The 133,980-nt window shown below is 59.5% G+C and overlaps 6 protein-coding genes and 1 long non-coding RNA gene across 14 annotated transcripts in view; 3 read left to right on the top strand and 4 right to left on the bottom strand.

Annotated features, from left to right (window-relative positions):
- TUBGCP2 (tubulin gamma complex associated protein 2) overlaps nt 1-14,638 on the top strand; it is a 19,226-nt gene extending 4,588 nt beyond the window's left edge. The window contains exons 3-18 of one of the 3 annotated variants that reach the window (XM_023241161.2): nt 181-309; nt 1,111-1,287; nt 2,419-2,578; nt 4,559-4,766; nt 5,030-5,229; nt 5,539-5,728; nt 6,939-7,084; nt 8,469-8,649; nt 9,262-9,442; nt 10,174-10,346; nt 10,636-10,764; nt 11,174-11,294; nt 11,645-11,788; nt 12,304-12,432; nt 13,098-13,261; nt 14,228-14,638. In XM_023241161.2, coding sequence (XP_023096929.1) covers nt 181-309; nt 1,111-1,287; nt 2,419-2,578; nt 4,559-4,766; nt 5,030-5,229; nt 5,539-5,728; nt 6,939-7,084; nt 8,469-8,649; nt 9,262-9,442; nt 10,174-10,346; nt 10,636-10,764; nt 11,174-11,294; nt 11,645-11,788; nt 12,304-12,432; nt 13,098-13,261; nt 14,228-14,363 — 2,568 coding nt within the window. In that variant the 3' untranslated portion in view covers nt 14,364-14,638. The remainder of the gene's footprint in view (nt 1-180; nt 310-1,110; nt 1,288-2,418; nt 2,579-4,558; nt 4,767-5,029; nt 5,230-5,538; nt 5,729-6,938; nt 7,085-8,468; nt 8,650-9,261; nt 9,443-10,173; nt 10,347-10,635; nt 10,765-11,173; nt 11,295-11,644; nt 11,789-12,303; nt 12,433-13,097; nt 13,262-14,227) is intronic. The other 2 variants (XM_019814039.2, XM_023241160.2) reach the window with 2 other exon arrangements.
- Nucleotides 14,639-14,917: 279 nt separating this feature from the next.
- On the bottom strand, nt 14,918-16,525 carry LOC109492806. The gene is made up of 2 exons (XR_002146793.2): nt 16,351-16,525; nt 14,918-15,398 (listed from the first exon to the last, which is right to left on the bottom strand). It is a non-coding gene; the product is annotated as an uncharacterized LOC109492806 (long non-coding RNA).
- A 106-nt stretch (nt 16,526-16,631) lies between these two features.
- On the top strand, nt 16,632-27,996 carry ADAM8 (ADAM metallopeptidase domain 8). 3 transcript variants are annotated; one of them, XM_011287632.4, is made up of 25 exons: nt 16,632-16,869; nt 18,012-18,115; nt 19,000-19,076; nt 19,161-19,239; nt 19,329-19,405; nt 19,752-19,935; nt 20,285-20,347; nt 20,440-20,508; nt 20,670-20,839; nt 20,966-21,047; nt 21,447-21,595; nt 21,678-21,855; nt 22,057-22,146; nt 22,292-22,481; nt 22,558-22,639; nt 22,900-23,062; nt 23,512-23,589; nt 24,155-24,239; nt 24,545-24,679; nt 24,806-24,917; nt 25,322-25,481; nt 25,920-25,985; nt 26,156-26,206; nt 26,954-27,034; nt 27,239-27,432. In XM_011287632.4, the coding sequence occupies exons 1-25, from the start codon at nt 16,827-16,829 to the stop codon at nt 27,245-27,247; spliced, it is 2,577 nt and encodes an 858-aa protein (XP_011285934.2). In that variant the 5' UTR covers nt 16,632-16,826; the 3' UTR covers nt 27,248-27,432. The 3 variants fall into 3 exon arrangements, with proteins under 3 accessions (XP_011285934.2, XP_011285933.2, XP_011285935.2); XM_011287631.4 differs by lacking the exon at nt 27,239-27,432 and adding an exon at nt 27,439-27,996 and having other exon boundaries at nt 16,633-16,869; XM_011287633.4 differs by lacking the exons at nt 24,545-24,679; nt 27,239-27,432 and adding an exon at nt 27,439-27,996 and having other exon boundaries at nt 16,637-16,869.
- A 167-nt stretch (nt 27,997-28,163) lies between these two features.
- Nucleotides 28,164-33,442, top strand: LOC102901922 (sperm flagellar protein 1-like). The gene is made up of 7 exons (XM_019814040.2): nt 28,164-28,306; nt 28,772-28,963; nt 29,954-30,069; nt 30,418-30,484; nt 30,831-30,921; nt 31,009-31,111; nt 33,070-33,442. Exons 1-7 carry the CDS (start codon nt 28,165-28,167, stop codon nt 33,163-33,165), a joined length of 807 nt encoding a protein of 268 aa, XP_019669599.2. The 5' UTR covers nt 28,164; the 3' UTR covers nt 33,166-33,442.
- A 16,043-nt stretch (nt 33,443-49,485) lies between these two features.
- VENTX (VENT homeobox) lies at nt 49,486-54,803 on the bottom strand. The gene is made up of 4 exons (XM_023241158.2): nt 54,538-54,803; nt 52,373-52,581; nt 50,442-50,602; nt 49,486-50,343 (listed from the first exon to the last, which is right to left on the bottom strand). The coding sequence occupies exons 1-4, from the start codon at nt 54,801-54,803 to the stop codon at nt 49,963-49,965; spliced, it is 1,017 nt and encodes a 338-aa protein (XP_023096926.2). The 3' UTR covers nt 49,486-49,962.
- A 5,945-nt stretch (nt 54,804-60,748) lies between these two features.
- Nucleotides 60,749-62,225, bottom strand: UTF1 (undifferentiated embryonic cell transcription factor 1). The gene is made up of 2 exons (XM_023240314.2): nt 61,486-62,225; nt 60,749-61,352 (listed from the first exon to the last, which is right to left on the bottom strand). The coding sequence occupies exons 1-2, from the start codon at nt 62,057-62,059 to the stop codon at nt 60,868-60,870; spliced, it is 1,059 nt and encodes a 352-aa protein (XP_023096082.2). The 5' UTR covers nt 62,060-62,225; the 3' UTR covers nt 60,749-60,867.
- Nucleotides 62,226-65,869: 3,644 nt separating this feature from the next.
- Nucleotides 65,870-131,976, bottom strand: KNDC1 (kinase non-catalytic C-lobe domain containing 1). Of its 4 annotated transcripts, XM_019814037.3 has the most exons (31): nt 131,657-131,961; nt 124,533-124,731; nt 123,918-123,976; nt 110,731-110,883; nt 110,230-110,347; nt 108,107-108,756; nt 104,794-104,908; nt 103,993-104,064; nt 103,839-103,900; nt 96,712-96,870; nt 94,738-94,815; nt 94,059-94,152; nt 93,400-93,562; nt 92,634-93,322; nt 92,154-92,298; nt 91,048-91,145; nt 89,810-90,198; nt 85,536-85,565; nt 81,110-81,203; nt 80,909-81,006; nt 80,216-80,436; nt 78,035-78,148; nt 76,783-76,930; nt 76,487-76,666; nt 75,756-75,962; nt 75,236-75,318; nt 74,803-74,953; nt 70,592-70,714; nt 70,448-70,507; nt 69,512-69,669; nt 65,870-68,226 (listed from the first exon to the last, which is right to left on the bottom strand). In XM_019814037.3, the coding sequence occupies exons 1-31, from the start codon at nt 131,756-131,758 to the stop codon at nt 67,995-67,997; spliced, it is 5,244 nt and encodes a 1,747-aa protein (XP_019669596.3). In that variant the 5' UTR covers nt 131,759-131,961; the 3' UTR covers nt 65,870-67,994. The 4 variants fall into 4 exon arrangements, with proteins under 4 accessions (XP_019669596.3, XP_023096925.2, XP_044896848.1 ...); XM_023241157.2 differs by lacking the exon at nt 85,536-85,565; XM_045040913.1 differs by lacking the exons at nt 65,870-68,226; nt 69,512-69,669; nt 70,448-70,507; ... (8 more) ...; nt 80,909-81,006; nt 81,110-81,203 and adding an exon at nt 81,215-83,926 and having other exon boundaries at nt 131,657-131,976.
- Between the last annotated feature and the right edge of the window lie 2,004 nt (nt 131,977-133,980).

Below are 133,980 nucleotides of genomic sequence, written 5' to 3'. Positions count from 1 at the left end.
AGGCTCCAGGCTCCGAGCTGTCAGCACAGAGCCCGACGCGGGGCTCGAACTCACGGACTGCGAGATCATGACCTGAGCCGAAGTCGGACGCTTAACCGGCTGAGCCACCCGGGCGCCCCTGGAAGATTTTTAACAGTTGTTTATTATTGTCACTAAATCTTTCATGTTTATGCTTTTGAGGTTAAAATAGCAGAATTTTCTCGTACTCCAGAAGACTTTCTAAAGAAATATGATGAACTGAAATCTAAAAACACAAGGAACCTTGACCCACTGGTGTACCTGTTATCGAAACTCACGGAAGACAGAGAGGTAATGGCTGTGGACTCATTGAGAGTGTGATGCGTGCTCCTGACGGAGCTTGTGTGTGGAGCTGCTCTGATTAACTTGTTCTACGCACGTGGGTTGGCTCAGTTGCGATAACACATCGTGAGTCTGCTGTCGGACGGCACGTTTCTGCTCGCCTGCAGCACGCAACACGGGGCTCCTTCCCTGCCTTGTGCTAGCAGCACTCTGATGTACCGCAGGGGTGTGTCGGTGGTGCATCAGGAGGAACAGTAGCTCATGTTGGCGGTGCCCCTGGGAAGTTTGACCGTGGTTATCCCTGTGGTTGGAGGGTTTTGTATTTCATAGTCTCACGCAGGGGTTTTGTCTGTTTTGAATGGGCATGTTACTTGTGACCCTAAGAGAAACACCTAGCGTCACGTCAAGGCCGGAGATGCTGTTGCACCCAAGGGCGTCTGGGGATGTGCTTGGGCCTCTCACTCGCAGGCCCAGGGTCTGGAGAAGGTTGTGGTGCCACACCAGGCATGTTTGACCGTCACACAGAGGGAAGAGCTCTTGCCACGTGCGGGACGGGAGACTGGCCGAGCGTAGAGAAAAGGCTGAGTTGGGAACAGGGTTTGGGAGTTGGCTGTCAATCATCCGTGGGATTATCTTCCTCTCTGTCTGAGGATGTGACACCTCACGGCAGAAAACACGGAGAGACTGCGGCCCACAGACTCGGGAGTTGCCACTGCCCTCCGTGGGTGGCTGGGGTCAGGAGGGAAGGAGGGGGCCTGGCCGTGCCCAGCAGAGCACAGGCGTGTAATGTAGGGTCTCGTGTGTTTTCAGACCCTGCAGTACTTACAACAGAACGCCAAAGAGAGAGCCGAGCTCGCGGCCAGCGCTGCAGGCAGCAGCACCAGCGGCTTCAGCGGCCCCGCCACGGCCTCCAAAATCTCCATGCAGGAGCTGGAAGAGCTGAGGAAGCAGCTCGGCAGCGTGGCCACAGGCTCCACTCTCCAGCAGGTACTGCACCCGCCGTCCATGGGCCACGCCTGCTGGAGCAGGTGCGGCGGTGGGTGTGTGCGAGCTAGAGAGGAATGTGGACGTGGAGGGGTTGCGGCTCGCTCCCGATGGGGACCTAGCTGCGTAGGGACGGCAGTTCTGACGCACGCTGCAGGTCAGAAACACGAGGCGCTGCGTCACCCGCACCGGCTCGCCTGTTCTGGGCTCGCGTGTCCGAGGCACTCGTGTGGGTCTTGCCCTGTATACTGTGAGTCTCCGTTTCCATCCATTAGGTTTTCACAGTTTGTTTCTTAAGGTTGTATTTTGTAGATAATTTCATCTACGTCGTGTTCTATCTTCTCTGCTTACTGTTTTTCCTTGCTTTTGATTTCGTGTCCTGCCCTGGTCACTTGAGGGACAGCTGTCTTCTTAGGCTGTAACTTCTGTGGCTCTCAAGCTCCCTCAGAGCTGCGTCCCCACGAGGGTCTGAGCAGAGCACGTGCCTGTTGAGCACCATGGCTCTGACACATGACAGCCAGTGCCGGTGGGCGTGTCCTATCAGCACCTCCCGTGTCCCCGCACTGCCACCCTGTGTGATCGACGAGAAAATGGTCTGCACCTGCTTCTCTCCCTGGCCACCTTTGAGCTGGCCCTGCTGACAGCCGGGCCACCTCGGCCTGCCCTGGTCAGCTTCTGGTGGCTGGTTCCGCAGGAGGACTGCTGCTCCGGGCGTGTCGGGGGTCGGCCTTTCCCTGGGTGGATCTCTCCTCTACGCCCGCCCTTCTCCAGCTGGCTGTTTTGGGGGGGGGGGGGTGGCCTGGTTTCCTTGACCCATCCGTGACCCATCAGGTCGTGACTAGACCTTGTGTCTCCGGGAAAAGTGACGGGGTCCGTGTGAGTTGTCCCCAGAAAGGTGCAGCCTGTTGCTGGTGTTGCCGGTTTACCTGTGGGTTCTGCACAGACTGGGACCCTGACAAGAGGCTGGGTTCCCGTCTCGTCCCCAGCTCCTCACACTGTGACGGGCGTGGAGACAGTCATCCCGCTTCCTCATTTGCGTTGAGCAGGCGATCTCTCCAGTGCCGTATGTGTTAGCGTTAAGCGTTTGTACTAAAAGTATATATTTTTTTTGTTTTTTGAAAACACCCTCGGCAGTCTCTGGAACTGACAAGAAAGTTGCTTCGAGATAAGCAGAACAAAAAAAACTCAGGCCAGCGCCTCCCCGTCTTTCCACCTTGGGTATACGACAGACCCACCCTCCTTGGGGACTTCCTGCCTGGCTCAGGCATCAACACGGACATGGCTGTGCCTATAGGTATGCGGTACGTCTGTTTCTGACATCTGGCGTGTGTGAGCGGCGAGGGGCACCGTTCTTCCTGTGCTTTTGTGCTCAGGAGGGCCGAGCTCTTGTGTCCTCCCTGTGTCTGTCCTCCCCCGCCCCCCCCCTCCTCTTCCAAGCGGTCCCATGGTTTGCTCCTGGGTCTTTTCTGATTGTTTCCCTCTCCACAGTGACCTTTTAGTTTGAAGGAATCATGCCCCTGTTGTGATCTCAGGTCTCTATCCCTAGGACGTCTCCCTGAATTTTGGCTCATGGGGCCAATTGTCTGCCGTTTGTGTCTACCGCGGGGCTCCTGACCTTCCCTCTGGTGTCCCCACTCCTCTCGTGGCGACCGGTGTCACTGTTTGTCAGGTCCTGGGGCTGGGGGTGGCTCCTGTGTTCATTTCCTTCCCGCTGCCCCAGCCTGGTCCCGGGCCCAGCCTTCACCAACCCTTCTTGCTCACACACTGTCCTGCCCTCACTGGCTTGGGCCTCTACCTCCCCAGAGTTTTCTGTGCTGAAGGAATGTTCTGGATATGCTGTATCCAGAATGTATGGTGCCATCAGCTGAATGGAGCTCATGGGCATTGGAATGCAGCTAGTGTGGCTGAGGAACAGGTGTTTTGCTTTCTTTACTTGGCCCAGGTGGCTGGTGGCACGGAGCCTCGTGTCCTGTCCCTCCTCCCTGGGGTGTTCTCCACAGTCCCAGAGCTAGCGGCTTTGAGCGGCAGGGCTGTGCCCCACGTCGCCTCTGCAGCGACTCCCCAAACCCTGGCGAGCCACAGAGACCCTGCTGGATCATTCTCCTGGCCGCGGTTCGCGGTGCAGTGTCCCCTTCGGAGCAGTCCCTTCCTATCTCGCCTGCCTCTCAGCAGCACGGCTTGCGGTGCTGTCTCCCACACGTAGAGCAGGGTGCTGGAGGGGCAGGGTGGCATCTGCCCCCTGAGGCCAAGGTCCCCTCCCTCAGGACCAGCTGACCTGGCGCTGCGCCCCTTAACCCCACTGAGAGCGTGCGCCGGGGCTCTAAGTGGGGTGACGCTCAGGTTTCAAGTGAGCGGCAGCCGAGGCTGGTGGCCGTTCCCGGAAGCCAGCCCTGCTCACGAGGAACGGGAGCTGTGGGTGATCTTGTCGTGACGGGGTCATGGAGAGGAGCCAGAGCTCAGAGTGCGCCTCCGTGTGCCGGGTAACCCGGGCCACAGACGGCGGCTGCCTGCTCGGAGCCCGTGTCCTGCGTGTGTGGTGCAGCACCACCCTGAGCCGCCAGGCCCCGGCTTGGGGCACTGTGGGGCCGACACAGGCACGCGTGGGGCCGGCTTGCGAGGCTGGGGTGGGGGGCGGCTTCGTGGAGACACCTTTCTGCCGCTGCTGCCTCTGGCTGCCCGCGCACGGCGGTCTCTCCCGGCAGGTGTTGCTGGGGGGAGCAGTGGGGGTCGTGTCAGGGCCCGTGAGCCGAGACAGGCAGGGGGCCGCCTGGGTCAGGAGGTGTTTGGCGGGCGGCCCTGGGGATGGCTCGCGACTGTCCTTCGGTCCGCGGCGTGGTTGTGAGGGGACCGCCTCATACTGCGCGTACCCGCTTTTAAAGTCTTTGAGGAAAATCTTTTTGTCGCGCCGCAGCCCAGACTTGCTGGCCGTGACCAGTGCTGTGAGAACAGGTTACGGCAGAAGTGCTCCTTAATTCCTAACCACGTCCTTTTAAGGGCAGAAGTGCTCCTTAATTCCTAACCACGTCCTTTTAAGGCCGGGCGTTTATCTCAGTGGGAGTTTTTCTCCGCGGGGGCTTTAAGGCTGTGGCGCACCGCTCCGGGGCCAGTCGGTCCCCGTCAGCCTGGTTCTCGCCTGTGAGCGCTGGAGGGCGTAGCACCGGGGAGCCGGTGGGAGAGGGGGGTGTGTGCCGAGGAGATTCCGTCGGGAGTGAGGTCTGCGGGAGCGGGGACCCTGGACGCGAGGCCATGGCCCAGCGGTGTCCGCGGCCCGCAGGCACGCTGCCCCTGACGGCCCAGGAGTCGGCTGTGGTGGAGGACCTGCTCTACGTGCTGGTGGGTGTGGACGGCAGGTACATCACCGCCCAGCCTCTCACCGGGAGGCAGAGCCGCACCTTCCTCGTGGACCCCAACCTCGACCTGTCCATCCGGGAGCTGGTGAACAGGGTCCTCCCGGTGGCTGCCAGTTACTCCACGGTGACCAGGTGGGCGCCCGCCTTCCCAGGTGCTCCCGATCCCTGCAGCTCAGTCCTCGCGCCCCAAAAACAAAACCCCAAGAGCGCGCTTGTCTTGTCGTGACCGGGTTTCACTCCTGGCACGGTCCCGAAGGGCCTGGGGACAAGTGCAGGGGGCTGGTGTCTACGGGTTCCCTTCAAAGGTAAGAGCTTGAGTGGGGAGGGGACCCAGAGCTTGTGACATCTGATCTGAAAACTCAGCCTCGCCTGCTCAGGTGCCCTCTCCCTCCTAGGTTCATTGAAGAGAAGTCTTCCTTCGAATACGGGCAGGTGAACCACGCCCTGGCGGCCGCCATGAGGGCCCTGGTGAAGGAGTACTTGATCCTGGTCACACAGCTGGAGCAGCTGCAGAGGCAGGGCCTCCTGTCCCTGCAGAAGCTCTGGTTCTACATCCAGCCAGCCATGCGCACCCTGGACATCCTGGCCTCCCTGGGTACGTGCCTGCCCTCCCGCCCCCGGGGACGTGCCGGCCCTCCCGCGGGAGCATCGGCAGGACCGGCGTGTTGTGCGGCCAGAGCCCACGGGGCGTCAGGTGTTAGTCCGTGGCAGGAAAACTCTGGAAGCTCTTCCTGATAGGCTTTAGTTAGCGATCAGAGCGTTACGGTTTGAGTGTGTCCCACGAGAGCGGCACCTGTCCCCGGGAGACCGGAGATGAATTGAGGCCCTGGCCTCTCGTGACATGGCCTCAAGCGCCAAGGGCACCCCCTTCGCCGCACTGAGCGCCACCTCCACGTCCTTGCAGCCACCTCGGTGGATAAAGGCGAGTGTGTTGGGGGGTCAACCCTGAGCCTTCTCCACGACCGGAGCTTCAACTACACGGGGGACAGCCAGGCCCAGGAGCTGTGTCTGTACCTCACCAAGGCTGCCAGCGTGCCCTACTTCGAGATCCTGGAGAAGTGGATCTATAGAGGGATAATCAACGACCCGTACAGGTAGGACTCGCGGGGCCTGAGGAGAACACCGGTGAGGTGTGCAAGTGGCAGACGCCCACACGAGCCCCGGGAGGCTTTATCTTGTCGAGCGGAGGGCGTCGGAGTCGTCCGGAGCGGCGGCTCCTGGCCTGAGCTTCCTTCCTTCCCAGGGGTGAGACTTGAGCGTTCCTTCTCCACATCACGCGTTTAAATACATAAACGGAGCTTGGGTAGCTCACGAAGGAGTCTATTGTGTTGAGGTAGATTTCTTAAAATACTTTAAAAATAAGTTTGTGGCTGGGGTAGTGTTTCTCTGCTAATGGTGCAAATAACAGTCTGAGGGGAGGGCCTTACAAGGAACACGATTTTATTTTATTTTATATTTTATTTTATTTTATTTTATTTTATTTTATTTTATTTTATTTTATTTTATTTTATTTTATTTTATTATTTTATTTTATTTTTGTTATGTTTTTTAACGTTTATTTATGTTTGAGACAGAGAGAGACCGAGCATGAACAGGGGAGGGGCAGAGAGAGAGGGAGACACAGAATCTGAAACGGGCTCCAGGCTGTGAGCTGTCAGCACAGAGCCTGATGCGGGGCTCGAACTCACAGACCGTGAGATCATGACCTGAGCCGAAGTCGGACGCTTAACCGACTGAGCTACCCAGGCGCCCCAGGAACACGATTTTAAAATTGTGCCTCATGCAGGGCGCCTGAGGGACTCGTCGGTTGGGCGTTCGACTCTTGGTTTCGGCTCAGGTCATGATCCCAGCGTTTGTGAGTTCGAGCCCCGCGTCAGGCTGACAGCACAGAGCCTGCTTGAGATTCTCTCTCACCCTCTCTCTTTATTCCTCCCCTGCTCGCACTCTCCCTGTCTCTCTGTCTCTCGAATAAAATAAAGTTTTAAGTAAACTTGAAAAAACAAGTTTTAAAATCCTGCCTTGCGAGAGTGGTATCTGAAGCAGGTGTGCTGGGGTCGCGCCCCTGCTGTTGGGGTCGTGCGTTGTCCGTGTCTGTGATGGAGGGAAGTGCCGAGTTCCCCTGGGAGGGGTGGAGGTAGAGGTCCCCCTGTGGCCCCGTGGCCCCGGGTCTTCTCCGAGCCCCCGGTCGAAACAGCTGCCCCCGGGGGTGTGGGTGGGTTCACTGTTGCTCACAGCTGGGGACCGACCTGGGGGGGGGGGGGCCTCTGGTCGGCCAGACCCCGAGAGTGTCCGCTGTGCCTGCAGCGAGTTCATGGTGGAAGAGCACGAGCTGCGCAAGGAGAAGATCCAGGAGGATTACAACGACAAGTACTGGGACCAGAGGTACACTGTCGTGCAGCACCAGATCCCCTCCTTCCTACAGAAGATGGCAGGCAAGGTCCTCAGCACAGGTGAGCCTTGCGGCCCCGGTGTGCCTCTGCCTGTGGCCTTGCCGTCACGGCCCTGTACCCGGTGGTGCCTTCCCTGCCTGTCCGACTCCTGTGGCTCTGGGTGTCGTTGCTTTGTGCCCTGACCCTGGGGGTTTGTCTCAGAGACGCCTTTTCTTTGCCACTTCGCTTTTAGAATTCTGTTATCACTGACAGGAAAGTTGCTTCCCTGCTCCCAGCTGACCCCAGACACGGGGCTTTTCCACACCGGCATCCCGCTCTCCTGTTCTCTGTGGACACAAGCTGGGCGTCCTGTAAATTAGCCCTCATCCCATCCACCGGGGTTTGTGGCAGGCTCCTTGGTTTGAGGCTCAGTCCTTTGGGGCGGCACACACATCAGCAAGTACTGGGTCCTGTCTGAGTGGCTGCAAATGGGAGGCTCCCATGGCCCCCTCCTCTGGTGTGACCATTTTCGAGGACAGCTCACAGAACTCAGGGAAACGCTTTACTCTCTAAATTACCAGTGTGTTATAACGGATACAAGCGAACAGCCAGGCGAAGGGTCCCGTGGGGTGAGGTCTGGGCAGGTCCCGAGCACAGGGGCTGCTGTGCCTGTGGATTTGGGGTGCACCATCCCCGTGTGGATGTGTACCCCTCCCTGGAAACTCTTCAGACACCTTGGTTTAGGAATTTTATGGAGGTCCCATTATGCAGGCATGATTGATGAAATGATTGACCGTTGGTGATTTATTCAGCCTTTCCCAATCCTGACCTCAGTGGGCGGTGATGACGGGGTTGGGTCCCTGGCCACCAGCCCTCACCCTGAAGCTGTCTAGGGAAGCTGCCGAGAGTCCCTCGCTGGCCTGAACTCAGGTGTGGTCAGAAGGGGCTTCATGAGTAACAAAATCCCAAGAGTTTTAGGAGTTCAGCACCAGCAACCAGGGACAGAGACCGAAGATCTGTTTCTCAGTGGGTTGGTCTCATACCATGACAGGAAAACAGCCAAGGATGCAGGCCTCACTGGGCCAGTGATGCTCCTGTCACCATCACATGGACCGACGTACCTGACACGCTGCTGGCCAGGAACTCGGCACTTTGGTTCTGGGAGCTGTGCTGTCTAGGACGGGGTCGGAAGAGGGTTTAGAATCTCCTTCTCTGAAATATTTTTGAAATTATTTCTGTGTTCTTAGAAGATCTGGAGTCCAGCCTGTTCTAGCACTTAGCGCTCTGTGCTCCGTGGGTGTCAGTTGGTTGTGTTTCTCTGCCACGTGTAGAGGGTTGTAGGCTGTTCTCAACCTCTCTTTCCAGTTCTCTAGCTACTGTTTGGGTTACAGCATCCGAGGTTCAGGTCTGTGGTTTATTGTACTTATGGTGAAAATTTTAATTTGCTTTCTCCTTGTCTTTTCAGGAAAATATCTGAATGTAGTCCGAGAGTGTGGCCACGATGTCACCTGCCCAGTGGCCAAGGAGATCATCTACACTCTGAAGGAGCGGGCATATGTTGAGCAAATCGAGAAGGCTTTCAACTATGCCAGCAAGGTCCTGCTGGCCTTCCTGATGGAAGAGAAGGAGCTTGTGGCGCACCTGAGGTGTGCCGTCTGTCCTTGGCCTCCTAGCTCAGCATGTGTAACCATCGGGGGTGTCTGACCAAGGCCATGAATTAACTTTTAGTGGCTCTGTCCTATTTATGTAAAAACCAGCACACTGCCAGGTTGTCCTGCCTGAGAAGACAGCCTGAGAACCTTGCACATTTGTGACCCTGCCACCGTGGTCCTAACTCCCCGAGGCCCAGCAGGGCAGTGTCTGCCTGTGTCACCTTGTCTGCAGTGACACAGCCTCCCAGTCTCGCCCCCGGCCCCACCAGCCCCTTCCAGGCAGCGTAGCCGGGCACTGAGTTCTTTGCCCCTGCCTAAGAGCTGTTTGTTTCCGTTTGTTTGAAGCTGACCGCTGGTCTCCCCTTTCTAACATGTTTCCTGGTGTGGGGCGCTGGCAGGCCATGTGCTTGACACGTCCTTCCTGGGCCGTGTGGCCCCTCCTGGCTTCCCCCTGTCCCCCCACCACCCCCATCATCAAAACCGCTGGTTCTGGTGGGAGCCCTTCGCAAGCACGCAGCTCTTCCTCGTCAGACGCCTGCCTGTCTCTGAGTCCGGGCCACTGTGCGCGTTGGTCAGCCTTCCCGATGACCTTGCGTCCGCCCGCAGGTCCATCAAGCGCTACTTCCTGATGGACCAGGGGGACTTCTTCGTGCACTTCATGGACCTCACCGAGGAGGAGCTAAAGAAGCCGGTGGACGACATCACTCCCACCCGCCTGGAAGCGCTGCTGGAGCTGGCCCTGCGCATGAGCACTGCCAACACGGACCCTTTCAAGGACGATCTCAAGGTGGGTTGGGGGTGAGGGGGCGGGGGGGAGCACCTTTCAGGCCGCTCCCCGTGTCCCGAGAGCTGGAGCAGCTGCCTGAGAAAGACATTTGAGGTAAAGACACGGGAGGAACCAACTCTTGACAGTGATACCCGCAGCCCGGGTGTGCGCGCGTGGGTGTTTTATGGTACATGCAGCACAGTGACATTTCCTTGTCTGTAGCTTTCTTTGTTACGAGGACGCACTGTGTATGGCATACGGCACGCAAAGCGTGCGTCCATCAGCTGTCCTGGTAAGGCTTCCGGTCGGCAGTAGGCTATCGGTAGTCGGGGGTAGGGGAAGTCAGAAGTTGCACGTGGATTTTCAGCTGAACGGCGGGTTGGCGCCCTGACCCCTGACGCTGTTTAAGGGTCAGCTGTACTGTGTTTTCAGACCCACGTACGTTCTCTTTCAGCCTGAGCCTGGCACCTGCGGTAAAGTTGTAAATCTGGAGGGATTTAGGCCTTTCTGACTTCATAGCTTTTCATTTATATCGTCAGGTATATTTTAAATGATCTCTCTGTACGTTTGTTTTCCTACTTTGGTGGAGGAAAGACGCCTCCTTTTTGAGTGGGGGTCTCTTGGCAGGCGTTTGTTTTGCAAGCTGGGCTCGGAGACGGAGTCCACCGCAGGGACTTGCTTCTCCGGCCTGTGCTGCAGCTGGATTGGTGCCGCGGTCAGGACTCGACGCCATTCTCTCTGTCTTTCCCAAGATTGATCTGATGCCTCATGACCTCATCACCCAGCTCCTGCGGGTTCTGGCCATCGAGACCAAGCAGGAGAAGGCGATGGTCCATGCCGACCCCACCGAGCTCACGCTGAGTGGCCTCGAGGCCTTCTCTTTCGACTACGTCGTCAAGTGGCCCCTGTCGCTGATTATCAATAGGTGAGCGTTGGTCCTTCCTGACCCTTCCAGCACTAGCTTCTCTAGACCTTACAGCAGGTCTGCCAGGAGGAAGGGACTGGATCCGCCTGGCACCTGCCTTGTTCTGCAGAACGTCCAAGGCGCCTCCACACCCATTTGTGTCCAGGGTAGGCTGCCTGGCCCCTGGTGGCCGGAACGCAGAACCGCTTCGGTGCCGCCGAAGCCCAGGCCGCCATCTGCTGCGAGCCTCATGAGCTGTGGTGCCGCCCAGAAGCCTACCTACGCGCCTGTCACCTCCCGCTCCCTGCAGGAAAGCCCTGACCCGCTACCAGATGCTCTTCAGGCACATGTTCTACTGCAAGCACGTAGAGCGGCAACTCTGCAGCGTCTGGATCAGCAACAAGGCCGCCAAGCAGTGCTCCCTGCACTCCGCTAAGTGGTGCGTCTCGTCTGCGCACACGCGCTCCCTCTTGCAAAAAGGCAATTTGTCGCACACCTTTGTAGCTTATAGATCTGTGACATGTTTCACGTTGCGGAGCAGCGCCACTGCCGACCGCAGTGGCCACTGGCTCTGTCCCTCAGCCGTGTGTGCAGACGTGGGGGGTCGGGCCCGTTAGCGTGAGCCCTTCGAGCTTTGGGGGCGTGTGCTTCCTCCTGCTGGCTCACATGCAGCTGCTCACTGTCGGCCAGGGGTGCCCCACACGCTGGTGGTGTTCGTGCCCGCGTGTGGGCCCCCGTGGAGGGGCATGAGCCCAGAGCAGACGCCCTGACGACAAGGCGGGTGGCCCCCACATGCTGTAGATGCCCCGACTCCCTGTCATCTGCGCTGAAACCGTCTGCTCGCTCAGGTTTGCCGGCGCCTTCACTCTGCGGCAGCGGATGCTCAACTTTGTTCAGAACATTCAGTACTACATGATGTTTGAAGTCATGGAGCCGACCTGGCACGTCCTCGAGAAGAACCTGAAGTCTGTGAGTCGTAGCTTGGCGTGTCGGAACGTTGAGGAGGCTCCAGCGGGTTCTTGAGGAGGGAGCGTAGCAGGTCAGGGGTCGGGGGGTGAGAGCAGCGCCGGCCGCAGGCTGATGGGGAGGAAGCGAAGCCCTCCGCACACACGAGAGGCTTCCCTACGAGCACGGTGAGGGTGTGCGTGTGCGAGAGCAGGCGTGTTGGGGGTGATGTTGTCCCTCAGAGGGCACAGGGTCATCTGAAAAATGGCGACAGACCAGAAACGTGCAAAGCTGCAGCCAAAGCCAGGCCCGCGGAGTCCGTCTGCTTGCGAAGTCGTTCCCAGAGTGAAGGCCGGGTCCTTCTCTCCGCATAGGCGTCCAACATCGATGACGTGCTGGGCCACCACACGAGCTTCCTGGACAACTGTCTGAAGGACTGCATGCTGACCAACCCGGAGCTACTCAAGGTGTTCTCCAGGCTCATGTCCGTGTGCGTCATGTTCACCAACTGCATGCAGGTGCGGCCACCCCACAGCCCACTCGCCTCCTGCCATCTGTCTGCAGGGGTGCTGCTCTGAGTCCCCTTCCGCCGGTGTGGGCCTCTGTTCTGGGCCTTTTCCTGGACACATGCTGTTCTCTTTGTCCGACTTGAGTTACTTGATTCAGTTACAAGCAGCTGCCCCGAAGTATTGGCACAGAATATAAGTGTTGGAAGGCAGAGGGGGTGAGGTGGGGGTTCACTGGGGCTTCAGGGCCTAGGGGGTCTGAGTCGGTGGGGCCAGTGGAGAGCGTGCGAGGTGTTGGCCAACCTCCAGAGGACAGGAGCCTGGGAACTGGTTCCTTAGACCTCTCGTGGTCACGTGGGGCTCCATCGGGGGAGAAACGTTCTTCAGTCAGTCAGTGGACCAGCCCTCGGGCAGGCGCCCGTAAGGTCACATGGGCACAGCAGACACCGCCTGGCTGTGCGGAGGCACACCCTTCACTTGGGCCAGGTGGGTTGACGCTAACAGGAGTGTTTCTTTCTGACCCCAAGAGATTTACGCAGAGCATGAAGTTGGACGGTGAGCTGGGCCGCCTGATGTTGGAGCATGGCACAATGCTGGGGCCGCCCACGGAGGCCGAGCGGGCAGAGGAGCGCACCCGCAAGGAGCTCGCCAGGAAGGTGTGCTTCGTCCGGCACCGCTGGGCCTGCAGCTTAGCAGGCGCGCCTGCTGCCGCCCTTCACTCTTCTTTTGGTTAAAAAAGTTTGCTTTGAATTAGATATTAAATATGAGTCCCAGAGAATCTTCTCGCTCGACTTGTCCAAACCTCAGCCCCACTGTGCTTGAGGGCAAGGCCACGGTTCCCCCAAGGGGAGGAACGCCCAGGTGTGGGCGCCCCTTGGAGGGCCTGGCACACAGCAGGCGTGGGGCTGTGGGCCCTGCCGTCCTTATGGTCAGAGCCCAGCCTTAACTAGAGGGGCCTCCTTGGAGAGGATGTCGGGGCATAGGCCCTGCAGCACCAGCCCAGGCCCCTGCTCCCGGGCCCCTGGGTCCGTTCCCTCCACTGAGAGGGAGCCAGGAGAGAATGCTGCGTTCGCTCGAAAACCTGAGTTGCAGAAAAAACACCCCAGGCGGGTGGGAGCAAAGCAGGGTGCCAGCTGCCCAGACTGTGTCTCTGTCCTGTGGTCTCAGGAAGCTTTATGTTGTTCTCTTTCACCTTTTATCACACAAAAACTTGCCCAGATCCTTTCTTCTATTAGAGATAAAGGGACGGGGAAGCTGAGCTGGTGAGAGCAGTGCCGAGGCCGGGCTGGGGGTGCTCACGGTGCCCAAACTTGTCTTCTAGTACCTGGCTGAGCACGTGGACGCCCCGCAGCTGGCCTCCAGCTTCGAGGCCACCATCAACAAGTTTGATAAGAATTTCTCAGCACATCTGCTTGATCTTCTGGCCCGACTGAGCCTCTACAGCACCAGTGACTGTGAGCACAGCATGGCCAGCGTCATCTCCAGGTGGGTGCGTCATCTCCAGGCGGCTTCCCGCGCGGCCACGGGCGCCCTCCTGTCTCTGCCTGATGGGACTCCTGGGTTTCCCTCGCCGGCTCCCCCTTCACCACTGCCACGCAGCCTTGGGCCACCTCAGGAAGGTGTCACTGAGGCAGGGTCTGCTCGGGTGTGAGGGCGTCTGTCCTTAGTCTCCTGTGCGTCACCCCCTGAAGTCACAGATGGGTGTGCATAGCGGTTTGTGTTCACTCGTGTGTGTGCGCCAGCGTGTGTCGGGCTGCCCCGTCAGTGCCCCCATAGCCCTAGGCTATGCACGGCAGCCGCGTCACCCCCCACCCCCTGCCCCCATTTTCAGATGAGCAGCCAGGGGGTGGCCACGGGAGAGAGGATGGGACTAGGGATGCCATTTCTGCCGTGGGCTGTGAACACACAGTGAGGGTCGTGGCGGCACGTACTAAACCCGCCCCGTTTGGGCTCCTGGGGCTGTCTGTGCCTTGTCACTCTCGGGTGGGGGGGGGGTGTGGTGGTACATTCCTGGTGACTCTGGGAGGGGCCCCATGGGGGGGGGGACCAGCAGGCCGCTCAGCCAGTTTGTGGTTCTGGGGCTGTCAGGTTCCCACTGCCCGTGAATCCTGGACACACAGCTCTTCCGAGGGGAGGCAGTGGCTCAGCTTCTTTCCAGGAGATTGAGGGGGTGTCCCTGCCTGGGAAGGTGTCCTGTGTTGGGCATCGGATGTCCTAAGGACAGGGCCTGGGATGCTTGTTGTTGTTTAATTTTCATGTGTGTTTGAGTTCTGGTGTCAGTATTGCTTGAAAAAGCGGAGGCCGGATGGAGCCTGAGGCCCTCATGTGGGTGCGTGTCCCTCGCACCTGGTGCAGAGACCACCCTTCCCCCTTTGTGGGGCGGACGGGCTGCCCCGGGGAGGGCGCCTCTGCACCTGGGGGTGCAGGAGCCCAGCCCCTCTCCTCCCGCAGACTTGACTTCAATGGCTTCTACACGGAGCGCCTGGAGCGTCTGTCTGCAGAGAGGAGCCAGAAGGCAGCGCCCCAAGTGCCCGTCCCACGGGGCCCCCCGGCATCTGCGCCCAGGGTTGCCGTCACCGCCCAGTGAGGCCAGCAGGTGTTGCAGAAGAATGAGTTCAGAAGCCATTACGTGAATGAATATTGCTGAACCACACGTGTTTGTGTGTGTCGTTACCGTTTAAATATAAAGTCCGAGGGGCGTCTTGCAAGCTGCTGTCATTGCTCAGGGCGCTAGGTTCCCTTCACAGCAGCCACCCGCACCGGGCCGGGTGCCTCCATAGGTGTGTTTGTGTGAGTTCTTCTATTGAATAGGGTGAGTTTTTAAAAATGTTTTTGTTCTCAAATAAAGGCAAAGTGAAGGACGCTTGGGTGGCTCGGTCCGTTAAGTCCCTGACTTTGGCTCAGGTCGTGATCTCACCATTGGTGAGTTTGAGTCCCACATCAGGTGGGGACGTGTCCCAGCTCTGGGTGAGCTCGTGTCCCACTCCGGGTGAGGATGCGCCCTCTTCTCTCTCCCTCCCTCCCTCTCTCTGCCCCTCCTGGGATTCTCTCTTTTTCTCTCTTTCTCTGTCTCTGCCCCTCGCTCACTTGGGCACCTTCTTTGTCTCAAAAAAAGAAAAAAAAAGATGAAAACACGCAGCATTTGAGCAACTTCAGGATGATTATCAAGGTCTCACAGGGGACGAAATCCAAGCCTGGTGTCCAGCTGTGCACACCTGCTGTCCCAGCAATCAGCAAGGCTGGGCTCCGGGCACCAGGGGGCAGCACGGTCCTTGTCCTGCCGCCAGACTGGGCAGGAGGGTGGGGGGGTCCTGAGGAGCACCCGCTGAAGTGCAGAGTGGAACCCACAGGGTGGGTTCAGCCCTGGGTGGCACAGCTGTGACCCCCCACCCCACTGCTCCCCACTCCAGCCATGCTGCCCACCCGCCAAACGTCCCGTGTTGCTGTCCAGACTCGGCTCTGCCTGCCCGCTGCAGGGGGTCTTGGGGGGCAGGTGGAAGGGGCCGGAAGCAGGCTCCTGGAGGCAGGGTGGTGGGCACTCAGTCCAGCTGCTGCCTTGGAGAACAGGCACCATGGAGGGGATCCAACTCACAAGCCACAGACGGCTTTTTTGTCCAGGTCGCTGTGTGTGCAGAATTCGCTTATTTGCCGCCAGCGTTACCAGAGCCCTGGTGTCGTGCTAACCTCTTCCCGAGCTGAGGAGCCCGCTGGCCCTGGGCTTGCCGCCCTCGTGCCCTGCCCTGAGACCCGGAAACTTTGTGTCCCTGTCCTGGGCTCTGGGCAACAGGCTTGCCCGCTACACCCTAGGGTTGCCAGTGGTGAGGGTGGGACAAGAGGAGCCTTGGCGGCAGGGGGGAGGGGGGGTCCTGTGTCGGAGGAGGAGCAGACCCCTGTTGGTCTGGCTGCACATGGGTGGTCTGGTCTGCTGGCTGCGGAACGGGAGCGAGTGCGTCTGCGGCAGCTCTGGGTTTTGCCTTTACGGGGACTGTTGCCTTTTAATTTTTGTTCCCAAATAATTGCACAGCTAAGGAAGAGAAGTGAGCTCACTGGGAAGGGGGGCTCACGAGCCTCCCTGATCCAGCTGTGTGTGAGCACAGGGACGGAACCCACACGTCCAGACCGTCTCTGTGTCTTGCTCTGCTCGCAGGGGCACGGGCCCCGCCGCCACCTCTGCCCAAGATGCCTCAAAGCCCGCCAACCCCTGCTGCTTTTCCTTTCCTTTCCATTTGCTTTGGGGTAACTACTGGGCTGTGAAATTTTGACCTCTGGTCTGGGACTGCCTGGGGCACCACACCCTCGCCCGAGGTTTGGACTTGCATTGATGTGCATCATTTCAGGAAGCCTGTCCAGAACGTGGCTCCAGGGCCACTGAGCTGAGGGCAAACCCTCTTGGATTAGCGGCAGATGACAGGGACAGCCCTCCCCCCGCCCGCCTGCCCGCCCTGGGGGCCAGGTCAGCGTGGGGGCCGGCAGGGCAGGAAGTGGTACTGGGTCCCCTGTGGGCTTCTGTTCCCCAGGAAGTCCGAGGGTACATCCGCACCTGAGCACCCCCCCAACCCCAGAGAGAGCCTTACTCAAGCCGCTGCCCCGCCAGGCTGCAGGACGAGCCTGGGCTCCTCACCTGCACCGGGGAGGGTGCAGACTTGCAAGGAGGGGCCCGGCTTGGCCCGTTCGCGGCCCCCTTCGTTAGTGCCATCCACGTTTATGACGTTCCTCCTTGTGGACACCAGAGGCTGTTCGGGAGCCCCCCTCCTCGTGGACACCAGGGGCCCAGGAATAGACGCCGTCCCGGCGGGGGACGGGGGCCTCCCCCCGCGGAGGCCCAAGCCCCGCCCCTCCGGCCGTCAGAGGGGCCGATAGGCTGCGGGCCGGGGGCTGGGCTCCGGGGCGGGGGAGGTCCCTTCCAGCGCAGAGCGCGGCGGCCAGACCGAGTTTCGAGCGCGGGGCCTCCCCCAGTTCGCGCTGTGTCCTGGACCTGGACCCTGGACCCCGGACCCCCAACCCCCTGTACGCTCCCTGTTCCCGCCCCGGACGCCTGTGTGCGTCCCCCATGCGCCGCCTCGGACTCCCGCTGTTCGCTCTGTGGCTGCAAGGTGAGTGCCAGGGCGAGGGGCTGTCCCCAGGGCGAGGGGCTGTCCCCTGGCCGTCTGCACCCCGCCGAGCTCTGGAACAGACCCAGCGGTTGGGCGCTTGGAAGGGAGCCCTCAGCTCAGAGCCCTCAGGTTACAGGCGGAAACTTCAAAAGGGAACCTGGGAGAAGTAGCTTAGGGCGTGTCGCCAGCGCTGGTCCCGCCAGCGCTGGTCCCGCCAGCGCTGGTCCCGCCAGCGCTGGTCCCGCCAGCGCTGGTCCCGCCAGCGCTGGTCCCGCCAGCGCTGGTCCCGCCAGCGCTGGTCCCGCCAGCGCTGGTCCCGCCAGCGCTGGTCCCGCCAGCGCTGGTCCCGCCAAGGATTCAGGGCAAGGTGGAGAACCCCATGGCTCCCTACCCACCCCGGGGCCTTGGGGTGAGTGCCCACTCCCACCTGGACTCCCCAGCGTGGCAAGGAAGGGAGGACCGAGAAGCAATGGCCTGGGGCGGGTATAGGTGGTAGTCTACCCCGCCCCCCCACAGGGGACCCACCTCTGGTGTGGGGAGAAGCCAAGTGTGCTACTGGCCCCAGCCCTCACCGCTGCTCCTGGGAGCTTTCTGGGCTGGGGTGCGGTGCTGTCCCAGCCCCAGGCTGGAGGGGGTCACTTCTCTGGCAGACAGGGCCCCTTTCTTCAGGAGGTTTGCGAGATAACGGTTATGGAAACACTTGGCCTAACACTTTGAGAGAGACCCAGAAAAGGGTGTGCTGGTGCTCCAATTCTGGGCCTCACCCCCACTCCCTGGGCTGTTTGTTGTCGGATACCTGGGAGCTTCTAGATCTGGGCTGGGTGAATGGCCTGCCAGGCAGGCCGGTGGGCTCCCCAGTTAGGCGCAATTATGGGAGACATTGAGATGGCAAGGAGGGCCCTTGTGCGCCCTTGGACCCAAGGGAGGGGAGGGGACGTCTAGGTCAGCCCTGGGCTCTGAGGGAGGAGCTGTCTCGGCAGCCAGGGCAGGGTCCTGTGGCCTCTGAACCCAGAACCTGACACCTGGGCCTTGGGCAGCAGAACTGGGTCTCCAAATCTCTGGTCCCTGTGCTGTTAGAGGACTCCCCCAGAGACAGAGATACAGACCCACCACAGGCCTGCTGACCCCCTTCTCTCCCACAGTGGCCGCCCCCAGTGTCCCCCTGCCCCATGTGGAACAGTACGAGGTGGTGTGGCCCCAACGTCTGCCACGACCCCGTGCTCGCCGAGCCCTGCCCTCCCACTCGGTAAGTCTCAGCCAGGGAAGCTGGCCTGGGGTCCCTCCTGTAGTTCCCAGTGGGCCCAGCCAGTTATGAAGAGGCAGCCTGTGGGGCTGAGGGCCAGGTGGGCTTCTGAGAGGGCTCACAGCCCTCCTAGGCCACCTGGACTGCCTCCACCCCCAGGCCTCACCTTCCTACTTCCTGCCTCGCCCTGCCCTCTAGTGGGTGGGGGTGCCTTTCAGGAACCCTGCTGGCCCTGGCCACGCCCCAGTTTCACTCAAGGGCTGGATCCTCAAATCCCTCCTAGGCTAGAGAGGATGGCTCACCAGAGGCGTGTTTATGGTGACGCACCTTTGTGAGGCATCTGGGGCTGGCCTGGGGTTCCCCAAGGCTGCCTGGGGGCATTCTTAAAATCCACGTGGGTGTGCCTGTGAGTGTGGAGACCGCCCTCTCCTGACCTCAGTATCCGGGAAAAGCCTTCCCCCACCCTGGGCCCTCATCCCACCCTGGGGGCGGTACACCCTGGGGGCGGTTCCAAGGTCAGCGAGGTCAGCGGGCCGGGGCTCTCCCCTGGGGTGCCCCCTCATGGGCCCTGCCCCCACCTCCTCTGCTGCAGTGGTTCTAAGGGCAGTCTGGTGGGGCTGTGTCTCTGTCTCCCCTCCCCCTGCTTCCTGGGGAAGGGGATCCCAGTCATTACCCTTGTGTGGACCGATGGGGAAAATGAGATCTAGAGCCCCAACCTCGTAATACCGGCTTGACTCTGAATGACCCCGAGGCCTCCTCTGAGGGTCTTTCAGGTTTCAGAGTACTCCGGACTTGGGCAGCATCCCCACCCAGCCGAGCTCCACTGCCCCCAGGTTTGAGGTGGGGTGCTCCCCTCACCCTGGACCCCTCCCTCTCCCCTGCCTCAGGACCGGTACCCGGAGAGTGTGAGCTATGTCCTTGGGGCCCAAGGGCACAACTTCACCCTGCACTTGCGGAAGAACAGGTAAGTGGAGGCCGGGCCTGCAGGGTCTCAGCACGACCACGCCCGTCCCACCCATGCCCCCAGCACCTGGTGGCTCTTTTCCAGGGAGCTGGTGGGCTCCGGCTACACGGAGACCTACAGCATGGCCAACGGCTCCCAAGTGGCGGAGCAGCCACAGAGGCAGGTACAGGCCCCTGGGCGGCGCCCCCCAAGGACGGTGGTGGGCAGAGGGAGCACAGGGCTGTGCACCACTTACCCTCCCATCTCCTGCAGGATCACTGCTTCTACCAGGGCCACGTGGAGGGGCACGAGCATTCTGCCGCCAGCCTCAGCACCTGTGCCGGCCTCAGGTGGGTGGGCATTGCACACCCGGGGGGGGGGGGTGTCAGCACATCAGTGCCTCAGCCCTCCCCCACATGCTCCAGGGAGGTAAACCGAGGCCAAGGAAAGCGGGGCTTCACATGGCAGCCTTTCTGCACACGGGTGTCTGTCCTGTTAGAAGTCACAGGTCCCCTAAGCTACGCAGCTCTCCTAGGGCTGTGGGTGCTGTCCCCAGTGTACCACTTCCCTGGGGGGCCTGTGTCCTCGGGCACCAGAAGGAGGCCTTCTGTCCTGCAAGGGTTTGTCCTCCCCAGATGGGCATGGGGTGGGGGAAATGTGCTAATTTGGAACCTGCTGGCTTCCTTCCGCCCTCAGGGGCTTTTTCCGGGCTGGCTCGACTGTCCACCTGATTGAGCCCCTGGATGGGGCCAGTGAAGAGGGGCGACATGCGCTGTACCAGGCAGAGCACCTGCAGCAGAAGGCCGGGACCTGCGGGGTCAGCGATTCCAGCTTGGAGAAGGCCTTGGGGCCTCGGATCTCAGCAGCCTTCAGGCCCCGGGTGAGCGGGCGCCACCCCCCCCCCCAGCTTCATCATCTCCTGTCTGCTGGGGCTGTGTGTCCCCTAGACTGCAGTGTAGTCAGCTGAAGCTGAGTGAGGGTTCTGTCCACCATCCCCGTAGTCAGGGTGTCTCCGAGCAGTCCCCATGGCCAGTGGGCCTGGACCTGGCTCCACCAGCAGCTGCAGAGATAGCTCTGGTCTGCACTGGAGCCTCCTGGACGGTTCCCCCAGGAGTGAGCAGGGGGCTGGTGCCAGCTCCAGGTCCCTGGGACAGGGTCGGTATGTGAAGACTGGGCCTAGGTCAGCAGGGCGGTGGCTGGGGCGGCTGACCAGCTTCTTGTGCCCGCAGAACTGGCTGCTGCCCCGGGAAACCCGCTACGTGGAGCTGTACGTGGTCACGGACAGTACAGAGGTAGTGCGGGGTGGGGCGCGGGGGCGGGGGCCGGGGCAGGGGCTGGGGCAGGCCAGGGGGCTGCGTGCACCTGACGGTCTGCCGTCCTTCAGTTCCAGCTGTTGGGGAGCAGAGAGGCTGTACGCAGGCGGGTGCTGGAGGTGGTGAACCATGTGGACAAGGTGGGGGCCGCTCCCTCCCAGCTCGGTAGAAACCCTGGTTGTAGAGATGGGGGGGCACGGCCAGCAGGTGGTGGGCTGCTGGGCTAGGTGAGCAGGGAGTGGCCTCTGTGTCTTTGGCCCTTGCCGTCCCTGAGCTTGACCAAGGGGTTCTCTGCCCGAAGCTTTATCAGGAGCTCAATGTCCGTGTGGTCCTGGTGGGCCTGGAGATCTGGAACCACGGGGACGGGATTCACGTGAGCTCCCACGCCAACACCACACTGGAGAACTTCCTCACCTGGCGGGCGCAGAAACTGGCGGGGCGTTACCAGCACGACAACGCGCAGCTGATCACGTATGTGGGCAGTGGACGCAGAGAGCTGGGCCCTTGCAGCCAGAGAGGGCTGTGTGAGAACGAGGGGCACGCGGGAGGGAGGCAGCTTTCAGGGCATCCATGTCCACGCACGCCTCTTGTTTCCAGCGGGGTCGACTTCACCGGGACCACCGTGGGACTGGCCAAGGTGTCGTCCATGTGCTCCCGGGGCTCAGGGGCTGTGAACCAGGTGTGCAGGGGATCTGGCCTAGGCTTGCTGGCTTCTGGGTGGGGAGCCCGGTTCAGAGCTGGAGCAGAGTGCATGAAGGGGAGCCCCGAGGACCTAGGTGTGCAGGGGATCTGGCCTAGGCTTGCTGGCTTCTGGGTGGGGAGCCCGGTTCAGAGCTGGAGCAGAGTGCATGAAGGGGAGCCCCGAGGACCTAGGTCCACATGCTCGTCCCCGAGCCATCCACATGGGCTGGAACACCTGGATGGCCACCTCCCCTGGAGGATGGGTTGAAGCTTTAAGAAGCCTGGTTGGCAGGAGGCCGCGCCCAGCACCCAGCCTTACCTGGGGCAGTGGGGGTGGGGCGCGGGCAGGGGTCAAGGTGGTGCAGGCAGCACCAGCCAGCACAGCCTCTCCCCGTAGGACCACCACCAGAACCCCATCGGTGTGGCGTCCACCATGGCCCACGAGATGGGCCACAACCTGGGCATGGCCCATGATGAGAACATTCAAGGCTGCTACTGTCCCGTGCCGCGGGAAGGTGGCGGCTGCGTCATGGCGGCCAGCATCGGGTGAGGCCCAGGTCTGCCTGCGGAGCGGGGTGTCCCGGTGCCCCCCCCCGCACCCCCTGACAGAGTCACCCCCCTCCCCCAGCGTCAAGTTCCCCAGAATGTTCAGCCAGTGCAGCCGTGCCGACCTGGAGCTGTTCGTGGAGAAGCCCCGGACGGGCTGCCTGGACAACGCCCCAGACCCTGGCCGGCTGGTGGGCGACCCCGTGTGTGGGAACTGGTTCGTGGAACGTGGGGAGCAGTGTGACTGCGGCCCACCCCAGGTACACAGGCCCCCGTCTCCGTCCTGCAAGCGGGGGCGTCCACGCCTGACCCACCAGGTGCCCCGCGCGCCACAGCCACACGGCAGAAAACGCTCTTGTTCGCCGACGCTCGTCACCACCCTCAGGGGCTGCTGGGGAGGGGGTCCTGGGGTCCACCTGGAGCCCACTCTGACCTTTGCTGTGTCCGGCCCTGCCCTCCAGGACTGTCGGAACCCCTGCTGTAACGCCACCACCTGCCGGCTGGCCCACGGGGCCGAGTGCGCACAGGGCGCCTGCTGCCGGGAGTGCAGGGTGAGTGCGACACCTCCCGCCCCAGCCCGGCTGTGCCCGCAGGTCAGAGGGTGGGAAGGGCCCCGGGTACGTGCCTGCCAGCGCGGGAGGCACGGGTCTGTTTGCGGGCCTGTGTTCCCCAGGTGAGCTCTGCTCTTCCGGGCAGGTGACACCCGCCGGTGAGCTGTGCCGTCACCCAAAGGACGCATGTGACCTTGAGGAGCACTGTGACGGCCAGCAGCCGGGGTGCCCAGAGGACGCCTTCCAGGAGAACGGCACACCCTGCCCGGGGGGCTACTGCTACAACGGAGCCTGCCCCACGCTGGCCCAGAGGTGCCAGGACCTGTGGGGGCCAGGTGAGGCAGGGGCCCCCAGGCCCACGGGCGGCCGCGGGTCCTGAGCGGGAGGACTGACCTCCTCCTGCCCCCACAGGCTCACGGGCTGCCGTGGAAACATGCTACACCTACAGCATCTCGCCCGACTGTAGGGGTAGGATCCCCCTTGGCTCCAGCAGGTGAGCGGTTGTAGCCTGACTGCCCTGGGTCCGGGACCACGGGATGTCCCTGTAAGCAGGGCTGCCCGGGGACCGAGTCAGGGCGTTCTCCAGGGGGCCCAGCCTGCCTTTTGGTGGAGTACCCATCAGTGGACCCCACAGCCTGTCCAAGGGTTCTGGACCTCGTTTCCCGCAGCTCCCCCGGTCCTCCTAAGGGGGGGTGGGGTCAGCACGCACCAGACAGGAGACCCAGCAGAGCATGGCATGTTCCTCTTGCACAGGGTCAACAGGTGTGGCGTCCTGTACTGTGAGGGGGGACAGAAACCCCCAGAGCAGAGCTCCTGCACCCTCACCTCCTCCTCGGCTGCTTGCCAGGCCCTCGTCCTGGAGGAAGGTGTTGGCTACGAGCCAGTGCCCGAAGGCACCAAGTGTGGCGAGGAGAGGGTGAGCGCCCAGAGCCCCCCGACCCCGTTTGCTGGAGGGCACATCAGCTGGCTGCAGCTTTTAGGGGTTTTGAGGGCTGTGAGCCCGGACGTGTCCCACATGGCAGTCAGGCTGCTGGACCCACAGGTCCTAAACTTGTGATCCAAGGACTGTGCACAGGGACTCTGTCTTTTGTTCATGTGGTTTGTTCACCTTTCTCTTGGGCAAGTCCCCCCAAGGCACCCACCGCACCCCTAGAAGTGTGGGGCCAGTCCTCCGGCCCTGGTGGGCTGGCCGGCCAGCTGGCAGAGGGCACATACACCAAGCCTGGATGCCGGGACCACAGCCAATCTCCCCCAAAGCTCACCGGGCAGGCTGTGGGGCAGCTTCAGCCGACGTTAGAAGTTGGGGTACAGGGGCTTGAAGCAGCCCTAGAATGGCTGCCCGAGGAGACACTCCCTGCCCTCCAGATTTGCTGGAAAGGACGCTGCGAGCACCTGCAAGTTTACAGATCCAGAAACTGCTCCGCCCAGTGCAACAACCATGGGGTACGTGAGTCCACGGGACATCCCGCCACCTGCCTTTTGGGGCTGAAGGAGACTGGTAGGCGGTGCTCAAGATGAGCCCAGGTGAACAGGGGGACGGGGCCAGCACCCGGGTGGCGGTGCCCGCAGCTGAGGGACTGAGCTGGTGGGGATCTGGGCGTCCCACGTGAGCACTGAGGCCCAGAGCAGTCGTGCTGGGGAAGCTGTGGGCTGCTTGTGGTTGAAATGACCCGCTGTGAAATGTGGCTACTGTGGTCAGTTCTCAGTAACCTGTGTGGTGATGCTGGGACCCAGAGCTTGAAACAGGGGGCTGGAGCGCCCCCCTTGGGGGCTCCCGTCTCAGGGAGGCCTGGGGGTGGGCCCCGAGAACGGCCCACAAGAAGCTGCCCGGCCTGCGCCTCCCGCGCATGCGGTGCTGGGAAGCAGGGCCCTCCTCTGTTGTCAGCATGTTCCCTCGGCCTTGGTGGTGGCAGCTTGTGGGTGAGCTCGGCCTGTCCTCCATCAGTGGGAGCCGCAGCAGAGCCCCTCCTGGGCCTGAGGCCTGGCCCTGACCCCCACTCACCCCCAGGTGTGCAACCACAAGGAGGAGTGCCAGTGCCACCCGGGCTGGGCACCACCCCACTGCACAGAGCTGCTGCCCTCCGTGCACACAGGTACGCCCGGCCGCCTTGGGGCCCGCATGCCTGTACAGCCTGACGGGGTCCAGGCCACATGGGCAGGGCTGACAAGGACACCATGTGCCCACAGGTCCCTCCAGGCATTGTTAGATTCAACCCCGCGCTTTCTGGCCCCACAGGTCTGGGCCTGTGTGGCCACCTGGGCCCCAATGAGACAGACGAGAGGCCCATCCTAGAGGGAGGGCACAGGAGCAGTGACAGGAAGCGCTCGCCCCTTTGCTGGGTCCTCAGCCCCCTTCTGAGTCTGTGGGCCCCCACTGCCACCGTGTCTTCCTCTGCAGCAACCACTGTGCGTGTAGCCGGCCACAGCACCACCCCCTCCAGGGCCTGGCCAGACCTGGCTCATGTCACTGTGGGCCCGGGGCCAGCCACCACTAAGCCCTCCAACTCATCATCTGAGAGCCTGGAGTGCTGTTGTAATGTACTGGGTCTCTGGGCTGAGGGTCCTCAGACAGGCCCTGGGCTCTAGGGAGGGTCCCAGGGTTCTGGGTTCACTGGCCCTCCCAGCCCTCACTACCCTCTGGCCTTGTGCACCCCTCCAGGGTCCAGGAGCCTCCTGATGGTCGTGCTGGTGCCTGCGGTGCTCCTGGTGGCTCTGGCCCTCCTGGCAGGTGCAGTCATCTACCGAAAGGCCTCGGGCCGCAACCCTTGGGGGTGAGCCTGCTCTGGGGTTGCAACACACACGTTGTCATGTGCAGGGAGACCTTCTGCTCACAGTTGGGAAATGCCCGCTGCTGTTTGAGGAAGAAGAAACATAGCCCTTCCCGGAGAGGGCTTTGGGGCCTCTGCCTCTCACTAGGTGGGGGGAACAGGTGATGACCTTTGGTGACAGGTGGATGGTCTGCCCCTCTGTCCCCCCACACAACCCCTCAACCCCTGCTGGCACCAGAACACGTGGGATGACGTGGGCTTGCAGAAGCCGGCCCGTACCAGCCAGGGTCCGAGCTGCCGTGGGACCTCACCCCATTTTGCTGGGTGCAGGACACGCTAGGAGCCCCTGGGTCCCTGGGTCAGACCCTGAGGCCAGGACACAGTGACCAGTCTTGCTTTCTCCCCAGGACTGCAGCACCCAAGACCGCCATTGGGCTCTCCAACCCCCTGTTCCACGAGGGGCGTGGTGTGCCAGCCAAGGGTGGGGCTCCGGGCCCCCCCCACCACCCCAGCCAGCCCGCCAGACCCGCGGTCCCCAGGGCGACCCCCAAGCAGCCGCCCCCTGCTGTAAGCACTGCATCCCGCTGTCCCCGATGGGCTTTGGAGGCCGCCCCATCCCTCACAACGGGGCTTAGAGCTGGCCCGCAGAGCAGAGGCAGGCTTTAGGGCCTGCAGTCTGAGAACCTATGTGAGCCAGTGACAGAACTGGAGCTTGAACTTGAACCTGAGACTCTTGGCCTCTGCACGGTCAGTCAGAAGGTGTTAAGGCCCAGATCCCCTCTGTTGCTGTCCACCCCCTCCGAGCCCCCTACAAGGCTGAGGAAAGGGAGCATGGGAGGCACAGCCGGGCTCAGGCCTTGCTGGGCAGCGGGGTGAGGGAGAGCCCTCCACGCACACTTTACTCTTGCTCTGGGAGGGGTGGGAACCTTGGGTCCTGCGCTGGGAGCGCAGCTGGAGGCAGGCAGCCCTCCTGTGAGACCCAGGCTACCTGTCCGTTCCCTACAGCCTCCAGCCGCCACGTCCAAACCCCCCCCCACAGTTCCTGTGTATACCTGGCCGCCCCCAGACCAGGTGAGCAGCGGTGGGCCCCAGCAGCCAGGCCATCTGGGGACTGGATCTGGTGGGCGGGGATCTCAGGAGGGCTGATGGCCCAGCCCGGAGGGACAGCACGAGTGCTAGACCTGGGGCCTAGGTGGGCCGAGCTCAGGCCTAGTCTGATCGCTGCCCCTCCTTCCCACCAGCTCAGACCTGCTCCGCCTGCCAAGCCCCTCCCTGAACTGAAGCCCAAGCAGGTGAGAGCCTCCCCCAGCTACACCTGTGCCCCTCGCTGGTGGCAGGGGCTCCATGGCCAGTGTCTGCGGTTTCTCTGCGTAAAGCCCTTGGCGTCCCTTTGGAGCTGACGTCTGGAGATGCTCTGAGATACATAGTCGATTACTCCTTCCACTGTGACCCCCGTGTCTGTGTCTGTCCGTGGGCCTGCCAGCAGCAACCATTACTGTGGCGTTTGCTTAATGGAGATTCTTTCTCTTTGTAACTTTTTAAACTAACTTTAGACTTAGAGTAAAGCTGCAAAAATAGCCTCAGGAGGGACTTTGACAGGAAAACGGGGGCAGTTGGGACAGAAAGGTTTCTGGCCAAGGAGTGGTGATTGGGAACGGCACACCCAGGGTCTCCCCTGGGGATGGGTGACCAGTGCCCACCCCTACCTCCCCAGGCCTCCTCCTGAACCTGACCAGCACACAGATGCAAGTTTTAGTGAATTCCTGGCTTTTGAACTTCCCAAGACCCACTTTCTGGCAATTTAAGAGCTTTTCTTGGGAAACACTGGGCTGGGAGGGGTGGGGGCAGGGATGTCGAGGGAGAGGGGGAGGTGGTGATGGGCCCAGGAATGGGGTTCTGCCACGTTTGGGCTTCATGCTGCCCACGGTGGCAGCCACGGGTTGGGGGCACTCTGCAAGGTGCACAGGAGCAGGGCAGACCTGGGGAGCTTTGCACCAAGGGGCTGTCAGATGGTGTCCACCGTCTGCTGTGCCCTCCAGGTTGTCAAGCCGATCTTCCCACCCCCGATGCCACCGGTCAAGCCTGGGGCTGGAGGAGCCCATCCTGGACCGCCGCCACAGGTGAGCCTCTCACACCCAGGGCTCTGGGTAGCAGGGTGAGCATCTCCCCCACCGCACTGCCCTGACACTGTCCCGACACTGTCCCTGTCCGAGGAAAGGAAAAGTTAGGGGCCGTAGATACGACATCCACTTTATACTCGGTCAGAGGGCTTTTCCCTGACCACCACTCCTACTGGCTGCGAGTCTGCCTTTTCTTCCTGTTAGTACAAGTGAGAAAGTCTAACGGCTACAAGACGTCAGCTGTCGGTCTTATGGCTTGCGGCCCTCACTGCTGTCACTGCACGGGAGCCACTGCATGTTGCATGAGCCGAGACCTGCATCTTAAATGTGAAAGGAAGTGAGATTAATTTGTGCTCCTGGCGAAGCTGGTGGATTTCGGCATCGGTTCTTTTTCCTCCTCCCAGAGCGTAGTCGGTCCCAAGGCTGCTCTGAAGCCACCGGTGCAGAGAAGGTGACTCGGGTGCCAGGCCCCGGCCGCAGCGGGGCAGATGTCCTTCATGTTGAAGGGACCGGGCCTGCCCCGCTCTCTGTCCCAGGGGCCGGGTCGCTGTGAGAACTGCTAACTGGGCCGGACTCGCTCTCCACCCCCACCCCCACCCCACCCGCCGTGCCCCCTGCCCGGATCCTCGCGCTCCCCCCACCCCCACCTCCGGGCTCCCTGCCCTCCGCCCTCGCCCTCGGAGGGGCCGGGTCCGCTGTGAGAAGTGCTAACGGAGTTGGCAGGGCCGGGACCCCGAGAGGCACCTGCGGCCCCCGCCGCTGCTCTGGAGGCCCCTGGCGCGCTTGCAACCGAAACCGCAATGAAAAGTGTGTATTTTATGACAGTTATTGATCAAGTTCTCAATGACGTGAGATTCTTATTAAATCGATGAAAGAGTGTGTGCTCAATAACGTGGAATTCAACTGATAACACGTAAGGGCCCTGTGCTTGTTAAAATAAAATGAACACTGGAAACGGAAAACGCCAAAATTCTACCTTTTCTCCCACCCAGACTTCAGCCGGAAGTCCGCCGCCCCCAGGGTACCGGCCGGGGGGCGTGGCTGGCGACCCCACGGCCCTCCCCTTCCGGCCCCAGACCCCTCCTGGGCGCCGTCTCCCGGCAACCGCCCCAACAGCCGGTCCCGCAGCCATGCTGGGCGCAGCCGGGCAGACCCCGCGGGCCTCGCCACCGCCGCTGCCGCCCGGCGCCCTCCGCGGCCTCTGCGCCTGGCTGGACGGGCTCCCGCTCAGCCGTCCCAAGCGCCACCTGGCCCGGGACTTCAGCGACGGCGGTGAGAGCCGGGGAGAAGCCGGGGACAGCCGGGGGTGCGGGCAGGGGGCTTGGGGGTGCCTGGCCGGCCGTCAGCAGGCTCCCCGAAAGGAAGGAAGACACCAGAGCGGGGGGCGTGACGGGCGCCGTGGAAGGGAGGGGCAGGACGGCTGCACTGCCGGCCCCTGGAGGAGGATGAATGTGGCCGAGACGGGCCGCCTTTTGGGGGGAGGTCCCCTCGCCTTTCAGCATTCCTGGGGGAGGATGGGGGCAGCCTCAGGGTTCCCTCCAGCAGCTCCTCCGACCTCAGGCCGGCTCCTAGCCCGCCCCCCTGGGGCACCCACACCCTGCTCCGGAGGCCCCTGTGACCGCTCCCCCAGGTCGAGGGCCCTCCCCGGTTCTCCTGCCATGGGAGACGGATGTGTAAGGAAAGGAGGGGCGCTAAGCTCTTCAGGCCAGCCCACCTTGCACCCCCTGCCCCCTCCAGTGATGCTGGCAGAGATTGTGAAGCACTTCCGCCCCCACCTTGTGGACCTGCATAACTATGTCCCCACCTGCAACACTGACCAGAAACTCAGCAACTGGAGCATCCTCAACAGGCAGGCTTCCCGCCTCCCTGCCTGTCCCGTCGGAGCCCCCGCCCTGCTCTGCGAGGACCCTGCCCTCAAGGCTGGCCTGGGTGGGCGGCCTCTCCCCTACCCTCCTGGGCTCTGGGACAAGCTCTCTGGCTGTTTCCCTGTCCGTGTGTGTCCCCCTGTCCCCTGGGGTCTCCCCATCAGCACAGACTCCCAGGGGCTTCCGGCCAAGAGGACTTGGCCGGCACCAGTCAGCCACTCAGCAGGGCGTCAGTCAGGCTCGTGCTGACCACACCTCTCACTTCCTGACTCCGCAGAAATTGCGGGTGGACGGCTGGCTCTGCTCCAGGCACTGGAGACACTGAAGTGAATGGGCCCCTGTCTCCATGGGGCTGGCAGTACAGTGGGGAGACAGATAAATAAGGAGGTGTAACCAGCATCAGTTGTAACGAGTGATATGAAGGACCAGGACCCTGAGAAAATGAGAGCAGAGTGAGGTGTGGGTGACCTAGGGGTGCAATGGGGAGCAGGCTGCAGAGTCCTTTAGCCCCTGAGGCTGGACGGGGAGGGGAGCTCAGGCTTCCCCGGAGACTCTGGAGGGACTCTGGAGGCCAAGGCCATGACCTGGCTCAGACCTGGCTCAGAGCCTGGAGGGCTAGAGGGAGCACAGGGCTGAGACCTGGGCACATTCTGCTGGGATGGGGAGGCAGGGAGAGGCCGCTGCTCAACTCCAGGGACACAAGAGGTCGGTGGCCCTAGCAGTGTGTGTCAAGTCCCAATTCCGAGCACCTTGGAGGGGAACCAGCAGGACCTCCTCACGGGGCCCGGGGGCACTCAGCCCAGAAGGCCAGCCCTGCTGCGAGGCCCAGGCTGGGACACACCTGGCCTGACTGCTCTGGTCCCAGAGGGGACAGCTGGGGACAAGATGGCTGCTGGACTCCTCTGGGTGCAGGGCAAGAAGGGGCTCCGGTCCCAGCCTCTCCCCTCCAAGGAAAGCCAGATCCCCCGCCTGGCCCTACAGGTGCAACCCTGAGGGCTGTGGCCCCACTTCCTTCGCAGGAAAGTCTTTCACAAGCTGCGTTTGTGGGTCTCAGAGACGGATATCCGAAAGGTGGTGGCCAACACGCCGGGAGCCATTGAGCCCATCTTGTGTGCAGTGAGAGAAAAAGTGACGGATGGTGCTACCCACCAGTACCTGCTTGACCCGGCCGTACGTGTTGGTACCTTTGTATGGTCTCCGACCCTGCTGTTTGTCGTGCTGGGATGTGACCCAGTTATCTGTCATGATAGTAAAATCAGGAACCAGGTGGTGATGAAGGCCCTGGTCCCCACGGCCCTGGCCTGCAGACCGCAGATACCTGCAACCCTCTGGAGCCCTCAGGCCTCTTCCAGCCTCACCCACTAGGGCCATGATAACTCCCTGTGCAGAATCTCTCCCGCCCAGGCCAGCCCAGCCCGGGCTCTCTCCACTCCTGTTTGCCACCCCCGACCCCCAGTCTGAACAAGGTCAGCCTCTCCTCGGCCTGCCCTTACCATATGACCTTTAAAATGTTTGCAGGGCCCAGGACCCTCTGGCGGGATTGCTGACAGACCACGGGCAGAGCTCACCGCCTCTCCGCACACTGGTAGTATTCCACATCCCCAGATTTGGAGAACTGAGGCCCATCAGAGCCTTCCACGAAGGGCTGCGTCAGAGATGAGTTCACACTCCGGGAGGGCAGGGGCATCCTTGCTCCCAACGCCCCCCAGGCTGCAGCTTCCCAAGGGGGGCCCGCAGCCCTGTCTACACCCCACGCAGGTGCCGTGCCGTTCAGGGACATCCAGGCTGCATCTGGCTGAACTAGGCCAGACCGTGCCTGCATGGTGCCCTCTGGGGCTCAGTGCCCTGCCCCCACCCCACGTGCTGCCATGGGGCAGGATCTTCTGGGGGAAGGGGGGCGGACCCCAGATAAACATCTGCTTACCCCTTAGGCTTGCCGGGCCCCACGGCGCCCTCCAGTGGCGCAAAGACCCCACAGAGTCTGAGGACTCCAGAGAAAACAGGCCGCTGTGTGTGCACGGGGTAGGCCCCTGTCTCTTGACCTGTCTGCTGTTCCACCTTTACCCCACCCCCAGCCTGTGGGTTAAAGGCTGGGTGTTTGCCTTCTAGTTGGGACCCAGCTGGTGGACCCTGGGGGCACCTGGACTCCAGAGTGCAGCAACTACTGGAGGAGAAGGAGCAGGCACTGGCCCTCCTGCAGGAGATGGTCAAGGTACAGGGACCTGGGTGCCCCGCGATGCCCAGATACCCCCCAGGAAGGGGAGGGACTGGTTGTAAGCGTTATAGGGAGGTGCTGCCCCCCACCCCCGCCTTCTTGAAACTTGGACTCAGTATGAAGTTTGGCAGTGCTGGGAGAACGTGCATTTAGTTTTATTGTCTAGAAAACAGCTTAATTATGGAACGTTCCAAACATACCCAGAAGCGCAGAGGAGTATGGTGGACCTCCAGCCCCCTATGACTTGCCACCCAGCCCTGCCGGTCACCAGCCCTCAGAGCCCACAGGGGCTTTGTGGACAGTCACAGGCGCCACCACCCAGAAGTGCTGGATCGCAGGCCCAGGGTCTGGGGGCACTGAGTCAGGTAGTAGGGCTAAGTCAGTGCAGGCCTGGTGGGAGGTGTGCAGGCCACCCCAGTCGGGTCTCAGCGTGAAAGGGGCTGTCAAGAGTTGTGAAGACAGCGCAGTTCCCTAGCGGATGCCCAAATGTTGATGAGCTGTTTTCTTGAGGAAGCAGGAAGGTGATATCATCGTGCGGTTTGAGTTTGCCAAAGGGCAGCAGAGAGGGAAGTGATAAGCAGAAATGAAGCTGCTGCCGCGGTGAGGTCACCCTCGTGCCCACACCCATGGCAATGGGTGGCAAGGTGGATCCTGACTGCCGCGCTGTAGGGCGCCTGGAGGGAAGGTGGCTGCACTCGGCACGGTTGGACGCTGTCCCCGTGAGAGAGAGTAGACTCGGGGTGGGGGGTGCGGGGGGTCCTGGGAGCAGCAGCTGTGGGGCCGGCAGGAGCCCCCCGTGTCAGCTGGAGCAGGACGTCCGTCACAGTGGACTGGGCTAGTCAGCGTGTGGCCCGGTGTCGGCGTGGGGCCACCGTGGCCAGCTGCAGGGGATGATGGCGTGCCGCGGCGTGCCGGCCCACACTGTCCAGCGAGCAGGGAAGGGACTCGTCGGCTGAGACGCCAGCTGCCCGCCTTGACCGGCTGGAGCCATCTGTCCTTAGCTGGGGCATGGGCTGTCACGCCGTTGACCTCACTTTGGAGTTTGGGGGCAGACACGGTTTTTCACGTCCAGCTATTTCCTTTTTCTGGGCTGCTCGGACAGGGTCTGTGCTTCCAGCAGGGAAGGTCTGTGATGTGGCTCGGGAGGGCACCCCAGGCAGGACAGCCTGGGGAGGGGGTGTGGAGCCTGGTGCTTCCTTCTGCACAAACACGCGCCCGAGAACGTTTTCTTGGCTATTTCTTGTTTTTTCAACTTATTTATTTTTTAAGTTTTATTTATTTAAGTAACACTGCACCCAGTGTGGGGCTCGAACTCATGAACCTGAGATCAAGAGTCACCTGTTCTTCTGAGTGAGCCAGCCAGTCACCCTTAGGCTCTTAACATTTATTTATTTATTTATTTATTTATTTATTTATTTATTTATTTATTTATGAGAGAGAGCGTGTGCACAAGGAGAGGGGGGCAGGACACAGGATCCAAAGCGGGCTCTGCGCTGACAGCAGCGAGCCCCACGTGGGGCTCGAACTTATGAACCGTGAGATCATGACCTGAGCTGAAGGCAGAGCTCAGCCGGCGGAGCCCCTCAGGCGCCCCTGGCTGTTAACTTGTAGAAATAAGCGTTGCACACGCTCCCCAGATGCAGTGCATACATTCGGTCAACATTAATTCCGCAAGCATGCCCTGAAAACCTGCCAGGGGACCAGACAAGGCTTTCCGTTTGCAGAGGGGACAGGCTGGGGGGCTCCAAGAGGCCTTGCCAGCTCTGGCCGGCCGGGAGCCAGGAGTGCTCCAGAAAGGGTGAGGCGGGAAAACCAGCCCCTCCTGTAACCACCCCCCTTCTTCTCACGTCCCGCCCTCCCTCACGCTGTTGCTACTGCTGGGAGCCCCCCGAACGCTCGGCCACCCGGCTCTGGCACCCAGCGTGCTGCTTTCGGAGACGTGTGCTTTCCTGAAGATTTTGCAGATGAAGGTGGTCAGGCTGGAGCACCTGGTAAAGCTGAAGGACCAGCGGATTGGAGAGCTGACGAGAGCCGGGGGCGAGCCCCAGTGACCAAGAGTGGCAGCGGAGAAAGGCTCCTCCGAGAGGCTCGAGGGGCCACCCCTCCCAAGTCCACTAGACCTTGAACTTGAGCCCACACAGAACTCCCCCAGACCAGGGGTCCTTCTGCTTGTGGCTGTGCGCTGTCCAGCAGGCGCAGGGCGGGGACACCCACGTACAGAGTGCTTCAGGGGGCCTCGGCGTGTGGACGTCCACGCAGTGGAGGCCGGGGGTTCCAGCCCACCCCAGAGACCTGTTTGGATATGAAGACCTGGTCTCGTTCCCTTGAGCCCCTGAGGTGTCCTGTCCTCATTGTGTCTGTGAGCACAGAAAGTTCCGGTCTGTAGGGTGTTGCGTTGGTGTAATGGCAGGGGAGGGGGGTGGCTGGGCCAGCCAGCAACATCCTGTGTCAGCCAAACCCAAGTCTCATGGAAGATTCTGGATCCTGTGGAAACAGCACACTGGGAAACGTGTCCCTGGGTTCAGTCCTTTTTCTCCACGAAGGGAGCACGTGAGTGTCGGGAAGGGCCATCCGAGCCGCTGTGCAGGCACTGGGTCGGGGTGCCTTGCAGAGACCCCCAGATGGACCGACCGGTTTCTGCACTTTGCTTGGGAGAGTTTGGGGGTCAGGGTGGAGCTGGAACTTGACCTAGCATCGCTGTGGCCTTCTCCCCATGGGATAGACCCGCTTCCTCCACATGGGGCCCTGTCCCTGGGTCGGGGACTTTGGGGCAGTACGCTGGAGGGGACAGGCAGGGGATTGCATTGTCCCGCCAGCTTCTGGGTCCCAAGCCCCTTTGGGGACTCAGGAAGCTGCGTCAAAGCCACAAACCACCTCCAGGGTTTGAGAGTCAGCAGAGCCCTGAGTCAGACAGCCCATGCCTCCGTGAGTCAGACAGCGTGTCTCTCGGCCTCTGAAGCCACTGAAGCACGCACGGGTCAGGGCTTCAGGCTCAGAGGGTGGGTCCGAGGCTACTGTCAGAGAACTGGGGCTAAACTGCCTAGAAGCACAACTGAGGCCAAGGATTTGCTCCCCAGCCAGGAGGCACGTGGAGACTCCTGGGTCAAGTGGACTTGGCCAGCAACCAGGGCCCCAAGGTGGGCTGGGGCAGTGAGGGGTTGGGGGGCATACATCCAGGAGGGGAGACGTTCTGGAAGAGCCCTCCGCTGCCAGAAGGGCCTGGGAGTGGCGGTCTCGGAGGTCTCCTGTGCAGCCTGCCCCTGGAGAACGAGGGTTTGGGGGGGTCCAGGCCTCAAGTAGTAGGGCTTCTAGACCTCAGTGTGGGGGCGTTCACAGCTCAGTTGGGGGCGGGGGGGCTTCTGCTCAAGGGTCCAGACCCCACCACTTGTGGGCATCTGGGCTACAGATGTCACTTGCTTGTTCCTGGTGTCCGGCAGGAGCCAGAAAATCTGCCCAGAGATGGGGGCTCCCAGGGCCTGGAGCCTGAGTCAGGACAGGCCCAGGTGGCTTTAGACCCCAGGCCTGCTCCTGCCCGGGCCCCTGCGGGAGCCAGGATGTGTGTGTGGGGGGGGTGCTTCTGCACTCTGCTGCTTCGGGGGGACAGCGGGGGGACTGCCGATGTGCTCCAGGGCCCAGACGTGTGTGGACACGTGCTCACTTATGAGGCTGGTCCTTTGATGAAGCAGGGCTGTGTGTGTGCCTGGTCACACCCACATGCTCACCGGTAGAGGTGGCCCCAAGGGCTCGAGACAGAGATCGGAGCCAGGGGAGCGTGGCTGGAGGTGACGGTTTTGCCCTGACGGGAACCTGTCCCCCGCAGGGACCTGGGAGTGGGCCCTGAGCATCTGGTGCCTGGAGGTGGGGACCGCTTGCAGATGAGGACCCCAAACACGGGCCCAGCTTGCTGGCCTGCAGGTGGGCTTATGGGCTGGACCTCTGGCCTCGAGAGGGTCAGCCCCACGGCTGAGGGGAGAGGCAGGGGGCTGACCAGGGGCCAGGGGGGCACAAGGCAGGGAGACCTCTGGGTGGGGGGTGAGGGCCCCACCCTGGCTGAAGGAACAGCTCAGCCTTGTGCCACCAGCGCAGGCTGAACCACCTGAGGTGAGGGTCCGGGTTCCCAGGGGCACATCGGGCCAGATCTCTGGAGGGCCTGTGCAAGGCCCCAAGGCCACCCTCTGGCTTAGCCCAGCTCCTGGAGGGACACCCTTCCCCCACCACGTACACCCCGGACAGCAGACCTAGTGGACAGGTTGACGGGTTCCGGCAGTAGGTTCTGAGTTCCTCGCTGTGGGTGGAGCTGACTCAGGCCTGGGCCGGACAGTGATGGGGGAAGCTGTGAAGCCAGGACCTCGGGTTCCCACTCGGCCCTCCAGCCTGTGTTGGATCCTGGGCTACCATGTATGGGAAGCCCTTCCCCAGCAAAGACCCCCAAACTGGAGCTCCAGTGAGGGCACCCTTGGGGCCTCCCTCTGGTTCGGCAGCACCCATGATCTTGGGTGGCTGTGATGTCACAGGACTTCCTGTGACCAGCTTGCGTCTCTTCTGTGGGGTTGGGGTGTCGTCCAAGGTACTCCACGTGGGCCCCCAGGTCTGGAGGTGGGGTGGGGGCGGAGCCCCTGCAGAGAGCAGACCACCTGTGCCCGCTCAGGCCCTCCCCGGTGAGCTTGTGGCTGGGGGAGCAGGTGCTGGAGGTGATGGGAGGTGCCATAGGCTGCAGAGCTGGGGGCTCCCTTAGGGCCTGCGCAAAGCTGATGACAAGTGAAACATGAGGGTGCCGCTGTGGGTCCCCCCACCCCATTCTGTCTCCCCGGGCCCCTAGAGCAACCTCATGGTCAGGCCAGCACAACATAGCCCCAAGAGGCTTCTGGATCCTTCTGTGGGGAGGTAGGACCCTAGCACAGTGCCACAACTCCCTCTGAGGGTCCCCATCCCAGTTCTGTAGGCCCCCACCCAGGCCACAGGGTACTCCCCAGGGGACCACAGGGCTCTCAGGACCTGGGGTCTGAGCTGCCGGTCGGATACGGGCACACACACCTCGGGGGCTGCCGCAGAGGGCCAGCAAGATGGGACGTGGCTGTCGTGCATGGCTGTGCTGTGGACTCCCGCCTGGGTCTGCAGCCCCGTCAGGAAGCGGAGGTGACCTGTGGCCTCACTGCCGGCTGCTCACCGTGGCTCAAGGCAACGGCCTGGATGAGCCGCAACTCCAAGGAGCCGTGTGGAAAGCCTGGCCATGACGCCTTGATGACGAAACAGGCTGTGTGATAAACGTCATGCGTGAGTGACACCAGCCAGGTGCCGTTTCCCATGTAGCCCTAGAAAGGACCGAGCCTGGGGTAAATTTAGGACAAAACTGGAAGCCAGGTCAGCCCCACCCTGCAGCTGCTCTGTGTCTAGTTCACGGTTTCACTGCTGAAGCAGAGAGCAGAGAACCGTCCACGCCCCCACGTGCGCAGGTGGCCTCCTTGAGGCCCAGATGCCATCAGATACCAATCCTTCCAGTTATTCCTGTGTCAGGTCAGATGCACCTGACACGGAAAGTGCTAGAACCAAGTGAGTGCCCGAGAGAAGGGATCCAAGGTAACAAACACCTTCATCTCTGTGTCCAAAGATGACGCAGAGCAAGGGGGCTTCGATGGTCTGAGTGCAGAACCTCCGGCGCGTCCCCTCTCGGGTCAGGTCCCCTCCCACAGCACCTCATGGGGCAGCGGGTTCTGGGCCCAGAGGCGGTCCGGCTGAGCCGCTCCCCTCACCAGCCCTGGAGACCCGCACATGCAGACTCAGGGTCTGGCCATGGGCTCCCAGCATTCCTAGTTGAGAGATTTAGGTCACTCCGGCTCTGTCCTGGACAAACCGTGCACACCACAAACAGTCATCTGAGAATGAACAAGAAGTTTAAAAGGAGTGCCACCGGGCGCCCCCTGCCTGGACAGCAGGAGGTAGACCGCGGGAGGGCGGAGATTCGGAGATTCGTTTGGCAGGTCTTCCTGCGTGTGTGAAATATTTCGTAACTGTTAACACTCTTAAAGGGAAATGCCTAGGATGCACAGAGGTGTACGTGCGAACTGGAGGTCAGAAACCCACCGCACGGACAGCTGAGTGTGCAGCTGGGCGACGCTGTGTGGCACTGACCCGCCCCTGCCTGGCGTCAGCCAAGATCGGGGGTGGCTTGAGTTTCCCCAGCCCACTTCCTCATTCGTAAAATGGGGAAGTGCAGGTTCCACTGGGCGGGGTGCCCCGCCACCTGCACTGCCCCACTCCCAGCCCCCATGGGCCGGCCCAGGGGTGCCCCCATGTGGTCAGTGTGGAGATCATGCCTTGTTGACGCTTAAAAATGGGCCATAGGCTGGTAGGGTTTGTAAACACCTGCAGCTCTGGGCTTTGTTGGCCTGCATGCCTGGCCTTCCCATCGCCTTCCCACGTCAGCCAGAGACCGGAGAGGAGAGGTCGCCGATGCCTGAAGGAGGTCGGTGGAGCGGGTGGTGGGAGCCCCCGTGTGGACAGATACCCCCACAGACTGCATGGCCTGCACTCCAGGGGAGCCCCCTGCCCACCCGCTGCCTTCTGCCTGCTCAGGAGTGTATATTTTCATAAATTTTGAAACAATGAATCCAACTTTCTCATCCTCTTGAACACAGGGTTCGTTCCCAGATGTGTTTTTTGAGTGAGTGCCAGAGGCTGGGGAGGCACTGGACAAGGTGCTGTGGGAGACACGCCTGGATGGGGCGGGGTGGGGGGGAGCAGGGGCTGCAAAGCTCCTTTTTCCTGCAAAAACCCTCTCCCTGCTGGCTCTGTTCCAGTCCAAGCCCTCCACCCGCACCCTTGTGGCTCTGGTCCTCCAGCGGCAGAGGGGGCTGCAGGCAGGAAGGCGGGGGTACCAACCAGAAATAGAGCGGGGACCAGGGAATAACGCGGGGGCATTGTAGAGGGGGTGGCCAGGGAAGCCCACTAAGACTATGAAGAAAATGTGGGCGTTGGTGGTTCACACAGGGGAGCAGAGGTACGGAGGCCCCGGAGAACCGGGGTCAGGGGGCTCATGACCTATAGCCTGCGGGCGAGTGGGTCACAGCTGGGCAGGCAAGAAGCTCAGCATTCTGTCAGCGTCCTTGTGACCGACCACAGGGTGTTAGGGCCTGGGGGCTGAGAGACACCTGGATGCCCCTGGTTGGACAAGGCCTGGGAAGCAGCAGCAAAGGTCTGAGCTGTCTTAAGGGAGCCAGCAGGTCCGGCTCCGAAGGAAATGTTAGCACAAGTGTCCTCAGCATCACTGATGAAGCACAGTCAGAATTCCAGAAAACAGGGAAAGTGAGTGGGTGCTTTTACTAAAAGGTCATAAAGCTGTTCTCAGGCTGAATGAGAACCCCAAAGTGCAGGGCTTGCTTGGGAGGTTCAGACGTTGCACGAGCTCCTCAGGTTGTGTTTCTAAGCTGGAAAGTGGTTGCATGCGTGCCCTTCATAGCATTTAAGCACAGCTTTTTGCAGTGTTAAGTATTTTGTAACACTTAAAAAAGACTTTTGTTTTGAGAAGGAGAGCACAGGTGCACTTGCTTGAGAGGGGAAGGGGCAGAGAGAGAGAGAGAGAGAGAGAGAGAGGGAGACAGAGAATCCCAAGCAGGCTCCCCGCTGTCAGTGCAGAGCTCCACGCAGGGCTCGAACTCACGACCCTGAGATCATGACCTGAGCCGAAACTGAGAATCGGACGCTCAACTGACTGAGCCACCCAGATACCCCTTAAAAAACATTTTTAGGGAAAAAAACACCCAGGGAGGCACAAAAGGTGTGGAAGTGTGAACTGACGATCAGAACACATTGTTGAACAATCTGCTTTCATGAAACTACCTTATAAAGTTAAACTATAAAATTTAGATCAAAGCTTTAGATAACTGCAAGCAGCCAGTTAGACCAGTTGTGATGGGCTAGAGTTGCCTAGAAATGAAAGCATGAATGAACATTTAGGAAGAGAACTTGCCGGACAGCGAGCGTCCCTGTGTGAGGCCCGAGGCTGCCTGCAGACCGCCCGAGTCTCGGGGACCCCCCCCCCACCGTGAGCACCCAGGAAAGCACTGGTGCTGAGCACAGAGGCCAAGTGATGCCTGGACCCAACATGGTGACCGGGGACCGCCTCGGGGCGGCACACGGCGGTTTCTTCTCTGTGCTGCTCACGGTTTCCGTAATAGCCACGTCTTGTTCTATAACTGGGAAAAAATGAAAACGATGGTTCTGTTAAGCTCACCTTGGAGATGCAGAAACCTGCTGCTGCTGCCGCCTCCAGTCTTCTCAGAGACTCTGCATTTTTTCTAGAAAAGAGAAAAATGCTCAAAGACCCATTAAACAAAGTGCTCAAAACGGTCAGGTGTGGACCTACTGCCCCGGGGGCCCACCCCACCAGGAAACACGGAGCCTTGGGGCCAGGACGTGTTTGGTGGGGTGTCCCGGAGGGTGGTCCTGCCCCAGGGGAGAGTGGGGACCCCAGGTCCCGAACCCGGCTTGTTCTCAGAGGGTCTTCGCCTCCTCCCCTCCTCCCGCGCAGTGAACTAAAGGGATACCCACCCTCCGTGCCCCTGACTTCATCCTTCAAGCCAGCCTAGTGGCTAAGAGGGCATGTGGGGCCCTCCCTGGATCACCCTCATGGTGACAGCTGCCTGGGTGTGCCGGACCCACGCCTAGAGTCCTGGATGGACCTGGTTGGCACTGTGCCAGGTAGCCCACCCTGCCCCCTGCAGGCGGCCCATGCCAGGTGGCTGGCTGATGGGTGTTGAGCCCTCCCTGGGCTCCCGGAGGAGAGCCCACCCTTCTAGGCCGGGCCCCGGGAGAGACCAAGCAGGAGTGAGCGTCCCTCCGAAAGACCACCACAACACCTGCTTCCTGCTCCTGGGGTCCCCACCCCACTCAGGAAGGGCTCATCCTCCCACAGTCTGCCTCGAACTTTCCGATGGTCCCTTACCCCTCTACCCAACGTCCTGGTGGCCCTAGCCCTGGGCAGTTGCCCTGATCACTCCGTCTTCACGGCCCTGTTTCACCCTTCCCCCCACCCCCCCACTGTGGGGAAGAAGGCAGGGGCTCTGTTCACTTGCAATTTCAGGCCCAGAGGCCTCCGAGCCCTAGTCCTCGCTGCCCCCACACGCCCTTCACCGCCCCTCCCCCCGCAGGGCCCCCAGACCCATAGGTGCTCACATGTACTCACATGCACACCCCAAATGTACACATGTGTGCCTGCACATGTGTAAGTGCACACTCATCCCCCCAGGCCTCTGTCCTTTCCTCCCACGGCCCACGGTCTCCTGCCCAGACTGTCTGGACTGGTCCTCTCCCCGTGACCCAGAGCCACATGGAAGAAGGCACAGGACTCCCACCCGCATGGTCCTTACCCTGCAGCCAGGACCGACAGCCCCAGCCCCTTCCCCAGATCCAGGGGCCACTCAGCCTTTCCAGCTCCCACCCAGGGCAGAGGTCCCCGGGGAGATGGTGCCCCACAGCCCCCACCGGCCCAGCCAGGCAGTTTCTCTGTTTACAAGGAGAGCAGGAAGGGGTCTCCTGGGGAGCACCTGGAGCTGGGAGACTATTGTGTCTGACCCTGGCTGGCCCTTGCTCCTGAACGCTAAGCTCACCCTACTCTTCTGGGCCTCGGTTTCCCCTCAGCAAAGTGGGGCCCAGCCGGAGCTAATGGAAGCAGCGAGTGGTCTGGGGCTGGGTTCCCCAGCATTTCCAGTTCCTAGCCGACCTCCCAGACTTCCGCCGAGGGGCCTTGGGTAGAGATCCTGAGCCGGAGCCTGAGGGAGGGCATTTCCCTGTGGGTCAGCTGGCCTAGGACCCGAGGAGACAATGAGAGAATGGCAGTGGCCATTATAGGGGCAGGCTGGAAGGTGGCAGGCCCCTCTTCAAGCCCGGGGGGGAGAGACCCCTTCTCAGTGGGAAAGAGGCCCCCAGCTCCCAGGTCAAGGAAATTAGTAACCGAGCTGGAGTCAAGGTGAGGAGCTGGACCTGGGCTCAGTGAGCTTGGTGTCTAGACCCAGGGGGAGGAGGTGGGAGGGGGGCGGGCCAGGTGTGTGCATGCACGTGTGCGTGTGCACATCTGTAGGACGGGCTCTGGGCTATGTGCTCAGAGGTGGGGCTGCCTGGCCAGCAGTCCCAACAAACCGGGCCACAGTTTCTCCACGGGTGGGGGGTCCCGGAAAGGCCAAGCGTGCCTTGGGAGGGGCTGTGTGCGCAGTGGCCTTGGAGGGCAGAGGAACGTTCCCATGGCTGGGCCAGTGTTCCGATACGGCATGGGAGAGAAGAAAGAAAATATCAAGAAGCCACGATTATCTCCCCCGGGGAGGGAGTCACAGGAGCAGCCTTGAGCCCTGACGCAGGCAGGCAGGGGCCTCCCGAGCCTGGCTTAACCCTTTGCTCCCCCTCCCACCTCCTCCCGCGGGCCCATCTGTCCTCCTTGGAACCTCCGGGCACGGCCCCCACCCAGCTGGCACCCTGCACAGCCTGGCCCGGAGCACAGGTTCTGGGGACCCAACCCGCACGGGTGGCTTCCTAGGGGGTGCCCAGGGTCACGGGAGCCCCCAGCAGAGATCACACTCAGGAGACCCCGAGCCCAGGCAGCCCCAGGAGCGCAGGAGTCTCTGCCCTGGTGCCTCTCCCAGCCCAGGGCTGAGGGTGGAGACCCACACTGGCTTCCTGTGTAGCCCACCATTGGAGCCCTCATCCCGGCCGTAAACGGGTTTAGGACACCCAGCTCAACGCCAAGCCAGATGAACGAAAACGACCCACGGTGACGATGTCCTCTGCCCTGCGGAGCTGCACCGCGTGTATCTTTCCCCACACCTCTGTGGAAGGACATTCTGGTTCTAGGGGCGTTGGCCCTCTTCCTCCCGGCACACACCTGGGGTAGAGTTGCCACTTCGCAGGCACGTAACATTTAACCTCCAGAGGGGTTGGCCATTTTCAGCACCTCCACTGACAGGTGGGGAAACCGAGGCCAGGGGAGGCAGCCGGCCCAGCTCACTATGAGGCCACAGTCCAGGCCTCAGCTGTTCCTCTGTGGAGGGGCTGTGAACGCTGCCTGGCACCGGCTGGAGCTCTCCAGTGGATAATAACCCAGGAACTGCAGGGAATCCAAACAAGCACAGGGCAGCCTGGGGTGGGGGCAGGCTGGGGTGGGGGCAGGCTGGGGGTGAGGGCAGGCTGGGGTGGGGCAGGCCAGGGTGCAGGTCAGGCTGGGGGTGAGGGCAGGCTGGGGTGGGGCAGGCCAGGGTGCAGGGCAGGCTGGGGGTGAGGGCAGGCCCAGGTGCAGGCCAGGCCAGGGTGCAGAACAGAACAGGGGTGCGGGCAGGCTGGGGGTGAGGGCAGGCTGGGGGTGAGGGCAGGCAGGGGATGTGGGCAGGCTGGGGGTGCGGGCAGGCCCGGGTGCAGGACAGGCCAGGGTGCAGAACAGAACAGGGGTGCGGGCAGGCTGGGGTGGGTGCAGGCTGAGGGTGAGGGCAGGCTGGGGTGGGGCAGGCCAGGGTGCAGGACAGGCTGGGGGTGAGGGCAGGCTGGGGGTGCGGGTAGGCTGAGGTGGGGCAGGCTGGGGGTGCAGGGCAGGCTGGGGGTCAGGGCAGGCAGAGGATGCGGGCAGGCTGGGGGTGCGGACAGGCTGGAGGTGAGGGCAGGCTGGGGTGGGGCAGGTCGGGGTTCAGGGCAGGCTGGAGGGCAGGGCAGAACAGGGGTGCAGGAAGGCTGGGGGTGAGGGCAGGCCTGGGTGCAGAGCAGAACAGGGGTGTGGGCAGGCTAAGGTGGGTGCAGGCTGAGGGTGAAAGCTGGCTGTGGTGGGCAAGCCAGGGTGCAGGGTAGGCTTGGGCGCTGGGCAGAACAGGCGTGCAGGCAGGTGGGTTTTGATGGTAGGCCGGGGTGCAGGGCAGCTGAGGCTGTGGTCTCTGTGTCCCACAGACCAGCAGGCTACCCTTTCTGGGTATAGACTGGGAGAATCCAGCAAGGGTTAACACTAGGCTGACCTCTGGGGGCTGGAAGCGTGGTCTGAGCTGAGCAGAAACCCCCCCCCCTCCCCAGAATACAGCACAGGGAGGGAGCGTGAAGTCTTGAAGGCCAACCCTTATCGCCCCTCAGCTCGGTGCCAAGCACGTCCTCCAGGGACAACAGGGATGTTTTCTGTCTTATAGGCAAAGGGAGGCCCGGGCCCAGTGTGTCTGGTGTCTCAGGGGACTCTTGGGGTCTACAGTGCCCAGGGTTTGACTGGACCTGGCAGAGGGCACTGCCCCAGGTCCTAGGAACCACGACACTGTGCCCAGGACGGCATGGACTCCAAGGAGCTGGCAAAGGGAAGGCTTCCTGGTGGTGGCGGCTGCCTAAAGGGCCCAGGAGGGCTCTGAAGAACACACATGACTTGCAGCCCTGTCCCTTACCTGGTGTCCCTGGAATCCAGCCTCAGTGTCTGCCCATCGGGTACTGTCCTCACCACTTGAGGAGCGGACTGTGCCTGGCGTGCAGAAAAGCCTGACCTGGGGTCCCCTGGCCGGGCAGGAGCCAGGCTGGGCAGCCCAGGGTGCAGGGAGGGGCCGGCTGGGCGGCCCAGGACAGGGCGGGCAGGTGGGGTACGCTTGTCGGGCAGTGCACGGCTCCAGCATTCGCCTGCAGGGACCCTCCTGACAGCTCCCACCAGGCTGTCTCTCCATCCATTCCTTCACCTCCTGGAGCCCCCAAACACACGTGTGAGGGATGCTGAGACCCAAGTGTCGGGCTGTCCAGGGGCCACGGCCAGCTGGGCTGGCTGGAACTGGAGCATCCGGCTCCCCACAGCGGGCGGCGGTGGGGGGCTCCTGGGCACAGCATCTGCCCCGTCACCGAGTCCCCGCCAGCTCCCTGTGGCTTTCCGGAGACACAGACAGTGGACCTGACCCCTCCCCCCAGCTAGTGAGAGATCAGACACCCCACCATCAAGACAAACCCTTTGGCTCCTTGGAACCCCACTTGGAGGAAAGGTGGCTTGGGGGGTCATGAGGTGACTGGAGGGGGCCGTGGACACCCAGCTGTAGGCAGGTTAAGGCGTCCTTGCCTGACATTGTCTCTTTATACCTTTCTGGACCTTTATAGGGCTTTATAATTAGCAGGCATTGATTTATAACCAAGAAAACAAGTCTGAGAAACAAAGTGGCAAAGTCCCGATGTTTTGGACCTGGGCAGGGCCTGTCCCCACCCCCGCCGCCTCTGTCTCCCTGTCTGTCTGTCTCTGTCGCTTGCCTCTTGCCTCCTCCTCTCCTGAAGACCCACTTCCAGGAGCCCAAGGTCAAGGGTGACAGTGGTTTCTCCGAAGCCCTGGGGCAGGTCTGAAGGGGGAATTTCTCCCCGGGTCACAGAGCAGGACCCTGGAAAGTTTCACAGAGAACAATGGCTGGGAGAGATGGCCCCTGAGTCACCACTGGGCTGGGGGGCCAGGGGCGAGGAGGGGCTTCACCCATCAGCCCCAGACTCAACAGGCGCTCCCGCTCCAGCTGGCGTGAGCAGCTGTGGGGGGGTTCCTCCCTAAGGTTCCCCCACCCCGGCCTCCTCCCAGCAGAGGATGGGGGCCGACACCTGCTTTGCCTCCTCACCACGGGCTCATCATGGGTTCATCACGGGCTCACGGAGCATCTGTCCCCCACCACCCACTGCTGGCCTCTGCGCCTCTGTGCCCATCAGCCCGCGGCCGAGGCCCGAGGCCCGCCAGCACGGGGGGAACCATACCCTCCAGAGGCCAGGGGTCTGCAGCTGTTCAGGCCCACCCCTCGGTCCAGGCCACTGTGGGGTGAGTCGGCAGGGCCCACACATGTCCACGGGACGCTGATGACTGTGCTCACGTGGGGCTGCTGTCCTGTACCCCCTGTGCCCACCGCGGGGTCCTGCCTCTGCCCACCCAGCGGCCAGTCCAGCTAGAGGTTCATGGGAGTCAGCTTCCACCCCCACCCTACAGTCGGGGAGAGCCCGGGGGCTGCTGTGTGCGCACAGACACCCGCCTGGACAGGTGCACACACACAGACACGCACATCACCCCTCTCCTAGGCAGGTGCCCCCGGGCCAAGGATCTGAGAGCAGGGCAGTTCAGCTCCTGCCACGTGGAAGTATGTCCCCAGTCAGCGCCTGCCCAAGTTGGGGGACAGCTGCATCCACATGGGCGAGTGTCCACCACTCTGTTCATAGAGCTTGCTGACTGTGGGGAGGGACAGATGTGGCAGCCTGGGTCTGAAACGGACACTCTTCTGGTCCCCACCTGTTCCCCAGGGGAACCTATGGTCCCCTGCTCTCCCCTCGGGCCCTGTGGTGTCAACATTACAAGTGCATGTGTCTCTGTCCTTGGTCAGCGGTCCCCTGGGCCATGTCCCTCACGTGTGTCTGCATTCTCGCCCCCCCCCCAACCCCACCACTGCAGAGCTCTGCCTTCTCCAGTCACCCCCCAGGGGCTCAGGAGCAGAGCTGAGCACACATCAGGTGTGTGGGGCCCTGGGAGAGCTGACCCACCTGACCCTCTGGAACTTGGTGCCCAGGGCCCGGGGAGGTGGGGGGAGGGGGTGTGCACAGTGAGGCCCTGGGCAGGGAGGGAGGGAGAGGGGAGAGCCGTGCGTTTTCCGGGCCGTGACGCAAGCAGTAGCTCTTTGGCAGATAAGTACTGGCCAGGGCTGGCCCGGCCCCAGGTCCCGAGCCAGCAGCCCCTGGGCCCCGTGGGCCTCGCCGCCCTCCCGCCTGCCCGCCCGCCCGGCTCAGCAATGCACTCAGAGAAGGTCTTTGTGCCCCAATCTCGCAGGTGCGGGGGTGGGAACAGGGTCCTTGGCTCAGCTCGGCCTGTGACTACATGTGACAGCGGCTGCTGTGTGCCCTGCCCCAAGGTCTCTGCCTCACATAAAAGGGGCAGGCCGGCTGGCCGGGGCAGAGTCAGCAGAGGGGCTTTCCTCCTGCTCCATGCCTCTGCTGCCCACTCTGGCCGCCCAGGACTGGCTAGCTCCCCGACCCTCGTCCAGGACTCTCACCCAAGACCATCGCCAGGACCCTCGCCCGGGACCCTCGCCAGGACCCTCGCCCGGGACCCTCGCCCAGCACCCTCGTCCGGGACCCTCGCCCAGGACCCTCTCCAGGACCCTCTCGAGCTGCTCGCTGTTCCTTTTTCCTATGCATATACTTCTTTGAGGGTCAGGCCTAAAGAGGTGTAAGGCATGGGAAAATGGGGCAGCGAGGTCCTCCCCCACCGTGGAGCTGCCGCCCTCCTTCTTCCCTGGGGGACAAGAAGGCTGGGTAACGTTGGCTTTCATGTGCGCCCTCGAGGTGTCCGGACCATGTGGTCAGGTCCTGCCCCTGGCTGACATCTGCCCCCAGGGCTCAGGACGCCTTCTGCAGAGGATGCCATGGTGATTTCTGCTTCCTACCCCTTCGTTATAGTTTTGTAATCATGGGTGTGCGTTGATTTTCTGGCCAGAAATGTCAATAAAACTAATTTCTCGTGAACTTAAGTGTGACGTAGTTCTGGCAATCAGAGTTTAAATCAAAGCTGCCACGGCCACACAGCAAGTGGGGTGGGGGCACGAAGAAGCCGCCACGGCCTTGAAGGAACTGAGTGAGAAATCGTGGATGTGAAGGGAGTGAAATGACTCCCAGGCTGGGAGGGTGCAGCCGCCTTTCTGAAAAACCGGGGCCAGCCGGGCAGGCGTCCCCAGGGTGCCTGGGAGCAGATGGCGGGGTGGGTGGGCCAGACCTCACCTGCCACTGGCCCCGCGGGTCAGGGTGGGGGCCCTCGTCCCAGGAGCCTGTGGTCTCAACTTCCTGGTGTAGCAAAATGGACAGAAGCCCTGCTGAGCGGAGAGCTTAAACAGTGATTGTCGGCCTTTGTCAGCTAATCGGCCCAGCAATTACAGGCGCCCCTTTATCAGCCGTGGACTGGGCTGGCCTGTCCCTAATCTCATTTGGTTGTCCTTCCCTCCAGGACCACGGCCTCCTGGGAAGGGATGGGCTGGGTGGGTGGCAAGGCAAGGCAGCCTCCAGGAGACCCTCCCAGTGCCCGCTGCCCCTCCCCCCCCCAACGGTGCTTGTCCCTGTAGGTGGGGGTGGGGCACTGGGGGCTGGCTCCTGGTTCCACTCTGTGTGGAAGCAGCAGACAGGGCTCAGCTTCTGGGCACAGGGAAGGGGGTCCCTCAGCATCGTCGCAGCTAGAGGTGGGGTCTTTGGCTGACTGGGGGTCACACGCTTCACCCCAGCCCTGGGGTGGGGGCCCCTGTCGACAGCATGGAACGGAGTGGGCTGCTCCTTGCGCAGGGAGGACGGTCCACTGGGAGGTGGGGCAGAGCCATCCAGGTCCAGCCGGCTGAGGAGCCCCCTGAGGCAGTCCCGGGGCCAGGACTGAGGCTGGAGAGGCCCTCAGAAGTGCCCACCAACAGGTCCTCAGTCCTGGGGACCTTTTCCCCCCGGGGCAGTGGGGCGGGGTTCCAGGGACCCCTCCCAGTGCCTTCCTTGGGGAAGGGGTTTCTGTTCACCTGTTCCCTTGACGCTTGCAGATTTCTGCAGAGCTGGACCTGAGGGTACTGCTGGGCGATGAGGGACTCCTGGGGACAGCCCCTCCTCTTGCCCCAAGCGCCGTGAGATGGGATGTGCTGGACAGTCAGAGAGCTGCATGTTTTCACCCCTGTGGGAGTGCGGGGGCTGCACTGGTACAGCAAGCCCATGACTTCCGCTCTGCCTTCAGGGTTGTGGGGGTGGCCCGACTGAGAGCCCCCACCCCTGGGGCCCACCGCCTCTGGTCTGGGCGTGCCCCCAATCCAGCCACTTGCTGTGGTTTTAGACGGAGAAGTTCCCAGGGACAGAAGCCCCATGTCCACGGACCCACCACCCGGCTCCACAGCCAAGATGTTGCGTCTGTGCTCTGTTGTGTTGCCCTTGAACCCCGTGAGTGAGAGTTGCAGACACGGGACCCACAGATCATCACTGTCCCTCACCTGGTCATGTCAGCAGAGACGGGTGGGCCACCCCAGCCAGTCCTGGCACACCGGAGGCCTCCCTGCCTCACAGCTGTGTTCATGCGGCTCTAACCAGGGTTCACCTGGACGGCCGGGTCTCCCTGCCCCTCTGACAAGGGACTTCGGAGAAGCCCCGGCTGATGTCCGTTTTCTATCAACAGGAATTTAGGTTTTTGACAAGACTATTTCATAGGTGCTAGAGTGTCTGAGCCACAGGGGGTGGAGCCCCTGCCCTTCTGAGAGGCCACGCCTCTGTGGGGGAGGGCTTAGGAAGCATGTGTCCTTCTGTCCACATCCCCGAGCCCATGGGGACTACTAGTCACCAAAGCCATTCGGGTTACAGGCAAGACCAGGCAAAGGGGTGTCCACTGCTCAGAAGTGAGCCGACGTTTCAAACATGTGATGCCCCAAGCTGGGCGAGTGGATCCTGGGCACAGAGGAGACAGCAGACCCACCTGGTCACACAGAACACAGAGCACACAGGACACCGAACACACAGGTCACACAGGACACAGAACACGGGACAGAGGACACAGAACACACAGGACACAGAAGTCACTCAGGACACAGAACACACAGGTCACAGGACATAGAGCACAGGGGTCACAGGACATAGGACACACAGGACACAGAACACAAAGGACACAAACCATAGAAAACACACCGTGACTCAGTTTCCCCTGGAACAGCGGGCAATTTGGAAGTAACAAGGTAAGACACTCAAGTTTTAGGGGTGTCGAAAGCAGCAGGTGGGTTTGAACCAGAGGTTAAGACAAATGAAAACACGAGCCTGAACAGCGTGTTTAAGTCCTGACCACAAGAAATCCTGGGTGGACAGCATGACAGGATGGCAGACGTCCCACTGCTGCACAGCAACCCCCAGGAGGGACACAGAGTCCCTACGGGATGGTTCGGTCCACCGGCGCCTATAACTGGCCCGTGGCTTTGCCGCCCCTGCCAGAGTTGGTTCTGGTGCCTGGGCTTCCGCTGCTGAGATTGGGTAGAGAAACTCTGGGCCGAGAACCCGCCTAGACAGCAAGCTGGGCCCTCGGGCTTCAGCCTCCTTCCTTGCAGGCGCCCAGGAGGCCAGATTGCAGCCCGGCCTGGCCACAGGGACCGCACAGGGCTGAGCCCCGAGCCAGATGAGACACAGGTCTGGACACGCCGTGAAGAGCAGAGCAGCACACAGCACGGTGCCCCGCAAGACGTGGCCACGGAGGGACCTTCCACGCGGCAGTGGGCAGAGCCACCATGCCTGTTCCCTTCTGGCTTCCCACTTTGGGGTCACTGTTAACACGGAACCCAAACCCCAAGGTGATAGAAACAAACATCTTCACTTGGCCCGAATCCCTCCGTGGTTTCCATGGTTACACCCAAAGCTTATGATCATACGGCACAAGAAAGTATCCATCCTGACTTCTGAGATTTTATTTTTAAGTACTCTCCACACCCAACGTGGGGCTCGAACTCACAACCCCAAGACCAAGAGTCACAGGCCCCACCGACTGAGGCAGCCGGGTGCCCATCTTTATTTTCCCAACACTTTCCATTGAATAAATTACCGCTGTATCATATGCTACAAGCCTGACACTTGGCGAGTCCACTTTTGGCACTGGATTCTGTTGGCTGACCCATCGTGTGTGGTTCCTCAACTGAACCTGCAGTAGTTTTCAACGAGGGAGTGGCTGTAAGAGGTTCTAAGGAAGGTCAGGGTTCCAGGTCCCACCTGTGGAGACACAAGGCTCACGCTTGATGTCACGGTGACAGCAATCACTGGTGAGCGTCTCTCCAGGGAGATACCGGGCACAGTTCCGCACACACCTACTGTGTCTGTGGCGGTGGCGGTGTGTGACACGTTCCAGCTGCAGGCCTCTGGGCCACCATGCTTCCTCAGAAGGCATCCTTGGTCTGGGGCAAGGCACACGGGCCCCACGGACCCCTGGACAAAGCTGGGCCCAGTGTGTGCACCAGGCCCCCAGGGTCTGGGAGGCAGCACACTGGAGGCTGTCTGCTGCACGAGGCCCACGTCAAGGCCAGGGAGGCTTGTTCCACTTGGCAGAGGTCCCAGAAGGAGCCAGGGGGCCGTCCCAGAGCTGGAGGCACAAGCGGGGAAGCCCAAGGGTACAGTGGTGGTAAGCTACTGGCCAGGGCAGAGAGTGGCGGGCAGAAAGCCACTGGCGTATAGAGCGTTCTGGAGAAAGGGCAGCTCAGCTGAGAGTCCTGGAGCTGATGCTTGTGCTTCATGCGGCGGTTCTGAAACCAGGTTTTTATCTGTGGGGGAAACTAGATCAGAACAAGGGGGAGAACAGCCACCGCCCTGGCCCATGCATCCCGGGCCCCTCACCTGCACTTGGGTGAACCCCCCTCACCTGCACTTCCGAGAGCCGCATCTCCCGGGCCAGCTTCCGGCGCTCCAGGGGGCCCAGGTAGCGTTGGTGCTGGAAGGCGCTCTCCAGGGTGCTGACCTGCTCCGCCGTGAAGGCCGTGCGGACCCGGGGCGCCCGCCCGCTGTCGGCCTCCTTCCTCACCCCTGAGGAAGGACAGAAGGCACTGAATCCTTTAGGATAAAAGTGCCACCCACGTGGGACCTGCTCCCCTCACTTGGAAGTGCCCCAAGCTCTGTGGCCACAGGGACGAGAGGAAAGTCTGGGCCCTCCTCCTTCACTTTCGCTGCTCTGCTGTCCCTTGCCGTCCTTGCACAAATGTGGATGAGGGGGCAGCCCCTCCTCCCCTCCCAGCTCAAATGTGGGAGGGTGGCCAGGAAGGGAATACTGGAGAAGAGGATTCTGGAATGGAACAGCGGTTCTGATGCAGCCCCTCACCCTTCCACTGGGGCATGTGGTCACTTCCAGAAAGGGAGCCCCACACATCCTTCCGGAAAGCAGTTCCTCTGGCTGCTCACAAGGAACCTGAACCCAGTCGGCAGTAAGGGCTTGGGGCCGTGGTCACAAGACCCCCAGTCTCCCCTGCCACCAACCATGCGTCCGTGGCCAGTCTGTGTCTATCTAAATCGGCGGTGGCAGATGGCACTAAGTATCCTGTGTGGTGAGGAGGGTCACCTGTCTTTTCTCAACACATGTTTGGCCAGAATGTCAGATTTTACCAAGTCACTTTGAACACATACCCGGGAGAGTGCAACAAGACAAGACACGCTTTGCTTTGGAGGTGGGGGTGGGGTGAGTGGAACTAGTCAGTGTGAAAGATATGATGATTTGGTTGGCTTTTTTGAGGTGGGGGCGGCTGATTGCAGAAAATAAATTTAAAATTTCACTTCATGGAAGTATAAAATTTTTCCATAGGATTATTTAAACTTTTTTAAAAATGAAGGGCGCTCAGTCAGTTAAGAGTCCGACTTCAGCTCAGGTCACGATCTCATGGTTCTCGAGTTCACTCTGTGCTGACAGCTCGGAGCCTGGAGCCTGCTTCTGATGCTGTGTCTCCCTCTCTCTCTGTCCCTCCCACACTTGTGCTCCCTCTCTTTGTCTCAAAAATAAAAACATTAAAAAAAATTTTTAAACCTTTTCAAAAATGAAAACTTACAGATAATATCAACCCCACTTTGACTAGGCAGGGCTTTAAACTTAAAAGCAATGATAAAGTCACAAAGACTGAAAGAACAAACCAGGTTTCCTGAGCAAATGACAAAGGGTTAGACCAGGTTTAGGAAGCCACCAAAACCTCCAGGAGCCAGGCCACAGAGGCACGGAATCCCTGTGAACCGAAGTGCCAGGGCTGTCCCCGACCCAAACCTGCAGGGGCTCCAGGCTACCTGTGAACAGAGTCAACTCTGCACGAGGCACCCAGCTTTGAGGGGAGAACCACAACGACCCCTCTGAACCCGGCAGGTTTCATTTAAGACGTGCGTCCAGAGCCCTGTGACTCGGGTAGAACTGGCCCCCTCCCCCCCCAGACTTGCTGCAGAACTAGAAAGTCAGCTGCACAAAGGCACCGATGTCGAAGTCCGGGCTCGCAGGACAGGAGTTGCAGCAGCGGTGGGACACAGTCCACAGGCAGTCAGGCCAGGAAGAGGCCAGGGGGTCAGCCCTTCTAGGAGGTGGGGGAAGAAGAGGAGCCCCCGGGACTTGAGGAGGGAAAACCCCCGTTGCGGCTTTCGCCTCCGAGAGGAAGTGCTTACTTGCCAGGGGGGGGTCAGGTGGAACCTCAAATCCCAGCCCCCACCTCCAGCCCCAGTACCCAGGATGTGGTGGGGTGTGTTAGGGCCTCCCTCCTCCCGAACCCTCCAGGCTCCCGTCCCAGTCTGGGAAGAGGGGAGCACCCTCCCCACCCATCCCACACCTACCAGCTGCAGGTGTCCCTGGCGCAGACACTTCTGAGGGCTTCACCTCCTCCACGCCCACGGTCCGGGGGACCTCCCCGCTGCTGGACACCCTGGCTGGAGCAGACAGGCTCCCCCAGGAGAGTTCAGCGGGCCTGAAGGTGTGTGCCGGCCCCACGTGGCTGCTCCGGGAAAGCCAGTCCACTGAGCCAAAGCTGGACGGCTTGAAGCCACTGGGCAGGGTAGAGGAAGGAGACATGGCTGTAGGGGACAGACTGTGGGGGTGAGGCGCAGGGTCTTCCGAGGGTTTAGCAGGGCTGAGCTGCATTTATGAGCTCAGGAGGAGGGAGTGGCAAGCAGGTTTGCAAAGACCGCTCCAATCCTCCCCCCAGCCCAGATAAGTAGCACCTAATTGCTTCCAATTCAGAGGCACAAAGAAGGCCATTCACACCTCCCCTGGCTCCGAGATGTCTGGGCAGGGGCGGGGCTGTGTCCACCAGTTCGGGAAGTGGTGCAGGTTGGGGACTTGTCACATCTTTTCATCTCCCCCCCCAACACCCCCCCCCTCGGCTGGCCTAGGCTTGGGGACGCTGACGATGGCCCCCCTCGCAGCCTAGCACTCCTGCCGGAGGCTTGTCCTCTCCCGAGGTTGGCCCTCCAACCTGCCCCTTGGATCTGCAGTGCCAAAGGTGACAGGTGTGCACACCTGAGGGAGAGGGTGCTTCAGGTAGGGGGAGTCAGCATTACTGCTCCCAGGGCCGGGTGGGCCCCCAGGCCAGGAGTCCCCTGCCTCTGGCTGTCTGGGTGGGATCCCGGAAGGGGACTGTGATCCAGGCGGCGGGGCCGCGTAGGGCTGCCCCGGGAGAACCCTCCGGTTCCAGTTGGCCCTTCCCTCTCAAATTGTACTCGGCGGCCCCCCCTCAACCCCATTTCGCCCCAGGCTTCACTTTGGGGCCCTTGAGCTGGATTCCAGTGACAGGAAGGAGGGGCGTCTGCCCTCCGAGGGCATGGAGGACCCTGCGGGGAAGGACGGGGGGAGCCACTGCCCTCCACTGCAGCGCTGTCCCCACGGTGGCCGATGCAGGCCCCGAGCTCCGGGAGGGTGCAGGAGTGACTGGGCTGCACAGGCCTCCCCTGCGGGTGCTCCAGCGAACCTGCCGGGGCCCTTCGGGGTCATGGACCCCGTCCACCTTCCTCTCCCCCCGCACCCCCCCCCCCCCAACGCGTCTGTCTCCAGGACACGACCCCAAGGACCAGCCCGAGCCGCGTTCAGGGCGACCCGGGGCAGCGCGGCGGGAGCACCGACCAGCGGCTTGGTGGCCCTAGCCCACAGGCCGGCCTCCCGGGGGCGCCGGCGCCAGCCTGGGCGGGACCGCCAGCCTCTACGCCCTCCCCGCCCAGCAGGATCAAAGGCCCCTGGGGCCTCGCGGGGATTAACACCCCCAGCCCCGCCTCCCGAGCCCCCCCCCCGCCCCCGGCCGGGCTGGGGGTGCGGGGGCTGGGGAGACTCCCGCCGGCACAGCGGGAACTGGCAGGCGCTGACCCCGGCCCGCGAAGGGTCAGAGGAGGAACCGCGACGCGCCAGCGGCAGTGAGCCGTCCCGCTACCTGGGGACAGAGGCCCCGCAGGTGGGGGCCCGCACCGCTCACGGGGGCGGCGCCACACAAACCCGACAAAGGGAGACACCCCTCCCCCCCAAGACTGCTCAGGCTGCGCGGAACTGGCCCCAGAAGCACCTCGAGAGAAAGAGGAACGCTCGTGGGGAATCCGTGTGTGGTGCGCCCACAAGCGTTAATTGAGGAGATGCCAGAATTCGCGCACGTCACCCCGAAAGAGCGCCACACCTTTGCAAACCCAGTTTTCTCGTCTTCATTTCCAGTCTTTCAGGTCCCCACCCCCCCAGCTTTGCTGGGCGAGTCCTCACTAAGGGGACCCTCCTGCCCACCCATTCCCAGCTCCCGGCTTACACCTTCCCCTACCTGAACCGCCCCCCCCCCCCGCAGCCCCCGCCGCTTCCAGCTGTGCCCGCGGTGGACCCTTCCTCCAGCACCTCCCTGGGCTCAGGCCCCCTCTCCCCTCATCTGGAGCTTGGTGGTGCTTCGTGCCCACTAGGGTCTCCCCTCCCCGCGGCCGTCGGGGTCCCCCCTCTCCCCGGCATCTCGAGCCAATGACGAATGTGTCACCCTAACCTCAGCTTCCTCACTCTGGGGCTGCAGGCCCTGTCCCTGCGCTGGTTCGGGGACCTACGTCCCCGGGTCTGCTGCCCCTCTGCCGTCCTCCGCCGCCTGCCTCCGAGGCTCGCGATCAGACGCGAAGCGGCCTTGGCTCTGACCGCTGACCTCGCCACTGAATCCCGCACCTGCTCGCCTCGGAGACGGGGCTCCCCGCGCGGCGTCCAGTCTATCACTCCCAAGTCCTGGCAGCCCCGCCCCCAACTCGCGTCCAACGTCCCCATCCCCCTGACCGGACATTCCTGGCTTCAGCCCCCTTCCTGGGCTCCTGGTCCACTGTGTCCCGCCGCCCAGACGCCTCCGCCCCGCCCCGCGCCGCAAGGGCCAACCCGGACGCGCGGCCGACGGAGGCCGGCCCCGCCCAAGACCCCCTTCTCCAAGCCATTAGGAAGTGGGGCGGGGTGCGGGGTGACGCCGGCTAGTCCATTGCGGCCGCAACCCTGCCCTTCCGGTCCCCAGACTCACTCCAGCGCCGCGTGGCCACCCCAGCCTCTCGGGGAAACCAGAGCCACAACGCGCGGCCCGCCCGCCACGCCCCCACGTCGGATCACCCACGGGGCGGATCCTCCCCTTCCCTCTCCACCCCTCCCCCTCCTTTTGCCCCCCCAGACTTCCCTCGACGGCCCCCTGCCCTTCAGACTCCCCTTCGGCCGGCCTCCCTTCCTGTGGGAGCCCCCTGACTTCCCTGTTTGTGCTTCGGGCGGAAAGAACCAAGGTGTGAGCGTGGGGCACTCAGCTGGGTAATGGTCTGGGAAGAGAGCAGAGTGGGTGGGGTGTGGGATTCCCAGGCTGCAGGTGTGATGAGGCAGAGGCCCCCTCCCCCTCCCCTCCCCTGCCCACCTCGGTGGAGAAGCGAGTTAGTGTCAGGGCCAAAGGACGCCCGACCTTCCAGCTCTGTTTACAAAGGCAGGTGGGAGGGGGACGCGGGAGTTCGGAGAACCGCAGGGTTGATACAGGTAACTCTCTGGTAGAAGATATAACCAGAAAACCAGGCGGGGTTAATCAGGTTCCATTGCATCAAAAGGAAGTGAGACCTACTGTTGATCCCTTTAGGGATCTGACGTTTTTGGGGAGGCCGGAAGGGCCCTTGAAGGACTATGTCAGAACCGAGGGCTCAGAGAATAAGGGAAGGAATGGAGTGTCCGCTGGGTGTCCTGAAGGTGAAAGAAATTAGACTCACTGTATAGGCAGGAAAACCTGCTAGAAGGAACAGTGGCTTGTCGCATGTGGGTAAATGGCCAATGCTTGCACCCCAAGCAGACTCCCCACCTACTGGTGCTGGGCTGCATCTGGGTGTGAGGCCTGGGAAGAAGACCAGGACCGTCAGACTCAGGTCCGCGCCTGGGACCCAGCAGGGCTTGGGTCTGGGTCAGGTGAGGAAGGGAGTCTCACGCTGGCAGAGCCATGGGTAAAGCGGAAGAACAAAAAACATGTTAGGATTTCTCTGGATTCAGATAGCAAATGACCGTTCTGGGAGGCACTAGCACACGGATGTGAAGAGTGAGCTGCCTTGCTGGGCATCATGGGAAACAAGGTGAGGGGCTGGCAGGGGAGACTTCTGGAACATTGGACTCACTGTTGGATTCGAATGCACTTGTTTGAGAGACTTGACAAGCGTCTGGGGGGGCTTGGCTGCGGCAACAGGGCACCACAGACTGGGGGCTTAAAAGGACATTTCTTTCTCTGGCAGTGGGAGGTCCAAGATCGGGGTGTGGTGTGGTGGGGTTCTGGTGAGGGCACCTCCTGGCAAGCCGATGGCCACTCCCTTGCTGTCCTGTCTCAGAAAGCACCAATCCCAACGACAGGGCGCCGTCCTCAGGACTGAGTCCTGTCCCAAAGGCCCCGTCTCCTGACACCATCACATTGGGGGTTAGAATTTCAACATACACATTCTGGGGACACAAACATCCAGTCCATAACACAGAACAATATGGCTTCTAACAGAACAATTTAGCAGCAGAACCGGTGTGGAAGGTTAAGTAGCAGCCAGTACTATGGTCAAAGTGGCCGGCCTCCAGGGTGCAAAACCAGAGGAAGAAATCACAGACACTGAACCTGGAAAGAAAGGGGGAATTAGGCCTCTGGTAAGACTGAAGGAATATAGGAGTTTATCTTATCTCATTATAAATCATATGAAGGATAAACCAATTTACCAAAATCTTAGCTATGTGTTCTTTGCGAAAAAAATGATAGGTCAAGATCACTCAGCCCTGTTTGCTTTGACTTGGAAAAAGATGCAGGTTTCAGAGCCCCCGCAGAGTCCAAAAGCAGCAGGTTTGAGAATGTTCCAAAGATCAATGTAATTAGGGACACAAGCGTGGAAGAGACAAGAATCTGGACGGACAGACAATGACAGTCAAGATGACAATTTCTTATTTTTAAAAAAAATTTTCATTTGTTTTTTTTGATTTACATCCAAGTTAGTTCACATATAGCGCAACAATGATTTCAGGGGTAGATTCCTTACTGCCCCTTACCCATTTAGCCCATCCCCCCTCCCACACCCCCACCAGCAACCCTCTGTTTGTTCTCCATGTTTAAGAGTCTCTTGTGTTTTGTCCCCCTCCCTGTTTTTATATTGTTTTTGCTTCCCTTCCCTTACGTCCACCTGTTTTTTATCTTGAAGCCCTCATATGAGTGAAGTCATATATTTGTTTTTCTCTAATTTTGCTCAGCATAACATCTAGTTCCATCCACGTAGTTGCAAATGGCAATTTTCATTCCTTTTGATCGCCGAGTAATACTCCACTGTATATATATGCCACGTGTTCTTTATCCATTCATCCATCGATGGACATTTGGGCTCTTTCCATACTTTGGCTATTGTGGATAGCGCTGCTATAAACATTGGGGTGCATGTGCCCGAGAAGACAGCAATTTCAAACATGAAGTTACAAAGGAAGTTTACCTCTGTTAAATTTTTTATTTTTATTCATTGATTGATTTTGAGAGAAAGAAAGCACGAGTCAGGGAGGGGCAGAGAGAAGACAGAATCCCAAGCAAGCTCCAAGCTCAGCTCAGCCCGACTCGGGGTTCAGTCCCAGCCACCGTGAGATCACAACCTGAGCCGAAATCAAGAGTAGGACACTTAACCGACTGAGCCACCCAGGCGCCCCAAGTTTGGTTTTTTAACTGTTAATTTTTAAAAAATGTTTATTTTGAGAGAGAGCGCAGGGGAGGGGCAGAGAGCCAGAGGGAGGGAAAGAATCCCAAGCAGGCTCCCCCGGTGTGGGACTCCCATCTCAGGAACTGTGAGATCGTGATCTGAGCCGAAATCAAGAGTAGGGCACTTAACTGACTGAGCCACCCACGTGCCCCAACCTCTGTTAAGTTTTGAGGCACAACTGGACATCAGAGAGAGTGCAGGTACCAGAGCTAATTACAGATAAGGGGTGTCGAGCTATTCGGGAGTACGAAAGCTGCCCCGCACATTGATAGGGTTATTTGCCTACTTGTAGAAAAATGCATTTAACATTGAGGTGTTCTCTTGTAAGCAACAGATTGATCACCAGATAAAGGTTACTTCACAAGGCCCTGGACAGCACTGGTCCTCGACGGATCAGCAAGATGTGAAAACACTCCTTCTGGTTCCAGCCCCAGAATGCAAAGGTGCTGGGCTGGGCTGGGTGGGCGGCCCCGCAGCTGGGCGGAGAGGACCCTCAGCCACAGAGCTTCTTCGGCTGAACTGAGGAAGGACACAGGCGATGCGCACAATCCCTGGCCCGCAGGGCAGCACAGAACAGAACGGCACGACGGGGAGCTCCACACTAGACGGGTGGGTCGCCCAGGCAAGGAGGCAGTTGGGCACGACAGGCACTGTGGCACCTGCCAGAATGCGCGCTGTAAGAATGGTCATTGAAGGTGCACACTGCACAGCCACTCGGGTGGCTACTATAAAAACAATCTCTGCGTCAGCGAGGATGCAGAGAAACTGGAACCCTTGTACACGGTTGGCGGGAATGTGAAACAGTGCAGCCATGTGGACAACAGTATGGAGATTTCTCAACAGACTAAAAACAGAGGGGCACCTCATTGGCTCAGGCGGTTGAGCATCCGGCTTCGGCTCAGCTCACGATTTCGTGGGTTTGAGCCCCGCATGGGGTGGGCTTGAGCACGGAGCCTGCGTGGGATTCTCTCTCTCGTTCTCTCTCTGCCCCTCCCCTGCTCATGTTCTCTCTCTCTCTCTCAATAACAACAACAACAAAAAAATTAAAATTAAAAAAGAAATGAAGGGTATGAATCTGCTGTCCAGGGGCCCCTAGGGAGAGGGCACTAATCTGAGGAGTAGTCCTAGGAGACCCTGCTGGAGACACTGCCCTGTGCTCGTGGTCAGGCCCAGGGAAGGATTCCTAATGGCCAGTGAAAGCATCGCCACTGTGGCGTGTCTGTCCCACGTCCCCAGAACCAAGCATAAGACTCGCACATCACAGAACAGGATGCGGACACGCCTCACCTCACTGACCCACAATATAGCCCCGGACGAAGGGGAGGGACAGCGAGAAGGGATTTGGGAATCTTTGGGGCATCCACAACAGCAGGTTTAAGGAACAGAGAACCCGGCCAAGCAGCTGGGTTGAGCCCAGGAAACATGAACAGCCCAAACTCCCCTCCCCAGGCTGGAAGACACGGAAGATGGGCAGAGAAGGAACGTTCAGGTTCCTTACTCCAGCACGAGGCGCCTGAGGAGGCCATGGGATGCACCCCATTTGTAAGGTGGGCGGTAAGGCAGATGGGTTTTCCGAGGTGCCTTCAAGCCTCTCAAACTCGATGACCTCCACAGATTTCTTTCAGCCACAAAATAGCCTCCCTCCAGGGCAGAGGGTCCCCGGGCATCACCCCCACCCCGGGAGGCTGACATATTTGCCCCAGCCTGTGGTTCTGACCTTCCAGTGGGAGGTGGCCTGTGGGGTGGGGGGGTAGGTCTGCAAGCTGGAATCACCCCATAGCAGGTTTTTGGCAGCCTAGACACTCTCAGGGATCGTAGCAAAGACAGCATCGTGAAGCAGAAGAAAGTGTGTCTTAAGTGAGGTGACGCTTTGAGTCACTTCTACGGTTTTGGTCTCACAGAGCCCCCAGGATCTGCCATAAATGTACAGCCCATGGGTGGGCTCAGCTTCTGGGGTCTGGGAGACCACTCCTGCTCCCATTTGGGGATCTCTGCAGGCCAAGGGTCCAACTGGGGTCTCTTCTCCAAAGATTCCTGAAAAGGGCTTGGGGGAGGGGCTTTACCCCCCACCCCCACCCCAAGCCCCAGGTACTGCTGGAACCTTGGAACACAGGGCCAGCAAGAACACCTATTTAGCTTTGTGGCCTCGGGGCAATCACTTGTCCCTGAAAAGAACCCCTACTTGGTGGAACTGTATTGTTATGCTGGCCAGTTGCCTCGGGCTACTTCCTTATCTCCCCAGGGCAGGAGCACCTCCCGGCCCACCCAGTTCTCATTCGTTGGATCCACCGAAAGAGGGTGGGGCTCAGTTACTATTTGGAAAATGCTCCCAGGGCGGTTTTGGTCAAGTCCTCTCAAATCTGCAGGACGTGGTCCTCGGCCAAAGTCTCAGGGCCTGGGCTACCCAGAGCAGTCACTTCCCCGGGGACAAAAGGAGCCCCTCTCCTCGTATGCGTTGGCTGTCCTGTTCCCAGCTGCCTCTAAGGAGTCCTGCTTTCCAGAACCCAGCCGGAAGGTTTAGGCCTGACTGGGGTCGGGGTGGGGCTCTGAGCACACCCCATCGGCAGCTATGGTCAGGCTGGGGGAGCGTGCCCACAGTGGAGGAGACCCTCTAATGCCCACCCCCAGTGGCTCAGGCAGAGTCCGGTCACTGCTATTTTCCCTGGGGTTCCAATCTCCCCCCTGGTCCCGCTCAGTTGGGCTCCCAGGGAGGGCAGAAAATGCTCACCCACCAAGGCTGGGCTGGTGCAAAGTTCTGGCGGACAGGGTCTGGAAGGCTCCGGGGAAAGCCAGTGTTACAAGGACCCCAACTTCCCTGTGCCCTTGCCTCCTAGGGAAGGTCCTAGTCAGCATCCCAGCACGCCCCAAGGCACAGGCAGCCCAGGCCCTCCACCCACCCCCCACCCCACAGGGAGACATTTTAACCTCGGCCTGATGTCTGCAGGCGGTATTAGTAGGGACCACTCCTATCTAACACAAGACGTGCACGCGTTCACAGAATTATATCGGAAAAAAACAATCTTTTTATTGAACATACCTAGACTTGGAGTAGGGGAGGGCCGCAGGATGGGGTCAGGGCGGAGGGAACGTGATCGTACAGAAAGGATCGGGGCAGCCAGGCCTCAATCTCGCGGGTCGGCCAGGACGCCTCGCTCGGCGGCGGCGCTGCCTAAGATGAAGCCGACGGCCAGGGACACGGTCTGGTCGAAGGAGCCGCGCAGCTGCTCCACGTGCTGGTTCAGGGTCAGCAGCTGGTCGCGCAGCGGACCCAAGATGGCCACGATGTCGCCCAGGTGCCCCAGGGTCTGCAGAAGGGCGGCGTTCAGCGACGGGGGCGCGGACTGCGGGGGCGCGTGGTTTTCGGGGCGGCCGGACGGAGAGTCGGGGTCCTCCCGGGCGGGGTCTAGGGCCGGCGGCGGCGGGGATGCCGCGGCGCGGAAAGGCGCGTGGTCCTCGGGGCGGCCGGGCGCGGCGGCAACCGTGGAGAACGCCGTCGGGGAGCCGGGAGCGCGCGGTGCGTCTGCAGACTTGGGCGGCGTCGGGCTGAACCTCAGCGTCCAGGCAGGGTCTGCGTCGGGGTCGCGGGTGACGGGCGGCGGCGGAACGTCTGGAACGCGGAGGGGGCGTCGGGCCGGGCTCCGGGGGCTCGCCCGCCGCGGCTCTTACGCCCAGGGGCCCCTGCTGTCGCCCCGGCTCCCCCACCCGCCCCCGCTCCCCCACCCGCCCCCGCCCCCGCTTACCCGGTCCCGCGGACGAGAGGTGTGCGGCGGCGGCCGCCCGGCGGCCGCGCGGGGGGCGCCCGGGCCCCGGGGAACGGCGGCGGCCGCGGCGGTGCCCGTTGTCGCCCAGCAGCCCCATGAGCTCGCGGATCTGCGCATCGAATGGCCCGGACGGCTGGCCCTGGGCGTCGCGGAGCTTGTCCTTGAGGAACTTGTAGCGGCGGCGGCACTGCGCGGGCGTGCGCCGCACCTGCTGGCGGGCCAGCGCGGCCGACACGCGGCGGTAGGTGGGCAGCGCCTGGCGGCGGTCGAGCAGCAGCGCGCGCCACACGGTCGGCTGCAGCAGAGTGCCCAGCAGCAGCTCCGTCTCGCGGGCGCTCCAGGGCGTGCGCTGCGCCGAGCCCGGGGACACGGGCGACCCGGGGAGCCCGAGGGACGCGGGGGACGCGGGCGCTGCCAGCGCGCCGGGCGAGGCGGGCCGCCGGGGCGGTGTCCCCGGGGCGCCCCCGGCCGGCCGCGGCTCGGGGTCGGGGCTGGCCGGCGACGCCGGCGCGGGGGGCGCGGGCGGCGGCGGCCGCCGCGGCCGGAGCAGCATCCCGGGGCCGGCGGGGCGCGTGGGGTCGGGGCCGCGGCCCGAGAGAGGCCGCCTGCACGGGATCAGAGGGTGCACGCTCGCCGGAGAAGGAGCGGGAGCCGGAGCCCGAGCGAGAGCCGTAGCGGGTCTACGCCGTCCGCCCCCGCGCGCCCCGCCCCGTCCCGCCCCGCCCCCACCCAGCCAGCCGACTTCAACTTGGGCCGGCCCGGGCCCTGGCTAGGAACAGCCCGACAAACCACAGAGGGTCTACTTTTTAAACTCTGGAGTTGACGAACAAACGGATACGGCAGCTTGCCCGAGGCGCGCAAGGTCCGATTCGTTTTTTACGCATGTGCCGTGCCCTTTCACCGCCGCGCAGACCTAGCCGTGGAACATTCCAGCTCCCAAAGGCGCCCCCGCGCCCCTCCCATTTGCCTCAGGCGCGTCCCCGCCAGTAGTTCGCAGAGGCGCTGGTGTTTGGGCCCCGCCCCCACCTGCCGTGGTTCTGATGTGAGCACCGAGGTGTGGTCGCCGCTGCGTGCAGCCAGCTCAGGGCAGGATCTGCTGAGTTATGACCAGAGCTCAGAATTGGTGTCATAATTCATTCCCCCCCCCCACACACACACTTCACAGGAAAAAACTGCTTTATTCTAATAACTACCCTTAACATCAGATTAATAGAGAGTATTGAGCATTTCCTCCTGCAACTAGGAAGAAGACAAGGATGCCCCAGCATCACTGGTTCTATTCAACATCATTCTGGAAGTGTAGCCAGAGCAATAAGGCAAGAAAAAGGAGTAAGGTTTATAAAATTGGAAATGAAGAAGTAAAACCATCATTATTTTCAGGTGATATGATTGTAAATGTAGGAAATACAAAATGATCTGCAACCACATTATTAGAATTAGTAAATGAGTTTAGCAAGGTCATTGAGTACAACAATAAACAAAAATCAATTGTATTTCCATATACTAGCTATAGTCGTTTTTACAACTTTTTCGTTTGGGGTAATTGGTGGCACAGAAGGGACTGGAGACCCTGTGCCCCCCCCCCCCCAGAGGAGCATCTCGTGGGACCACGGCACCTTTGTCAAAGCCGAGGAATTCACGTTGGCAGAACACCATTGACTGAGCCACAGACTTGACTTGGGTCTTAGCAGGTTTCCCAGAAACGAGCCTGTTCTGTCCCAGGACCCGGTCCAGGGCACCGCACCGAGTGTGGTCGTCTTGCCTCCTCTGTCCCATGTGGACCCTGGCAGTTTCCCACTCTTGTTGTCCACATTCTGGACACTTTGAGGAGACTGCTCGGTGCTTTGTGGGTGTCCTTCACCTTGGGTTTGTCAGATGCCTTCTCATGATGAGCCCGGGCTTGTGGGCGTTTGGGAAGAAGACAGACGTTGCCGGGGTGCCCGCCACCTCTCCACTGTCCGGTCACCAAGTGCACCCCTCGCGTGGGGGTGAGCGGGCTGCCCTTTGAGGGGGGTGGCCACGTGTTGTTTGGGGCTCTCCTGTAATTCTTCCTTATCAGTGGACTCGTGCCGTCCTGCATGACGGGGTGCCGTCCCATGCCATCGGCTGGAGGTGCCCGGATCGCCCCAGCTCTCTTCCTCTTTCCCTCTCGTCCTGTGTCCTTCTGACATGCCCCCAACCCCCAGTACTTCTCTGCTTTGTGCCGCTACCAGAGACTTCTGATCATCTTGTGCTTTCCCCACTCCAGCTCTAGAATCAAGCAATTTGCCATTTCTCCAAAAACCTGTGGTTCCTTCTTTTGGGGAGAGTGGTATCTGGAATCCAAGATCTGGAGACGGGTGTGCCTGTTGCTACTGGGGTGTCACTGCTTCCCAGCCACTGGGTCTCGGTGGGGAGTAGTCCCCCCCGCCCAGGGTATGTTTGTTGATGTCTGGAGATGTTGGCTGTCACAACTTGGGGGCTGCTGCTGGCATGTAGGGGGTAGAGACCAGAGGTGCTGGGAAACACCCCACAGCGCACAGGGTGGCCCATCCACCCAGCGCATCAGTGGGGCTGTGACTGGGCTGTGTGCTGGCCCCGTGGAGGGTGAGTTAGGAAGCATGTGTATGTGCCCCCGCCCACGTGTCCACACCTGGCCTCCCCACTGGCTTTGCTGCAACTTCTTTCTCTGACAGCGGGAGGCCCCGGCTCCCTTATCTACAGCTTACGTATTTATGGATCAACCCTACTGTGCAAGGGAAGTAGCTTTAGGACTGCTGAGCCGAGTTCCCCGGGAGAAGTCAGTCCATCGACTGGGGTGCAGGCCTAATATGGTCTTTGGCCTCGCAGTTTCCTTTCAAAACACTGTTTTCCAGGGAGACTTAGGTCAGCCCCCCAAAGGGGTGGGAGGCAGCCGAAGACACCGGGGCAGCTCCAGGCACAGTGTGCCCGTGCGAATCCCTCCCGCCTTTAGAGCAAGCTTCAGACAGCAGTAGGAGCCACGGCAAACAACCCCAAACCACCCGTCTGGGGGCTAATGCCGGTGGGCGGGCCAGCTGACGGGGTCCTCTTTCACAGAGCAGACGACCACCTCGGCGCGGGGAGCCGTCTGCCCCTCAGCACGCAACAAGGAGCCGCGTCATGCGCCACGGCATAACCGTTGACTCTGAGCAGTGGCCGGCACTGGCCCTGTTTGGTTATGCCGCTGATTCCGTGGTCAGAGCTAGGACGAGGGTTCGGGTGGGCTGCTGGGCGTTCCCTTGGGACTGGGGCGGGCGGGTGTGGCACCGTCTCCGGGGCCCTGGCCTGGCTGTTTGGGGCCCCACAGGCCTCTGAGCGGCACGTGCCGGTGCCCGGGCGGCTCCGGGGCCCGCTGGCCGGACGTCTCTCCCGTCTCCGCTCCGTCCGCTCAGGACTGCTGCCTTGGGCCTGCTCCAGCATGGTGGTCTCGGGGTACTCAAACGTCGCCCGTGGTGGGGCCTTTCCCCAGAGCACGGATACACCGGGCCAGCCTTCATCGGCATAGGAGTGGACTGCCCAGCGTGGGGACCTGGGAAGCATGGCTCGCTTGGGGGCCTAAAGGGTCACTGGTTGTCAGTTGTCCTCAAGGAAAACCTGCTGATTTGATTAGACCCAGTGCAGTGGAAGGAGATCCCGGTCCTCCTGTCTCAGGGGGGAAGAGAGACCAGGATTTAGTGATTTTAAGGTGGGTGAGGACCCAAACCACCCACCCACCCGCGACTGGGACACTGGGACCCACCCGTGCAGCCACCGTGCGCGGTAACGTGACTCTAACAGGACGCTCTTGCCAGGCGGGGGACTTTACCCTTTATTACAGGGACTCCCCGGGTGGCTTTTCCACAGAAAAGAACCATGTTTGTCCCCAAATTCTTCGAACCCCTGGTCTCCTGCCCCTCCTTTCGCAGTGTCTGGCAGGACCCTTCCCGGCGGCAAGCAAGCCTCAAGGAACATCCCTGTCTTGCCCTGGTGAGGGAGGACCCGGCCGTCCTGCCCTCAGGCTCAGGGTGAGGCCGGCAGCCTTCGGGTGGGAACCGGCTGGGGACGCCCAGTCCGTGGCAGAACGAGCTTTGGTGGCTCACCTAATTTGAGTGGTTTGCAGGCAAACGCCTCCTATGGCAACGGAGAGACCGCGCGCTCATGGGCCCAGCAGTTCTGGGATTCCGCTCTGGGGGGCTGGAATTAAACGAGTTGGCAGACCTGGCCCTTCTCCGTGCCACCCAAGGACATACTGGCTGTGGCCGGTGCTTCTCGTCCCCTGGTGCCTTCGCGAGCACCCCTGAAGTTGTCTTCGTCCGGCCACGGAGGAGCCCACGTGACTCCCGGTGCGAGTGTCAGTCTGGAGACAAGCCGTACGGAAGCCATCTTGGTAGAAATGACTTTATTTAGAAATCTGTACCAGTGACATTTGGGCGACATGCAGACGATCGTGCTTAAGCTGAAAGCCCAGTCACTTCCCCGTGAATAAACTGTTACGGTTGGAATGTTTATTTGCGCCAGACCCGCAGTTTCAGGCTCTGTGACACCACCTTTGTTAAATTCAAAATCTGAAAATGTAAGTGTTGTTTGGTAGAACATAATCCTCATATAAAAGCCAGAAAAAAACCCGAACTTGCGTGGCGGGGAGTGCCGAGTTCCTCTTATATTCCGTTTAAGCAGGACCTACGTGTCGCAAATGAATTTGTGTGGGAAACACATCTTGACATTACCAACTCTGTATTTTATCACAAGTAACTATTTCCCCAGAAATACTAACAGCTGGCTGTTCTAAAGAATCTCCAATTCTGAGACTCTAGAGAACAGCCTTGGGTCTTGCAACGATGTGCAACCTAAGATCGGTGGCGCCTGGGACGGTGCCAGGGGGCCTGATCTCCCCGTGTGGGGGCCGTGACCGCACCTTCCTGGTCCCTGTACACCTGGCCGAGGGGTCTTCTGGCCGCTGAGCAAATACTCAACACCAGCTGTTTGGAATCCAAGCCTCGGGGAAGAGCTTGGTTCCATCCAGGCGGCGAACGTCACCTCCCCCGCGGTTCTGACGTCACCTCCTCCGAGTTCTGACGTCACCTCCCCCGCGGTTCTGACGAGCGCTAGCGAAGGCAAGCTGTGAGAGCCCGGGCGTAGGCGTGTGCAGTGCATGCTGGCTGCTGGCGGCAGATGGACCTGGGCCACAGGCCTGAGGCCCCCAGATGGGGCTGGGGGAGGCTCTCAGGGCCCCTGAGGCCTCGAGTCGGCTTCGGAGCTGCTGTTTGTATCCTGTGCGCTTTGCTAGGAAGCAGAGCCTCGAGGGCCTCACCAGGAACTGTCCTAAGGGGTGGGGGTTGGGCAGGGGCCGCGGGCACTTGGGGGGCTGCCGGTGTGGAGCCGTGAGGTGCTCCCTCACCAGCAACCAGAGGCGGGGCTGCCTGCTGGGGCAAGGGCCGCAAAACTCAGGCACCCCCACTTGGCAGGAATGGGGGTGAGCTGAGCTGGGCCCCTAAAGGGGAGGTCTGGAAGGAGGTGGTCAGGGGAAGGGGGGTGTGGGGGAGGTCTGGGGGTAGGAAGGGGGAATTTGGGTGTGGGGGGAGGTCTGGGGGTGGGGAGGGAGAATTTGGGAGGTCAGGGGGTGGGGAGAGGGAGGTCTGGGTGGAAGATGGGTATAGGTGTGAGGTGTTGGGGGGGAAGTCTGGGATGTGGGAGGAGATCTGGGGGAGGTCTGGGTGGAAGGGAGGGGGATGTTGCGTGTGGGGGGAGGTCTGGGGGTGAGGAGGAGGAGGAGTTTGGGGGATGGTCTGGGGTTGGGGAGGGGGTATTTGCGGGGGTAGTAGGCCTGGGGTGGGGAGCGGGAGGTTGGGAGACAGGGGTAGGTGTGAGGTATGGGGGAGGTCTGAGGGTGGGGAGGGGGGTTTTGTGGGGTGGGAGGAGGCCTGAGGGTAGGAGTGTGGGCCCAGGCTGGGGCTTGGGCCACTGGGAAGGAAGCCTCAGGGCCCCAGGGGAAGGTTTCGGACACCCCTGGAGCCTATGGTTGGCATGGGGGTCAGAGGTCAGTTTGGTCCTTGGTTGCTGGGCAGACATAAGCCGGACTCAAGAAAACAATGCTCTGAGTCAGGGTGGGTGGCTGTGGGGTTTTGGGGGGGCGGGATCCCTGGAGAGTTGGCAGAGAGCGGTTTATCTCTAAGAAGTATAAATGGGTATGTGGCTCCTGGGGAGTTTACTTATTCTATTTTTGTGTTAATTTTAAAATATAGTTTTAAACTAGCAGCAATACCCCAACCTCCACCAGAGCCCCCATCCTCTCCCTCTCGGCAAGGCCCTCGAGCCTCCACCCCCCCGAGCCCCCCGGGCATGCACCCCGACGCCGCGGCTGGGCCCTGGCTCCTGCACTGGGGGGTCCCCCGTCCGGGGCAGCAGACGCTGGGCTGCACGGACTTCCTGGGCCTGGACGGCAAGCGGGCGGCTCTTTTCTGCCCCAGTCCTGTCCCCGATTTGGCATTCTCATCACATCCACCGTCCCGTTACTGGAACGTGGCTTTCATTCTCCGTAACTTGTCCTGGATCTTGCGGGAGTGCTTCTCGCTGGTGATCTGGTGGAAGGAGGCCCTGTTGTCGGCCGCCAATGTGGAGATGTCGGCCCCGCTAAAGCGGGCGATTCTTTGCTTGAGGTAGGACTGCAGCTTGTGGTCGGGGGCAAACGTGTAGGGGTTCTCCTGGAACGCGTGGACCTGACTCACCACCTTGGCTATGTTCCTGTGTTGGGGAGAAGCGAACCGTTAGTTCGCACGAGGCCGTGGCTTGGGAGTTCCCGGCGCGTCACCGGAAACGTCTAACCCAAACCTCTTCTGGTATCAGCTCTGGGTGAGTTTCTGTATTTATTCTGACGGCCAAACCTCATTTCGTTACTCAGGCCTGTTTGTCTACCCGCGCTCCCATCCGTCCCTCTGTCCATCCGTCCACTTTTCGTCCCACAAACATTTACTGAACGTCTGTGTCGGGTCTGGTCAGTGCTGAGGGTTCCGACGTGAATAGACCCCGGTGTCAGCCATCCAGGGCCCGCAGAGGAGAAACGGGAGGTGGGGAGATGCAGGGGCCACTCGGCACATGCTCCCCCCAGCTCTGTGTTCAGGGACATCACCTGACAGTTCAAGAGCCACCACCGTGGGGGCATTTACACCCCGGGGCTTGGCTGACACTGTGGAGCGGGGCTTGCCTACCCTCAGAGCTGCAAGTTGAACAGAGGCCACACAGCCCCGGAGGTGGGGGTGGGGGTGGGGGTGGTCCAGGAAGGGGGGAAGCCGTGGGCTCCACACACGTCTTCCCGTCGCGACTGTGGACGGAGATGGTCCAGTGTGGGGGACCAGGCTCTTGGATCCAGACGTACGATAGAGTTAAGAAGGGGCCTCATTAGGTCTCATCCCCTGTGCCTTCTGGGTCGTGGCCTGCCATTCTGCTGACACGGATTCACGTGCACTGTGGTGTCTCTTAAGCACTTTTTAAGTTGGTGACCTAAAGGAGGCCTTGCACATAGCAGGTTGGAACCGCTGGGCTCCAAGGCCCCTGGGCCGTGCCTGCTGAGGCCAGCCCTCCAGCCTGAGTGCAGCTGGACTGTGGTCTGACCAGCTTCCACCTGGCTGTGCACGTGGCTGGTGTGGAGAAGAGACGGGAGGAGAGCAGGGTGGGTGTGAGGCTGGGGGGGTTGTGTGTGGGGGGGTGGGTGCAGGCCCACTGGAGAAGGGCTGGCCCGGTCCTGAGACGTGCGGGGGCGTCTCGGAGGAGGCCTGGAGCTCCCCGGAGAGGTGGGCTGGAGGCCGGGCTTCTCCGGGCACGCTCGCATCCTCCGAGGCAGAAATGAGCAATGGCCCGCTTTGGCTGGGACCGCCGCGGTGGCTTTCACAAGCGGCCCCCGGTCTGTACCTCCCAGGCATGCCGAGCGCCCAGGGGTGTCGGGCAGGGGAACCACGGCCCCGCAGGAGCGGGCTGTGTAGACAGCTCTAGCGCGAGGGGCCCATGGGGCCGTGGGGAGCAAGGCCCTCACCTGAGCTTGCTCCATCTGTGGGCCCCGTTAGTCATGGTGAAGCCCCCCGTCTCCAGCTGCTGGATGTGCATGGCCAGGAGGCGCGCCGAGGGCAGAGTGGGCTGGGCCCGGAAGCGCCGTCCTTCCATAAGACACAGGCTGTCGCTCTTCAGGAAGACCTGGGGGCCCAGCCGGGGGCGTGGGCAGGGGGAGACAGGTGAGAGTCAGTCCAGGGCCCTCAGCTCAGCCAATCCCCTGCATGGGGCTGCACAGCACTGATTTACATCCAATCCAAAGCGTGCCTGGGATGACTGGACGGGGGTCGGCGGTGCGGATGTCTGAGACTGGCAGACACGGGGGACCCGGACATCCAGCAGAAAGCCGCACGCGTCCCGCCATCGTTTCCTAACCTACTCTCTGCCGGGCTCCAGAAAACAGCCAGGTGACCCAGCTGCCCAAGTGACAATAAGACCCAGGCCGGCCGGCTTCAGGGACCTGTTTCCGGCGTCGACCGAGGACACGCAGCAGCCCTCCCGCCCTGCAGGGGGCCGGGCCCCGGGTGGGGGCCGCGGGGCCTCTGCTCCTGCTGCCGCATCTGGGGAAATGCCCACCGTTCCAGCGCTTCCTCGTTTCTGATCTCATGAGGGAGGTGCCTCTGTACTTGGGGAGAAGCACCGAGGCCAGAGGGCCAGCTCAGCTCAGTCTGGTCCTCTGGGCACTTGTACCCTGGCACTGGCCCCTCGGTCTCTGCCCAGCTGAGTAGCAGAGGCCTCACGGGGAGGCGTGCAAGACCAGGCTAGCCGGGCTGCTCCACGCACGACTCCGAGGGGGCCGTGCGGTCTGGGGGCCACGACGCAGACTCTGCCCGGTGAGCCCCGCGGAGGTGCACACGGTGCATCCTTAGGGGAAGCCCCAGGTGGACAGAAGCTGCTAGAAGCTCAGGCACAGCACCAGTACCTCCACGGCTTTCAGCTCTTCCATGACCTCTGCTATCTTCGCGGGTAGAATTCTCCAGGCCTAAAAGAAAAGCACGGTGAACCCCCGTGGCCGTGCCGGTGCCCACACGCCCGCCCCTGGCCAGCGCCCCCAGAGGTGACTCACGGGGGACTGCCTCACTGCGAGGTGCTCCAGGCCGCCCAGGATCTGCATGGCTGTCGCAAAGTTCCTTTGCTCGTAGCAAGACTTCGCGATCAGCAAAAACTTGGACAGTAAATTCACCTGCAACTGAAACCAGAAAATGACACATTCGGTGTGTTCCGGGTTAAGACGAGCCGGTAGACAGCATCTGAGGACCCGTTAGAGTAGCCCAGCACCAGGGCACACAGGACAGGAGGCCCGCCACCCGTGTGGAGGGGAGGCAGGTGGGCTCAGGTCTCAGAGGATGGCTGTGAGGGGCAGGAGGACGCTCATGACTCGGAAACACAAAACGAAAAGGCAAGCACCCAGTAGGCACGAAGATGTGAAAAGAAGTCAGCCTCCCTTCTCCAAAGCAAAATCTCTCCCAGGACAAACCTCTGCTCTAGGAGTGAGACACACGGGGCAGGGGGCACAGCTTTAGGACCCAGAAGGGCACCCCGGAGCCGATGCATCTCGTGGCCAAGAGCAGCTTCTCATCTGCCTGGCGCGACTCCACTGCAGGAAGGGCTTCAGCGCCTGACCAGGGGGTGGGTCCACGGGCCCCACTGCTCCTCTGCGGGTGGCCAGTCAGCAGATTTGGCAAATTCACCAGATTTGATAGGAACACCCGGTGGGATTCTCATTCCTAACCGCGTGTGCCATTTCAGAGGCCTGAGGTCCTGGGTTCATGGACCCACAGATAGCACTTGGATTTCACACAATTCCAGAGGCTTCTAGAAGATTCTAGAGAATTCAGCTGACCCCTCATTTCAGAGCTGCCTCACCCTATAAACTGTCACCAGGGCCAGGGCCATCCTTCAGGCGGGAACAGTTGTCTGCCTGTGGGTCCCAACCACACGTCTTTCCACTGGACTTGACCTTGTCTGTGGTGATTCTGATGCCATTGAAGGTCACACAGATGGGCCCCTGGAGCTCATCCACCATGGTGGCCTCCCAGCTGTCTGGCCTGAGTGCTTCTTAAAGAGTCTTGGAAGACATTTACTCGCTCATACTTTTTAAGTTGACATCCCACTTTTTTCTTCATGTATTTAAACAGATGCAAAATAGGGGTGCCTGGATGGTTCCGTCAGTTGTGTCCAACTCTTGATTTTGGCTCAGATTTGTGGGATTGAGCCCAGTGCCAGACTCTGCTCTGACAACGCGGAGTCTGCTTGGGATTTTCTCTCTGCCCCTTCCCTGCTTGCGGGTGCTCTCTCTCAAAAATAAGTAAGTGTTTAAATAGATGTGAAGTATGTAATTTCCAGCACTTTCAGATAAAACTGTTCCATCACATTTTTGTTTTTAAAAAAATGTGGTAAAAAATATGCAGTAGAAATTTTACTCTTGTAAGCACTCTTAATAGAGCTCCGCAGCGTTAGTGACACTGGGTTGTGTCACAGATCTCTAGAGCTTTCTTCTGGTAAAACTGAGGCCACAACTGTCAAACAGCTACGCCCATCTCCTGCCCCCACCTTTCTACCTTCTGTCTGTGTGGCTGGAACCCCCCCCAGAGATCTCCTAGAGCAGAATCACAGCATTTGTCTTTCTGGAACTGGCTTATTCCCTGAGCATGACGTGCTCCAGGCTCAGCCATGCCAGAGCCTGTATCATGACTTTATTCCTTTTTTTTTTTTTAATGTTTATTTATTTTTGAGACAGAGAGAGACAGAGCATGAATGGGGGAGGGTCAGAGAGAGGGAGACAGAGAATCTGAAACAGGCTCCAGGCTCTGAGCTGTCAGCACAGAGCCCGACGCGGGGCTCGTACTTGTGAACCACAAGATCATGACCTGAGCCGAAGTTGGACACTTAACCGACTGAGCCACCCAGGCACCCCGACTTTATTCCCTTTTAAGGCTGAATACTATTCCATAGCGTGGATAGGCCACATTTTGTCTACCCACTTGTCCGTGGATGGACCTTTGGGTTGCTTCTTTCTCTTGGCTGTTGTATTCTATCACTTGGAAAATTACCTGAAGAAGTCAAAATGCGGTTTTGCCTTCAAACCCACCATTATTCACCTAGAAAAAGTCAACAAGTTTTTCTTGAAGGTGACAAACTCCACACCGTTTCCTGTCCTTCACCTTGTACTTCCATTCCGTTTTCCCCAGCGCGTCACGTGCGTGGGATGTATGCTGTCCCCAGGGCCCCGCTGCATTCTCTGCCTCAGAATTTGAATGTTGACAGTTTTCTGTGACCACAGTTGACAAATGGAGAAGCCAGTCTTCTGGATTGTTCTGACATTACGGTAAGCAACACACAACACGTGAAACAACACATACGTCGGAACGTGACAAACACTTTTGTCGAAGGTTCGCGTGCAGTTTCCTTGGAAACACGTCCCCCGATGAGCCGCACAGGCTCTTGGCCCCGGTGGTTCCTGCATGCGGCTGAGTACTGCCCATTTGAATGATTCTGTCTTTTGCTTGTGGGGACACAGGGCCCGTTCGCGACAACAGGAGGCGTTCTGCCCCAGTGACACCATGGTCCCTACTGTCCTTCCAGGCTGGGTGCCCGGGTGTGCGCCCAGAGATCCGCTCCATCGTGCTGACCGCCGGGCCCTCAAAGGTGTCGTGCCGCTCCGTGTGGGCCTGCTGGGCAGGCACCCGCAGACTCGGGACACCGAGCTCACCTTCCCTCTCAGGCTGGGAGGGGGCCTTCGTCCCTCTTTTTTGGGGACTCACATAGGGATAATCCTGGGAGAGCCGTGGAGTGGCTGTGGATTGTCCTTGGACCTGTCCTTGGAAGTCCTCATGAGGACTAACCACACAGGCCCCTGTTTGAAGACCTGGTTTAGGGAAGCTACGTTCCGATGTCACCGTATTTGTAACATCGTGGATTAGAACAAACCGGGTAAGCCCAGGCTCCCTGTTCCCACATCTTGGAGAAGTGAGGGCTAATAAATCTCTAAAGTGTGAAAATTCTCCCCTAAGGGGGAAAATGTAGAGAACTCTGCACTTGCTAATGGGTCTTGGGTTGCCCTGTGGGTTTTGGGGTCAGGGGGACGCAGAGAAATATTAAAAAAAGAAAAGAAATCGCAGACAGGTGCTGGAATAGACTTTTCTGTGCTTTGCCATGTGATGGGGGGGGGGGGTGGCCCCTGTGGGCTTGGGGGCGGCTCCGGGGGCAGAACGATGGCGTCCCCCACCCCTGAGCTCCCCTGTCATGCTCAGCCCAGGGGCAGCGGTGATGGGGATCTCGCAGGAGGAGCCCTATGTTTGGGCCAGAGTTTGCCCTCAGGTTGCTGCCGCCTGCGAAGTGGTGGGAATCCGCCCACGGGAGGAGCCCTTGTGGTCCCAACCTCATGCCTCAGCATGCCAGTGTGGCAGTTCAAGTGGGCAGGGCTCGGCGATGCCCCGTGCCAGGGCTGGCCTCAGGTGGCAGGAAAGCGGAGGCCTTCGGGACGCACCGGGGCCCGGGGACTCGTCCTCCCCCAGCCCCTCGTGAGTGAGTGGGAACCCGGAGGGAGGCGCCGGCTCTGAGGCAGGTGACTGTCCCTCCTGGCCTGCCTGGTGCACTGCTGGAAGCAGGTGGGTTAGTTCAGGCTGAGAGACTGGCCGTCAGGGGGAAGGCCGGCGGGGCGTAGAAGGGGCCCTAGAACGGCAAGACCTTCACCTTGACTGGACCGCTGACCCGTTTTGTTTATCCCACGAACCTGCTGAGAACACGCACTGTACTGGCTGCAGGGCTGTGACAGGAACCAAGCTGGTCCCCACACTCGAAAAGTTCAGGTTAGCGGGAAGGCCGGGAGTCACAATTCCCAGCCCTGCAGCTGCGTATGTGAGTGTGAGAGGGAGTGTGAGTGTGTGAGTGTGTGTGAGGGAATGATCACGTGGCCGTGAGTGTGTGAGGGGGTATGTGTGTGAGAGAGTGCATTTGTGTAAGACTGCACGTGCACGTGTGACACTGTAGGTGTGCACAGGCACACGTGTGGAAGTTGCACGGACGAGGGGCTGCCACGGCGCTCAGAGCCGGTGCGCATTTGCGGTGTTAGGGTCGGGGTGTGACAGACGGTGCCCGGCAGGCGAGCCGGGTGGTGTGCCTGATGCTGTCCACAGAGGCTGTGACACGGCTCTCACCCTTGCTCGGGCGGAGTCTGAGGCTGCCCCGTGCGCGGAGAAGGGACGACCGGGGCCCCCCGCGAGACGCCGCGCCCCTGTGGCTGCACCCTGGCCCTCCTGTGAGACGGGCACCCACCTTGGAGGTGTGGCTGGTCACGATTTCAGCGGCCACCCAGGTGCTGACGTCGTCCGCACTTCTCAGAAGCTGCAGCAGGTACTTGTCCTGGACGTAGTTGGGCAGAAACAAGCTGCACGTCTTGGCGGTCGGAGGCTCGGAGGAGCTGGCCCTGGAAGAGACAGGCGTGTGCATGCCGGTGAGGGGTGAGGACGTGCGGCCGCGGCCCCGCCCGGGCCCCCGGGGCCGCAGGGGGCTCTCCGGACCCGGGTGGGGCCGGCAGGATGGGCTCGGCGGAGCGGGGAGCGTCTGGCTCCGAGGACGTTTGTGACATCGGCGTCTCCCTTTGGCCAAGAGTGTCCACGAGACACTCAGGGGAAGCCCCCAAGCCCCTGCCACCAGCCATCTGTCTGTCCCAGAGCTCTGGGGTGACGCCCCGCAGGTGCACACTCACTTGGGGATGGCCACGCTTTTGTCCATGACGCCCAGGGCCCGGGAGTTTAAGAAGTGGACGGGATGGCACTTTTGAAACAATTCCTGTCGGAGACAAGGACGCAGATGTTCAGGGCACCTTTCCCAGGGGCCTTGTGGACAAGGCAGCATCTCTGGGGGCCTCTTTGCCCAGCCGTGGTGACAGCAGGTAGGATCACTGGGTCACCATCACCACCTTCACCCGCCAAGTGACTTGGGGCCCAGGATGGCGGGACACCTGGGGGCGGGGCTCAGGGCGCCAGGTGGGAGGAGGCCCACAGGGCGCCCTCTAGCGCTCGCGAGGCGGGAGTGTCAGGGACGCGGGCGCCGGTGGGCAGGGGGAGGGGTGGGAGTAGGAGCAGAGTCCGGGCCTTTCCAGAGCGCAGCCCCGCCCGCCAAGTTCACTGCCCTCCGCACGTCCGCCCAGCAACTCCAGAGAGCCAGCGAGGGCCCCCGCGTCCCTCCCCGTGGCGTCCCCGCGCCAGGCTGGCCGGCCCCGTCACCTGCTGCAGCAGCGTCAGCTGGGAGAAGAGCTGGTGGGTGCTGTACTCCGTCAGGAAGTAGGGCCCCTTCTCATTGGCCTTGGCATAGGGGCCGTAGAAGTCCTCGAAGAAGCAGGGCTTGGGCAGGGCGGATGCGATGGTGTACTGGCGCTCCTTGTGGTGGGGCAGCGCCAGCCCGTTGCCCCGGGACAGCCTCCAGGGGAAGCTCTGCAGGGCGAGGTCAGAAGGTGCTAAAGGGGCGGGAGGAGGAGCCCAGAGGGGAGGGGGTGGGGGTGGGGAGGACCAGGAGGGCTCCAGGCCCTTGCTCAGAGAGAGAGAGCCGCAGAGCCAATCTCTGCCACCCACCGCTCTGGGACGCCTGTCCTGGTCATTTCAGCAGGTCCCCCCCTGAAGAAGTGTGGCGCCGTACCCATATATCATGGGCAGGTCCCTTCAGACCTGGCCCCCGTCCTAGGCCATTTCCTGGCAATGATTTGTTCCACTCATCAGGAACGTGAGGTCATCTGGGCACCTGGCCGGGGCTCCTGCATTGTCCTCGTCCAGGGCGAGGACGGGCGGGAAGTGCCAGCCTCACAGGGCCGCGCGTGTGTCTGTACGTGTGTCCACACGTGTGAGTGCACAAGCGCGTGTGTGAATGTGTGTATGCATGCGTGCGTGCACTGCGTTCTCTGGGCTGTGCTGCCTCTGCCCCAGGAGACCCCCCGTCCCCTCAGTCCGGGAAAGGCCCCCACCTTCCGGGAGATGCCGTCTTCCGAGAGCCTCTTACAGAGGGCGTTGAGAGGCCTGGTGTCCTCCTCTGCCTCCTTGGGGCCCTCCAGGTCTGTGCCACGTGAGGTGCCCTCGGCCCGCCGGTCAGTGCCCACCTCCAGGAGGCCCAGCAGGTGCTCTGCAGAGCCGTCCAGGGGCAGGATCTGGGCAGAAGCACAGGGTGGTCACTCGTCACCCAGACAGGGCTGGTGGCTCTCACCCCGAGTCCTGCCCACGGGCATGCGGGGGCTGCCCCGGTGCCGGCTCTGGCCGCACTCACCTTGGAAGAGAGGAAGTCCTCCAGCCTGCCCAGGAGCCCGGAGTTCCGAGTGAAGTCCACGGTGTAGCAGTCTTCCAGCCAGGCCTGCAGGAGGCAGAAGCTTCGCTTGTAGATCTTGGTGAAGGTCGAGGTGGGGTCCTGGTGAGCCCTGGAGGCAGACGGCAGAGACCTAAGCTTTACCGGGTCCGTCTGCTGCTGGGGGTCACGCACTGCCCAGCAGGGGGGTGTGAGTGGGGTCTGAACGTGGCTCTGCCTTCGAGGGGTGTTTCAGCCCTATCTCGCCCGTGTCAGGGGACAGAAGAGAGAGGCCGTGGCCGCACAGCTGGGCCTCGGGCTCAGCGACTCGGGACAGGGGCCTGCTGCCTGTCCGCCAGCCTTGCCTGGCGCCAGTCCTGAGGCACCTGTCACCCCTGCAGCTCGGGCTGAGATGCCAGGGGTCTGGCACACGGTGTGAGCACACGCCACGAGAGGCAGAGTGGGGCCCTGGCTCCACACGTGCAGGAGTAAGGGGTACGGAGGTGTCCCCTGCGAGTCCCCGCCCCAAGGAGGGAGGTGATGGCTGATGGGCCAGGCAGGCGCAGGGAGCCTGTGGTGACGACAGGCCAGGTCAGAGAACAGGCCAGAACAAGTCCATACATCCTTCACTGACTGCAGTCCTGGGCTGCCTATGCGCTGCTGCTGAGGAGGGCTGAGGACCTGCAGGACAGCACCCCCCTCCCCCCCGTGCCCCCACCCAGGCCACCTGCCCCTGCCCCCACCCAGGCCATCCCCTCCCTGCCTCCTCCATTAGCATCGGTGGTCTCTTTCGGCCACTCTCCCCTCCTTTAAAACCCCTCCCTTTTTTTTTTTTTTTTAATGTTTATTTATCTTAGAGAGAGAGAGAGACAGAGTGTGAGTGGACGGACGAGGGGCAGAGAGACAGGGAGACGCAGAATCCCAAGCAGGCTCCAGGCTCTGAGCGGTGAGCACAGAGCTCGAACTCAAGAACTGCGAGATCAGGACCTGAGCCGGAGTCTGACACTTAACCCACTGAGCCACCCAGGTGCCCCAGCCACTCTCCCCTCCTGCTGCTCCCTCCCTTCTCTGGGCGCCTCGTCCCCTCGCACCCTCCCTCCTGCTCTGCCTTCTCCGGCCAGGCACAGCCATCATCCTGGCCAGGGTCGGCAGGGCCCCCCTGGCCCTTCACAGCCATTGACAAGGCGCCACGGGGTCCACCGTGCGCCTGTGTGGCGCCTCGTGGGCCGGGCCGTACCTGGACAGGGTGCTGTTGATGCGGTCCAGCAGGAAGTGCAGGAAGTCGTGGGGTGTGCAGAAGTAGCGGAAGGTGTACAGGAACTGCTGCACGTAGCCCTCCAGGAAGGCGTCGCTGGGGCGGAGAGGAGGTGCTCAGAACACTGGCAAGGCCAAGGCTCGGCCCCGCCCGCCCGCCTCCTAGCTCCATCCGTCCCCAACCCCGGGCCCGGGCAGGCAGCTCCTCCCAGGAGACCTTACCTGTGCTTCAGGTAAGCGGGGAGGGAGGGCCCGGCTCCCCACAGCCCCCGTTAGCAGTTCTGAGGTAGATGTGAGAGAGAGAGCATGTGAATGTGCGTGAGCGAGAAGGCGTGTGAGTTCCGCGTGTGTGAGCACGTAGATATGCGCGGCCCTTGCCAGGAGAAGCACTTGGAGAAGTAAAAGGTGCGTGCGGGTAGTGGTAACGTTAGGGACTCCCAACCATTTCTGGCGGGAGGACCTTCTTTAACATCGAGTTTTAGGGCACCCTCGCTATCTGCTTCTAGAACCTGTTTGGGGGGACTCGTGTGCGCAGGCAGTGACCCCCGCCCCCAAACTGGAAGTCACTACATTAGAAAGGAGAGCTGCTCGTTGTGCCCCAAAGTTCTCAGTTTCTTCAGGGCAAAACCAGGTCGGTGAGGGAATGAGCGTCCCCCGCCCGCAGGGGTGCCCCAGGGAACCCCAGGGCGGGCGACACCATGCAGGGCAGTGACTGAGTCCCAGAAAGAAAGGTGCAGGGGTCCTGGCAAGGCTCCTGGAAGGGGCTTCGGGGTGGAGGCCTGGTGTCTGGAGGGTGAGGGAGCCTAGCCACCTGGTCACCCTGGGGCTCCTGGGAGCTGGGGGTGCTGCGGCCGGGGTCAGGTCCAGCCTGCCCCACGAAGGGGGTGCCTACGGGGTCTGAGCAAGGGCTCTCCCCTTGTTGGAGGTGCTGTGCACGCACATACACAGCATGCCGCGTAATACCCCTCAACACACACACGCACACCCCCCAAGCACACACACCCCCCCACACACACATGCACACATGCACGTCTCCTGTATTTGCACAGCCCGCCCTCATCGGGCGGGTGGTCAGGGCTGGTCGGAGGACCCCCGCCAGGGGAAGTCTCCCAGCACAGTCGGGTACAGCCCACCTCGGGAGAACATGGGAAGAGGCTGCCATCCCGGGAGGCCCAGGACGCCTCTGCTCTCAGGGTACTTCCCTCGTCCCCTGACAGCCCCCAGTGTCTCCCGCTGACACCTGACTATCAGTTCTGGGACCACCACAGCCTTCAGCTCAAAGAGGGCCCCGGGAGCCCCCAAGTGTGTCACGGGCCCCCCAAAGCCAGCACCGGGGGAGGCCTCCACCATTGTCTGGGAAGGTAGTCTGTACCCAGCCCTGACCTGCTGGCCCCCATGGCGTGGGCCGGGCCATCGGGTCAAGGGAACCTGCCAGGAGGCCCTGTGCCTGTACCAGGGGGACACGTGGCTGTGCCGATGGACCGGGCGGGCACAAGGGAGGAGGGGCCGGGGGCGGCCCGGGGATCCCTGCGAGCCTGGGTGTGAGTGGACTGGTCCTCCATGCTGCAGGGTGAACGCGCCCCTGTGCACGGATCAGTCAGAGTGTCTGAGGCACCAGTGCAGGGCTCTGCCGAGAGGCGGCAGCTGCAGAAATAGTTCAATGAGTGGCTGGGACCAATCGCACTGGCAGTGGGACCAACCGCACTTCCCACGATCGTGTGGGAAGCCACACGATTAATTAAGGGGTGTTTTGACCCGGCAAAGCGGATGGAATCCAGGCAGGTCTCTGAGGCTCCCGTGTGTGTTTAAATTCAGAAGTCCCCTGGGCTGTTAACTGTGCATCCCACATCCCCTGTCTCTCTTCCAAGGCACCTGCCCCGGCACAGCTGAGACCCAGACGCCCAGGTCTACAGGTGCACGTCCAGCCAAGAGCCCGGCAAAGGAGGCAAGCGGCAGCTGACACGAGGCAGCTTAAAGTTCTGATTCAAAATTTCCTAAATCAAAAGAAGTGCCAACCCATCTCCGATGAGGCAAAGACTTTCACCTCATTCGCCTTCTGGGGGCCTGTTTCTTTGTTTCCATCTCCCTCCTGCTTTCAAAAGGCACGCAGGGGCCCAGGGGAGCCCACAGTCCCCCCCACCCCCCCAGGGGCCGGGGGCTGCACCTGGAGTAGAGGTAGGCCATGAGCCCCAGGGGCGTGCCGGCCTGCAGGACGCGGGCCTTCCTCTGCCTGCCGCCACGCGGGTGCTTGCTGACGTTGTAGAAGATGAGGGACGAGGACTCGTCCAGGGGGCTGAAATCCAGCGTGTCGCAGTGGGCCGCCGAGATGTTCACGATCACGGGCAGGGCGCAGGGCTCCAGGCCCCATCGCTCGGCGTACATGACCTGTGTGTGGGGTGGGGAGCTAGCTGCCTCTGGTTGACCTGCTGCCACCGGGTGCTTGCAGGACATGGGTGCTGAGTCACTCTGCATGGCTGTGGCTTCTCAAAAATCGCGGCACGTTTTCATGATTTTTTTTTTCCCAGGGACTGATTTCCCGGGTATCCACAAGAGCATGAAGGCCTCTTGAGGGAAGGGGAAAGATGGGAGGGGCAGGGACGGGAGGGGGCAGATATGGGAGGGACAGGGATGGGAAGGGCAGGGGTGGGAGGGGCAGAGATGGGGGAGAGATGGGAGGGGGCAGGGGTGAGAGGGGCTGAGATGGGGGAGAGATGGGAAGGGCAGGGGGGGAGGGGCAGAGATGGGGGAGAGATGGGAAGGGCAGGGGGGGAGGGGCAGGGGTGGGAGGGGGCAGATATGGGAGGGACAGGGATGGGAGGGGCAGGGGTGGGAGGGGCAGAGACGCAGGGGGACTTGCCTGCAGATACTTCTTGACCAGTCCAAGGAACTGCACCTTGCACTTCATTTCTTCTAGCTGCCCTTTCAGTTTGGACAACATGGTCTTCACCTCGGAACCTGGGGGCAGGCAGAGGTGGCACAAAGTGGTCCCCTGAGCTCCCGGGGGGGGGGGGGGGCTTTGTCCAACTCTGTGCTCTGGCATGTGGACACGCAACACTACCTTTGTTTCGCTTCTCTTTCTGTAAGAGCTTCTGGTAGAACTTCAGAGTCTTCCGGTAGTTTCTTTTCTCTATCATGAGCTGCTGCTCCAGCTCCTAGTGAGGAAAGAGCCCGTGAGCCCAGGCGACCGCCCTCCTCCCTCTGCAGGAGGTGCTGGCGGCCCAGGCTCTGCTCACAACAGGCTTTCCGTCTGTTGTCTCGAAAGCAACTGCTCAGCAAGGCCTACACAAGATGCACACACGGAAAACACGTTAGCATGCAGGGACACACATGTGAATCATGTGGAAGTTCTTGGGAGGAAAGCTGTCAAGCAGCCACAGAATGTCAAACAGCCCATCCGCGAGCTGGGATGTGAGGCCTTGTGCAAGGCCTAGTGCAAGGACACTAGGAAATGTGAAGGGAAACCGCGCTGAAACAGCGGGAGGAGGCCAGCAAGGGAGCTCTCAGCCCACGGCCCGGTGAAGTAAAGACGCAGCAAGGACCTTGCAGGTGGATACACTTCACCACCCTGCAGGAGGAAGGAAGGTTTCCTCCTGTCCTGGCAACAGCCCAGCCAGTGAGAGGTAGTCATGGCCTAGCCAATGAGAAACTGCCAGAGCCCAACTAAGGCGGGACTGCCATAATCCAGCCAATGAGGGGCTGCCACAGCCCAGCCAATGAGAGACAGGGATTCCACTGAGCCACTTAAAGAAAATTACAGACCGCTAGGTCCCCAGCAGCCCCCAGGATGCCCGCAGAGGAGGGGGTTGGCGGACAGGGTCCACAGCTTGGGCCTCGCCCTATCCCTTTGCGACCCAGGCCCTGCCTCCTGGCCTTGGCTCCACCCCTGACACCTGCCCTGGCCCACGGAGGGTCTGTCCTTCTGGAGCGTTCTCCAGATACTACTTCCGGCCGGTTGGGAGGGCGCCTGGCGCATGCCTACCGCCTTCCCGGTCCTGGGAGGGGCCGGAGGGGGGGCACTTGCGGCCCGGGGAGGTCCCTGCAGGACCCCCATGCGACCCCGCACCTCGGCCCCGCTGTCCGGGGGACCCCAGCACGGAGTCCCTGCCATAGACTCAGGGCGACTGGCCCCAGTTCCTGCTGCGGCCCCTCGGCCACCCCTGCGTGGGGACAGTGGCCTGGACCTGTGGACGCTGCCGCCTGCGGACCGTCCAGAGGGCCGCGGTGCCAGCGGAAGTTCCGCTGGGTCACGTGTCACTGCCCACCAGGGAGCCCAGCGACAGAGGCCCCAGCTCCCTCCAGGAGAATTTGCATCTTCAGGGAGAGGAGGCGCATCCTCCTGGGAGAGTCCACAAGGGTGCTCGCCCGGAGGGGCAGTATCCCTGGCTCTGTGCTCCAGGGCAGACAGTCTGGGTTCTTCTCTTACCCAGAGGGGACAGGAAAGGCCTCAGGGCAGGCCCACTCAGGGCAGGGAATGTTGGAAAGGACCAGAATCCAAACGTGGCCCCTCCCTTCAAGGAGGGAGCTGACAGATACAGCCTGGCCCACTGCCCCCACCTGGCCAAGCCCAGGGCTGAGGAGGGATGTGACAGTGGAGCAGTGAGGGGTCCGGAAGCCAGGCAGGTCCCTGGGAGCTGGCCTTGAGCGTGGGTCTCCAGCTGGGGCTGTGGGTTTACTTTTCCTGTGGGTGGGTACAGTGAGGGACCAGACTAGGGCCGGGGACCAGCGAAAGGTAGGCGTTGGCTCAGGGAGGTCTCAGACTCCCTGGGAAATAACTTCCTGTTAACAGGGTTCAAGGTGGCCCCAGGGCCCTGAAGCGGCCACACTGACAAGAACCTTAATCTGAAAGTCAAATACACTGTGGTTTTCACTTGGGGACATCTAAGCACCTCAAACCCAAACAAGCTTTCCCCTGATCTTATCTAACTACATCCATGGACTTTGCTTTATTGGTAGCATTTATTTCTGTATGATTTTGTAAAATAAAAAACGCAGGTGATATTTTAATTTAAATATTTGAATCCCTTCTCTCTGGTGGTTTTACTGAAAGGAGGTTCACGTGGCTGTCTTCTTCACGCTGCTACGATAACGGGGTGGCAACAGCCACAGCAGAGGGTAGGAGCCTCTAGGCCCAGGGCAGCTGGGGGGCAGGGGCCGTGCCTGGTGTTGGGAGTGTGGTGCAAACACAACCACATGGCCCTGCCACATCTCCGCTGGTAAATCAGATCCCCCATGGCCTCTGAGTGCAAGCTGCCGAGGGCAGGGGAGGAGTCACGCGTGGGGAGGAGGTCGATCTAGACCTCGAGGGAGACCCTCGAGGGCAGGGGAGGAAGCCTGCCGAGGGCAGCTCGAGCTGCCCCAAAGCTGCCGTTGCACCGTTTGGCTGGGCCTGTGTTTGAGCAGAGCGTGGGATTTGACACCACGTGGCCCCGGGTCCAAATCTTCCTCCCCTACTTGACAGCTGGAGGCCCTGGTCACCAGCTGCCAGGGTGCGGAGGAGCACGGGCCCCCAGGGTACATGGGGGCAGGACTGAAGTGCGCCTCTGACGCGGGAGCCACTGGCCGTGTGTAGCAGCTCTTCTATTTCAGTGGTATGAAAATGTCAATTCCTCGGTCACGTGGGCCACACCTCAAGCGCTCAGTTAGCCACACATGGCTGGTGGCTGCCCTGATGGATGGTGCAGATCTGGAACATTTCATCGTTGACGGCAGTCCCGTCAGATGGCACAGATCTCCACACAGCGGCAAATGCGGGTGGCCCCGCAGAACTGTGTTCGCGGAGGACTCCTCCTCTGCCTTCCGGGTGTAGGGACCCGAGTGTCTCTGCCCTCCATGAATGCTTCTCTGTGACCTTGGCTTTCTGATGATGCAGTGGTCCCTGCCGGAGAGGGGAAGGATGGCCTCGGCCCCGTGTTCCAGGGCTCCCCTCCTTTTGCGTGGCTCAGAACAGCCATGGGGAGAGCACCCTCTGAGGCCACCCTGCATGAGGCCCTGTCCAGCCCTGTCGCCCCCTTGCACGCTTGTCCAGATGCTGATAAGACCCCTTCTCCTGGAGCGGGTTTGTGGGCACTGGGGCCGATGGGTCACACACCTGCCAGAACGGGGTTCACGCGGTCTCGTCCCAGGTGAGCGTCTCGGCAACCTCAGGTTTTAAGGTTGGGTGTGAAGTTTGTCAGTAACACCTCTCAGGCTACTGAACTACAGACTGGTTCTTTGGAAAGGACCATTTTGACTGATTTTAAACTAAATCTATGTGAATTAAAATTCACACAGAACGGGATGATGGAGAAGAAACATGGGAACCGGGCAGCACGGCCATGGCCACACTTGGCAGAAGCAGAAGGCGTCCTGGACCACGGGCTGAGCCGGACTGGCTGCGTCTAAATAAAACACCCAGGATCATTCGAGGTTAGGCGTTTCCCCTGGCCGAACTCAAGTGAGGGTTTTTTTCATCACACACCATGGCCCTTGATTTACACAGGACTGAAAGCTGGCCAGTGCTGGGAAGGAGACAGAACCACAGTCGGAAGGAAGATGGAAAAGCCAGAACTTGTAGGCAAAGAGAGAAAAGAGGGATTGAAAGGGCGGGTCTACGCCGGCCGACTCCATCTTGTTCTGTGTCCTCCACCTTGAGTGACTATGTCCCCGACATGGCCCCCTTTCCGGGAAAATCACAGAAACCTCAGACCTCGCCTCCTCCCCTTGAGTAACCTCCCGCTCACCCGTTCAAACTTCCCGATCAAAACATGCCCGGCCACTTGCGTAACAGGACTCCGACCCTTCCCCAGCCAATCGGCCGAGGCCATGACCCTTCCCCAGTCAATCGGCTTAGGCCACAGCCATTACCTCACCAACTGCCCCTAGACCCCTATAAAACCTTTGTGCTTTTGAAACTCGCTCTCTCTCCCCGGCATCTCACCCCTGCGTCGGTGCAGGTAGGGGATTGAGCTCGAGCTAGCTCGAATAAAGGCTCTTTGCTTTTGCATCGGACTCGGCTCCCTGGTGGTCTTTGGGGATCACAAATTCTGGGCATAACAGGATGAACCGAGATCAGCACCATTCACCTCAGCACTGAAAGCAAAGCCCGTTTTAACAGCAGGCGAAGGGCAACAGAGGACCTCCGCGCTGCGTGTGCCGCCTCGGAGATGCTGCGGCCACGCGGAAGGCCAGCTCCTGGCCCCCACTCGCGGCACGTGCTGGGGCGCCAGTCGGCACGCACTGGGTGTGCAGGTGCTGCTGTGCGGTCAGGAACGGACGGAGGGAACATGATGCCCTCTGGTTGACCCCCCACCCCAACGCCTGACCTGTTGCACACTCGCTCTGTTTGGGCAGCAAATGTGGAAGTGTGTCTAATGGTTGTTTTATACCCTTCGAGTTTGTCTGGGGCTCCTGTTTTGAAACAGACACGGTGGTTCTCAGAGAGAAACGTGAAACCGGCGGCCTGATCCAGCCCACCCGCGATGTAGACAAGGGCACAGGAAACTCACCTGGCGGCATTCGGGTTCCAGCAGAGACGCCTTCCCGGGCGAGCAGGAACAGAAGGGAAAACACGTCACTCCACAGCTTCCCTCAAACTGCCTGCTTCCTGCAGACCATCCCCCGCGGGAGCCGCCCGCCGAGGACCGCGGGACCGGGCCCCAGTCTCAGTGGTGGCAGGCCTGGGGAGCCTCGTCCCCACCACAGGGTCATGGTCCGGATAAGAACGGACGCGGGCACCAGCAGCCTCCTGGGCTGAGCACGTCTCCGAGCCCACTTTCAAGAACAGTCTGTGCACGGTGCATGGGTCACCCACGCTCGCCAGGGGGTGCATCTCCCTGCAAGGGGCCACCACCCTGAAGACAACACAGAATTGAGGACAGGGCCCCGTCAGCCTGGGCCAGGCACTCGCACAGGTGAGAGCCACCCTCTGTGGCCCTGAGCTCAAGGGGCTGGAAACAGGGCAGCCGGTCCATAGCCGCCCAGCAGGCGTGACCTGTGATGTCAGAGGACATGACTTGTAACCGCAGAAGGTGACCTCCGACACAGGCGGCACAGCTGGACTTCTCATCCCCCCGTCCCCACAGCTGTCGGGGGAGTCGGTGTGGGCACCGTGAGCTGCCCTGGCTGCCACCCTTGTCCCCCGGGTCAGTGGGGCTCCTGGCTCGCGGTCCCGCTGTGGCCAGGGTGGTGGGACGGTGGTGGATTGGGCTTGAGGGGCGGGCGAAGGGGGCTCCCCAGGGATGCTGCCCGTGTCTTCTCTGTCACTCAGAGCTTCACCTATGGTGACATCTGCAGGTGTCAGTTCAGGTCCCCGGGACCAATGGTCGTCGCTCCCCTTTTTTTCTCAACCAATTTTAAAATTTTTATTTAGAAATTTTTTTGTGACAAAATAAACATAACATAAAAGTTACCATTTTAACAAATTTTCATCGAGCTGTTCCGTGGCATCCAGTGTGCTCACCCCCCCATCCCCAGGACTGTCCCATCCTGGAAGGTCTGTCCCCCATCAGACATCAGGTCCCCGTCCCCTCCCCCGTCCCTGGCGCCCACTGTCCTCTCTCTGTGGCTGTGAACGTGATGGCTCCGGGGACCTTGCGAGGGTGGAGTCACACCGGGCCTGTCCTTTTGTCTCTGGCTTCTGTCACTGGGCATCATGCCCTTGGGGCTCCTCCGCGCGTGACGGGTGTCTCCCTCCCGCGAGGCTGGGGGACGTCCCACTGTGCGCATATCGTACATCTTCTTTATCCGCTCATCCGCTGACGGACACTTGGGCGGCTCGCACCTGCTGGCTCCTGGGAACACAGAGCGCACGCGTCCCCTCGAGACCCCGCCTTCGGCTGTTCCGGGTGCACAGACGTGGGGCTGCTGACCCACTGATAATTCTGTGCTTAGGTTTTGGAGGGATCGCCAGCGTTTTCCGCGGCGGCAGCGTCGTTTTACGTTCCCGCCAGCCGTGCGCAAGGGTTCCAGCTTCTCATCTTCCCAACACGTGTTCTTTTCTTTCTTTTCCAAATTCTGGTACCGGCCACCCTACTGTGTGCGAGGTGGTGCCTCGCTGTGGTTTTGATTCGCTTTTCCCTCACGACTCACGACGCCGGGCAACCTTTTCGTGAGCTTGGCTATTTGTGTGTTTTCTTCGGAGCGATGTCTGTGCAAGTCCGTCGTCCGTTGTTCGGTGCTTGCGGAGTCCTCTGTGTTCCCCACGCACTCTGGAGCCCGAGCCTTTCTCAGGCGTGGGATTCGTAACTGCTTTCCCCACTCTCTTGGTGGCGTCCTCTGATGCGCAGGTTTTCATTTTGATCACGTCCAGTGAATCTATTTTTACTTCCGTTGCCTGCGATCTTGGTGTCGTGTCCAAGAAATCATTTCCAAATCCAGTGTCACCCAGCTCCTCCCCTGTGTTCCTCCATGGGTTTTAGCTCTTGTGCTTTGGTCTCCGATGTTCTGGCTAATTTTTGAAAGTGCCGTATGGTCCAGGCCCGACCGCTCCTTTGTGCAGCTGGACACCTGTCTTCCCGGCGCCGTTCGCTGTGCGGACTGCCCTCTGCCCTCTGCCCGCTGGCCGGGCCTGGCGGCCTGTCAGCACTCGCGTCGGCGGGGACTTGTTTCGGGCTCTCCATCCTGCCCCACGGGCCTGTGCGTCTGTTCCGTGCCGAGACCACACGGTGGGGACGGTGGCAGCTTTGTGACAAGTTCTGAAACCAGAGGTGCGAATCCTCCACTTTTGTTCTTCTTTGTCGCGATCGTTTTGCCTGTTTGAGCTTCCTTGAGATTCCACGTGAACTTAAGGGTGGGTTTTCGATTTCTTCCAGAAGCACCGTCGGGCCATTGCTCTCCTTTCGGTCAGCCACCTGTCTCAGTGCGGACGTGTGGGTACGCGCCACTTCGAGTCAGAAAACAGACCCGCGTGGTTCCTTTAGTTTCTCAGACTGCTGCCGCTCCGGGCACCGGAGCTCTGTAGCTGCTTCCTCTGACTTTGGACGTCTCCCGTCTTGTTTCGTCATCGCCTTACTTTCTGGCACGAGATGCCCCAGCTCATCTTCACGCGTCCCGGGGTCGGTGACTTCTCCCCGGAGCCCTGGTCCCTCTGACTGGAGGACAGTGTGCTCACTGCTGCTTCTGGGCCCTATCAGCAACACAGCCGGGAAGTGTGGACGCGTGAGTGTTCCGTGAGGCGTGTTTGTTCCTCACCGCCTCCCAGCGCTCACGGTCTGTGGGTTCTTCTCTTCTCATGGGGACGAGCATTGGGACGCTCAGGATCCTGCGTCAGGGGAAGCTGTTCCACTCTTGGTGACGAGGCCTATGCTCGTCTTGGGGTGTCATGAGCCGTGACCCCGTCGCTGGTGCCCGCTCTGTTCTCTCACCACCTGTGCAAGCCCCGTACCCTCCGTTTCCCAAGATCGGGAGTCTGATGTGGCCCACAGTCGTGCTGGCACCTTCTGCCCCTTGTAGTCTGTTCACTTTCTATTTCTGGGAAAGGCCCCCGCGGGTGCAGAACCAGGGCTGCCGGGGCGAGAACATCCAGCAGCTCCGAGGGCAAATACACGTTACAGAAAAGGAAGTGCGAGCGAGGTCTGCAGGCCCCCCAGTGGAAGGAAGGGGGCCATCGGGCCTGGGAGCTGTCCTCTCTGCCCGCGGCACTGGACTCCAGCACAGTGGCGTGAAGCTTCCGTGTGGTCCCAGAGGAGGGCGCCCTACATGGGGGCCACCCTGTGCACCGGGTCCCCACGGGAGGCCCCCAGCGCGCGAGGCCAGGCCTCCGAGTCTGTTGCCTGAGGCGGCACATGCAGGGCCTGCGGCACGACGCCGGGAGGAACGGCACGGCTCCACAGGGCACGGCCGCCGTCCACACGTGCGTCAGGACCAGGCAGGGCCCGTCCTCTGTCTAGCGCAGGGCTGAGCAGTGCAGCCAAGTTGAGGCAGTGGCCGGAGGCCAACAAGGCGAAAACACCTGGGAAAGGTTCAGATGGTGCTGTGAGGGCCGGGGCGACGCAACGTTTCTGGGGCTTGTGCTTGGAGGCCAGAGGAGGTGAGTGGAGCAGGGGCGGGTAGAGGCGCCAGGGCAGGATGCTTGAGCGCTGACGGTTTCTTCCCGTCTGCTCTGCTGGGTGGGGGGGTGTCGCACCTTGTGTGCCTCCGTGGGAGCCCCTGGTCCCAGGGGGAGGCTACAGCCCAGGTCAGAGCGGCTGGTTATGGGGAACCTCGGGTCCCGATCTCTGGGGCGCTGCCCTCACCTAAGGACTGGCCTGGCCTGGCCACTCTCAGGTTTGTGCCCTCCTGTCACCCTGCTGACTCGGGAGGAGCCTGGGCTGCCCTGACCAGGATAGCGCGGGGGGAGGGGTGGGCTGCTCACAAGAGAAGCTCAGGCCAGGCCAGATGGAGCCCGGGGCCGGCCTGAATGGACTGCCATGGGCAAGGCGTGCACGGCACTTTTCTCATCGCGGTGGGTGCGCTGCCCAAGGGGCAGGAGGCTGCCTGGGGGGAGGGAGCTGCACCTGCCTGGCCCGCCAGAGACACGGCCCGAACCCAACTGTGGTCGCCCTCACGAGGTCCTCTCCCGCCACGCGTGGACCACTTGCCCAGCTCACAAAGAGACAGAAGCCATTTCCTACCCCAGATGTGGAGGGGATGCCCAGGCCAGAGGGGGGCGCTGGTGGTGGCCATGGTGGGGGCCATGGAATGGGGCACGGGGAGGGGCTCTGTGCACACCATGCCCCACTACCTGCCGCCACGCGGGACTTGCACCCCCTCCCCCAGCACCGGGCAGCGGCCCAGGACTCACCGGGCTCTGGGCATCGGCATCCATGGCCCCACCGGCTTTCTGCCTTGCCAACTCCTGCACGTAGCTGTAGACGTCGGCGCCGAAGCAGTCGGCCTCGTAGAAGGCACTGCACCAGCCGGGGCTGCAGCTCTGGAGGTCCGCCGGGCCGGGGTTCACGGCCAGGCCGCCGTCCTTGGGCCGGGGCAGCCGGGCCACTGCCTCGGGGCCCCCACCCTGCTGCCCGTGCTCTCCGGCTTCCGGCTGCTGTTCCCGCTCGGCTTTGACAGACTTCTGAGGCCGGAATCCCACCTCAAAGTTACCCCGTGAGAGCTCGTCTGCGTCCACGTCGGACAGTGGTGGGGGCGGGCAGGGGGCTCGGCTGACACGAGCGGTGGCCGGTTTCTCCTTCCCTGCGCAGGAGAGGATGGCCACCCTCGAAAATGCAGCTCGAGTGGCAGGGTCCATCACCAACTCTTTACAGAGAAGCTGATTGCGCTCAGACGAGCCCCTCGAGATGGCAGGGTGCCCCCCTGAAGAGGGTTCTGAGGGTTCAGGGCAGGGGTCCTGCCTCCCAGGAGGATCCCTCAGATCCCCTCCCAACACGGGCTGTCCCGGGGTGGGGGAGGAGACCCCTGGGTCGTGAGCTGCTTGTGTGTAGATGAGGAGGAACCAGACTGGACGGAGGGCCAGCAGGGCGCTGGGGGCCCGGTGGGTGCCCTCACTTTGCTCTCAAACTTCCTGGAGTGCGCACGCAGAGAAGGGTGGGGTGAGGTGCCTGTGCTCGCCACCCGCTCCGATGGCCACGACACGTGTGATCACAGTCACGCAGCCTGACTCCTACAGCCATGCCCCACTCCCACGGTATCCGTGAAATTACACAGATTTCCGGCATCCTGCAGCCTGTGCTAACAATCCAGGAAAATAACCCTCAGACTCTTTAACTGGCCCATGTTTCCAGGAAAGAAGCAAAGATTTGTCCCATCACCAGGCCGCTGGCCAGTGATTCCAGGAAGCAGAATGTGACCACCCGGCCCCCAATGCACTGGGCTCCTGTGTGCCACCCACCTGCGGGCGTGGGAGAGCCCCCCTTCCTGGCACAAGGTCCCCAGCTGGCAAGCCCTGCTCTGGGTGCCTTTGAGAGGACACTGGGGTACCCCGGGGCAAAGGGAAGCCTCTCCTGGAATTACCCAGCCACGCCAAGAGAGTCAACGTGGACCCCGCCATGGAGAGTTCTTGCCCCGATGGAGCCCAAGTCTTACCCGCCCCGTGCAACGACGGCCTTTTGCTGGACAGTGAGCAGCCACTTGGAGCGCTAGTCCCGTCACCCTGGGGCTGTGACACGGCCTCCTCTGAAGCGCTGCCATCAGAAGGAAGGATGCTTCAGACGCCCCTGTGGCCCGGCCCGTCGGCCTCCCACGACGCCACAGCTTCCCTGCACTGCTTTCCAGCAGGAGTCTCTGGGCGGATGTGCAGAAGCCCCCAGAGCTCACCCCACGTAAACACACCTGGGCTGCGGTGGGGGCCCACCGGTGACCTGGCCCTCCCCCCTCACCCCCCCCCGCCCAACACACACCACTTAGCAGAGGCCCCACCCAGCTTCCCGAGGACACCCTGACTGCGGGCCACAGGCTGTCACAGAGCACCCTCCTTCCAGAACAATTAAGGGGCCCAAATGATTGGCACGGGGCTTTCTGGAGGTCAGTGCTGTGAGAATGCGGGGCGTTGGCTGCCTGTGGGCCTGTGAGTGTTGGGACCCGGTGGGGGGGCAGGCACCGATTTGGGGTGTTCAGCGGTGTTGACCTGTCTGCACGGGGCGGGCAGTGAACACCGCAGGGCGGTCCCGCGGCTCCCACTGCCTGGTGCAGTCACGGGGACGGGGGCGGGGAGGGCTGTGGGTGTGCCTGGGGCTCAGGGACTGGGTGTCGGGGCATCGGGCCTCTCCAAGCACCCCCCACATCGCTGTGGACAGTCCTCCAGGAGGGGGTGGGCCGGCCCCGGCAGAAGAGCAGCAGGGCAGTCTCTGAAGGGGCGGGGGGCGGGGGGTAGCACAGGGAGGGTCCCCATCCACCTGCCGTCACCCAGCGATGACCCGTTCCCTGGGGGGCGTCCTCCCCTCCGGGCCCCGGGTCACTCCGCCTCCTTGGGCCGGTACCTGAGCAGGGGCTGTGCCTCCCACACTCTCTCTCCCTGCCCATAGGAGCCCGGCGCCCGCAGGGCGGGCTGCAGGCCCGGCAAGGGGGACCCGGGTGGACAGCCGAGTCTGGGGAGGGCGGGGAGCTGGAGCCCAGGGGGGTGGGAGGGGACGCAGGGAAGGCAGCCCAGGGCTTAGAGGAGGCGGAACAGGGCCCCAGGGTGGGGGACTCACTTCTCCGGGGGCGATGCCCTCCCGTTCACCACGTGGAAGAGATTGTGCAGCAACTGTTCCCCCCAGTACAGGTCACAGAACTTCTCCGAAATGGCCCCACAGAATGTGGCGTAGGTGAGGTCTTTCAGGGCGTAAATGTATTCCCCTGGGTTTGCAAAATGACAGCGGCCAGTTACCACGTGGGAGAGCACCTTCTGTGCTCCCCGCTCTCCAGGGCGGAAGGAGCTGGCAGGGGGCCGGGCGGGGGCGCCAGGGCTCTAAGTCCCTCTTCCTGCCTAAGACTCTGCTGCCGGCCGAATCCTGGGGGGCTCAGCTCTGCTCCCTGAGCTCTTGGTGCAGATGGATGAGTGGGGGGCCCCCTCTTTGTGACGACCCCAGTTCCCCCTTCACACGGGCCCCCTACAGTGTACTGCGTCCCCCCATGGCCTCTCCCTGGTCCTGGGGCTGCTCCGGGGAGCCCTGTGGTCCCCCCCGTGATACCCATGATCAGAGCCTCCAGCCCGTTGTCCAAGTAGCCGTCAAAGGCAAACTCCTCCTGGATGAGGCGCATGGCCTCCTGCAGCGACGGACAGGCCGTCCTCTTCGGGAGGGGTGAGGCGTCCACACTGGGCGGACAGAGCTTGCGGTCTGCTGGCAGGGGCCGCTCGCGGTGACTGTCTGGGGCCTGGTCATCCTGTTCTGGGACCGAGGTGCCCTTGGGGCTGTCTGGACTCGCCTTGGCCAGGGAGGGGTCCCTTGGGGCTGACGGGGGACCCCCCGGCTCCTGGCCTGGGCCCTCAGTGGCCTTGCTCCTGGGCGGCTTGGCTGGGTGACCCAGGTCATGGCGGGCTGCACTGGACCCTGGGGGCCGAGGCCTGAGGCCCTCGGAAGAGGCTCCAGGCAGGGCTACTGGGTCTGGCCCTTGCTCCGTGGGGGGCACCTGTGCCTTCAGGGGTGGGACAGCCGTAGAAGATGCGGGCATCGCTGGTGAAGCCTCCTCCGGCGGGCTGGCCGGGGCAGGGGGAGGGGTGCAGGGGTTCCCCTGGCCCGTGTCTCTCAGCACGGACTCTCTGAGAGGCTCTGGGGCTGCTCCCTGTGGTCCGGCACCCGGTACCAGCTGGTCAGGAATCTGCTGGCTGGGGACTGCTCCATGGGTCTCGGGAGCCTGCTTCGCAGCACCCTCCCGGTCCCTGAGAGCACAGAGAGAAGGAGAGAGCACTGAGGAAGGGCTCGGGGACCCCGCCAGCTCCGGGGTGGGGTTGCTCACCTGGCGTCACCTGCATCTGGTGTCAGTACAATAGGCTTGAAGTGTGTGGCTGCCGAGGTGAAGGCGGCCGGCAGGGAGGCGGCCGCTTCGCAGCAGGAGGGTTGAGTGGGCACGGGCCCCTGCACTGCCACCAGCCTGGTGTCCCCGCCGACCTGAACAAAGCCTGGGGACAGACTCCGCGTGAGTGCGGGCCTCGAGATGCCCTGGAGCAGCTCCCACCTCTGCCATAAGGTGAGCTGGCTCCTCCCCGCCCCCGCGGGTGCTGCACCCCTCCCCCCCGGCGGGGCTCCAAGGGGACTTTGACAGGCCTGAGGCGGCCGGGGTCAAGGGTGGTGGAGCTAGGAGCCACGGAGAAGGCCACGGACGGGAGGAGGGGGTCTTCTTTGTGCTGCAGGATGGGGGTTACCACCCAGACATGACAGGCAGGCTGGGGGGAAGACGGGGCAGGACAGGAGCTGGGCAGCGGCACGTGGATGTGGACACAGGAGCGTGACAGGGCCGTCAGACCAGAGGTGGACAGCCAGGCCGCCAGGAGGTCCTGGACACCCTGCTCCGGGGCCCCGTGGTGGCTGCCTGTGGGTGCCGCTCAGGGCTGGGGGGTCAGCAGTGGGGGTAGCCGTGGCGTCGGGGGCAGGAAGGGCCAGGCCCTGGCGGCTCACCTGAGCTGGGCCTGGGAGGCGGCATCGCACTGGGGTTCAGCTCCACCACCGAGAGAGCATTCTGGAGGCCGATGGTCTCCTCCTCCTGGTCAACCTGAGGCAGAAGAACAGGATGGCCCCAGTCAAGGTGAGTCCAGGGGCCCGGCGGTCCCGAGTGGACGCCGTGGAGCGCTCCCCGCCTTTTCAGTGGAGCTCTGAGCTGGCACTGGCTCACACACTGGACTTGCTTCTCTCTCTATTTATTTTTCAGATTTTATTTTTCAGTTATGTCTACACCCAGTGTGGGGCTCAAACGCACAACCCTGAGATCAAGAGTCCCCTCCTCCCCCGACTGAGCCAGCCGGGTGCCCCCTGGTTTGCTTCTCTTTCCAGTGGGAGCCTTGGGGGCGCTTGCTTCCCAATTCAACAAAGTGTGGGTAGGGTTCTAGGGCACCGTCGCTGCGGGGGAGTGTGTGTGCCTGTCTGCCATCCACGGGGCCCGCCGGGTCCACAGGCCCAGGAGGCTGACAGCCACTTGTGCCTGAGGGTCACTGTGGGGTATGCCCCCCCCCCCCCCTCCTAAACTCACCCTCCACCTGCACAGTAAACAGCAAGAACCAGCATCCTCGTCTCCCCAGGGCCCGGGCCCCAGCACAGCACCGAGGGGGCTTCACATACACTCTGCAGGGCACCGTCTTACCTTGCAGGTGGACGCCCTCAGGTGGGCTAAAATCTTCCTGCTGTCCATGCCTCGCTGAAGGAGGTAAGTGCTGCATATCTGAAAGAAGGAGCCCCGTGTCCGGCATCTGGGAGGCCGCAGGCCGGGCCCACGTCACTCCAAACGTAGAGGGGAGCACGCCTTGGGCAGGAGCCCTTGAGAGAGTGCACAGCGGCAGGGAGGAGGGCCTGGGGGCTTCGTGTACCCGAAGCAGACCCCAGCCTCGGGCAGCCGGGGATGAGATTCTGCAGCCCCACGTAGAAGGAATAAAGGCTGAACAGAAATGCCCCCCACCCCTTGCTGAGGGGCTGCCTCAGCGCCGGACAGGAGGGCACAATGACACATGACCTTTCCAGCCTGTCCCTCTAAAGACTTCAAGAACAGGTGATGCTACAGAACCACAGAGGAGTTAGGGGCAGACCAGTCAGCTCCCACATGCACAGACAGCAAACCCCAAAACTGCAACCTAAAAAAACAGGCAAGAGAAAACTTCTGTAGACATTTCCAATTAACTGCAATTTGACCCAGGCAGGCCCGAGTCCTCGGTGACCTTGACAACAAGGCAGTGGCTGCTTGCAGGACAAATGTGGATGGGGCCCAGGCAGGTTTGAAGCCAGCTGTCTGTCCCCGCGTCTGTGCGTGTGCCCCGCCTGTGCGTGCACAAGAAGAAACGCTCTGGGATGGGGGGTGGACCCTGAAAATGCAGCTGACCCCTGGGAACTGACTCTACAAGCTCAAACATTCTGATATTTGGGGAGAGAATGTCACTGATGAGAATGTCTACTTTTCATCTGGGGTCATGGACGGTATTGATAGTGAAGATAAAGAAAGATAAAGATTCTTTTTTAAGCTACCGTGTAAGCACCTTCCCTCCCCCGAACACCTATGTCATTTCCTAACTGCTGGCGGGAGCCCCAACCAAGCCCTGCACAGAGGCTGGCCAGCCAGAGCGCGGCTTGGGGCGGCCGAAGTCAGGGACGGCCCCGACCCCTTCAGGCTCCTGCCCGGAAAACCTCAGTTTGTTCGAGCCAACGCCAGGCAGAGGCTATGCCCTCCTGCCTTAGAGCAATTACTATCAAAGGTCACGTCTGTGAACCCCTCCTCCGCCCCTGTGGGGCGTATGTGACTCTCACGACCCAGGACGGTCTTGTTCAGGGGTTTATGCCTGATCCCCCGAAGCTCGACCGTCAGGAAGGGTGGGTCCTGGCTCCCAGCGTCCATGTGCTGGTGCTGACCCGCCCCGGGGCAGTTTCCTCTTGTGTCCCTACTCTCCCCATAACCTCCAGCCGCCTCCGTGCAGATCTGGAGTAGAGCACAACTCCTTCCCCTGCGAGCCGTCCCCCGGCTGTCTGTCTGTCTGTGGCTGCTGGGTAGCGTGTCTGGGCATCGTAGCTGATGTCTGAGTATCTCTCTTTGACACAGGGCTCCTCCTCACTTGGTGAAGCAGGGCAGTCAGGGGCAGAGGAGGCCGGCACAGGGCTTCTCCCTCCACAGGGTGGCCTTCCTGTGGCCTCTCCGTCACTGAGACAGTGGCCCAGTTCCCCCTCAGGCGTCCAGCTCTTGCTGGCAGACGCGGGCACTGTTGGGAGGGTCAGGATCCGGCCCCATCAGGCCCCCGCCCAGTCTGGAGAGATCAGAGGGGAGGCCGAGAGACCCTCAGAGGAGCTGTGGGAAGTCGGTTGTTGGGGAGAAGCCTCTGTCCCGTCTGGCAGGGCATGAGGGCAGGGGTTGGGCTGGCCCCAGGACGTTCCTCACCCACCCTGGCCCGGCGAACCCACGGAGACAATGGGGTGGTCCGGGGGTGAGCAGCAGACATCATCTCCCGCCTGTTCGCAAATGAAACCCATGGCCGTCTGTCCAGTGCCCACTCTTCCTGGAAACAAGAACCTGGGTCCCCTGTCGGCCATCGCTCAGGCCCTGGACTGTGAGCCGGGGTCCCGACTGCAGTGTGCTTACCTTGATGGCCTCTGCCGCACACGGCCGCTCCTGGGCGCTGCGTCTAGCCATGTCCAAGAGGAGGGTCTTGAGCCTGCGAGGCAGGGCCAGCTTGTGGTCTCGGGGAACACTGAACTTGGCTGCCGTCCACAGGACCGCAGCCACACAGTACACGGAGGCCTGGGGGCGGGGGAGGGAAAGGCCAGCCCTGCTCAGCAGCACGTCCCCACCCGGGGGTCCCCCAAGGGCACCCGGGGCGCCAGCAGGACGGTGGCTCTGATCCGCGCCCCCGGTTCGCACCTCCTCGGAGCTTGGAGGTCCGCCAGACCCTGAGTCAGATCCCTGGGGGAGCGGGGACTGGCCTGGGAACCTGCGTGCTTACCAAGTACTCCCGGGTCATCACCCTCAGGTGTGAGCAGCCAAGACCTGAGGCCTCCGTGGGACCCTCCCACCTTCCGCTGTCCTCGGGCAGCTGGAGGCCGCGGCTCCGGGTTCAGAGGCCAGGAGCCCCCCAAACCAGCAGTGTGCTGCTATTTAGCAGCAGGTTCTCTGAGCAACAGCACCTTCCTCGGGCACCTGGGTGGCTCAGGCGGTTAAGTCTGGACTCTCTCAAAAGTAAATAAACGTTAAAAAAAATACCCGTGTCTACACACATCAGTTTACTCTAAACGTTCCTGATGCAAGTGATGGGAAGCACACAGTTTAAAAAAGAGGGTAAAGTGTGATACTCGTTTTTGTCAGCTGTAGAGAGCCAAGGGGTGTCACGGGACGTGGGCACTGATTTTCCAGCTCTTGTCCCGGAAGTCACACAGGTGGCCCGACAGGCGTTGCCGGCTTCGTTTTCATTTAACTCAACTGGCGGGATGAGAGCGACCCGAGGAAGGCCCGGTGCGAGCTTCGCTGCTGTAAGCCCGCCGCTGTCCCGCCACCAGCAGTTCTGGAGGGTCACGGCAGGCGCGGAGCACCTCTGCGTTCAGTTGCATCGTTAACGTTTCCTCCGTCCCCTCGTTAAGTCTATGCAGCTGACCAGACCGCGTGTGCCGATCTCCCCAGTGTGGACGCTCCCACGAGGCCACCTTCAAGCTGCTCAAGTGGTGCCAGTGCGCGGGGGCAGGGGCAGTGCCAGCGGTGCCCTCTAGGAGCGCTCCCACCGCCAGGAGCACAGGCCACTGTGCACGACAGTCACGCACGAATGAAATTATCAGCTGTAGATACTTATGAACGTTTTTAAAAAGCTAAACCTCTAATTTTGAGATAATTATGGATTCACATACAGTTGTAAGAAACAGCCCAGAGAGACTGTGTACCCCGGACCAGTTCTGCATGATAGTCACATCTTGCAAAGCTGCAGGACGACGTCCCAGCCAGGATGAGGCATCCACGCGATCAAGGTACAGAGCGCTTGCTGCATGAGGCAGGGCAACAGCCCTCAGCCGCGTGTACTTAATCCCTGGCAACTACTCATCTGTTCTCTGTTTCTTTAATTGTGCCATTTCACATAAAGGGAATTACACAATATGTGACCTTTTGGGATTGGCTTTTAATTAAGTGGAGATCCTTCCAGGTTGCTGCCTTATCAATACCCCGTTGCTCTGACTGCTGGGTAGCAATCCATGGTGTGGACGGACCACAGTTTTACCATTCGCCCCAGACAGACATCCGGGTTGTTTCCAGTTTGGGGCTATTCTGAGTACAGCTGCTGTGGTCGTTCGTGTGCGTGATTCTGCGCGGACGTTTCGTTTCTCCAGGATAAGCACCCGGGAAGGCAGTTTCTGGGTTGCAGGGTGGTCAAAGAATCTGCCGAGCTGTCTCCCGAAGGGCTGTGCCCACCACGATGAGCGAGAGCCCCCGCGCGCGGCCCCACATTCTGGCCGGCACGCGTGTGGTCGGTGTTGGGTTGTCGCCATTCCAGCCGGGGCCCAGGGGCCGCTTCCTGTTTTGCAATCCCAGGTGCCACAGGAGGTCGAACATCTTCCACATGCTCCTTAACCACACGCTGTCTTCTTCCGTGAGGGTCTGCACAGACCTTGGGCCCACTTTTTAAGCGGGTTGTTTGCTTTTTTATTGCTGAGTTTTAAGAGCTCTTTGTGTGTGCTTTGCAAATATTTTCTACCGGTCCCTGGCTTGTCTTTTCACTCTCAATAATATCTTTTGTGGAGCAGAAGTTTGAAATTTTACTGAAGTCTAACATCAATTTTCTCTTTCATGGATCATGATTTTGTGTTGCGCCCAGAAGTTGTTGCCAGATTTCTCCGTTATTTTCTAGGAGTTTTATGGTTTTGCATTTTGCATTTAGGTCTGTGATCCATTTTGAGTTAATGTTTGTGAAAGGTGCAAGGTCTCTGTCTAGATTCTTTTTTTTTTTTTTTTTTTTTTTGCACGCGGACTTCCAGTTGTCCCAGCGCCATTTGTTAAAGAGACTGTCCTTTCTCCACTGAATTGCCTTTGCTCCTTTGTTAAAGACCAGTTGACTCTATTTGTGTGTGTCTATTTCTGGCCCTCTATTCTGTTCCATTTATTTGTCTGTTCTTTTGCCAACACCACCCTGGCTTGACCATTATTGCTCTACGGTAAGTTTTAAAATTGGGTATTGTCAGTTTTCTGACTTTCTTCTTCTCCCTCAATATTTGCTGGCTGTTCTGGGTCTTTTATCTCTCCATACATACTTTAAAATCAGATTGTTGATATCCATGAGTAACTTGCTGGAATTTTGATTGAAATTGCATTTGATTTATACGTCAGATTTGGAAGAACTGATATCTTAACAGTATTGAATATTCCTATCCATGAATATGGAATGTCTCTCTATGTAGGCTTTTCTTCCATTAGGGTTTTGCAGTTTTCCGTATAGATCTTATACATATTTTGTTAGATTTATATATAAGTAATTTTTTTTGGTATGAATGTAGATTGCATTGTGCTTGAATTTCCAAAATCCAGTTGTGCACTGGTGGTAAACAGTAAAGCAACCGACTTTTGCATATTAACCTGCTATCCTGAAACCTTGCTATAGTTGCTTATTAGGGGTGCCTGGGGGTCTTAGTCAGCTAAGCATCCAACACTCCGTTTTGGCTCAGGTCGTGATCTCATGGTTTGTGGGTTCAAGCCCTGCATCTGTCAGTGCAGAGCCTGTTTAGGATTCTCCCCTGCCTCTCGCTCTGTCAATATAAATAAATAAATAAACTTAAAAAATTGTTTATTAGTTCCAGGAGATTTTTGTTGATTCTTTGGGATTTTCTAAATAGGCAATCATGTCACTTGTGAACAAAGACAGTTTTATTTCTTCCTTTTCAATCTGTACACATTTTCTTTTCTTGTCTTACTCCATTAGCTAGGAATCCCAGTATGATGTTGAATAGGAGTGGTGAGAATGACATTCTTGAGTTTTCCCCAATCTTAGGGGGGAAGCATCTAGTTTCCTCACCATTAATTATGTGAGCTGTAGGTTTTAGTAGATGTTCTTCATCAAGTTGAGGAAGTTTCCCTCCATTCCTAGGTTGCTGAGAGCTTGCATCCTGAATGTGTAGTGAATTTCATCAATAGCTTAGCGTCTATTGACACAAACACAAATTTTCTTCTTTAGCCCATTGATGTGATGTGTTAAATTAACTGATTTTCCATTGTTGAGTCAGCCTTTCAGGCATGGAATAAATCCCACTTGGTCAGTTTTTAATTTTGATGAAGTTCATTTTGCCCACTTTTCCTTTTGTGAAAAATGTAAGGATACTGCTTCTGGTGTCAAGGATAAAAGCTCTCTGCCTGGCTCTCCATCCCAGAGGTTTTCTTGGATTTCTTTTGTCAGCATTTTGTAGCGTTCAGCATTGAGTCCTGTGTGTGCTTGGTTAGATTACATGTAAGTATTTCAATTTTTGAGTGATTGTACATTTACATAAAGTTTGTATCTTAATTAAATTTATATTTATATGTATATTTCAGCTAGGACAATAGAAGAAATGATTTATTGTACACATGTTACATTCTGAGTACAGGATTAGTCCTGAAAATCACAGGTCCAGGGCAAAAGACCAAAAGGGACTGTTTTTGTATGAGCAAGGTGGGTCTCTCAAAGGTGGTTGTTGCGATCAGATGACGATGGGTGTTTCTAGATCCATTTGTTTCTGAAACAAGATCTAGAAAGTAGGTGTGCAGTCCAATAATTGTGCCAGGGTCCCTGGCCTCTGGCTTTCCTTGCTTCCCCTCCCGTAGCTTCCATGGGTGCACAAGTTAGTGGTTTACTTGAACTTCTGCCTCATCGTTCTTCTTTTATGCTTCAGCCTGTGCATTTACTTCTTCCTCCACTTGGTTCATGGCCTGGAGGTTTCTGAGATGGTGCTAGTGCTGAGAGCACGCACTGTATTTGTAATTTTGGAGTCTGCATGTTCATTGCTAATATATAGAAATATAACTTATTTTTGAATGTTTATCTTATATCAGAACTCACTTATTAATTCTAGGAGTCCTTTGGTAGATTCTGTGAGTTTCCTTGGAATTTTCCACGTAGACAGGTCTTCTGCGAATGGTATTATTTCTTCTTCCTGGTCTTTATGCTTCCTACATGCTTTTTTTTTTTTTTTTTTTTTTTTTTTTTATTATTGTAGTGGCTACCGCTTCCAGCAGTATGTTGAGTAGGAGCAGTGAGAGTGGACATCCTTGCTTTGTTCCCAGTCGTGGGGAAAGCATTTAGTCTTTCCCCATTGAGTATGATGTTAGCTATAGGGTGTGTGTGTGTGTGTGTGTGTGTGTGTGTGCATGCATGTGTGTGTAGATGCTTTTTATTAAGCTGAGAAAGTTTCTTCTACTTGTATTTTTCTCAGGTTTTTGTTGTTGTTATTATGAATGGGTGTTGAATTTTGCCAAATGGTTTTTCTGCATCAATTAATGTGATTATGGGATTTTTCTTTTTTTAGCTGGTTAATATGTTGGACTAATTGATTTTCAAATACCAAACCAGCCCTTTATCCCTAGAATACCCCCCACTTTGTCATGGTGCATAGTTTTTATATATTGCTGAATTCTAGCTGCATATTTTGTTAAGGATTTTTGCCTTTATGTTCATGAGAGATGTTGCTGTGTGTGTGTGTACAGATGCCTCTATCTATCTATCTATCTATCTATCTATCTATCATCTATCTATCTACATTGACAGTATATATATATATTAGCTTAATTAAATATATTGGGAAGTGTTTTCTTTTCTTTTCTGGAAAATATTGTGTAGAAATGGTAGTAATTTTTCTTTAAACATTGAGTAGAACTCCCCCGTGAAACTGCTGGGCCCAAAGATTTATTTTTTGAGAACTTTAAAAGTACAAATTCAATTTCCTCAATAGTCAAGGGCTGTTCAAAGATCTATTTCATATTGAATGCATTCTGGTAGTGTATGATTTCTGAAGAACTGGCCCATTTCATCTAAGTTGTCGAATTTGTGTGTGTAGACTTATCTGTGGTATTCCATTATTCTTTCGATGCCTGAAGGGCTTGTCGAGGAATCCTCTGTGTCATTCCTGATATTAGTAATTTGTGTCTTCTTTTTATTGTTGTCAGTTTTGCTGCAAGTCTTCACATTTTGTTGGTCTTTACCAAGAACCACCTCTTCACTTCACTGTTTTCTCTATTGTTATTCCATTTTCATTGATTTCTGCTCTCGTCTTCATGACTTCCTTCCTCTGCTCTGGGTCTGTGTTGCTCTTCTTCTAGGTTCTTGAGGAGCTTAGATTACTGACTTGAGCGTTTACCTCTTTTCTCACATATGCAATTAGTGCTACGAATTTCCCTCTTAGCCCTGCTTTGGCTGTGTCCCACAGTGTCAACATTGGCATCTGTTGATTGTCTTTTTTCATTAGGTTTGAATCTCCCTGGTTCTTGGTGTGGCAAGTGACTTTTGGTTGAAACCTGGACATTCTCATGTTGTAAGCCCTTAGATCTTATTTAACTTGTTTTACCTGACTTTCTCTGACAGCACTGTCCGGAAAAGGAGACACCATCTTGTTATTGCCAGGTGGGGGCACAGTCCAGGTTCTGTATTTGGCCTCAACTGACACCTGAGGAGGGGGCTCCTCTTTGCTGCTGGAGGGGGTGGGAATCCTGGCTCCCCGTTGGGCCTCCGGTGTCACACCTCTGGCCGGGAGGGGTGGGAGGGCATCCTTTCTGCTCTTCACCTGCCTCCACTCCCAGCACGAGGTAGGGGTGGCCTTGTTGCCGCTGGGTGACGGTGGGAGTTCCAGCTCTCCGTGAGGCCTCCTTTGGCAACACTTGGCCTCGAGGGGCATTTGCTACTGCGGGGGATTGGGTGCAGTGGTGGGGGTCCAGGCTCCCCACACACATGCTCTTCACCAGCTTAATGGGCAGGGGTCCTTGGAATAGACTGGTGGGGGTGCTCAGCCTCCTCTGGCACCGCCTGGGTAGGCCCGCCCCTCTCCTCACCCCTTCCTCTGGCTCGAGTGCGGTGCCTTTGCCTCCACACATGAGGCAGAGAGAAGGAGCAGGGCCCTTACTGCTGTGCCCTCTTCACCCCAAGGCCCCGGCCAGGCTGCCTTCTGCTCTCTGCCTTGCACACTTCTCACATTTGTTTTAGGGATGCGGGGTTTCTAGCTGTACTTAGTCGGGGAGTAGGGAAGTGGAGTTCTACCTTGGTTTTGAATATAATTTACTTAATTTAAAGTTTGTATAATTTAATTTTTATTTCATTTTGTTATTATTTTTTAAAGTGGGCCCCCTGCCCAACGTGGGGCTTGAACGCACCACCCCAAGATCAAGAGTCACATGCTCCACCGACTGAGCCAGCCGGGCGCCCCGTAAGTGTGTACAATTTAATTTTTAATAACACTCTGTTTAACAAGTGCCTTGTAAATATTCCTGAAAGTTCAGCCCTGGGCTCTCTTGAGCCAACACAGACCGCCCAGAGCTGTCCATGCAGAAGCCCCGCCCCTGCCACCCTGGGGAGGCACCTGCTGGGTGGACGCTGCCCAGGCCAGGAGGGCCAGGGCTGGAGAGGCGACTGCTGCACTGGGGGAGGGCTCCCTGACTCCCCCTGAGTCCCGGTGAGGGGCCCATTCCTCATCCCCAACCCTAGCTCTCTGGGCAGAAGGGGGCGCCACCGAGGGTGTGGGGCAGGAGGCCCTGGGAAGGGACGGGAAGGCCCCAGTTACCTTCTCCGTCACCAGCTCTTGGTCTGCAACTTCAGGAGCCAGAAAAAACGTGTCGTAAGTGCCTGAGAGAGAAAGGCCCAAGCTCTTAGTTTCCCTTTCAGCCTTGGGGGTCTGTGGTGGAGCACAGCTCCTGAGGGTGTCCCCGCGTACGCACCATTGGCAGGGGGTGGGCCGAAGAGAACGGCCCCGTCCTCGGCCACCAGCACGGAGTCCAGGCACAGGTATGCTGCAAGAGAAGGTGGGGTCAGGGTGGCCAGACTCACCGTGGGGACCCGGCTCTCCCGGAAAACCCGCAGTGGTGTGCTCAGGGTGGGGCAGCTCCCCCCCAGCCTGCAGCACCCCGCCCCTGCCCCCAGTCTCCAGGGAGGACAGCACAGGGGCCAGGGGCTGGACAGGGCCCAGGGAGGGCTCTTCGAGGCTGCCCTGGGTACATCAAGCTGGGAACTGCAAGCCGCTCAAGGAAGAGGAGGGGCACGGGGCGGGGGGGACATGGCCCAGCACCCAGCGCTGCCCCCCTGAGGGGCCCCCGTCGAGGCTGCACCCCCAAGGCCTGGGGGTCACAGGACCGGACAGCAGACTTTCTCCTCATCGCCCTCCCCAGGACCTGGTAATCTCAAGGGCTGTCGGCCACCACGCTGTCCGGGAGGGCTGTGCTTCAGGGGGCTGCGGATCGGGGTAGTGTCTGAAATCCCCCCCCCTCCCTGGCCAACGTTGCTTCCTTGGGGACAGTGTCGCCCCATTGAGGGGATGTGGGCCATCCACACAGCTCACACTCTGCCCTGGGCCCCTCTGGTCCTGAGACCAGAGCAGACATGTCCAGGGCACCGCTGGCTCACAGTGGGGACACAGCCGCCTGGCCCCAGGCCGGCCCCATGGCCCAGGTGCTCCTCTTGGTCTTGGCCCTGGAACACAACGGGGGGCGGGCTGAACACGGAACCGCGGGGCAGAACTTCACCTGGGTGCTCACTGTGTGCACGCAGAGCACTGAGACACGCGTGGGACAGAGCCCAGAGCTCATACTCCTTGAAGGGCCGGCCCAGCTGGCACAGGAGGTCCTGCAGGGAGATGCCCTGGTGGGGAGAAGTCACATCTCAGTGAGAGTGGGTACGTGGGGTCAGCTCGGCCCACCGCTGGGGGAGGGAACTGGGCGGGAACCACCTCGAATCATGGTGGGATGTGCCTCCCACACAGTGCGCTCCTGACCAAGTGGGCCAAGTCCCCGCATGGACACGAGGGGGGAGGGCGTGAAGGATCAGAGCCCCGTGCCCCTGGTGGCGATGTCAGACAGTGCAGCCGTGTGGACAACGGTGTGGCGGGTCCTCAAGATTAAACACAGAATCACCACATGATCGGGTGATCCCACTTCCGGGCGCTGCCCCCCCCCCCCGAACTGAAAGCGGGGCCTCAGACAGACACCCCCGTGTCCACGGCAGCAGATTCACAGGAGCCCACAGGTGGAAGGGACCCGAGTGTCCACCGGGACGAGCGGGTAAACGCAGCGGTCCGTCCACACGGCACGACGTCCCCTGGCCTCGCGGGAGGGAGACACCTGCCATGGGGCAGATGAGCCCTGAGGGCGCGATGCCCAGTGACAGAAGCTGGACACAAAAAGACAGGCCCAGTGTGACTCCACCCTCGCGAGGTCCCCAGAGCCATCACGTTCACAGACACAGAGGGCGTTTGGTGGGCGCTAGGGGCGGGGAGGGGATGGGGACCTGATCGGGGACAGACCTTCGGTTTGGGGGAATGGGAGAGTCCTGGGGACGGAGAGTGGGAGTGGCTGCCTGCGGGGTGACCGTGCTGGGTGCTCCAGACCGCATGCTCAACGGGCGAGAGGGCAAAGTTTATGTGACACAAGCTTTGCTTCACCCCCGTCCCTGCTACACACGGAAAAGTCCTGGAGTCAGAACGCACTCCGCTGGAAGGTAGTTCGCCACTTCGAGGCCGCGGGAAGAGCTAGGACCACAGCCTCCACACTTGGGACACAGAAGTGCACGCTCTAGGGAAGGTTCCAGAGGCAGTGTCTTCACCCTTGACCCCGCTCCACGCGGGGTGCAGCCGCCTTGCTCCTTCTAGCCCCATTTCTGCAGTGCCTGGCTGGCGGCCCATGTTCCGGGAGCGGTGCACCCCAAGCCTCCTGCTACATGTGGGGATTGAAGCAGCCAGCTCTGAACCCTGTTCACGCTCCGCAGTGGAGATCTGGGTGCCCTGATGCCTGGGGTGGGGGGAGGTCTGCGTGGCCCTGGTCCCACGGGGCCTCTGGGGCAGGGAAGCCTAGTGGTCAAGACAGTAGCTGGGCTCCCAGTCAGCCCTGCCCCTCAGTGGCTGCCCGCCCTCCAAGAGGGCGCATGGCCACTCTGTGCCTCAGTTTACCCATCTGGAAGGCGGGTCGTTGTGAGGTTGTTGGGCATGGGAAGGTGAGCCAAGTCCAGGGCTAAGGTGTGTGACTGGGAGTTCTCTCTGCACAAGCTGGTGTGGAGGTCGGGTGGACGCAGGAGGCCAGTGGAGGCCGTGTGAGCTGAGTGGGGACACATGCATGTGCACGTTAAGCACGTGTCAGTGCACTGGGGTCGTCAGGACAGACATTTGCCTTACGGTAACTATGTTTTTTATGTAAATTACCCTCGGGTCCTTACCAGGATATGAATACAAATATAAATCACAGACTGTTGACCTTTTGTCCTCTGGGTCAACAGAGCGTGGTGGGAAACATGGCCTTTGGTGCCCTGGTGAGGGCCCAGAGCTGCCCTGCAGCACACTGGCCCCCCAGGTGGCTTTGCCTGAGGACCTCATGGGGACAGAGCGTTGGGGAGGGACCTGCTGAGCCCAGGTGTCACCACACAGAAGGGCCTAGGGCCGCAGGCCCCTCAGAGCACCTGTGGTTCAACTAAACACAGTGCAAACTCCCAGAACGGAGATGCCTGTCCGTCTCAGCAGATGGGGTGCAGCCACCAGGCCTGGGAGACCCCAGCTGCCCTGGGAGACCCCATCCTGACAGCTGCACAGAACCCCAGCATCGATGAAGATCTGAGGGCGCAGGGCGCCACGCTTGACCCGTGAGCAACCCCAACTCGTGGTGTTAGTGCCTGACGTTGAAAACAAGCCTCAGAGGGGCGCCTGGGTGGCCTGGTCGGTTAAGCGTCCAACTTCAGCTCAGGTCATGATCTCATGGTCCGTGAGTTCGAGCCCCGCGTCGGGCTCTGTGCTGACCGCTCAGAGCCTGGAGCCTGTTTCCGATTCTGTGTCTCCCTCTCTCTCTGCCCCTCCCCTGTTCATGCTGTGTCTCTCTCTGTCTCAAAAATAAATAAACGTTAAAAAAAAAATTAAAAAAAAAAAAAAAACACGCCTCAGAGGGAGTGCCAGGGTTTGGGGGCGGGGCCCCAGGGCTGGGGGGGTGGAGCGCCAGGGCTGGGGGCGGGGTCCCAGAGGTGGATGCCCCTTCTGGGCCTGATGCTGCCCCGCCTCCCCCTGCGGAGGCAGCTCCCTGCGCATTGTTTGGGTAAGAAGATGTGGTCTGATAGGCATGATGGAATACTCGGCCACCAACAAGAATGAAATCTTGCCGTTTGCAATGACGGTTGAGTTAGAGGGTATGACACCAAGCGAGAGAAGTCAGTCAAAGACAGATACCCTATGGTTTCACGCGTGTGAAACTTGGGAAACAAACAGATGAACAGAGGGGCAGTGGGGCGAGAAGACAAGAGAATGAAACAAACCACAAGAGACTCTTAAATACGGAGAACAAACCGAAGGTTGATGGAGGGAGGTGGGTGGGGGATGGGCTGGATGGTGACGGGCATTAAGGAGGGCGCTGTCTGGAGTGAGCACTGGGTGAATCACTGGGTTCTACTGAAACCCGCGTTGCACTGCATGCTAACCAACTAAAATTTAAATTAAAGAAGATGAAAGAGCATTACCCCCCAGGCAGGGGTGTGCCTCTTTGGTGAATGGGCGGGGTGCTGCGTGCTGGGTGAAGCCAGGTGAGGCCTGGGCGTGTGGGGTGCTCTGTGGGACGCCCCCCCCCGCACCCCCAGGGGGGCCACAGGGGAGGCTCTGGCCTGGCGTCACACCTGGGGCCACACCTGGGGCAGGGGGAGGCCGTAGTCACAGCTTCCGTCAGAACCCAGGTAGCTTGCATACAGCTTGCACCTTCCTGAGCAGGGGTGAAGGCTGACTCCCTTCCTTGTGGTAAGGGACCAGCAGTGGATGTGTGTGCTGCTCCCCCCCCCCGCCCCGGGGCTCCATGGGACAAGAACCGTGTCACCCACCTGCTCTGTGGCTGTGCTAGCCGGCTCCCCAGCTCCGTCCAGAATCCCCTCCTCAGCCCTGCAAGTCCCGGGCTCTTGGCCTGCATCTCCAGGGGCCTTGGGTGGGGGCGCGGGGCTTTCCTCCGTGGGGCCCCAGCCCGGCGCCCCAGACGCCCCGTCCCCACCTCTGCCGGCGCCTCCGGGTCCTCCCCGCCGGATCTCGGGCTCCTGCTCTGGCTGCAGTCTGGCCGAGGGCTGTGTCTTGTAGCTGGAAAGGCCATTCATCCCCTCCAGAAAGGCCTTCCTGGGGTCTGGAGGGAAGAGCTCCGATGGGGGCAGCTGGGGGCCCAGCGTCAGGCAGAGGGCGCTGGCCTCCGGGCCGTCGGGCAGGAGCCTGGGGAACGTCTGCACTTTCCTCAGGCAGCTCCTCTCCGGGTCACCCAGGGGGCGCTGGGCGTCCAAGACGAGGCTGGCCAGCCGCTCTCCGTTTCTCACGGGGGCCGACAGTAGGGGCTTGGAAGGCAGGGCCGCGGGCTGCTCCGGGGCGCCGTGGGCTTCGTGGGCGGGGCGCTGGGCCGGGCCCTCTGGGTCTGCGGTGCGGCCCCCGGGCTGCTTTCTGGGCCCTGTGCTTCCTGTCACCGGCCTCCCGCTGCAGGAGCTCTCGCTGACATCTGGGCAAAAGCAAGGAGATTGCTGTGGGGGACGCGGCCAGTGACCCTGGGGGTCACCAGAGGGGATGGGGATTCCTCTCCTGCACTCCTGGGTCCCCCACTGCTCCCCCCCACATGTGTCACCATCTGTGTGTGCGTGTGTATATGCCTCCCCGTCTTCATCCACCTCCTTGATCACGAAACCCATTTGATTCTATTTTTTTTTTTTAATTTTTTTTTTCAACGTTTATTTATTTTTGGGACAGAGAGAGACAGAGCATGAACGGGGGAGGGGCATAGAGAGAGGGAGACACAGAATCGGAAACAGGCTCCAGGCTCTGAGCCATCAGCCCAGAGCCTGACGCGGGGCTCGAACTCACGGACCGCGAGATCGTGACCTGGCTGAAGTCGGACGCTTAACCGACTGTGCCACCTAGGTGCCCCAAAAACCATTTGATTCTAAATACTGAGGCTCCAGAGGGTCCGGGCCACGTCCCCAGCCTCCTTGAGCCCCCTTAGGGTTTTCCCAAGGTCACCCAAGCATCTTGTCCAAAGAGCCTTGGCTTTCTGGCACAATTACATAGTGATGTTCCCCGAAGGAAGACACTGAATCTGGCTGCAACCCTGCCCTGTTCTGGTGCACAATGTCCCCCACACGTGTCTGTGTCTGTGTGAACCACACTAGAGACACACGGCCCCTTTTGTGGCCTGCAGCCCGCGTGGTGGTGACCGCTCTCTGCTTCGCTGTTGGAGCCACGCCTCAGGCGGGCTCCCTCCGGCCACACGTGCCTCCCCCGAGGGCCCTCCAGGTTCCTCGCTGCAGGCACAGGGCAGAGCGATGCAGGCATTTGTTCAGAAGGCCACCTGAGACCGTGCCAGAGTCTCACGTGAGCCGAGAAAGTCCCAGGTGCTTCAGCAACAGCTTCCATAGCAGAGAAGCAATGGGCCTCAGAGACACTGCGTGGTGTTGGCAAACGGAAACGAAGAGTGAAATGTCCCCATGTCCGGGGACTGACCTGCTCACAGACTAGGACAGAGACAAGAGGCCTAATACCGGTCACTTCTCACCAGGACCTGGGTTTTCACCCCCAGCCGCACGGGGGTCTGCAAAGCGTGCACAAAGTGACTGAGAGGGTGAGTGTGTACGTGTCGATCTGCGTGCACGTTTGCACAACGGGTTTGTACGTGTGGGAGAGTGCTCTTTGTGCACAAGTGTGCATGCTTGTTACGAGGATGAAGAGGTGTATGACTTTGCACTTTCATGCGTGTTAATGTGAGTGTGAACACGTGTGCTTGTGGGGCACACGTGGTCTGTTTGCATGTGTACACGTGGGTGTTTCATGGTGTGAGAGTACAGAGGTGTGAACACGTGTGTGGTCTGTGCTGACACCTGTGCACGTTCACAGGCACGTATGTGAGTGAGTACGTGCAGGCGTGCGCACGTGTGCGTGACCATCTGTGCGCACGTGCGCGTACGTGTGTGCGTGTGCTTACCTTGAAATGCTCCGAAAGACTCAATGGAGAGCACCCTCCTCCCGACGGCCGAGAGGCTCCGGCACAGGCGGCAGGAGGACGTGAAAAGCATCTTCTTTTCACACAGCGCTATGATGCTCTGCAGACATGCGTGTGAGCGCCTCAGCCGGGACCGCTCACCACGAGGAAGCCCTGTGGCCGACAGCCCGCCCGCCCGCCACGTCTACTTTCTGGCATAAAAACACCCTGTGTCCCGGGATTACGGGAAACCAGGAGATTCTGTTTAGCCCACGAGAATTATAAGCCACGCCTCTTCATAATAACAATGCATAATAAGAAATCAAGTTCTTGTTTAAGCAAAATGCAATTCCACCGAATCCCAGGGGGAGAGCCCGCATGACAGAGGGGCGAGGTATGGGGACAGGAGGGTCCCGTGGGTGTGTGCTGGGGCATCGGGGCCATGGGGAGGGTCTCAGGTCTCGGCCTGGGGGTGAAGTGCGGGGATGGCCGACGAGTCTTTACCTGGAGGTCTGGCCGGTCCCTGGGGTTCTCTGCCTGCATCTGGCTCAGTAAGGCCTCCAGGTCCTGGCTCAGCCTGGGCTCGGGCTCGGGCTCGGGCTCGGCCACATACTCGAGGGCCGCCTTCAGCGTGGCCCCCAGAGAGTAGATGTGAGCCTGCGGCACCAAAGAGCCTGTCGGTGCCGTGGAACGTGGCTTGTCCCCACACGGCCTCTGCTCCTCTGGCCAGGAACGGGTGTTTTCGGGGACCACGCCTGCTCTGTAGGGCCGGCGCAAGCACGGCCAAGGTAGCTCCTCCCCCCACCGCAGGGCCCCAGGTGCGTGGGTGTGGGGTCTGTGCTGGCCTGGTTGCGCCCACCGGTGCCCCTCCTGGGCTCCCGGCTCACCCCAGCCCCCACCCAGGGTGCACAGACACTAGGGTCCCACCTGTGAAGGCTGCCGTGTCTCTGAAGGGCAGAGTCTTCTATTTTTAAATCTGCATTTCTCTAATTGTGAATGAGACTGAGCATCGCTGGGCACGGTTTTAACTTTTCCTCTTTCTGCCCACTCGTGGACTCCCTACCTCCACCGCGGCGTGGCCTGTTTGGGGCGCACCCTTGGCGCACTGGGGATCGGACTCCTGGTCTGTGTGCCACACATATGTTCTCTCCACTTGTCACTTAGCTTTCGACGCGGTTCTTGCAGTTTTTGACATTCAAACTTCCTTTTAAGTTTTTACTTTTATTTAAGTAGTCTCTATACCTAAGGTGGGGCTCGAACTCACGACCCCGAGACCGAGAGTCGCACGGTCCTCCAACTGAGCCAGCCACGCGCCCCTTGACATTCATAATGTCTAAGGTTTAATTTGTGAAATCAGACACTTTTTCTTCAGCTGCTTCTTAGGAGGAAGCTCCCTAACCCGAGATGATAAAGACAGCTTGCTTTTGTTTCCTCCAATATTTTTATAATTTTTACACACCCAGCTCTGATCCATTTGAAGTATGCTGGCGTGCTGCAGGGTCTGGGCTTCTCTCCCTCCTGGTAGAGAGCACACCCTGGCACCATTTAAAGAAGATCCCACCCTCTGCTGCTGAGCCACTGCCCGTCCCGCTGGCTCCCCTGGGACCCTGAGAACCAGCTGGCCTCTCCTCCTGTCCTCCTGTCCAGACGGTGCTATTTTAATTATAGTAGCTTCAGAGTGTATTTTCACGTCCTGAGGACAAGTCGTCATTCTTTTTTTCTTAAAAAGTTTGATTATTTTCACATTTGTCAGGTTTTAGAAAACAAATATAAGTTCCCCTATTCCCATTGAGAAAACAAACTAAAAACAGTTGGGATTTTATTGTAATTGCACTGACATCGCAGAATTCTTACAAGATAAAATGCTTAGGATGTCACCAAGATGGCCACCAACATGTCCCCAGGGCCTGTTCCTCAACAGCAATTCAACCTCCGTCCATGGCCAAGAGCCTCTCTGTGGGGGTTGTGGGAGCCAGTGTCTTGCACCAAGGGAACCTGGAGGGAGTGTCGCCCACCTGTGTGTCAGGTAATAGGCAAGACAGACCTCGGTCCTGGCTGTGGACCCTAGTGCTGGACTAACCGGGGAAAAAAGACAAGACTCGAATTAACAGAATTGGAAGGGAAAGAGGAGACATTACAAGTAACACCACAGAAATCCACAGGATCTTAAGAGACTAGTACGAACAACTGCACGGCAACAAATCGGATAGCCTAGAAAAAAGTGGATAAATTCCTAGAAACATAAAACACACCAAGACTGAACCATGAAGAAATCGAAAATCTGGACAGACCGTTACTAGAAAAGAGATTGAATCTGTAATCAAAGACCTCTCAACAAAGAAAAGCCCAGGACCAGATGGTTTCCCTAGTGAACTCTACCAAATATTTAAAGAAGAATTAATACCAATCCTTCTTAAATTCTTCCAGAAAATTAAAGACAAGGGAACACTTGCAAACTCATTTTGTGAGGCCAACACTACTCTGATACCAATGCCAGATAAGGAACCAAAAGAAAACTATAGGCCAATATCCCTGATGAACATAGATGTATAAATTCTCAGCAAAATGTCAGCAAACTGAATTCAACAACAATCATAAGGATCACGCGCCATGGTCAAGTGGGATTTGTCCCAGGGTTGCAAGGGTGGTTCAACACCTGCACATCAGCCAACTTGACGACGACATTAGTAGAATGAAGGATGAAAATTGTACGACTACCTCAGAAGGTGCAGCAAAAGCATTTGACAAAATTCCTCATCTTTCATGATAAAAACTCTCAAGAGACTGAGTGGGGAAGAAACATATCTCAACATAACAAAGGCCGCATGTGACAAGCCTCCAGCTAACATCACACTCAACGGTGACAGGTTGAGTCCTTCTCCTCTAAGATCAGAGCAAGACAAGAGTGCCCACTGTCCCCTCTCCTATGCAACACAGCCCTGGAAGTCCCAGACAGAGCAATCAGGCACGAAAAAGAAATAAAATACATCCAAATCATAAGGGAAGAGGTAAAACTGTCTCTGTTTGCACACAATATAATCCTACATACCGAAGAGCCTACCGAGTCCACCAGAACCCTGTTAGAAGGATCGACAATTCCGTAAAGTTGCAGGACACAAAATCCATATGCAGAAGCCAGTTATATTTTGTCCACTAACAATGAAATATAGGAAAATAAATACAGAAAACAATCCCATTCACATTAGCATCAAAAACATAATTAAGAATAAATCTAACCAGGGGTGCCTGGGTGGCTCAGTCGGTTAAGCGTCCGACTTTGGCTCAGGTCATGATCTCGCGGTCCGTGGGTTCGAGCCCCGCATCGGGCTCTGTGCTGACAGCTCGGAGCCTGGAGCCTGCTTCGGATTCTGTGTCTCCCTCTCTCTGACCCTCCCCCGTTCATGCTCTGTCTCTCTCTGTCTCAAAAATAAAGGTTAAAAAAAATTAAAAAAAAAAAAAGAATAAATCTAACCAAAGAAGTGAAAACTTTGTACATTTAAAAGTTTAAGACTTTGGGGCACCTGGGTGGCTCAGTCGGTTGAGCGTCCGACTTTGGCTCAGGTCATGATCTCACAGTTTGTGAGTTCAAGCTCCGCATCAGGCTCTGCGCTGACAGCTCGGAGCCTGGGGCCTGCTTTGGATTCTGTGTCTCTCTCCACCCCTCCTCCACTCACGCTCTTTCCCTCTCTCTCCCTCTCTCTCAAAAATAAATAAACATTAAAAAAATTTAAAAAAAGTTTAAGAAAAAAAAAGTTTGGTGAAAGAAATTAAACAAGACACAAATAAATGGGAAGAGACGCCATATTCACGGGCTGGAAGAATTAGTATTGTTAAATGTTTGTATTGGTATTGTTAGTATTTTTAGAAGTAGTACTGTTAAATATTTGTCCATACTACCCAAAGTCATCTATAGATTGAATGCAATCCCTATAAAAATTCTGATGGCATTTTTCACAGAAATAGAAAGAAATAGACCCCTAAATAGCCAAAGCAATCCTGAGAAAGAAGAATAAAGCCAGAGGCATCACATGTCCTGATTTCAAAGCTATGGCAGCCCAAACAGCATGGTACTGGAATAAAAACAGACACACAGACCAACGGAACCGAATGGAGAGTCCAGAAATAAACTCAAGTCTACACAGCCAACCAATATTTGACAAGGGAGCCAGTAATACTCAATGGGGAAAGGACAATGTCTTCAATAAATGTTGGGCAACTGGATAATCACCTGCAGAACAAAGAAGCTGGACTATCTTGCACCGCTTACAAAAATGGACAAAAATGAACTCAAAATGGATTAAATATTTAAAAAAATTTTTATAAAGTTTTTTTTTTATTTGAGCTTTTGAAATTAAAATAGCAATGCAATCTCACTGGAACGATTGGAACATTATTGCACAAAGATGTATAAAAGCAAAGATAATTGATCACCTTTCCTCCAATGCTATTTCAGTGATAACAGTGTGATATGCATCCTTGTTCACACATATGAGAAAAAAAACTAAAATAGGCAGACTCTCAGGCAAAACCAGAGAATCCCAAAGTGCTTGAGACTTTTCAGCAAGATCAAAGCCGACCAGAATTACCTTCTTTGTTTTTAAATTTTTTTTAACATTTATTCATTTTTGAGAGACAGAGAGACAGAGTGTGAGCAGGAGAGGCGCAGAGAGAGAGGGAGACACAGAATCCAAAGCAGCTCTAGGCTCTGAGCTGTCAGCACAGAGCCCGACACAGGGCTCCAACCAACAATCTGTGAGATCATGACCTGAGCTGAAGTTGGACGCTTAATGAACTGAATCACCTAGGTGCCCCCAGAATTATCTTCTTTGGATTGAATCTTAATATAGAAAGATCTAGACTGAAGGCTTGGGGCTAGAGTCAGGCAGAGGTCACAAAAGGGCACCAAGAGAAGCAGACCTTGAGGATTTAGTTCTAGACAATTAGCCCTGAGCAGAATCCTAGATGCTATACATTTGGATTTCTCAATTTTGAGTTTCTTAACCAAGCTTCACAGGAGGCATATGGTGACATGGCAATCAGTGACTGTCATGTATCCTTACGACAGCTCTTACCACCAAAGTGTATTTAATATGATGTTTTTGTGGGCATGGTTATATTGTGCAAAAATTCCAAATTCAAGAAGAGAAGACACATGATCCTGACTGTCAGAGCACAGGAAGAGAAGTCATGGACCAAGGGGCGGATGAACAAGTAAACAATCAGCAGAATGAACCAAGGACTTAATAGTGGTGTGTGCGGAGTGGTGTGGGAGGAGGGTCTGGTTCAGGTGTATTTTTGGACAAGATGGGCCTGGAGAGGAACATGCAGCGACCTCTGCCTAGTGCCTTTGCCTAGGGAGGTGCTGGAAGGAAAACTAATTTCTCATGCAGAGATACATTTCAGTATGAATCCCATGGAGCATGATCCCACGATGCCCAAGTTATCTCTTTGGGGCTTTTGACTTACAATGTGCTATCCAAATTGTGAGATCACAAATACCATTAAAGCTACAAAATGTATCTGTCTACTCCATGGGAGAATTTGAGGAAATAACCCTTCTTTCTTCCTTTCCCTTCCTATCTATCTATCTATCTATCTATCTATCTATCTATCTATCTATCTAATCTATCTATCTATCTAATCTATCTATCTATCTATCTATCTATCTATCATCATCATCATCTCCTATCTATTCATCAATGATTCATCTATTTATATAATCCTATGTATGTATGTATATACAAAAAATGGATTAAAGACTTAACATAAGACCCCAAGCCGTAACATTCCTAGAAGAAAACACAGGGAAGAAGCTCTGAGACATTGGTCTTGGCAAAGAGTTTTTGGATGCGACACCAAAGCACAAGCAACAAAAGAAACAACAAATAAGTGGGATGACAGCAAATAACAAGCTTCTGAAGAGTGAAGGGAACAGACGACATAATGAAAAGACAACCTACAGAAAGGGAGAAAATATTTGTAAGCCACCTGCCTCATAGGCAGTTCATATCCAAAATATATGAGGAGCTCAGACGACTCAACAGCAAGGAAACAATCTGATTAAAAAAATGGGCAGAGGGACTGAAAGGAGGTTTTCCCAAAGAAGACATCCGGATGGCCGACAGGTGCCTGAAAAGATGCTCACCATCACTCACCATCAGGGAAACGCAAATCAAAACCACACCTGTTAGGATGGCTATTGAGAAGACAAGGGGTGATATGTGTTGGTGTGGATGTGGTGCTGGTGGGAACGCAAACGGGTGCAGCCAATGTGGAAAACAGCACGGCGGTTCCTCAAAAATTAAACACCGGATAACCCTATCATCCAGCCATCCCACTTCTGGGTACATGTCCAAAGGACGTGAAATCAGGCAATCGAAGAGCTGTGTGCACCCCATGCTCACGCAGCTTTGCTTACAAAAGCCGAGAAGTGGAAGCAGCCTGTCTGTGTTTGGAAGAGTCAGCAAAGAAAGGAGCATCATTCAGCCACAGGACAGGATGGCCTGTGAAGGCATTAGGCTGTGTGAGATAAGTCTGACAGAGGAGGACAAATGCTGGGTGCTCTTACTTCTACGTGGAATCTAAAAAAGCCAGACTCACAGAAACAGAGAGTGGAGTGGAGGTTGCCAAGGGCTGGGGGTGGAGGAAACAGGGAGATGTTGGAGACAGGACCGAAACTCACGCTTATAAGATGTGTAGGTTCCTGGCATCTAATGTGCAGCTTGGTGACTACAGTGAACAACACTGTATTATACGCTTGAAGGTTGTTAAGAGAGTAGATGCTAAGTGTTCTCACAACCAAAAAAATGGTAATGACGTGATGGAGGTGTTAGCTAACCCTATTAGTAGTGTGAATCATTTTGCAAGATACAAATGTATTAAGTCATCAGTTTGCACGCAAACTTGCGCAACGTCATACGTCAGTTATGCCTCCCAAAAGGGAGCATCTGGGGCAAACTCAGATGCAGGGATAGGGTCTGTCTCCTCCTTTCTCGCATCCTATTTTCGTACCTTTGGAAAAGCGGTTCACTTTACATTTCTATCCTTCCTGCTATATTTACTCCGGACTTTCTGTAGTTGTTGTTGCTGTTATAAACGAAACATTTTCCATTTCATCTCTAACCGGTAATTACCAATACAAAGAGAAGCTACTTAGTTTTGGGGATGTATCTTGTTTCCACCTGGCCTCTGAAGCCTCTTATTCTGCCATTTTCCACTGAAGCCGCTTAGACTTCAGGCCCACAGACTTGCTCTCTGCAGACAAGGCAATCCTGTCCCCTGACCCCACACACCAATCAGCGTTGGCATCCCGCTGCCTGCTGGGCCCCCATGTACATGGCTGAGCTGCACTGATGACTCCCGAATCCACCCACTCTCCCCATGCCCAAAGCTGGGCCGCTGGGCCACTACCCCACCTCTCACAGAAGACATTGGAACTCCCAGCCCTGGTCCCCAAGAAGAGGGCAGCCTTCTCTCTCTTCTCACACACTGACCATGTCGATCACACCCCGGGGCCCCTGCCTGGGGTCCCACGCAGCCAGTGTCCAGGGCTTCCTGAAGGGGCCAAACTTAAGTCAAGGGGCTTCAGGGACTCGGGCAGATGCCTGGTTTTAGGGACCTTGCTGGTTGCTAATGCTTGGGGCAGAAGGAGAGGCAAACCCTATGAGGCCCTACCTGTAGGACTCCAGCCGGGACTATGAGCTGTGGGGGTGCAGTTCTGCCCACCACCCTCATCACAGCTCTGAGAATAAAACCTGTCTCTGTGCCTGCAAGGCCAGGGTATCTGCTTCTGCCTTTCCCACTCCCTATTTCCCTTCAGGAACACTGGTACCCATCTATCCAACCACCTGTCTATGGTCATCCATCTACCCACCCACACATCCATCCATCCATCCATCCATCCATCTATACACCTATCCATGCATTCCCCCCCCCACCCAAACATCCATCTATCCACTCATCCATCATTCCATATCTTTTAGTTTGACAGTAACTCAGCAAATAAACTTCTTATTGGTTGTTGGATGACGCTGTCCATGACATGCTGGCCAATATCAGCATCTTTGCCACTCAAGCATTTTTGCACGTTTCCTTCGGTCTTGGAAGCCCCTCCCAGGTCTCAATCTGGTGAACCCTACTCACCCTTCAGGTTCCAACCTGAATATCACTTTCTCATAGAGTGGCCTCCAGGGACTTTTGACCTGGCTGGGGACCCTGTCATCTCCTTGAAAGGCCCCATTCTCCTCTCTCAGGACCCAGCCCACTGCCTACATCAAGTCTATCCCCTGTGAAAGACCATGACTCCCATGAGGCAGGAGCCCATCTGTTCTGTTCACTGTGAGGCCTGACATACATGTCTGTGGACAAATGGCAGTGGACAGTAATAGTGGGTGGCGGATGTTGAGGTCATCCTCGCTAGGCTCCACTGGAACCTGAACATACTCAGGGTGATAAGGTCCAGAGAAGACTCCTGTAGCAGTCAGGGGCTTGCCTGGGGCAGGCCTTGAATGTTGGCCATGGGTCATAGTTTTAGCTTTTGGAAACTAGCCCATCTCTGGGGTTTCCTGAGCAAGGGTTGAGATGTTCAGAGGATGGTCCCAGGAGGGCCAGCTTCCATGCATCTTGGGTTTTAGGGAGACTGAAGGGTCAGCCCAGCAGTGGGTGGGTGGTGGGGTAGGGTCACAAGGGGGAATTCAGTATGAGGACTTGAGGACTGCTACCTATCTTTGTCCTCTCTCTGGGGCAGATGTGGGGGCAAGACCAGGCCGGCAGGGGCTGGTGGGCAGCAGCATGAGCTGTGCCAACTAGAGGTCTGGAAGGCGTGCGGTGGGCAAGAGGATGGGCTCAGTCTTGACATGGCCAGCAAGTGGTCCAACGGGCTGCACCTGTGCGATAGTGCAGAGACACAGAGGTCAGGGCCAGAGGCGTCTTGGTGTCAACAGCAGCAGTGGCATTAAGAAAACACATTTGCCACCGTGCTTCCTGTGGGCAGGGGGTTGCCACCCCAGGACGCAGGCAGGAACAGGTGCCTGGGCAGACCTGATGAGCCCACGTGACATGTGCAGTTATTCCTGGGGTCTCCAGATGTGATGCTTAGGGATGTTCTGACAGCCCCAGGAACAGGCACCAGCATGAAGCTAATACAGGAGTAGAACAGAGACCCTGGAATCACAGGGCTGATGGGGGATGCATGGGCCCATGCAAACACTGGGACCAAGGCATCAGTGCACTCTGCAGGCCCCTTTCACATGTCAGGTAAGAAGGATTGTTTGCTCCATGGACGGAAAAACAAAGAAAATCACCTATCACCCATTGGGAATTAAGATAACTCAGAAAACAAGACTTTTTATTATAGGAAGATTCTAGAGATGTGAAGCATTTAAGACTTGGGAACCCTGCTTGTCACTGTGGACAGGCTGGGTTGTGGACTCTATCATGGACCCACCTGGCCCTGCACCCCATAGGGTGCTGCCATGCTTGTGACATGTGTGTTTCTGTATGTGTATTACACCTCAAAAAAAGGCAGAAAAAACTCAACCCATTCTTGTTGCCAAACAACTCATAGGCTAAAGAAGAAATCCCAGTGGGAATTAAAAGAAATACTTAGAAGTAGAAAATACTGCAGATGCTACAAGGCAAAGCTTGCAGGATGCAGTTAAACCCATGTTTTGAGGGAAATTCATAGCCTTGGATATGAATGTTCATATTAGAAAGGAAGATAGGCTGAAGACAGACGAGCTGAGTGTCCAACTTATTTTAGAGAAGGAATACTTACCAAACTCAAAACAAGGAAAAGAGAATGGAAAGTAGAGCAGAATCAGTCGAAAAAGAAAATGAAACCACATCGGGAAAGATCATGTGGTATAAAGTGGGCTCTTTGAAAAAACTAACAAAGTAAAACCCCCCAGTGCGACTGACAAATGCAAGGGAAGAGAATTTAAATTATCCAATGTCCCACAGACAGTGCAGGGACTAAGAAGGGACACTGTCTACAACCAAACGCCGATGACTTAAAAAACAATTAAAAATGGGTACATTTCAGAAATATTCAGCTTGCCAGAGAGCTGATTCAATGAGAAATACAAAACAGATGGACCCTGTAACTGTTAAAAATTGAGCAGCACTGAAAGAACTTCCTTCAAAGGGAACAGGTGGCCCCATAAGTAAGTGGGACCAGCCCTCCAGGAGCAGTGCGCCCTGTCGTTACATAAACCCTCCCAGGCAGGGGCAGGGGCGCTCGCACAGACTGAGAGGGCCCTGCCCCCAGTACCAGTCGGAAACGGCACGAAACCCCAGAGTAAGCACCAGCAGATCCAATGCAACAGTGCACCAAGAAGATAAGACAGCTGGCCTGGTTTCTCTAAGCAGGAAAGGATGAATTGACATTAGAAAATAAATGCGTAAGTATTAAAAATCTCAATGATCAGTTCAAAGGGTGCAGAAACATTTTCGTAAAACCTAAGGTACATTCGTGACAGGACATGGCACAGAGGGCAGGCACGTAGCAAACGCCACCCTGGCTTTTCCCCCAGAAGGGGAGAAACAGCACTTTCTGAGTCCCGTGTCCCTGAGGCAGGATGCGGGCCCGCTACACTGTGCTACCTGGCACCTTGCTGCGGCTCCTGTGGGCACAGAGCAGGATGAGAAGGGAGACGTGATGCAAAACCTTTGCACAGGCTGGTGACCTGGTCAGTTAGACAGAAAAGCTAAAGAATCTGTAAGTTATGGGAAATAACGAAAGAGTTTAGCAAGGTGGATGGACATAAGATTGAGATAATACGTGAATTGCGTTTCCAAAGACTAGCAACAAACAAGCAGAAAAATGCAATGACAAGATGACCATCAATTTAGAACAGAAGCAGAAAATATCCAGTTCCAGAGCATAAACTAATAAGTGATATTCAAGACTCCTACAGTGAAAAAATGTTACTGAGATCTAAATAAATGAAAAGGAAGAAGTGTTCATGGAGAAGAACTTATAATGACTGAATTCTCCCCAAAGTGACGGACAGATTCAATAGAGGTGTTTTTTTAATGTTTATTTATTTATTTTGAGAGAGAGAGAGAGTGGGGGGGGTTGTAGAGAGAGAGGGAGAGAGAATCCCAAGCAGGCTCCGTGCTGTCATCACAGAGCCCAACATGGGGCTTGATCCCATGAACAGCGAGATCGTGACCTGAGCCGAAACCAAGAGTTGGACACCCAACCGACTGAGCCCCCCAGACGCCCTTGATTCAGCAGAGGATGTTGTGGAACCTGATAGCTAATTCTCAGATTGACGTGCAAGAGTGAAGGCTGAGCAGAGTCAGAACACTTGAAAAAGGACAGGAGCGGGTGCCCAGCCGGGAGGGCTGGGTCTGGGGCAGGGGCCGGGAGCACGGAGCCGGGAAGCCCACCCTGCTGTCCAGAGCTGGGTGCACAGCGGCTGTGGCCAGCATCAGGGTTGGCAGGTCCAGGAGTGGGAAACGCATGGTCCACAGGGAAACGCATGAAACTGGGCCCTTACCTCAGCTACAGAAAAAAGTCAATTATGTAGAAATTATGAGCACGTCTCTGTTAGACCTTGGGGGTGGCGAGGTTTCTTAAGGTACAACAAGTACTAACAACGAGAGAGAAAACATGAATAAATTTGACTATATTAAGGCTGAGAGGAGATTATACTAAGGCAGGAGACCTCCAAGGGGCCCCTCCTGGGGCGAACGGTTTTCAGGGTGACTGGGTCATGCTCTTTGCCGCCTCTGTGTCGTGCGGTCCGAGCGCACCCTGGACCCTCCGGGTTACACCCGCGGTGCCATCGCGACTGCCGCACGCTGCCGTGGAAACCACGCTGGCTTCCACAGAGCAGGGCGCTACGGGGCTTGCAGATGTGTGAAACAGCCCCACTCTTCTCACTGTTTTCTTGGGAAAATGCTGCTATTGCTAATAGAAATACGTCCTGTGTGTCAACAGGCAGCAGTTTAATGCTATTTTTAAGTGAATTACTAGGTAACCGCTTCCCACGTCTCAGCCCTGGTCTACACCACGGACCGGTGGGCGTAACCCGCACAAACAGAAGCTCTCTGGCTCTGGCTGCTCTGAGATTTGCAGGAGCGTAAAGGGGTCCCGAGAGCCAAAGAGGCTGAGAGCCGCTCGCTGCCTTAAAGACGGTGTGAAGACAAGTTACAGACGAGACCTTTACGGTCCCGGCAAGACGGTGAGACTCTGAAGAAAAGCACGAGGAGACGGGCCCGCGGGTGGCCGGAGCGCACGTGTGGCCGCCGCGTCGCTGGGCTCACACCCCGGAGGAGCTGCGGCCCAGACCCACGGAGAAGGCGCAGCGCGGGCGGAGAGGCTCGCTACTTCACAGGGGTGACAATGACAGCGCGTGTGGTCCGATGAATCTTCGCAGAAGTGCGTAAAAGGAAGTTCCAGAGGATGGCACGCATCGCAGCTGATGCTCGTTTTAGAATGTTAAAACCAGCGCGAACGAAACGATACTGCTTTTAGGCACAGAACCGCGAGGGGACAGGGAAGGAGTGCAGGAGCCTGGCCGGCGGACCGGGGGCGGGGGCGGAGGACATCACTACTTTCTGGGCTTTAGTGTCGTGTCCGGTCCGGTTCTAAAGATGCAGTGAAGGGGCGCCCGGGTGGCTCAGTCAGTTCAGCATCTGACTCCAGCTCAGGTCATGACCTCGAAGTCCGTGCGTTCGAGCCCCGCGTCAGGCTCTGTGCTGACACCTCAGAGTCTAGAGCTGCTTCTGATTCTGTGTCTCCCTCTTTCTCTGCCCCTCCCCTGTTCCTTCTTTCTATCTATCTCTCAAAATAAAATAAAATAAAATAAAATAAAATAAAATAAAATAAACATTAAAGATGCAGTGAAAAGGCAGAAGCCTGTGCACAGACCAGGGACGGGAACGGCCACAAACAGAAGGGCACGCGGGCCTGGTGCTGACCCTTCAGGGAAGCCAGGGACCTGACCCACCAGCGACTCGGGCCTGCGTCCTGCTGCCAGCGGAGCTGGGACAAGGGCCTCTCAGCGAGGGGCTGGGTTCCAGCTTATTTTAAAGGAAAATTGAGCATAGGAGGAGCCAATCCTAAAACTCTCATTTGGGGGTGAAAACGTAACCTAATGTCACTAAGCTAATGTGTTTTCATCTACAGTTTTGAGTTTGTAACTAAACACTTACTTGTTAACAAGTGATTTCGTTTTCTCCACTGTCTTAGGGGCCGGGGCTCTGCAGAAAGCTGGGCCTTCCAGCCCTTCCTTCGTGCCCCACCCAGACCTCCCGCACCTGCACACAGCAGGGCCCCGGGGTCCATTCTAAGGATCGGTGGGGGGGCCCGGGGGGCCTTGGTGATGCTGGCCCACAGCAGCCTGCTGTGGCTGCTGCTCCCGCTGGGGACTGATGCTTCAGAGGCCACGTGTTTCCTCTGGGTGCCACGACCCACCCTCCGCTAATTCTCCCCGAGAAACTGTGACTCCCCGCCAGCCGCCACTGCCAGTTCCAGACGCTTTTAGCAAGTTAAATCTAGTAAATTCGCACTCGGGAGACATACTCTACAGCTGTCATGACAAGCGCGCATCCAGACAGCAAGCCATCACCAGAGCCGAGCTGCCCCATCGGGACCCTGAGTCTGACAAAGGCGGGTGTCCCAAGACAGCCCCCCCGACCCTGCACAGAGGTGCCTCAGCCCCAGCGGCCTGGCCACCCACCTCAAAGGTGTTCCCGGTCACATCGAACTCCGGGGGAACAAAGGCACCCTCGGGGTCATCTGGGGACGGAAGAGAGAAGGCTCTGGTCACACGCCCACAACGCCCAGGGTGAAGAGAGACCCGCCAGCCCGGAGGGAGGCGCGTCGCCTCCTGCTTCCTGGGGGCCGATGGCTCTCTCCCGACCCCCTTCTGTCCCCGCGTCCCTGAGGAAACAGCGGTTGAGAGGGAAAACCTCACTCTTCACTGTTAAGTGTGGGGAAACGGTCCCAAGAGCACAGTGGCGGGGAGGGGAGGCCACGGGAACACTGGAGGCAGATGTCAGGTGGCCTCCTGTGCCCGCTACGATGCCCTCTGCACGTGCACTCCCTGTGGGCCAGCAGGACCGGATGCCTCGGAGCTGGCAGCCCCCGGCTCGTCCCTGCGGGGACCACGTGAACCGTGCACGAGGGCCCTCCGCCTCCTTCTCCCTCAGCGGTCCTCGGGGCTGGAGATCCCACCAGGGGACCAGGGAGGCCTGGGCTCTGTTGCTCTGGGCCAGCCCAGGGCGCCTGTGTCCACACAGTGCCCCAAAGCTACCTTCCGCGGCCCACCCCTGCCGCCCCGCCCCGGGCTCACCGCTGAGCAGCTCCATGAAGCACACGTTCCCGCTGGTGTTGAAAGCCAGGGTGTCGGGCGTGATGCAGAGGGTCTGGAAGATGGCCGCGTGGGCAACGCTCCTCATGGACAGGCTGCACTCCAGGCACACGGCCCACGCTTCCTGCTCGCTGAGGCCGCTGTCCCGCAGCGACAGGATGTCGGCCAGGGACACGTTCTCCTGCCAAGACAGGCCGCGGCTGAGACGGGTCTGGGGACGGGCCCAGGCCGCCGTAGGGCCCCCTCCCCAGGGAAGGCCCGGCACCCCCACGTCGAGACCGATTCCAGGGAAGCAGACAGCACGCGGCGACGTTTCACTTTACGTCAGAAACAGGGTTGTAGGCAAAGCCTTTTTAAGGAAAAACAACAAACCCAGAATGTCACCCAGCCCACTGTCCCCTGTGGCCAGAAGCCACAGAGTATTTGGCAAAATGACCAGCATATCATTGGGAACAGGTGTTACTCCTGAGGTCGGGACCTAGTTCTTTGTCCCAGAATTTCTGGCCGCCCCACAGCCCCCTGGCGGAGGCACCCGGCCCACAGGCTCACCACCCGTGGCTCGGTGGGCACGCCGAGGGCTTTCAGGTCGTAACCAAGACGTGGGCACCGGTGGAGACGAGCCGACGTGTACAAATGCACGGTGTGCGGGAAGCCCGTAGCAGAGCAGGTGCTCCAGGCAGTGCACGGAGGACCCAGGTCAAGGGGCTTTCTCTTGCAGGCCAGACCCCAGGCCTCCCTGTGCTGGGCTCAGCGTTCACATCCGACTAGACTCCGCTGTGACTACGTCACCAGCACGCACACACGCACTCTGAATGTATGCACGTCGGACACCTGCACACTGTCAGACACGCACACACCTCCCTTGTGCACGCACGCACGTGGGTTTACACCAACATGTGCACTCACATGCACACATGCAAATCACACATGTACCAACATGCTCATAAAATGAGTTGATGTGTCCTCAGTGGTCAGGCATATGCCACACAGTCTCACACATGCTCAGATACCCATACTTTCACTTAAATGCACACTTGTGCAATCCCGAGTCACACACACCCACATACATTCACACATACACTATACACACCCTCACACGTGCACAACATACCTGTATGCACACACTCAGACCCGTACGTGCACCCTGAGTGTGCACACACACACTGCCACACGTCAGACACCTTGGATCTCGAGGCCCTAATCTGGCCTGCTGTTTAATGCCCTAGTCACCTCTGTGCATCTGTGGGACTGTGTTCCACCGGCCCTCGGGAGGGAGGAGCTCAGGGAGCCAGGCTGGGAGCTGGAGCCTGCAGGAAGCATGTGCGTGGGGTCAGGAGAGGAGGTGGAGGGTGGGGGAGATGGTGTAGAAGAGAGACGGAGCCCCTTCCTTCTCCAGCCTCAGCTGCCCACCCCTCCCAGCATACAGGAGTGTTCTCCCCGTGTGGCCAAGCCCTCCAGGCCTGGAAAGTCTCCTAGCTCCTGCCCTTGAATTTCCCCCATTTGTATTGCAAGGAATCCCCACAACCACAGACAAAGGGGACAAAGAGCTTAAGCCAAGAAAGAGAAAGAGAAAGAAAGAAAGAAAGAAAGAAAGAAAGAAAGAAAGAAAGAAAGACAAAAGAATAAAGGAAAGAAGGAAGGAGAGAAAGAAACAAAAAAGAAAGAGAAAGGGGGAAAGAAAGAGAAAGAAAGAGACAAAGAAAGAAAAAGAAGGAAAGAAAGAGAAAGAAAGAAAGAAAGAAAGAAAGAAAGAAAGAAAGAAAGAAAGAAAGAAAGAAAGAAAGAAAGAAAGAAAGAAAGGAAGAAAGAAAGAAGAAAGAAAAATCAGGGACTGGCCCCCATGGGCACCTTGGCCAAACCTCTGGGGTTCAGCAGTGCGGGTGACAGGAGGGGACCCGGGCCTGGGCTGCCTGTGCCCACGTGACTTGGCACATCCCACCATCTGCTTCCTCTTCAGAGCTCAGCACAGGCCTCCACGTCACTCCCCAGGCCCTTCCAGCTCTTTCTGTGGGGTAGATGGATGAGGGAAGGGCAGCCAGCCCATCGGAAGCTGGTTCAAGAAGACGGGGCCACGGGGTTCACCCACGTCCAAGTCAGAGCTGCCAGCCAGGTTCCAGAAATGCGTGCAGCCCTGTGATGAAGGTGGTCTGGGAGTTTTCAAAGGAGAATGAGGGCACAAAGCAGAGCACAGGATTAGACTCGGGCGTGGAGGAGGCTGGCAAACCGGAAAATCTGAATTTCCCAGCCTCTGAGGTCCACGGATGAAAGGTCTGTCTGATCTGGCTCAGTCTAGGGCCCTCGCTGCAGCACGTGGGCTCCCCAGGACGCAGGAGAGCCCAGTGATGCTCGTGGGGCCTCGTTAAAGAGGCGTCTTGGCAGTGTGTACGTGCACACACAGCACACACGCGTGCACACACACATGCACGCGACCACACAAGTAGACACACACTAACCAACAACCCAAAGACTCTGGGTTTACGCTCCTGAGGAGAACGAAGCCCACGGCGCAAGTGTGAGCCGGTCCCCACCGCAGGCACCCTGTTGATGCTATGCTCGCGGTGTCTGCACAGGCTGCAGGCACCAGCTTGTGCGGGTGTTGACTGAATGTGCCGCCAGGAGAAGGGAGCCCAGGTCGGGTGCTCCCCGGGGGCATCTCACGGCCCAGAGCCTGACTTCCTGTTCGGGTCGAGGGCCCCCGGCCCAGCTGGAAGATGCCCCGTGAGCGGGGAGGCCCCTAACCCCCAGTGCCTGTTCACGGTGGGAGCATCTAAACGGTGGGGGGCGGATTCTCTGTGCGACTTTACGGGGTGGATTCCGTGGGTCATTGCTTCCGGCACATGGCGGAAGCTGCCACTCGCGGACAAGATGCTCTCAGCCCCTCCAAAGCCCAGCTGTTGCAATGGGAAGGCACGATTCGGCTGACACACGGTTCCAGGGCGGGGCTGAGATGTGCCGCTGGTTCCGATACACCAGCACGGTGGCGGGGGGTCACCAAGTGCTGGGGGACCCTGACCCACGGCCTCCCTGGTCACCTGTCGTCTGGGGCCTGCCACCCACCCTTCCGTTCCGCCTGCTCCAGCCCTGGCTGTTGGAATGACCCTCCCTTGCCTGAATCCACGGCCCAAGGAGGGCAGAAGGGCTGAGGCTTGGCTAATGGGCTGGGCAGGGGTGAGAGACGGGGAAGCCCGTGCCAGCCACTCTGCTCCCTCAGCGCACGTCCCCACCAGAACCCCCAGCCACCTTGACAGACAAGAGCCACGTGGGCATCCTGCACGTCTGTGCCCATCTCCGGGTCCTGTGGGCTCTGAGCCTTGCTGCCAGGTGGGCCCGGATCCGGATACCACGGGCCCCAGGGCAGGACTCGCGGCTCCACTGGCCGCGGCAACGTTTCGGAAGGAGGTGATGGGCTGGGAACAGAAACACCGGCCGCAGCTCCCACTTATGCCTGTCTGTAGTCCCCCGTCCAGCGCAGCCACAGACCCGCACCCATGAGGGCCTGTGACAGGCCGGAGGGTTCGTGGCCTCCCACACCACAGCCGTCCCCTGCCATTGCCAGCGTGACCTGACCTTGTCGCTGCTGGGCAGCCTCTGGTGGCTCTACCTCTCGGGTACAGACCCAGACTTCAGCCCAGGCCCAGAAGTTTCTTCAAAACCCAGTAGAGCCCACAGGGCCTGGAACCCCACCCCTCACTGTTGGCCAGCAAGGTGCTGCCTCGGCTGTGAGCAGGCCTGTGAGCTGTCCTTCCCTAGCGATTGTGCAGACACAAACCCTGTCCTGTCCAGGCTGGGAGGAGGGGTGCTCCTCAGGGAGGCTGGTCCCCAGGGAAGCCCCTCGCCAGCCACAGGGCAGGGCTGGCTTCCCACCTGACCACGCTTGTCTGGTTATAGCAAAGTGGGTCCATCCAGGAGCTTCTGTGCCTCGAAGACCCCCCACCCCATCAGAGATAACCCTGTGAGTCGGGGTTACATGGGGACCCACAGGGACCGTGGATGGTTATTGTCCATTTCAAACATACTCTCGTATGTTACTTTTCTCAACCCTGGAGCATCGTGATGGGAACCCCCAACACAAACCCAAATCATTGCTGAGGACACTTGTGGACAATCTCGGGGCCTGCTGGCAGCTTGGAGGAAGCTGGGGAGGTCTGCATAGTACCCCGTTGGGGGTGCTTGCCCTAAAGCGCCCCCCTCCAACTCCGGACTGTCACCCAGCATGAAGCTGTCCTCACCTCCCCAGTCGCCTGCTGCTCTGTGTCGTCTGGGTGGGGTCATCACGTGGACCCGGAGGGCCCAGTGGGAATATCTGTTTCTTCACAGGGCACCCACAGCCGTGGGTGCCTCCAGGCAGCACAGGCTGCCCCCCACCCACCTTCACATCCCTGGGCCCAGCCTGGCGCCCAGTGCATGGATGCTGGGGAGATGCTCACAGAACCCGGAAGGGATAGGAAAGCCCCCTACACCGCAGGGAAGTCTAGAAACCTGGAGATGCCCTGCCCCAGTGCCAACTTCACCTCCAAGTCTGCCCTGTCCTTGTCCCCTGGAGGCTCCTGAAGGCGACATCACCTGCCTCCAGAAGGCCTGGCATCTGCCCCTCCGGCAGCCGCTGCTCTGCCTGGTCCCTCATCCTGACCTTTGCTGCGACCAGTGCGGCGGGACAGGTGGGCGACAGCCCCCAGGGCCTCAGGCCCGCTCACCACGGGCCCGGGTGGTTTGCAGCTGAGAGAACCCTCCGGGCACACACCCAGAGTGGAAGCGCTGGGACACTGCCACCAGCAAGGGGTCTGCCACCATGCCTGTCCCTGCTGACGTGGCCACCGTACAGTCTTTCAGTTCTTGCCATCTAGCCCTCGCGGACAGGTGTTCACGGCGGTGTATTTTGCGTTCCTTGATAGTGATGAAGCCAAACATTTTTCATGTGTTCACTGGCCATTTGGATTTTCCCTGGGGTTACAACCAGGGAAGGACATTCCCTGGGGCTCGTGGGGAGTCCTGGCCTGTCGTGCAGTCTGCTGTTATAATCAGCTACAAAAATGGTGAATTCCCATGTCTTGTGCAGTCTGTCCATGTCCTGGGTCTGGCACCCACCACCCCTCCATGGGTGAGAAGATGCCCCGTGTCTTCTCTGTCCTGGCTCTTTCCGGGGTTTCCGTCAGTATGGGTGATGTTGCAGTCTGGCTACCCCTCACCTTACACGGGATGGCTTTTCAGGTGCAACCTGACGCCATAATGTTAGCAGGTGCAGTCACACGACTCTGATGGGGATTGAAAACCTTCAACACCAACCGAGTTGAATGTATGCAGGAAGCATAACGTCTGGATCAGGTGTGTTCACAGGCACAGGCCATTGGTCTGGCTCCAAGGCTTGAGCTGGACAGGCTTCCTATTTTACGGGAGCATGCCCAAAGACAGTGCCTGTCTCCCCCAAAAGGTGAAAGAAGTTTGGAGGGCTCATCTGAGCTTTCCCAATGGATGCCAGCTTTCCCAGTGGCATCCCACTTCGTCTGGAGGCCTCGGTCACAGGACGATGGGAGCCCCGCAGCCGTAGGCCCTGTGCACAGCTAGGGGGCTGCTCCAACCCAGAGGGGCACCAGGGAACCCTCCAACCCAGCGAAGGCAGCAGGGCCACGGGGATACAGACCGTGGGCGGGGATCCGGCTCTGGCTCTGAATCCCGGCTCTGCTGTTTGTTTGGCACCAGCCGCAGGGCACGAAGGAGGCCCTAAGAGGATGGGGTCGCTGACGCAAAGAGCCACGTTCTCCATCTGCTTTGGATGGTGACTTAGGAGGCGAGTCTTCTAACAGACACACTGAAATGTGTCCTCTGGGGGAGATTTTGAAGGCTGTGGGCTGGGCGCACCCTTTCTTTTTGCATCAAAGCCATGGAAATGCCCAGAGGTTTATTTATTCTCTAGCTTTCCCTCTCTGCAGCAGCCTTGTCTCTCACCAAATCCAGGCCACCATGGCGGGGGGGGGGGGGCACACCAACCCTCGGGTCCGGCCTCAGCGGCTCTTGGCAGGCCAGCCACGGGGTTCCCACGGCAGGCTCTGCTCCCCAGAAGGACAGGGCCACCATGTCATGAACCCTGCCCTTAACAGCCAGCCTTCTTGCAAAAGTGTGTGTGGGGGGATGGCAGGCAGAAGGCAGAGGGCCCTAGGGGCTGTGGCTAGGTCCTTAGGAACCCCCTTATCTGCTCTAGGAGGGTGGTGGCCGTGTCTAACTCTTGGCCACCAGTCTCACCCACGTGGGCACTGGAGGGTCCTCATCAGCAACATGCCGGTTACAGCCCGTTCCGTGGATGGTTGCATGATGCCAGGATCCCTCCACAGTGAGCACAGAAGCCCAGGGATTGGGGCATCTGCCTGCTTGGAGGCTTGGAAGGCCCTCCTTTGCCAAGACCCCAGAGCCTTGGGTCTTCCTGGGAGTGGCTGCCTTCTCGGGGGGCCACCTATCACATGGAGGGACCCGGCTTGTTGATTTGGCCCCAGGCCTCAGCCTGCGGGTGCCGTGGGGAAGCAAGAGGCGCAGGCAAATCGGTTCTGTGGGCACCTGTCCAGTTAATGACCAGAAGCTCTGTGTGGCGGAGACTGCTGGTCCCTCTGAGCCTTGGGAGGGGGGATGCTTCGGGACTCCGGACGCTGGGCGGAGGCCTCTGCTGTTCTGTGTGCAGGCAGCGGCCCTCAGTCCCGGGGGCTCCCCCGCCCCCCCACCCAGCTCCTGAGCAGGCCGGCCTGATTGCGCTCTGCTGGCCAGTGCCTCCCACTGACCTCCTAGGGTGCCGGCAGGGAGGAGGACAGTGCTCCACCCCCTCCCGCTCACGACGCCCCACCCCACACTCATCCATCCAACGTTTATAATCAGGAGCCCCCACCCTCACCGCGGAAGGACCCAACTTCTTCAGTGACCACCCACCCACTGCTGTCCCGTGGGGCTGACATTCCAAGGGTCCTGTCCTCTCAAAGCGAAAATGTTAAGGCTGACGGGGCGTTGCTGAGAGCGGCCTCCAAGACCTGGGCCAGAGGCAGGGGTCCTGGGAGCGGGGGCACCCTCCCCCGGACTCTCCCTAGGAGCAGGTGGGGGGAGGCGGGGCCCACCGCGCCCGGGCTCACCTCGTCCTCCGGCAGAGTGGGGAGCGGCTCGAAGTCGTAGCCCGCTAGGTCCTTGCCGTCCTCCTCGTACAAATCCGCCACGGCCGCGTCCATGGCCTGCATCGTGCGGGCGCGCGGGGGGCGCCTCGGACTCGGCCAGCGCTGGGGCCTCGCGCTCCGGCCGGCGCCCCTGCCCCGCCGCGCCCGTCCGGCCTGGGCCTTCCCGCGGGCCCTGCGCCCGGCTCCGCGCGCGGCCGGGCTCGGGCTCCGGTTTGGACTCCGGCTCCGCGCGCGGCCGGGCTCGGGCTTCGGTTTGGACTCAGGCTCCGGCTCCGGCTACGCGCGCCCCGCCGCCATGGCAACGCGCCCGCCCCCCGCGGCCCCGCCCTCGGCGCGCCGCCCGCGCGCCTGCCGCAGTGTCACCCGAGCGGGGGACGGGGTGTCCGGGAGGAACCGGGGGTCCCGGCACTCGCCAGGCCGGGCTCACTTTGGCGGGCGCTTGGGCGTGACTGGGGTCTGCGCGCTCTCGGGGACTCTGTTCCTCGGGGACACTGGCTGCTTCTGCAGCTGCACGGAGCCGGCGGCCTGTGCGCGGCCGGCACCGTTTGGGGCGGGGCCTCTCGTGTGGCCGGCGTCCTCAGCGACGCCACCGCAGGCTGCTGCCTGGGTCTGCGCCCACCTGGGGCCCCGAGGTCGAGGGCCGTGGTCCACTTCCAGGAGGGCTCTGGGTGGGACGTGGACCCTCCGTCCGCCCCCCCCTTTCCTCCCCCCGCCGCCCAGGGGCGCGGCTGCCGCAGTCCCCGCTGGGGGTGGCGGCTGCGGAGGCGCGCGGTTGTGGGGGGGGGGGGAGGGGAGACGGGAGTGAGGGGGCAGGAGATCCGGCGGGGGCCCGTCGGGGCAGCTTGGGGTCTGGCCTTGCCTCCTCGCTTGAGTGAGGGTCTCCTGGATGCTTGTGCGGACGCAGGATTACAGCTTCATCCACACCTTCCCAGCCAGCCTTGGGGGCGTAGGAGACGCCACACAGCCCCTCCCCACAATTTGGCGGTCCTGCTGCCTCCTGATTAACCCCTCCGTCGCCCCATTTGTGGTCCAGTGGCTGGACTTTGCGCAGCACCGGGGTGAGCCTTGCCCCAACCTGGGGCCTGTGGTTGGCAAACAGCCCGGCAAAGGGCCGGACAGCACCCCCTACCACCTTTTCCACGGGAGGGTGGGTGGCAGTCTCACTACCCTGGTGGACGTGGTCCTCGCCCGGCTCCCAGCAGAGCTCTGGGCCAGAGCCCCGGTAGGAGAGCAGGTGCTACTGGCCAGGCTTGTGGGTTTCCACATGTGGCCAGCCCCCCCCCCCCACAGCCCCCCCCCCCCCCCCCGCCAGGTGCAAGGCGGGTGCTCCCCAAATTCTCGCGTGAACGAGGCAGGTGTTGTGGCAAGGCCTGCCAAGTCCGAGCAGGCACTGGGGCTCGGATTCCCAGCATTCTGTGCCCAGGTCAGGTCACTGTGACCCTGGGCCCTGGCACGTGATACCCAAGCATTGGAGGGCCATCCGAGTCACCAAAGAAATAGGCCTCAAGCTGGCAGCCAGGTGGGTGCTGGCCGGCCTCACCTGGGGCAAAATGCTGATCCTTGAAGCCACCCAAGTCAAGCAGACTTGTGGGTGCCGCTCCCCACTTCTGGGGGTTCTGGGAAGCTCAGGGCAGCAGCCAGGGTGGGGTGGGTGGCGGTGGCTGGAGCTGCAGAAGCCAGCTGGCAGCTGTGCGGTGGGGGCCAGCTGGCAGCACCCAGGCCTCAGAAGGAGGCAGAGGGTGGCAGGCGGGCCGCTCCAGGCTCCCAGTCCACAGAGCTAAGCCCCCTGCCCGCGGGCTCCCCCTGGCCGCGCTTTCCCCTGCCGAGGGCTGGAGACGCCCTTCACTCGCAGCCCAGCGCAGGTGCCCCGTGCGCCCCCACGGGCTGCAGGGACCTCACGGGGGTGCATGTGGGCTCTGTCACCTGGCTCCGCGGTGGCTGCGCCCCTGGGCCAGGGGTCAGGGGTGGGGACTGAGGCGCCGATTGGGAGGGTAAAGATAATCCCACAGCTGGGGAGCGGTCCTGAGTCTGAGGACACACGGTCTACTGGAGGAAGAGGTGCGTGCAGTTTGGGTGACGGACAGGCTTTGATGCGGCTCACTCAGCTTTGGCTGTTGCAGCCTGAAGGCGCCTAGTGGACACTTCCAGGCTCCTTGGTCAGACTGCTGCTCGGAGGAGACCGACCAGGGTGCGCGGGGTCCAGGGGCCGCGGGGAGGTCAGGGGAGGAGCTGAGGAGGAGTGGCAGGGCGGGGTGGGAGGAGCTGAGGGAGGGGGCGGGGGGGGG

Source organism: Felis catus, chromosome D2 (assembly GCF_018350175.1).
Source record: "Felis catus isolate Fca126 chromosome D2, F.catus_Fca126_mat1.0, whole genome shotgun sequence".
Taxonomy (NCBI): domain Eukaryota; kingdom Metazoa; phylum Chordata; class Mammalia; order Carnivora; family Felidae; genus Felis; species Felis catus.
Note: the sequence above shows the minus strand (reverse complement) of the source record. Positions and strands in the feature narration are given on the sequence as shown.

Bases quoted from the DNA above. Each gene is read 5' to 3' on its own strand.
- VENTX (XM_023241158.2), bottom strand. From the start codon at position 54,803: ATGGGGACGTTGGACGCGAGTTGGGGGCGGGGCTGCCAGGACTTGGGA. The intron at 52,582-54,537 runs GTTAGGGTGACA...TACCCTGCCCAG, and splicing joins CCCAGAGTGAGGAAGCTGAG to TGGCTTCAAGCCGTCCAGCT. The intron at 50,603-52,372 runs GTAGGTGTGGGA...GTCCTTCCTCAG, and splicing joins GCCAGGGACACCTGCAGCTG to GGGTGAGGAAGGAGGCCGAC.
- UTF1 (XM_023240314.2), bottom strand. From the start codon at position 62,059: ATGCTGCTCCGGCCGCGGCGGCCGCCGCCGCCCGCGCCCCCCGCGCCG. The intron at 61,353-61,485 runs GTAAGCGGGGGC...TCCGCGTTCCAG, and splicing joins CCTCTCGTCCGCGGGACCGG to ACGTTCCGCCGCCGCCCGTC.
- KNDC1 (XM_019814037.3), bottom strand. From the start codon at position 131,758: ATGCAGGCCATGGACGCGGCCGTGGCGGATTTGTACGAGGAGGACGGC. The intron at 124,732-131,656 runs GTGAGCCCGGGC...CTGTCTTGGCAG, and splicing joins CCACTCTGCCGGAGGACGAG to GAGAACGTGTCCCTGGCCGA. The intron at 96,871-103,838 runs GTAACTGGGGCC...CCCCGCCCCCAG, and splicing joins AAGAGCTGGTGACGGAGAAG to GCCTCCGTGTACTGTGTGGC.
- LOC102901922 (XM_019814040.2), top strand. From the start codon at position 28,165: ATGCTGGGCGCAGCCGGGCAGACCCCGCGGGCCTCGCCACCGCCGCTG. The intron at 28,964-29,953 runs GTGGGCGGCCTC...TGTGGGTCTCAG, and splicing joins TGCCCTCAAGGCTGGCCTGG to AGACGGATATCCGAAAGGTG. The intron at 31,112-33,069 runs GTACAGGGACCT...GCTTTCCTGAAG, and splicing joins TCCTGCAGGAGATGGTCAAG to ATTTTGCAGATGAAGGTGGT.
- ADAM8 (XM_011287631.4), top strand. From the start codon at position 16,827: ATGCGCCGCCTCGGACTCCCGCTGTTCGCTCTGTGGCTGCAAG. The intron at 21,856-22,056 runs GTACACAGGCCC...CCTGCCCTCCAG, and splicing joins GTGACTGCGGCCCACCCCAG to GACTGTCGGAACCCCTGCTG. The intron at 24,918-25,321 runs GTGAGCCTGCTC...CTTTCTCCCCAG, and splicing joins TCGGGCCGCAACCCTTGGGG to GACTGCAGCACCCAAGACCG.